This window comes from Passer montanus, unplaced genomic scaffold (genome assembly GCF_014805655.1).
Source record: "Passer montanus isolate IOZ18808 unplaced genomic scaffold, ASM1480565v1 scaffold17, whole genome shotgun sequence".
NCBI lineage: Eukaryota > Metazoa > Chordata > Aves > Passeriformes > Passeridae > Passer > Passer montanus.
Genome location: NW_024364270.1, coordinates 2930254 through 3043256, shown reverse-complemented (window position 1 = coordinate 3043256; position 113003 = coordinate 2930254). Strand labels below are relative to the sequence as shown.

Here is a 113003-nt window from a genome sequence, read left to right as displayed (position 1 = left end):
AAGTTGATACATCTACACTATAGAGAGAGATGAAAATACGTATCAAGTCATATCAAAAGGTGGCTGTAGTACCTGTTGCATAGATGTTTAATTAAGATGCCAGTAAATGAGTGGTCTTCATAGTAGAGAATGAGGCAAAGTAGTTTGACATTGTTTCCAGTAGTTTTCAAATCCCTTACTTTATCTGAAGCTAAACATGAAGCGGCTCTCTTAAAGGAGGAAAAAGTGGAAAATACTGGTTTTCATCCAGGGGAATGTAGAGTATTTCTGCACCTTAAGTCCTTTTGAACAATTCATCCTTAATTTTATAATTCATGCTTAAATATAAAACTTGAAGTACTCAGTTTAATGGCCAAGTTTTCCCGCAGACTACACAACCAGTATTTGAAAACTGACTCAAACGTGTTTTTTACTGGAGTAGGGTGGTGTCCTGATTTTTTTTACACTTACGTGGTGTGGCACACTCCACACAAGTGCAGTATTCAATTGTTCTACTGAAAACCCCCTTAAGTTTGATGAATGCTGTCTTATAGATTAGCCATATTTTTTTCATAGTTTGTCTTTAAAATATTCCAAATAAGTAGTTGATTTTTTTTTGCAGCAGCAGTGTTTTGTTTTTTTTTTAGTGGGATACCATTTTACCTTTTTCATAGTTTGTCTTTAAAATATTCCAAATAAGTAGTTGATTTTTTTGCAGCAGCAGCAGTGGTTTTTTTTTTTAGTGGGATACCATTTTACATATTCCACTATTAAAAATGGAAAAGCTGTCAAGGACTTGAGCACTTACAAAGCTGCCCTGTGCAGCCCTTACCTTCATCTCATATTGCACTTCGGGCTGTTACTTTGTGACCTTTCTTGCCTTGCTGTGTAGTGACTTTATAGCAGAAGACCTTTATAAAGGACACATTAAGCTTTACATTTTCATCAGGGATTAATTATGTATACTCTGCCTTAATGGCTTCTCAACGTACTTGGAGGTAGGGAAGGGGAAACCAAAAGCCCACAATGTTCTGATTTCCAGTGGCCTTAATCCATATTGTTCTGATTAAAATACTCATGGTTGATGGATGTAGCCTTTGACCCAGTCTTGCTTGATGTATATATATAAGTAGCTGATTGTAATAGGAATTGTTAATTTAGAAACTGAAATGAAAAAGTATGAAGAAGCTCTGTGGTCTTCAGAGCAGCACCAGCATTTATTTTTTTACCAAGAAAGAAGAAAAATGCACTGCTGGGTAATGTAGAAGTTCCAGGAAGGAGTTAGTGCTTCCATAGATCTGCACTTAGCATGGAATAGTCTCCAGGCTTTGATACTCTAGTAAGAGGGCTTTCTGTTCCAAAATCCAGGGGATTTCTAACTATCATTTGCAAAACATCATTAATTATTTACCAGGAAGCCTTAAATTTACCATGGGTATGAATTTAATCTACATACTAGTCTTTCACATTAGTGATCTTTCCTAAGAACTTCCATTCTACAAGCAATTTCTGATTATAGGCCATGGTGGTGATGAACTGTGAATAAAGGAGAATTGTAGTCAGTCAAGCTGCTAAAGAGGAAATGTAAGGGGAAAGCACAGTAACTTGTTACATAAGGTTATGCTGCTACTTGTTCTGTGCTCAGAACAGTTATTTTATGAAGGGTGGTTTGATTATTTGGTGTTTAGTTTAAGTCTCTGTGGAAATAAAGTGTAGATCTTCACTGGTACTGGACAAGACTACTCCCATACAGTATTCTTCATTTCCTAGCTCTTGCAAAGGCACGTTGGTATGAGCAAAACATTCAGCTGCATTTATTAGGAAGATTAAATGGAAATCAGTGTTAATCTTCATGTAGGTCTACATCGAATCTAGTCATCTCATTTGGTGTTGGTTATTTTAGTGCTTGCTAGTTCCCATGGGACAGCTGGTGCTCTTACATTCAACTGTGGCAAAAGCCATTACTTTCCTCCTGTACTCCATTATGGAAAATATGGCCAGCAGGTCCAGGCAGGTGATCTTTCTCATCTGCAGTGGCAAAGCCATTCCTGCAGCCATGCATCCTAGTCTGGCTTTCCCAGTTCAAAAGAGGTATGGAGTTACTGAAGAGAGCCCACTGCGTGGCCACAAAGATAAATAATGGATGAACATTCCACATAAATGGAAAGGCTGCAAGAGGTTGGACTTTTCAGCCTGAAGAAATCTGGGGAAGAACTTCTCAATGTGTACAAAAGGAGGATGAGAACCAAGCTCTTAAGCTCTTCTTAGTAGTGCCCTGTGGCAGGGCTAGAGCCATTTGGCATAAACTGAAATGTGGGAGGTTTTGGGTGAATGTCAGGAGACACTTTTAAACTGTGAAAGTGACTGAGCACTGGTGCAGGTGGCCAGACAGGTAGTGGAAACATTAAAAAGCTACCTGAATATGGTTCTGGACAACTGGCTCTAGATGTCCCTGCTTGAGCGGGGCTTTGGAGCAGGTGGTTTCCAGAGAGCTCTTCCAGCTTCAGTGATTTTGTGATGCTGTATGTTCCTGGTGTACATAAACCTGTGTGCTTTCACCACCTTTGTCTTACCAACCTCACCTTCCACTCTAGGTATCTCTGTGCTCCTTTAGTCAAGGGCAAAAAGCACAGGGCCAGGCCAGCGGTGTTGGTCCTTTCCAACCATCTCTGGCTGAGGCAGAGCTGCGAGTGTGTGATCTTTTCCACTTGTCTAACTTTGTAAATACTTCTTGCCTTAGTATATACAGGAGCTGAAGAGCTAGCTATGGACTTCATAATGTCTTTAAAGTTTTTATTGAGGTGTTCCCCCACTGCACTTTTTGTTTTATACAGTCAGTGCACTGATTGCAGTTACTGATAGAGGCTTCCTGCCTGGCTTAGTTCTGGATGAAAATTATATGTTAGGGTTGTAAAAAATTTATATAGGTTTTTGTTAAGGTGATTGATAGAAACAAAATGGACAGTTGAAATTGAGAAGACTAAGTGTTGATCTTGTGCAGCAGGTGAGACCTTGCCTCATCTCGGAGAGGGGAAGGTGTAGGAGAGGCTTGCTTTCAAAATCCTTGAGGCATATTCCTTGTGTGCCTGTACTGCTACACTGTGCTCAGTAACTACTACTCAAAAGGGTAGCTAATTACGCAAAGGGGCAATATCCCACCAAACATTAGAAATTCACATAATCTTCAGACTAGCCATGTGGAAAACACCTGTGGAAACTTCCACATTCTGCAGCTTCCCTGAAGAGCCCAATACAGCCCGAAACCCCATACATTCACTGGTCTGTGCTGCTGCTCTACATGTATGGTGTATCCAACTGGATACTTGGATTCAATTTCACAGTATACCCAAGGTCAAGGTTGTGTTGATACTGAAAGATAGGGTGTTTTTCCTTGGCTCACTTTTCTCTTGGATTTTTCTATAAATGTTTTGTGTGAGGAGTTGTTTTCTGCAAGGCTCCAGAGAGCTCACATTCAATTGTTAAGGTCGGAAAAGACCTGCAAAATCAAGTTCAACCTTTGGCCTCATACCATCATGCCCACTAAACCGTATCACAGACTGCCAGATCCACTCATATTTTTGAACACTTCCAGGGATGGTGACTCCACCACTGCCCTGGGGAGCCTGAATCTCTCATTATGCTGGTCAGGCCTTGGCTAAGCCCTTTCCTCCTTAAAGGTAATTTCAGTTCACATCCCATTAAATGCCATTCAGAATTACAGGGCAGTGAGCTGCATCTTACCTGGGGAGTCTAGACTGTGTCCTTACATGACCTGTCATTTCACCTGAGACTGGGAAGCATCCTATCATTTTAAGGAGCAGTCAAAAAGAAGGTGAGAGGAGAAAAGGTTGTTTTCCAGAACAGAGCAGGAGTGTCAGTTTATCCTTATCTGTAAGGTGCCTTAATGTTTGCAAGGAGCCCAAGATCAAAATTTAGCTTAAAAGAGGATATAAACGTTAACTGCTGCTTTTTTATTGCATGCAACTATTTGTTATTGTCTTACCAGAGTAGCAGATAATAAAGCGGAGTATAGCCTGTAACTGAAACTCAAACCTTGTAAAGCTGCTAGCAATGAATTACCAATGTGTCTGTTTGTTCTTTGTTAATGGGAGCATAAAATGCCACCATAAAGTTTGCACTGCTGCACCTGGGGTACTGGCAGCAGTGACTGTATGGTGGCTCAGTAAAATGTTGACAAAGATTGAATGGGAAGAAGCCTTTCAGTGCAATCAGGAAGACACAGAAAATACAGTGATGTTGTTACATAAGTGACTTGCTTCAGAGTGAGCTGGGGAAACCTGTGGAAAAGGTAATGATTTAAGTAATTTCCCAGTGCTGCCACAGCATGTCATGGCCACAGGTGATCTGTGAGGAACTCTCCCGTGAGATAATAATCCTTATTGATTTCTATCTTTATTTTCATGACTATTAATCTGGCTTCCATTTGTGACGCTTGGAGTTAGGTTTTCTGGTCAGTTTGAGAAAACTATGGCTGAGGAAAGGTGGTTGAAGAACTTCTAAGAATGGGTCTTCAGGGCAGTGATGTTTTCTCTTGTACTGACCGGGATTAATACAGCATGAGTAGAAAGACAGAAGAACTGCTTCTACTAGCTTCCAAGAGGAAGTTTTAGTTGTGATTTTATGTGATGTGGAAATAACCCATATATTTTCAGCACTTACTTTCTATAATCATATCAGCTCTCACCTTTCCCTCCTGAGGCTTTCTTTGCTCTCTGTGTTGTGGTTTAACCCCAGTCAGCAACCAAGTACAACAGCCACTTGCTAATACTGCTCCCTTTTCCATTGGGTTTGGGACAAAAATGGGAAAGAAGGTAAAATCCATGGGTTGAGATAAGAAATGTTTAATAATAAATAATAGCTTTTAGTATTGTCCTTCCTTTCTCAAAAGATTCTGCTGTTTAGTGCCTCACATGATGACATCATCAATATATTGCAGGTGTTCCAGAGCTTAGAAGGTGATCCCATTTGCTTGTTTTCTCTATCCTCTAATTTCAGAGGAATTCTAATTTTCCTAGCCTTCTAATTCTAACTCCTAGCCTTGTTACCCAGCACCCAAGCAGTCAGGTGATCACCTGCTCACCTGGGTGGTGGCTGAAATCATCCCAAAGCCCTCTCAGGGATAGGGATTGAGTGGTTCCCTCTTGTTCCACCTCTTCCTCCTGCTCTTGTGATGGCCCTGCCTTGTTCTCCTTTGCTAAACAAACTTGTGTCCATTTTCTCTTCTGGTGAGAAGGGGTGACTGATACCAGCAGGGCCTGGGGCCAGGGTTGGAGCAGCTGCAGTGCCTGTCACTGCCATCAAATCCAGGAGATTCTTTTCCCTTGAGGATCCTGAATAGTGTTGAACTGGGCTCGGTAGCAGCACATTGCAGTGATTTGTGTCTCTGGAATTGCCAGGCTGATGGCATCCCTTTTCCAAGTATTTTCCTAGTTTTTCTGGATCCTGCACTTGTTCAGGGGGAAGTTCCAAAATGCTGGAGGTACCCACTGTCCTGGGCTCTTGCCCACACTATCCCACACCCCCGTCCACTCAGAGCTGTCCAGTCTCAGTGCAGATCTCTGGGTGGTTTTCTTAAGTAGGTGTTCAACAAGACCTGGAGCACAGTCAGAAGACACAGCAATAAAACCATGCTGGTTTGAACATCCCAAGGATGTTTGAAATTTGCAAGAACTGTAATAACTAGCCTGGAGGAGAAGAAGATGAGTGGAGATGTTTCTCCCATGGATTGGCTCTCTGAGGAGAAAAGGTAAAAGCTATCATTATGAATAGTGTCCAATGGACGGCTCACAAAGTCCGAAGATGACAGCAGTGCCGAGTACAAGTAACGGATTTGTTTCATAACCAGCAATTCTGTCATATCATACACCAGCATTAAAGTACAACGTGGTGCAACTCAGATAACAAGCACAACAGCTCTGAGAGCAAGCTATAATCGTATTTGTTGTTATCTCAACCCTTCATTGCCCCATGTCAGGCACCAAAAAAAAAAGGGCTGCTGCAGTTAAACACCAGCCAGCAACTCAATATTATACAACTGAGTTCACTCACACCCCCTCCTTCCCTGGTGTGAAGAGGAGGAGAATCAGGAAGAAAGTAAAATGCATGGGTTGGTTTAAGAACAGTTGAAGTTTAGTAACATATTAATAATTAAAATACAATATGCAAACAATTACAGTGACAGTTATAATGACAAGGGAGAAAACAGAAATAACCCACTTGCCCCAAAACCCCCCACCCACACTCCCAGTGATGTACATTGCAGTTACTCATCACGCACTGATGCCTAGCCCATCCTTGGGCAGGGATCCCCTTATCCCGACCAGTTACAGTTTTATTGTTCAGCATGATACCATAGGGTCTGGAATATCCATTTGGCCAGTTTCAGTCAGCTGTCCTGACTGACCATGAGAAGCTGCAAAGTCCTTGACTTTGTATAAGCTTTACATGGCAACAACCAAAACACCAGTGTGTTATCAACATTATTCTCATACTACACCCAAAACACACCACCGTACCAGCTACTAGGAAGAAAATTAACTCTACCCCAGCCAAAATAAGGATTTTGAAACATTCTGTGAACTTCCTTTGTCTTCTAGAAGAGACCTTAAGGCACCTTTCTGTGCCAGGATAGATTGGATAGATTTCAGTAGGAAGATTAACAGCACTGTTCAAAACTCTGTACAGCCAAGAGAAGTCAAACTTTGAAAACCCTTGTTGGGACAGCAGGAAATAGTGGCAGTACATTCTTTACATCACCTGACATAGCCCAAAGACACTAAAGAATGCTTTCAAAAGGGCAGTGGTTCCAAACTGTGCAATTACAGGTACGATTCCGTCATTTCTAAAGTGATTGAGAGAGGATTAACTAAGAATCTCTCTACTCAGAGGATAAACTCCATGGTTAAGAAAATTATTATCACAAAAGTCATAAGATAGCTGAAGCTATGCATAAAGACTGCCATGCAGTCTGTGCCGAGGGTTTGATGATGGATGCAGAAGATGGTGCATAGCAAGACCAAGTCCTGTAGCAGGTGCATTCTACAGTGCTGTGTTGTCAGAAGCCAAATGTAGGGGACTTGGATAAAGCCAAAGACTGAATTATGGGTAACAGTCTTGTTCAGACGGCAAAGAACTTGGTTTTAGAGTGCATCTGTTTGCTTCAGCTGAGAAATGCTGAGGAGGACTGACTGGCACGTGGCACTTGTGTACCAGCTCAGTGGAGTTGTTTTGACTCTGTAAGTAGGAACTCCTGCTTCCATATGTTTTCTGGCTGTAAAGCCTCAGCATAATCTGGTGGATTGTCTGGAGATTATTGTGGAGAGAGAAAGATGCCACACCATATATAATGTAAATGGCTTTAGAATGACAGGAAAATGACCAGCGGAATTCATCTGGGGGAGATTATTGTGGAGAGAGAAAGATGCCACACCATATATAATGTAAATGGCTTTATAATTACATGATAGGAAAATGACCAGTGGAATTCATCTGGGAGGCAAAAAGTAAGTGTTTTGTGTCTGAAATCAGCACATGAGAGGGTCAGGGTCTGTAAAGTGCCAATGAAAATAAAGCATGTGCTTTTATCACTTGTGCAGCATAATACTTTCGGAGTTCTATATTGAGTTATTTTTGAAGGCCTTGTGCCAGGGCTTTATCAGATGAACTGAGATCAAAGGTTAGACTTGATTATTTTTTTTGGTTTCTTTCTGCCTCTTTTTGTGCCCAATTCTACTAAGCAGTCCAGAGGCTTTATGTAATGAAAAGCCTTTGTGGAAATGGAGCAATAAAAACTGTTTCAGCCTGGTCTTCTCAGCTAACACTTAGAGGGGCACAGAAGATGCAGGTACAATGCCAGCATCTGGGCTCACTCTGTGTACTGAACACTGATTTTTGATGTAGTGGAACTTCTAAGCTGTAATATGTAGAAATGGCTGCACAATCATCCATAGAAACCTGGAGTTAAGAAGTCTTGATCCAGTCACAAAGTACCCACTGATGAGGCTGCCTACTGGGCCTCATCCAGCACTGGGTTTTGTATTTCCTAGGTTGCAGGCAACTGTACAATGAAGTGGATGGGAAGTCTCTAAGCAAAGTCAAGAAATACACCTAGTTTCCTTGGATATACTGCATCCAATTCCGCTGGACACACTGATACCTACACCCTGGACTCCATCCCTCTGAACCATTGGATTTGTGCCAGAAATTCCAGAAACATTGGTTATATTAATGTGATTGGGCAAAACACAGACTTAAGCTGAGGCTAATAGTTCAGCCTGCTGTTAGCAGGCTCCCTGACGTGGTTTGGGCCCATGCAGCACCTGTCCCAGTTTCGTTTGGTGAATTAACGTGTAGATCAGACACTGCTCCCGAGACAGTTTATGGACAAGAATATTTCCCTTATTTTGGGGGAAGGAGGGATTGGAGTGAGTGTGTGTAGCTACACCTGGATGATGCTTTGAGGGCAGACAATATCCCCAGACAGTGGAATTCACAGTACAGAAGTAGCCATTGTGTCTAGAAGCAGGTGGCAAGTTGTGTGCTGGCACTCTGGAGGCAGAGGAGCTCACAGGACCAAGCACTGACTGGAGCCTCCTGGCTCTTTGCTACATGGAACTGGGACCCTGGAAGTCTTGAGTGTACAAAATGCTGAAGAAGGGATCCTGATGCCTTTTGCTGGAGGCAGCAGCTGGGCTGGTGGCACTGATGGAATGAGTGCTCTTTCTGCTGAAGCTCTGCAGTGCAGCTCACATCTCTTCCTCTGAGCTAGCATGTCAACCTTCCCAGGACTGTAGGGTGTAAAAACAAGTATATACACAGTTATACAGGGTGAAAGAGGGGATGCTTTCTTAATAAAATGATTATTTTTCCATAAAGCCTATAGAAACTGTGGTGGTGGTGATGGCAATAAGATTCCAACTCGACTGAGCAGTCAAATGTGTGCAGATGGAGGTACATTCTAGGACATTTCTGCTTTTGAGGAGTGGTCATACATCCTTACTGTGATTTGCCCGCCTGCACATGTGCTGGGCTGCAAGCATTTAGGTTGTGCACATGGGGGCAAAGTCAGCTGCAGTACTGGCCACCTCCTTGGCTTCTCCAACACACTTTCTGATGTCCCATGTGCTGTATGGTTTTGGAATTGTGAACACTCAATAGATTCAGAACATCCCTGTCGTTCAGCCTTCCAAACACTCTGGATTTAAAGCTTACCTTTTTAGATAGCTGAAGAAAACAGGAATACCGGCCTTTCATAAAATAATAAATGCACAGATATGAATAACTGTGTCAATACACTTAGTTTCCTTGATTTCCTGACCATGTCCGTTCTTCTGTAGGGACATGGGAGTCCTCTGCACATGATTCCTTGTCACTGTTTTCCCAGAGCTGCTTGGCTGGGGTCTGTTTTCTTTGCCTTTGACTTTCCAGATGTAATTTTCCTCATGCTGCTGATGACATCCTTTTCTCTTATAATTCTGGAGTTCTTTGATCAGTTTATCAGTTGATCTATTTGATTATTTCCCTTCTGCATGCAAAAGGTTTTGCTGTGACTTGCAACTACCTTGCTGATCAAGGATGCTGTTTCAGACTGGAACACCATAGAAGCCAAAGGGCTTCCGTTGCCAGCCTTTTGTCCATCTCCACCCCCACCAAGGCTGGAGAGGCTGGAAAGGTGCCTTCTGCCATAAATCCTCAAATTTGCATGGCGAGTTTTCTCAAACTGTCCCTCTGAGCCTTTCAGAAAGGGAGGACTTGCTGAACCAGGAGCTGTAGAGGCGTTTCCCAGTGGCAGTGAGGCACACTTGGGCACATGGTGGCACTAAATGCCTGGCAAAAAAAGGCTGACATCCTCCACCCAGCCCTGACTGCCTGCGACCTCAGAGCTACAGCCCTGATGGAAGAGGCAAAAGGCTGAGCATTGCAGAGCAACACAAAGTAAGAAATCTAAGCTTCCAATAGGATGTCTGGGAATACTCTCTTAGCAAGTGTCTTCCTCTGTCTGTCATCTGTCCTGCAAATTCTGCTTCTGGTCACATTACACCCTCAGATCCCTTGGGAAAGCTTTTCCTGGAGTGTTTTCTCATGTCTCCCTTGCAAATAAAGCCAGGGCACATTTCTGCTACCTTATTAAAAGATCTATGACATTTATTGAAAATCTCACATTTTAAAAATACATTATTTTTAGAAGATGATGGCTTACTTTTTAGTTTAGATCCTTTTTCTGAATCTTTTAATGGCTGGTTAACATCACACTGGCAGCCTAAACTTCTGAGCCATAAAAAGTGAAACTTTACAATTTTTTCCTTATGACAGAGGTATTTGGGATAGAAAATCTGAATGACACAAAAAGAGAAATTTGCTAGGGAGCTCTAAAGGGGAAATAGAGCTGAACAATCTTTTTCTAATTATTGCAATAAGAGTGCCATTATCAGAAATGCTCTGTGCTCTATTGGGAAAGAGAGCTATGTTAATAGGAAACAAAGATATTTGGTCCTTCATAGATCAAAGCACTTTTAAGGTGCTGCTGTCATTATGAAAGGCTCTTGGTGTAAGAATGATACTTAGTGGACAATAGCTCTATTGTCTGTCATTTATGTTAAAAAAAATTAAAAATCAGACTATATGTTTTATTTATGAGGGCCTAGATTTTATGAGAAGTGCTTCACTCTACCATAAAGCAGCAGTTTTTAGGACTACGCTGCAGTTTTTAGTTCACTGCCTACAAATGTGAGAAATTCCACTGTGCAAATAGGAATATTTGGTATGGGAATAAACACTTGCTGAAATCCACTGAAGTGAAGAAATCCCTTGGAAAGCTTCTGAATTCTATGCTGCAAAGGTCTGTGGACTTTTTTATCCATTTGTGTTCTTTCTCTTTATGCTCACTTGTGTTCAGGATATAGCTCTGACAGCTTCCAACTAGGATTTTGCTTTTTGTGTTTTTGCAGTGCTGAGAGCAGCCAGATTCTGGTCTGAGACCAAAGCTCCAAAGGGCTCTCCTAACACATATAATAATAAAAGTAGAGAGAAACTGATACTGAGAACAGTTCATCTGTGGTTCACAAAATGGATTTCTTACTGTTAAATCCTCTGGGGGGCTGGGGGGAAATTGCTTAAAGACCTGTAAAGTCCTACACACACCCACAGTCAACATGCACCCACAGTCTCATACAAAGAATAGTATCAAGAGAATAGGAAAAAGAGAGATAATTTTTGAAGGAAAAGCCAATCAGTTTTTGTAAGTAGAAAAGCAGTATCCAGAGATAGAAATGAAATTATAAATACTGATATTTTACTTTGACCTGTATTTAATTTCTATCCAAGCTGGTATTACCTATTCCTATTTAAGTGGAGGGAATAGAAGTGTAAAGCTCTTTGAATTTTGAATAGTCTGTCAGTTCACCAAACTTAGCACTTGATGAACCCAATAAAACACAATTATTTATGGGTTATTTTTTGTTTTCTACTGTTTCTGTAATACCAATAAAAGGTATAGTACAATCCTCCCCTGTGTCCAGCATGTGGGGCCATACACAGTCTGCCCACTGTCATTTTGGTTTCTCTTGGCTGCTTTTTTGAATGAGAAACTTGATGACTATGAGATTTTTTTTAAGTGCTTTTGCTCCAGCATCTTCAAAGGTCTTTTCTCGTGTTTTTTTTCCCCACAATAAGAAACTCAATCTCTATACAACATCTCTATGTTTGCTCTCCTACAGATGGACAAACTTATGTTTGGCTTGGGGTACTTTTCAGCCCAGAGCAAGGAGAGCTCATGACTTTCAGTTGCAAAGCAGCTTTTTTCAGGAAGCCACGGAGGCTGCCTTCAATTCCAGAGGTGGCATTTCCTGAGGCAGATATTTTGGCACCACTCACTGCACAGACAGAAACCTCTTACTGGAGAGCTTGGGCTGGAGAGCTGGGGCACTTTCTCTGAAGAAAACTCCAAAGAATATTTTTCTGATATGAAGTCTCTATTTTTTCTAAGGTAATTGCACAAGCTTTCTGACCCATGGTGATCCTCTAGTTTCCAGTCTGCTCTGACTTTACCTCTCTGCCAAGTGAAAGTGTATTTTTCTCTGACAGAGCACACTGACTCCTTGTCTTTGTGGTAATGAACAAATGCCAAACCCTGCTGTCAGTGTTCCTAGCTTCCATCCTGTGTGCTTTATTGCCTTATTTCAGCTCAGCAAGAATGTCACTGTCCTATTAGAGGAACAGTCTTCAATGTCTTAGGGCTTGGTGTCTTTAGCTCTGCAAGTCCTCCAGAATAAGATGGAGAAGGTTTCCTGGGTTACCAGGTTGAGCAGGACTGGGTTTCCAGGGAAGTAGAGGCTTTTCCAGAATATGTCCTGTTGTCCAAACCTACTAAAAAACCTAGAAAAAAACCCACAAACCCCAGACGAAAAACCCCTAACAAAAAACCCATGGGAAATTCCAACAATTTGGAGTATTATCTGTATACTGGGACAAATATATATAAAATAAAGCGCATTTCTTCATACTTTGCATTCACAGTAAGGCATTCAGTTATGTCAGGAAACTGTTTTCCCACTTCATGCACTAAAATGTTATGCTGCAATCCACTCCATGGGTTTAGGGGAATGTTGTTGGATTCACTCTGGATGGTGCACAGAAGAAACAAAAAAATTCTGAGGAAGTTGAATAACAAGCATTTGCTTGAAAACTTTAGAACATTAAGGCAGGCTAAGGTACTTGTGTAAGGTATTTTAAAACCAGATCCAGACAAAGTAATGAACTTCAAAAATTTTAGCTTCACAAACTTAAGTGTAGCCACCTTTAACTTACCCAGACATAACAAGGCACTTACTGAGGCACTGACTAGAAGTTTGTAGTCTGACTTACAATATATTTTGAGAATAACAACTTTGGAGAAGAAAGAGAGAAAAAGAGAAAGTAGAGAGGAAGGGAAAGGAGGGAGAAAAGTATACAGTCACCATCCTTGGATGCAGTGATGAGACTTGATTCTTGCAATTTAGATGTCTGCTGGTCGAAGTGATGGTGGCGGTCTTGATCTGCCAGGGCTGGGGAAGCCCATGAAACACAAAGTCCAGTGTGTTAATATATGCTCAGGCTCAGTGGCAACGCCCAGGTACCTCCTCTGACAGGGCAGTTTTACACTGTATGATGCAACACTTTGGATCACGTGGCATTTTGGGGGTTTTTGATGGTTTATGACATCTTCTAAGACATGACAGCTGCCTCTCACTTCAGCACAGTTGAGCCAATTATTCCCCATCACAAGGGATGAACCTACCTGTAAATTTCCCAGTATCTCCCTCAGAGATTTATGGCATCTTCTAAGACATGACAGCTGCCTCTCACTTCAGCACAGTTGAGCCAATTATTCCCCATCACAAGGGATGAACCTTCAGACCTACCTGTAAATGTCCCAGTATCTCCCTCAGAGGGAAGTTTTACACCTGAGCCAGTTATGTAATGTAGGATTCTAGGGTGATAAAAAGTACTATCCCATCTCCCAAGATCTGTTTCTTCTCTTCTCTCATGTGGCTCAAACCCCTGTTTGTAGCCTCTGGTGGAGGGTGTGCACCTCCTCCTCACCTGGGCTCTTCCCTTGCATGTTGTCAGCAAAGCACCTGCTGCTTTTGCAAATGGCCAATTCTTTGAGCCATTCCCCACTAGCATTCAGTGTCTAACTCTGAAGCCCTGATTTCATACTCTAGAATTCATTCTCTGGCCATGCAAAGCTTTCTGGAGTTCATTTTCATAACTAACCAGTAAAGAGACCTAGAAGGACTTCCCAGAGGGCTGTGGTACTTCCTATGAGAGATGAAACACCTGTTTTGAGTAGAACAATCTCCCCTATTACTTTTTTCTTAGAAGGCTGGGAGAGGTCCTTCCTCCAGGAATGGGTTAGTTCATGAATGGGAAACGCTGAGAATATCTGCAGACACCTGTCAAAACAGTGATTGCATATGGAGAATGACACCAGATGCAGAAGGAGATGTTTGAAACTTCCTTCAAGAATTAGTTTTGGAGTCCTGAGACCTTCAAGGCTGCCTGCAGAAGAATCTGGTATGTGCATGCATAAAGCTTAGTGGAAGTATTTAGATTCACAGATGGACAGTTTTCCTCTTGTAAACAAAGCATATTTTTTACTTGACAAGTGGAAGTAAAGGTGACAAGTTACCACCTGTGAAAAAATTAAATAGGGATTTTGAGTGGACTCTTTGTCTGTAACCAAGGTTTTTAGAAATCCTGGCTATGGGCCAGCTCTCAAGAGGAATATTCTTAATGTTTGTTTTTTCTTATGACTGAGATTGGATCTTTAGATAATTTTGAAAATGCCACAACAAATTTTTTTATGTAGAGAACATACTCATGTTTCCTACGTCTCCAGAGTCACTGGAGCACAAGACTGTGATTCTCATTATATGAACAAGATGTTCCTAATGTTGATACTGCCTTTTCTTTCCAGTATATTTGCCAGGGTTAGGTACAACACATGGAATCTCTTCTGCTTTATGTATTAGCATGGGTAAATTTGCATTTTCCTTTAAAATTTCTAATCACATGTAGCTGGGATTCTGTTCAAGCAAAGACATATAAAGAATTCAATCAGTTTTCTAAGCTTAACTCCACATTATTTTTCACAATAACATTGTTGCAGAAGGACAGACTTATCCCTTGTTTGGTGCATGTTAATGAAGGAGAACATGAGGTGCTTGTTATGGTTTGTGGAGATCCTGGTCCCTCCCTTGGTGGAAGCAGTACAGCTCTCCTGGAGTTTGAGAGCTGTCTTCTGCAGCACCTGAGCATCTGCACAATTACTGTGCTTCATGGATCTGAAAAGAATTTTCTGACACTGCTGCTGCTGCTGTTGTGATCCTACTTCTGTTTTTATACTGTTAGCTTTTTGTATCCATTGTCTTTCTCTTCTGTCTCCACTACCTTGTCTTCCAGTGTTTTCCTAAAGAAAACATTACTTTTGCTACATTTTTAATTATTTAAGCCCTTCTTAAGTGATCGATCAATGAAATTTTCAGCATCTTACCTTTCATACAGCAACCTAAACTACGACAGAAAAATGTCTGATTATATTTTTATTACAGTTTTACACAATAGTCAGTGGAAGAAAGAGGTTCCCTGATAAGCTGAAATTCCTGTTACAGATGATTTGGATAGGAGATAGTTTGGTACTTTACATGGTAGCAGCTTTCTCACTGTCTAGTATATATAGGTCACTGCTACTGTCTGGTACATGTAGGTCACAGGGAGAGGAAGCAAATGGAGCAGCAGCACCAGCAAGGACTGCACAAGTGGCTGCTCTCCATTTGAGATCAATTACTATCACCACATTAGTCATGCATGTTCTCCTCTCTTTGGGGGACAGAGACTGAAGCTGCATGCCCACCTGGTACAGCACTGGTGATGTGGTGTCATTCTCTGTGCTTCTCTGCTGTGAAGGCTTGGCCTTTATCCCCATCCATTCTTTTACAGGTGATCCCATCTTCTTTACGGCTTTCACTGTATCTCGGACTAGCTCTTTTTTCTTGGCTATCTGCAACCTCTCTGAGGACTGAGTTCCCAAATAATACATTCTCAGTAATGTATCTGGTGAGCCTGAGTAGAGGCATGCTCTGTCTGGCCTCCCTAAATAACCCGTCGCACAAACCTGCAATAAACTCTCCTTCAGTTGTTACTGCAGGCAACACTACAGGTCTGTGGCATGAGTGCTTTCAGAGAGAAGTCCCCTGTGCATGTGTGCTAGCTCATTGCCCAGAACACTGATGTTGTGACCTCAGGCAGTACTGCTCACTATGTGGTACATAATCAATAAAAGTCTTTCTTCCACATATCAAGATGTGTACCCCCGGTGCCTGTTTTTCCCTTCTGCATTGAGGCTCTCACCAACCAGCTCATTCTTCCTTTGTAGGTATTCTCTTTCCCTTCATTACTCAAGTTCTCCTCCTAAAATAATGCAATTTCATTCCCACATATCAAGATGTGTACCCCCGGTGCCTGTTTTTCCCTTCTGCATTGAGGCTTTCACCAACCAGCTCATTCTTCCTTTCTAGGTATTCTCTTTCCCTTCATTGCTCAAGTTGTACTATTCTCCTCCTAAAATAATGCAATTTCATTTTTCTTCCTTATGGTTTCTGGCTCTAATATTGCTTACAGTGTCTGGTGCACGCGTGCATGTGAAATCACCTTTACTTGCTTGTTTTCTCACCATTTCAATGTCCTTAGCCACCACAACACTTCCATCTTTTTGTATCCACGCTGAACTCCCCATCCTTCACAAAACTCCATCATGCTTCTTAAAATCTCATATGAGATATTATTTATGAGATATTAATTAATATCTCATAAAATTCCACCCATTTGCATCCTGTCTCCTGATGGCCTTTGTCCTCCCTGAGCTATGCACTCCCCTATGCTTTGCCATACTTCTGTTTTTTTGCTCCTAAAGATAATTAATGGCTTTCTTATTCCCATTCTCTGATGGTCTGTCCTATTCCAATAAAAGTATTCTAAAACTCACTCAACAAACTTACTTCTTCTGCACAGGCCCTTCTGGCTGAAATGACCTTCCCCAGAGTAGCCTCATCTATCCTGAGAACCTGCATGCTATTCTAAAATCCATTTAAATAAAGGACAATTCTACTTTCTTTTTAAAAATCTTTGTAATCCATTACTTGCCATATGAATTCCAGACTAAACAATTGCTTTCTGAGAGTTTTTGCTTCATTGGCATTTTACTTCTTTGTTTCAAATACTTCATGGGAATGACCTACAATCACCATCTCCAAAGAACCAAACAGGTGTAACTGTTCTGTGCTGCACTCTCTCTTAACAAGAATGCATTTGTTCTTGTACCTGTTCTTGCTGCCTACAAGATGACAACAAGCTGTGCTTAGCTGCTGCCTGCCTTTAATTCAACTGAGCTGGAAGTTCTGCTGCAGCCTGAGCAACCTCTTTTAAGCCCCCCCTTTCATGTGCCCTCAGCACCTGCATCCATTTCACACCTGCCGGTGCTGCTGCCCCTCTGCCACATATCAGGTGATGGTTTTCCCCTCACTGGCTTCACCTTCCAGATCAGGGAGAAAATAAGGAATGATGTGGGAGAATTTGCTGTCTTCTATTAGAAGCAGCAGTGTTAGAAGGGCAGCTGAATTGCCTCTCTCTCGTGTATGGTCTGCAGGTTGTGGGTAACTTGTGCCTGACCTGATGCACACCCTTGTCACACAGCCGGAGGTGCTGGTGTCACCTGTGGCAATTGTGAGAGGTCATCAAGTTACAGCAGTGTGCACAGGGAGTGGGAGCTCTTCATAAGGGTCTGAGAGTGAAGTTTTGGTAAAAGATTTAGTCTGTGTTGAAATGAAACACTACTATTCTTTTTCTTTTTTTCTACAGTTTTTTTTTTTACAGCACACAACCTGTAACTTATATTTTGTCCAATTTCAGACACCTAGAGAGGTAGTGTAAATATTTGCAATAAATTGGAAAGGATTAATTGAGAATGCACACTATTTTGTGAGGTTTTAGGTCATGATTAAATGCTCTTTACTGTGTAGTCACATTTTATTACAACTTACATATGTTCAGAACACTGATAGAAAAGAAAGCATGTTACCTATTTACATCACTACACATTTACATTATATTATTTACAGATAATGGATCTAGTAACATATATGAGCAGAAAATATAGCAAATATCAATATGAAACTGTACAGGGCTTAATCTCATGTCCTTTACTGTACTTGTATTTCACTGTAATAATAAATACAGTTCTATATTTACACATTTTACTTTAAAAATCTGTTAAATGAATTTTAACAATTTCAAGTTAAAAATATCTGATCAAAATATTTCAAACAAGCTTATAAAAATAAGTCACAAAGCCTTTAGGACCTTCTGCAAGCTAAAAAAGTTCTGATAAAAGAAGCTTTTTTAAACTAGCCTTCAGAATTATAACATTGTTTGCTTCTCAAATTTCTTTACAAACTTCTTAAATATAGCAAGCTGAAAGGAACCTCACTGACATTAAGCAGAGCAGCACAGATGGACCCCAGTTAAATTAAAGCTAAGTAAACATGGTAATAGGTATTGTGCAATGGTTGACTGATCCTCTGTTTAATCCAAAGTGGTTTCAGGCATCGTTTCTGCAGCTGTGTGCTGCACTGCTTCAAAAGCCACAAGAGATAAAGGATTAAGATAAGTACCCAGCTGACTTTATCATACATAATTTCAGAATTGGTTCATTTTTTTTCCCTGAAGGATGAACATATCAGCCAAAGTCAACTGATGCCATCTGTAACTGCAAAACTAAAAATATGCCAGTGTGAATGGACAAGAAAATGAAGGCATATGCATTGTTGGCAGCAAATTCTTCATTGTGAAAATCCATCCTTGGAGTCCCAGGAAGTTTCAGATACAGGAACAGATGAACAACAGAGATCATCTGTAACGGATTACCTTAATTGCTGGGCCTAGCCTAAGGTTCCTAATGTTAAAAATTAGTCTCATTCACCTGGAGGCTGAGTGGCCATTAACTGAGCAGCAAATACTGGGCTATGAAATGTTACTCCTTAGGGAACTCTTTTTAACAACAACAAAAATAGGAATTTTTTTTTCTGTCTCAAATTATCAGTTTATTTAAGCAAAAGCTGCCAGCTCTGAGAAAAGAATATTGGGATATGCCCTGATGGCTTGGATAAGGTCAAAAAATTATATACTAGGTGGCTCTATTGTCTGAGATATTTTAACAGTAGACTTGGCAAGGACTGAAGTCTCTTCTTTCTAACTAGGATCCTTCTGATGTGTAAACATACATGCCTTGATTCAGCAAAGTATTAACAGATTTAAAGTCAGAGAACTCTGTTAACCTAATCAAGCCTTTTTCTAAACTAAAGCCATCAGAAGTCCCTGAATTTCAACAGCTGCTCCAGTATATTTTTTGGCAACACATCCAATATGAATTTAGAGATTTTTGGTGACAGTAATTTCACTAGCTAATGACCATCTCTTATCAACAATTTTCACCTTTATTTCTAGGCTGCATATCCCTAATGTCAATTTCCAGTTAAGCATACCAGATTCTTCTCTCAGATGAGTAGTTCTCTGCCTTCAAGCTTCTGTATCCCAGAAGCAGCTACTTATAAACTGTGATAAAATCACTTATTTCTTAACTTCTTTTACATTTATGATATTCATATCCTTTCCAATTTCACTATGTTCTTTACAACATGTGAATGCAAGAAGCATTTGAAATATCCTGGGAGTGCTTGCATCAGTGCTAAGAACACAGATCACACAGCCTCTTCACTCCTGCTTGATATTGCCTTTGCTAAGGATATTGGCTATCCTTATCCGAAAGGACACGGTGACCTCTAAACCTCTGTCTGACTAGTGACTAAGAACTAGCAGCTTTCTAGAATCACTGTTTTGTGAGACAGAGATCATGCCATGAGCAGGATTACAGTTTTTGCTCCTAGACAAATTACCTTAAATTAACGTTTCTGTCTGAGTGCCTTTGGTGTCCTTTAATAGTTCTCAGCATGCCAGTTTTTCTATATTGATAACTTTCTATGTAGTATTTTCCACCTTCAGATTAAACAAGTCATCTGCCAATTTTATCATCAGTAATTCTGGGAGTAATTCTATTGACATGAAAGCAATTCAGGACCAAACTATGCAGAACCTCATTAGAAAAATACCCATGAGACAATGCCTTGCCATTTACAATTACATTTAAAATGCTTGACAGGATTTTGATCAACTTCTTTCACATCATGTTAATTTTTTAGCTTTTGCTGACAATTAAAAATGTTTTGTCAAGTGAGACTTGACTTCCAAAATCCAAACCCAGTGCCAATTAAACCATTTAATCAGCTTTATCAAACATGGAACTTCATTAAAGGGTACTCTGCAGAAACCTCTAGGACTTTAACAGGACTACTCTTCCCTTTAGATACCTTGCTGAACAAAGGCCGTACAGAGATGCTTAGAAAAAACAATCATGGCACTGAAAAACTATTATTAAAACCAAATTGCAATAAACAGGAAAAAAATAACCCAACCCCTGAAAACATCAGCTGATGCTTTGAAAAAATATTACAACTTTAATATGCTATTTTTGTTCTTGACCAACTGATGCCCTTTCTGAGTAGCGCTACTTTAAAAGAGAGCAGCTGATACAAGTGCACAAACTTCAGCAGCTTTCCTTTCCTCCCTTCATCCCAGCATTTCGGGAGCAGGCTGAGCAGGCTCAAGTACTGGATTTTCAGCCTGCTGCAAGTTCTGTCACTGTCTGTTTTCTGAGGTGCATAGAGGCACTCTACACTCTTATGCACACATTCACACTTACTTTTGGGATTAAAAATTTTGTAAACAGAGGTATTTTCTGTATTGTTTCTGCAACTAGCGACAGGGAACAAATGCGACTGACGAAAGATTGCAGCCTTCTGTCATTTGATAAGAGGGTGGCATTAGGGAACTGCTGGTGGGCATATCATATGATATGCTGGCACTTGTGAAGGTTACCAATGCCTGTGTTGAGTCACAAGATTGTTTTTCTATGTCTTCTGAATTCACAGAGATCAGACTGGCATGTTTTGATCTCCTCCATATCAAAGTTTGCTTTCGCAGACTTCCCAAATCCTCCTTAAAATGTGGATTGAAAAGTATATAAAGCAGTGGGTTTAGACATGCTGGCAGAGGGACAATCACTAGAAGTATTGACTTAATCACTTCTGGGCTGATAAAAGTGAGGTTTAGTAAGGAGGAAAAAGATAAGAAGGCCACAGGGCAATAAAGAATGCAATTAGTAAAAAGTAGCAGGGCTATATGTTTGACCATAGAGCAATCCCAAACATTGTCTAGTTCTCCCTTTTCTAAACTACAGTAGAGCTTTGTATAAGCAACAGTCATTACCAGAAAGCAAAGGGAGTTCAGCAATACCAGGGCTACCATGTAGCCCATAGCAGTGGGCTCTCCAAAGGGGAGTGGCAAACAGAGTGGAGAAACCCCATACTCACTTCCCGTGAGAAGGGGTATCACTGCAATGATTAGTGCCAGCATAAAGCAAAAGGAAACGGCAACTTTTATGCTAGCAGTGGAGGATTTAGTTTCAAACTTTGCAGCATGTTTCACAGAGAATGCACGTTCGAGTGCAGCGAGGGTAAGGAGGAATATGGAAGCCTCTGAAGCAAAAATGGAGAGAAGGCCAGTTATTTGGCAACCAATTCCACTTTCCCATTGAGCTCCATACTCAGCAAAGCTACCAAAAGTGGATGCATCCACGCTAGCCAGTACTCCACTGGCCAGGCCCATCAGGGCATTTACAATGGCCATCAAACCAATCAAAAGTTTTATGGAGGACATATACAATGGAGATCTGAAAACTGTAGCAGACACCAGTGCATTGCAAATAAAGGTCAAACCAACTATGGTCCACACTCCAATTCTGATCAGCCAGCTACCAAACAGATGGTCACATGGTTTGAAGGGACCTGAAATGCCAAAATAAAAAGGGTAAGGGAAGCCCATGTAAACAAAAAAACCCTTGTGCTTTCTAAGACACTAAAGTTCATGCTGCTTGCAGATTCTCAGCACAGCCAAAGATTGAATTTTAGTATATAAAGGGAGCTGGAAATTTGCACTTTCTCTGGAGTAATCTGAGACCTTGATAACATGCTGCTAAACGTGTGATGCATATTGCATTAGTGGTGCACATGACTCTTTGCCTTCATCACAAGTAGTCTATGGGTTTCTTTTTGTGAATGTCAACTCTTGTAGTACTACTGCAGTGTGAATGTCAACTCTTGTAGTTTCAAGAAATGCTGTGATATTTGTCAGTGTGTGAAAAACACTGAAAATGTTACCTCTAACTAAATTAAAACAGGTTCCTAATGAGTCCTGGTGATGCAATGGATATGGACAGATATGCTTTGGCTACCTTATAACATGTCATTACTCAGTCCAAGAAAATTGTGTCTCTTTGCATTTGGGAGTGCTGCCTTTTTGGATCTCCTGTGTCTGAAGTCAGGTCATTATGACTGAAGCTTGCTGAATACTTGAAGTATTCTCTATTGCTGAGGTGCATACACCGTGCAGTTGAAGCTGGGTGGTCATTATGACTGAAGCTTGCTGAATACTTGAAGTATTCTCTATTACTGAGGTAATAGACCGTGCAGTTGAAGCTGAGCGCTCTGCAGTCAGAGAAACATTACGTGTCTTGGTACAAGCCAGCAACGCAAGCCCCTCACAGTGGCCTGTGCTTTTCCATGAAGACATAAACCCTGCAGCTGAAAGGAACTCCCTATGACTATGGCTGCTGCCATTAAGTAAGCATAAGAATATAATGTGTCAGTTTGCAAGTTTTTCTAAGATACTATTTGAAAAATCCAAGCTAAAATTTGTCTCAGGTCGGCCGATAATTTACCTTGAAGGCAGCAATGTTTTAATGAACTCAGAACTTATCTTTAGGCCATTGGAGAATATGTGACAGTCAAATAACTCTATTCTTTGACTTCCTGCCTTTTCTATTCCTCTTTATATTACTTAAAAAATTTACTATTAGTTGTTGTTGCAAACAAGAATCATGGCTTAAAATGAATGCTGAAGTACAAGGTGTCACTTGGGTTTTTTTGGTTCATGTTTCAGAATGGAAAAATGGCTAGTGAAAACATTTGCTGAATCAAAAAATCAAAACTTATGACCATGGCTGGCTACATTCTACAAAGAAAATTACAGTGCTGGGTGTCCTTTGTGAGGGACTGCACACAACAGTGCAGTAGTGATTGGTATTCCCTAGACAGAGACCTAAATTGTGTGTTGTTCAAGTGACATTCAGAAGAACTGCTTTAGCTTTGCAAAAGACTGAGAGAGCAGAGATTCTGCTGCCTTTATCATCTGTATCTTAGTAGAAGAGTCTTTCCTCTCTCATTTTCTTGATTGGGAATCAATTCTGGTGAAAAGGCGCCCAGAGATTGGTGACTGGGCAAAACTTTTTCTACACTCATATTGGCTGAATAGTTTTGTGGAATTCAATGCAAAACTGTATATTATTGTGCAATGTATTTGTATTACACTCATCAAATTACTGCACATCATGTGGCTGTCCTAGTAGCTGATTCACAGTTTGTTCTGCATATCGAATATCTACTAACACTGTCCTTGACTTCCTATCTGTCTGGCAGCTTCATACCTGGAGAAGGTGAGCACTGCACTGAATGATGAGATTTCAAATCTTCTTCAAAGTCAAGAAAAAAGTCCTCAAAATCACGCTCATCTATTGGGGAGAGAAAAGTCCAGAATTGTTACTGTAATTTTCAGGAAAGGTTTTTTTTAGTAAAAGTTGAAAAAATGCCTGTGGTATTTAAGGCCTGGTCTTATCTCTTTCCCTGCTGAACCATGAGCAGAAGCAGACATGCCTACTTGGTTTTGAATTAATGTACTCAGGATTATTTAAAAGTTGGCATCTTTACTTCTCTGAAAATAATCACTTACAGGTACATTCTCTATTGCCTAATTTGCAGTGTGATTGTCTAGGAAGGAGTTTAAAAGATGAATTCTGCTGTTGTGCTATACTACTAAGAATTAATCAAGTGTTCTGTGTTTCTTTTGTCATCACCAGCACATATTCTTGGTTCTATTCTTGCTGAACTTTGAGACCTACTGGCTTGCAGGGACAGAGATAGCACAGAATGCAGCAGGGTGGTGTAAATGTATGTGTGCCCCTACATAACAGATCCAGTAACGGACCTAGTGCTGAAGGGGAAGAAAAATGCAGTAGTCTCATGTCCTGGAAAACAAATGTGCTCTCTGGCAACCCTGGTTATGTGCATGGACTGGGGAACAAGAGGCTGGAGAGCAGTGCCATGGAAAGGGACTGGGGGGTCCTGGTCGATGGCAAGTTGAACACAGGTCAGCAGTGCCCTGGCAGCCAGGAGGGCCAGCACTGTCCTGGGGGACATCAGGCACAGCATCAGAGCTGGGCCAAGGAGGGGATTGTTCCACTGTGCTCTGCACTGGGGCAGCCTCACCTCAAGTCCTGGGGGCAGGTTTGGGTGCCACAATATAAGAGAAATATAAAGCTAAAGATATTAGAGAGCTTCCAAAGGAGGGCCACAAGGATGGTGAAGGGCCTTGAGGGGAAGCCGTATGAGGAGCTGAGGTAGCTTGTTCTGTTCAGCCTGAAGGAGACTGAGGGGAGACCTCAGTGTGTCTTCAACATCCTCACAAGGGGAGGCAGAGGCACAGGTACCAAACTCTTTCCCTCATGACTAGGGACAGGACTCAAGGAAATGACATGAAGCTGAGCCAGGTTTAGGTTGGATATCAAGAAAAGGCTTTTCACCAGAGGATGACTGGGCTGTGGAACAGGCTCCAAAGGAAAGTGGTTTGGACAATGCTCTCAGGCACATGGAGTGATTCTTGGAGCTGCCCTGTGCAGGGTCAGGAGTTGAACTGGATGATCCTTGTGGGTCCCTTTTAATTCAGCATATTCTATGATTCTACAATTCTATGAAAAAATATGCCAAAGTAGCCACATATTTTGGCTATTACTCACCCTGAAGTGTGTGGGTAAGCTTAGGACATGTTCCATTCTGAGGCTGGCAAGAAACTACATCTTAGCTGGCCTGCTCTTGTATGGAATTATATACCAGCTGAACTACTCTGTCTCTCATATAAAGGGAAGATTTAATTTACCACATTATTATGCTATTATTTGGATGAAAAGACGAGTGCATAAGTGAGGGAGATTTTTGAATGGCAGACCTAAAATAATGAGTTTGCTAAGCACAGGAATACTTAAATAACATATTATTGAGCAAGAAACAAGGTAGAGGCCACATCTACAACTGTAAAGAGTATTGGATTTATTTAAAAGCACAGGTTGCTCACAGCCTTCAGGCAGACTTAAAAGCCTAAGATGATGGTTACCTTGAATTTGTAGCAGTCCAGCGTCCTTTCTATGAACATCATCAAGGCTGCTATTATCATCTTTGTTCCATTGGCTGGAGATTCTGTAGTGGTTCTCACAAGCTCCAAAGGCACAGCACTGATAGGCATAAGGCATTTCCATGACCCTGCAGAAGAACAAGGCAGCATACCATGGTAGTGGTTAAGCACCAGAGTTACTGGATTGTACTGCTCCTCTACAGTTAACACAAAGGAAATATCCACAGTTTATCCAAAGTTTAAATATCCACAACTGGAAGTAAAAACATCTCTGAATAAAACTCAGTCATATAATACAAAATGAGGATTCACAAATAAAATTCCTCACTGGAAATGCAGATGGTTTCTAGGCTAATTTTAGAAAAAGCATACTGCAGTTTTCTTATGTGTTTTCATAGGAGACATGAAAGTGGGAGATCTATGTCTTGCTGTTGAGTGAATGTTACTCAGAACTGTATTTCTGCTTTTATGATTTTTCAATGATTTTACTGTGTAAATCAACAGTTTATCCAACAGTTACTTTCTTAACGGTTTATTTTAAATAAAACACATCTGAAGATCACAACCTGCTATCAGGCAAAACCAAAACACTTCCCAAACTGAATTTCTTCACTTCAGGAGATCTTTTGGAAATCAACCTTTATTCACCTCTCTCCACATTCAACTCATTTCACAGTAAGATGGCAAAAAGGGGATTGTTTCTTGTGCAGAAGATCAGGAAATCAGTATTCTAAACCAAAAGGTGAGGGAATTGGGCACTGTATGTGAAATGTCACTAAGAGAAAAATTTTAGTTTATTAATTGTCTTAAAAAGGAGAACAGTCATTGCAAGACACAGGATACTCATTCTTAATTCTTTTAAGATAACTTTTATTCCTAACACTAATATACGTCAGTGAGTTCCAGTGATTATGAAGGCTCCTGTTGCCAGAAAATTGCACATTTCTGCTACACCGCGAATTTAATTCCTTCGTGGATGCACAAATTCTGGGGGAGCAGGGAAGAACTACTTTCTGAGTTCTGTAGACTACTTCTATTCCATAGACATTTTATGCTATGGAAGCAAAGCTATTTAATTTGCATAGTTCACCAACAACACATAGTAAAACCTAAAAACTCACCTTAATTCCAAAAGCCCAATATACCAAAAAGTTCAAAGATAAAGAGGTGATTAGAAGTTATTCTGAATTAACTTAAAAGGAATAAACTAGATCCTCCTATCAGATTACTTTCAACAGGTTAATCATGTAAATTAACATAATGAGTGTAATAAGCAACCTCTAACCCCCTGGGAAATCTGCAGAGAAATCAAGCTGAATCAGGCCCAGTGCCAACAGGACTTAGACTTGTGCACTAGCCAAAACTTGGTACAAAGGGGAACAAACAGAATCTTAAGTTCTAAAGTGATTTTTTTAAATTTGTGCATTTGGGGGCATTTAGATTCTATAACCTTACATTTCTGTTGGAAATTAACCACAATAATCTGTACCCTTGTACCCAATACAAAATTTTTAGGGTACTCAATAATAGTTCAAAATAACCAAGATCCAACTGTCAAGCAACCTCAGGCCAGCAGATTTAAATATTTAATTTCTAACACATTCATCTGCATGTGGTAACACATGCCATCTTTTAACATAAGATTATCTTGATTAAACATTTTTGAACACATTTCCCATAAGCCCTTCTTAAACAAACTAGTATTAAACCCCTTGATTACTAGACTAAGCCATAGCTAATCATCTGGGATAAAAACAATCCCAATCCCCAAACAGAAATTCCCTTTCTTTTGGAACAATAAAAACAATTATCAAAAGTTCTGTGAGGTGATCCCTGCAACTTGTGGCTTCAGACCTTTGGAAGGACATTGATACAGCTGGGGGAATGAACAGTTAGTGGATATTTTAAGCACAAGAGACTGAGAGAAATGTATTCTATTCTCTGATTATTCAAACACCTCTATAACAGATTTCCAGATCTTGTGCTTGTCCCAGCCTGCTGGTCTGTCATACACTGGAAATGTGGATTTCCCACATTGTACCAGTCCACTACTTTGATGATGTAGCCAAAAAACATCCATGGATTTTAAATTATATTTAAACAGCAAGACTCCCATTTCTTATCCTCTCTGTAGGTATTTCTAGCATCCATTCTTAAATCTGAACAGTTTATGTTTGTTTTTCCCCTCAGCCTGTGTTATTAGGATATATACATAATCTTTAAATTAGCAAATGCTGCTTAATCTGTGTGCAAAGCCCAGCTGCACACAATGGCTGCAACCCAGAACACAGAGGCCAAAACATACTTTGCAAAGCAGGGAAATAAGCATCAGATCTTCTTGGTGACAGAGGAGTTTTTTTTTTTGTTTGTTTGGTTGGTTTTTTGTCTCATAAAAGCTACATTTAACAAAAAAAAAAAAAAAGAAAAAACAAAGAAGGAACTTTCAGGTGTACAGTGCTGGAGGCAGTCCTTTTTATGGCTAGTGCTTATTTGATGTGGGTGATTAGATTTGGACTTTGTCAAATTAAACTCTTAGAAACACTGCCTAACTTTATTTTTATATACTCCTTATCTTACTAATGATATCTGTACCCTTGATAATTCTTTTTTCCTCTAGCAAGGAATGCCTCTTTTTTGTGTTTTTAGATTAAGCAGCAGAGAACACAAGGTCGTTTTCTCCCTCACAAAGGTGTGGAGTTAATGGTGAACAGGAAGGCACAGTTATGATGAATGGAGCAAAGCACTGAGTTCTTTTCAGCACTGAATCAAAGCATCAGATAAAGAAGGAAGGAGTGGCTGGCAGCCTGACTTTGCCTCCTCCAGGCTGGCTGCAGTAGGCTGGGCTCAGCTCTGCAGAGTGTACTAGTGCTGTTGCTGAAGATGGGGAAGGGGATGCTCAACTCTTTGATGTGTCTGTGTTGATGAATTTAGATGAGAAGGAAGTTTTTATACAGGAATTTGTCTTTAATGTAACCACTGGCTAGTTACAACAATTGCAAATGGTGAAATTCCATTTTGTTTTAGATGTCTGTTTAAGTTTGGTGCTTTGTGCATTTTCTGTGCAGTTATCCTGCATGAAATCTTGACCTCATTTTGATTTATGGTAAAAGTAATGCAGCCTGTAGGTCAGGATTTTACCTTATTCTCTTCTGACTGGGTATAATTTGTTCTTATGGATGCTAATTAACTCTAGATATCATACTTTGAATACACTTTAAAAAAGAATTAAGTTAGTTTGACACATCCTTGTTAACAATTTGCCCGGATGAAATACACTGTACTTTCATTTGAGTAATGTACACAGTTTTGCTGAAGGGAAATTAATATAGAGTATAATTTTGAGAAAATAATTTAAAAAATCTTAATTCATAATTCAGTTGAATAATTGATTATTCTAGGACTATTGCAGCACCTGTTATGCCTCTAGGTAAAGGTATATGCATAATTATATAATTGCCAGGTTGGAGTAATAACTTTACTTGTGTTTACATTCTTTTAAAGAAATGTCAATTATTTTAGAATTGTCACCTGCCTCAGTATTTGGGCAAAGCCAATGAGAGAATAATAAGCTCAGTCTCAACCAATCATGATTTTTATGGTACTTGCTCCTTGGCCTCTGAGACCTATCTCAAGATCTCTAATGTAAAAGAGGTTTAAGGCCTCTAGTACTTTGAATATTAAAGTTATAGTTTCATGCAGTTTGATGAAGTCACTGTCTAATTTGCCCTGTGACAAACTACCATTTTTGGGTTTATTAAGACCTTTAAGGCATTGTTTCCTAACCTTGGAACCACTTTTTGCAGCTCTTATCTCAGTTTGTGTTAACATGCCATCACAAAAGTGCTCTAGGATGGATCCCTCCAGTGCTGTACACAGCTCCACACTTCTACTCATCATTCCCTTACTGAGAACTCCAAACACTCCAGTCCTTGTTGTTAATGCTCGCATCTTGAGCTGTCTGCCTGCTTGGGCTCCTGGGCCTTTTCCAGTGCAAAAGGCAAATCCTGTGAAACTTAAGGATGGGCCCTCCATCTTCGGAGATACTCCAAAGCTCTCTGGATGTGGTCCTGGGCAACAGGCTCCAGGCGCCCCTGCCTGAGCAGATGGTTAGACAAGATAGCCTCAAAGGTCCCTTGCAACCTCAACCACTCTGTGATTTTCTAACTATTTGCACACTGTTTAGTTGTTTCATATTTTCAGATACCAAAATTTTACAGTAAAACATGATAAAGTATATGCTGCACTTGTTCTAATGAAAAAATAAAAATGAAAGGAGAGTTAGGGGAAACTCCCAAATATCCTGAAGTCAGAGACAAAACCCTCTTTGTCGTGACCCTGAAATTAGTTTAGTTGGTTATAGCATTGTGCTAATAATGCCAAGGTCATAGGTTCAAGCTCCATACAGGCCATGGTCACCCAGTGACTGGAAGAGCTGTCTTTAGTCTTCAGAGGACACTTCCTTCCTGTATCACAGAGGACCCACAGAAATTATTAATATTGAAGTGTGTTATTAATACTTGAGAAATATTATCTCAATCTTAATCAAAAGATTACAGAAAAATCATGTTCAAAGATAAGAGGTGAAATCTTTTGGTCTTTCAGCAGTATATTCTTCCTCTGCATTTGCTGTGCTCTCATTATGTATAATGGGAGTTCTGTGAGCACAGTCCAGTAGAAGAAGGACGTATCACCAAGCTGCCAGCAATATTGTTTTAACAGCTTTTGAAACATATCACCAGGAAGCAGATGTGGCTCGTACTAAGCAACTACTGGGGTTAATATTTCAAAACCTTCATAGTTTCTTCAGTTGAAAGTGAGCATAATAAAAGAAGTCTATCATTTTTATCATATTTGCTTTAGTTTTAATGGCACAGATCAAAGACTGACAATACGAAGTAACATGCGTTACACACTGACACACCTTCCATTGCACATGAACACAAATGTGGCTTATTAGTTTTAATGATATACTCACTTGAGTTCTGGAAAATTTTCAGATGTTATCAAACTTTGTAGGGCATGATTTCCTGTTAATTTTAAATGAGTTAAACCATGTAGCCCCGTCACAGGAAAAGAGGACAAAAGGTTGGATGACACATCCCTGCGTAACAGCAAATAAAAATCAGCTTATGGTTTTCATTTTTTTTTCAGCACTAGAAGTGTCACATTGAAAAAATAGGTTAAAGTTTTCTAACTCAATAAAAAAAGACTGTAGTAAACAGAGGCCCCAGTGAATGCAGCAAAGCTGCAGCACTGCTCAGGAATACTCACCTTTATGTCTAGCAGAAAGCTAACAGTAACATCTAGTAGTTAGTTGGGTCTCTGTTCCCAAATTTTGACTCAAAGTAGTCATAGTGACAGCTTTAAGACTAGCAAATGACTTTTAAAACCTTCTCCCCAGACTATTTGAATTCAAAGGAGCCAAACAGCTTCCCACAGTTTAAAAGTTTCAGTGGGATGCTACAGGGCATGGCTGCCCTGCAAGCTGCCCAAGGAGCAGGTCAGCGTTGTGGGGAAGATGTGCATTTCAGGAAGGGACAGGTCTGGGCTGGAGCAGAGGGAGATGACATTTCCAAGCTGAAATTTGTCTGAGTGGCTGAGGGAAGACACAACAGTGCAGATGAACACAGATGGGTAACTTGGGGAAGGTAAAACAGGTGAATGAAAAAGTGCTAAGGGATTAAGGTGATACAGCAAAATAGTGAAAGAGGGGGAGTCCAGAGGTAGTTTTCTATTTTGCTCTCTCTCCTATTTATTCAATGAGTTTTTTCAGTCCTTCTTACAATTATCTACTCTGAAATACTTCAGATGGTCAACAGTCAAGGAGGACGAAACGAAGTCTAATGCAGTCAAAATGCTTTTGTGTACAGGAAAGTCTGGACTATACACTGAAATCTAAGGCCTAGACAGAAAATAAAGTCTGTTCATGCACTGGGCTTCTACCTCTCTGGTTTACTGTCTGCTTTCTTGCACACAGCACCATTAAAGACCAAAGGTGAAATTCAGGTTCTACTGCAATGCTAAAAATGACCACTGACTTGAGGTGGACCAAGGTTAGAGACTCCCATTTCAGGAAACACTGGCACACTGTGTTACTGTTGTGTTCAAGGGCATTTTTCTTTAGCCTCCTCTGACTGTTGTATTGTCCAAATTTACTGCTCATCTCACAAAGTAGGTAAGTTCTGAGAAGGGCCCCAAGAGGGATATTATAGACAAAATTGTCTGTGTGGGCATTTGTCAATGCACCATTCAGAGGGCTTTGCATATCAACAGAAAATAATACCTCTCCAAATTTAGGTTTAGCAGATACCAGATTATCTGTAAGCAAATGCCCAGCATCATATTTTTGTGACAACCATGCAGCAAGATGACTGCAGAGGAATTTTTATCACATCTTCCCCATACAGCCAATGCCTCAGTGATTCATATCAAAAAAGCATTACAGTGACAGTTGGAAGTAGGAAAAAAATAAATTAGTAAGCACTGAGAAGTGCTTGTGAACAAGGCCTTCAAATCTGGCTGTAGAGTGTTTTGACCACTAACTGCTCTGGCAGAACTTACTAAAGAGGAAAAACTGTTTCATCAAATGAGGAACAATAAAATAGAGATGAATTAAAAAAAATAATTCTGATTTAATTTTTAATCCAATTCCTGAGGCCTGAAACACAACTAACAGGAAATATTTACCACTGCTACAACAGATTAACTGCTAATAAATTGAGTGAAAAGAGGCAGATGCACTGATAATGTTCATGGACCCCAAATGATTACACAGTGTTGTATGCAGCTTTGCTGTAATACCTATGTGAATTGGGGAAGTACAAGAAAGCAGACATTTAGATATGGATTCAACAGACCAGATAATTACAAGAGAAACCCTCAATTTCTGCTGGGGCACCAAGTTATTAAATTTTTGTATGCTCTTGCAAGAAAAGTGCAAAAATTGAATGTATAAGATATTAAAATACTTACAGTTTGATCAGAGATGGTAAAGAGGAGAAGGCATTGGGGTGAATAGTTTTAATTTTGTTCCAAGCTAAATCCCTACAAGAAAAGTGAGTAGAAAATTACATACCCACTGAGTGAATATGGAAGTTTCAAACACTTGATTAGGAGGCCTAAATATAAAAAAGTATCGATAATGTGCCAATATTTTCAATAAGCTCCTGCATATCTCATAGTGCAAAGGATTTTTTAATTTTTTGTTAGTCAGTTGTGGTGTTTTTAAACTGGCAACTTAAAATATCTCAATGCCTGCCACAGCCCAAGACATTTCAGTCTGCTTCACAGCCTCCTAATGCAGCAGAAAGAAGGGTGGGTTATATGGACTAAGTCTTCTAAAACTTTCTCATGTGACTAAGAGCAGCAACCCATGGTCAAAAGGCTTAACTTCCTAATCTCAGTTTTCACTGCCCCTGAAAAGTCAAAGAGACTGAAAGCAACTCTTAAAAATGTATGGCTTCAATTCTGCAAAAAATTCCAACCATGAGGAATTTCTTGACAAAAATCATTCCTCTAGCACATGAGTCTGTGTGACAACTGGAAACCTGCACATGACTGGACTCCACATCTCAAGATGCTGTTCTCTGTAAAAAGACTTCTCACTCCCTAGAGCTGATTATAACGTGAACCTGCCAACGGATACCAGCTCTGGCCCAGTAAGTCTCTCTACTTCCACCAGAAACATTTAGAAGTGACAGTTTTTATGGCTATAAGCTTATATATTTTAATTCATTGCTGCAGGTGCTAAACCTCACAATGTTTGCTCTCCTTTCCCAGTTATGAACTCACAGTGAAAGACCACAGTGAGGAAAAACTGAAATAAGGATCCTTTGGGGTACATCATGGGCAGACATCGTACAGCCCATATTTTTGAGAGCCTGTGTGGATGTCTGTTAGGGGTACTCACAGAGAGCGAAGAGCAGCCAGCTGCCGAAACGTGTCTGCTTTGATTTCAGCAATTTCATTGTGATGCAAGTCTCTGAAATAGCAATAAGCGTCTCCTCAGTTTCAAACACAGTTGGAAGGCACTTTGGGGTGTTTTAGATTGTGCTTATGATCCACTTCAATAAAGTGTATCTGGGGTATGTCAAATCAGCCAGCAATAACCAAGTTAATTCTACTCAAACACACATAGATGCTTCTTTTTAAGCTTTTTAGGGTGGTTTAACACTTACATTTTTTGGAGTTTTTTACATGCAGTAAAACAGGGTAAATCTTGCAGCAGGTTATAAGACAGATCCCTGAATTATACAAGAAACAAATATATTAACATCAAAGGAATGTTAAAAGAAAAATAGCTTTCATTGTGTAGCTTCATGCTCAATTAAAAATAATTTATTTTTATCCACAGTCAGAGAAGAAGTGTACAAACTCACTTATTTCTCATCTGTCACATTTTGATTTCTAACTGAAGAGGCAAGAGGAGGGGAAAAGGCAAGATTTATTAACTCCATATCCACATTTGCAAATTCCTTGCATTGTCTGAAGATTTCCTGCCTAAAGTGCAGACTTCTGCTGAGTGTCTTAAATCCATAAACTGGATTTATATCACAGACTTCGTAGTTATCATGTCTAAATTCTGATGAAGACTTTAACAATTTAAAATAATCTACTAAGCATATATATTCATATTTTTTCAGAGAAGATCCTGTATTTTTCTGACAAGAGCCACAATCAGCTTCCCATTCTACACTTTAATTAAGCAGTATTGCCTCTGATCCTTAGACTGCTACATCTTATAACTGAGGGAAATGGTCAAAAAATATTGGAACTAACTTTGAAATCAATCACTACATGGGGGAAAAAAAACCTTAAAAATACTTGAGCCAAAACTCAACAAATTACAGAATAACTGAAACATCTGGACTGATTTACAGTATAATATAACTAATCAAAACCAAGCTCAGGCAATTTGCAGAAACTGAAGGGGAAAAAGAAAAGGAACCAGACACCAGCCCCCACCACCCAAGAGTCACATCCTATATATAAGTGTGTGTGTGTGTGTGTGCGTACGTATGCGTGTGTGTGTTGTTCAGGAAAAACTAAATGGGGAAATTTGCATGCGAAAAGAATAGAGAAAAAAGCTTATGCCTAGAATTAGAAAAAATGCCCTTTTTCACAGTTATCCAGTATTATCACATGAAAGAGATTCACTTTTCACTTTGTGAAATTCTTCTCACTTCTCAAATTCTCTAAAACTGGTTCATCTCCATCTATTTAATCCATTGGTAAAACTGTATTTTCACTGTTATTTTTCCAAGAGGGGCACTTGGACTATTTTATATTTGATTAGTGGAAGTAGTGCAAGTAATGACTGTTTGTGTCTTTAAGTGTTTGTGTCTTCACTCTGATTTTACTCTGTAGAAAGGCAAATCTCAATATGTTTGGGGTGCGGGGTTTTTTGTTTGTTTGGTTTGGTTTGGTTTGTGTGTATGCAAAAAAAGGTACACTGTGGCCCAAATCAGACATTACAGAGGGTTCAAGTGAGCTAGAGGCTTTTAATCCAAGGTAAAGGATGTTTTGTATGTCTGGCAGACACTGGCTATTCTGTCATCCACAGGTTTATCACTTAGGTCTTCTTAAAAATATGTTACCAGCTTGAATTTTGTATATACTGACACCCCTCCTCACACATGGAAAAAACCCCTGAACTTGACACCCTTCTCCCCTCAGTTTCTGTCAGAACTCCAGGAAATATTTTACTTGTTTATTTTTAAGTTATTTTTTTCCCACTTTCTTAATACACAGGCTCTTGGCAGCAGCAGAGGGCAAGTGGCTTTGTTCCCTGTGCCCAGCTGTGCTGAGGGAGCCTTTCCAGGGCTGCTGGGACCATGCCCTCCCAGACTTTCCTGCAGGTGAGCACACAGCCAGGAGCCTCCTGCACATCCATCTCAGCAGGACGCACAAACTGCCTTCCAAAGCAGTGCTTGCCCTTGGGTGGGAGTTGAGTGTATTTGTTTGTGAGTGTAACTGAGCCCGGGAGCCCCTGCGAGGTCGCAGACTCAGGCATGGGTGGTGGGTTCAGTGCACCCACATCCTCCCTGGCACTGCCAGAACTGATGTCAAAGCGAAATGGGGACTCAGCTGGCTCATTCCAATCTGGCAGCAATGGGGAAAGAGCAGCTCTCGAGTACTTGAAATTGATGATAAATCAATTCCCTCCTCTTTTAAGTATCAGCTTGAATTATGTAGGGTAGCACTCAAAAATAAAAAATGTGAATTTCCAATGGACAGTCCTACTCTACTATGAACGCTGTAAGTTATTAATTGCTGTATTTGTTTGCACTCTGTTTTGAGATTACTTATTGTTTTTGAATGTTACAGGACATATTTAAACTTAATTCTGTGTGCAGACTTTTTTTTGTGGCAGCAGACTGTCTTTTATCATTCTGGAAATGATTATATTGAATCCATTAACTAAAATGTAATTTTTTCTGGAAATGTTCTTGACATTCACTCTGGTATTCAAATAATGCATTATAATTAGTGTTATTTTAATGCTGGCCAGAGAACTAATATCAAATAGATTCCTAGTGATGTAGTACATAGAGGAAAGTGCTTTTGGCTCATTCTCAAAGAAGTGGACATAACAATTACTTTCGTTAGTGATTAAGCAAAATCCAAGGAAATCTCCAAGCTAAAATAATATTGTGTATTTAGTATACCAAACATGCCCAGCTATGTCAAAGAATAGTCTATTACAACTTCAGTCAGCCACTTATGTCTGGTTGGGAAAGAAACTAAAAGAGGAACATAACAAGTACTCAAAACTGCTGTCCTTATATTTTCTATTCACTTCAATGAATTATTTGCCTTAGTGAGAAAAAAATCCTAAAGTACTGTAGAAGAGACAGAATGAATGAAAATAAGGTAGCTCTGTCTTTTTTTAAACAAAATCAAGAACCTTTTTATATCTTCCTAAAAGTATGCTAAGTAATTATCTTTCGCAGAAATGTATGGGAAATCCTGATTGGTAAGAGGGTTGTAAACTTTTTAAATAACACAGGAGCCAACTCCCTGAGCTGAATTCCTAAGAAGTAATGTGATACACAGAAATAGCAGTAATTGGGTAGTTTTAAAATCATAATAGCTTCATTTGTCTATTAATCTCTTGCATTACTGTCATGTTAATAATCTTACTGAAACATACAGCACTTGGAGATTAGGTAACTGGTCACAAGCTGATTTGGGGAGAGAGGTGATCTGTGCTCCTGTGAGTGTCCTGTTGAAAGAATTTATGAAAAACAATTACTTTTTGAAGACTGAAAACCAAAATTTTTTAGCACATTCTTTATAGTATACAAGAAAGTAAAACAAAGCAGAAATACTTCTCTAGCACTTACAAACTCTCCAGACTTGTAGTCCCTGTCAGATCAGGAAACTCTGTTAACTGTGAAGCACCATTTAAAGTCCTACAATTTAAAAAAACAATTTCAGTAAAATTATGGTGATGAAAGTGTGGGACAACTCTAGTATTGCAATATAAAAAGAAAACTAAAATAAAAAGTAAACACATACAGAGTTCTTAGTTCTGGTAAGTGTTGAAAAGAAGATTTTCCAACAAGCTGGATAGGGTTATCATAAAAATGTCTGAAAAAAAATGATAAAAAGACAATTAATGAAAAATATTTTATAATATTCTAAATATATTATTATATTGTAATCAAATGAGTCAACTCTCTATGTTGAATCACAGACTGTGCCCCTCTGGTTGTAGTCAGTCACCTTCTGGGCTTTTCTCACCCTCTAATCTATATTCATCAGTCACATGTCACATTTTGAACATTCAATTAGTCACTGTGTTCCTGTTTAATGCCAGAAGCCAGCCAACAAAATATTCTCTCTTCCTCCCATGTTTGGGAAGACAAAATTTCACATATGAAGACTTTTGTTATGACCTAAGACAAATGTAAGGATAGCACATAAAGAAGTCAGAACTTCCCCAATTCAGAAGAGGTTCCCTTGCCCTTTTGAAGTCATGCTGCTTTTGCTCATGGAATATTACTCAAGATGAATCATTATTTTTCTTACAATTATTTTGCAATTTCTTAATTTGAAGTTGTCCATTAAGTGCATTTTCACGTAAGACGATGGGAATTCAGAACAGAGTCCATCAAGAGTAATTTTTACCAGCTTTTATGTTGCCAGTAATGCTAAGAGATTTAGAAGTAACCATTCAAATAAAAGGTCAAAGGCCAGAGACCACTACTTGCTTCCCTTAATCAGGGCTTGAAAACTGCCATTCTTTCCACGAATCTGGAAAGATACAAGCTTGTTTGCTTGTATGGTGACGTGCTACAAAGTGTACTCACAAAAAAAAGCTATTTGACAATTAGCCACAAATATGATACTTAGTTCCACATTCTCTAATACAAAGAGTCATTGAAAAGATTCTTATCACTTACATTGTAATAAGTGAAGGATTACCCACAAATGCACGCTCAGGTATTGACTTGATGTTATTGCTATGAAATCCCCTGCAAAGAAAAAAACATTCATATGGTAAGGAAAAAAAAAAAAGTCAAGACTCAGTCTGTAATCACAATGCACAATGATGGTTTCTGTTTGTAGTAAGGAGTGTCTGTATGTAAAGGTATATCTTTGTTTTCTGGATTAAGACAGAACTGAAAAAAGCAAAAGCAATGGAAAAAACAGAGAAGAAGAGAAGAGAAGAGAAGAGAAGAGAAGAGAAGAGAAGAGAAGAGAAGAGAAGAGAAGAGAGCAAAATTGTTGAAATACTGCACTTCTTTAAATGAACAAAACCATTCAGATGAAGTAGACTTCAAAATGGCATTTCAAGTGTCAGGGTATATGCATGTATGTATATTGATATAATGTAAATATGGACAAATATATGAACTAAGACCATCAATAGTTAAATATTAATAATTAAATAGCTAACAATATGTTTCCCCCTGTGCTTGTTAAACTGCAACTATTTTTTTGCTGGATGGCACAAGTTTATAAAGGAAATTATTTTATACACTATATTGTAATGTTGATCCTCCCACAACCACCTTTTTGTTGAGATATTTTAAATGTGGACACAAACAAAATGTAATTGTGCCTGCTGGACAGAGAGCCAAATCTTTGTCTCATCATTAATTACTGGATTTAATTCATATGAGTAATTCTCCATTGTGAAAAACAAAAGGAACAACTAAGATTTCAAAAGAACAATGATGATTTGTGTGGGAAACTCCCATTAGTTCAGTCGGGTATGAAGAAGTCTTCCCAGCTTAAATTTATGCATTGCTAAGCCTCCAATTGCTCACTGAGGCAAGCACTCTTGGCCATTACTTGAACAGGTCCCACATTATTGGTTTTAGTGGTTTAGGCATTGTGCTACTGTGATGAGCTGCAGAGCAAGGCTTTACATCCCTGCTTGCTTTGCACGCAGGCTCTAAGCAGAAGAGCATCTCATCTAGAACCAGTAAACAGACTGGTTTTGAATGGGATCCCTTGCATGGCAGAAAAAACCCAAAGAAATGGCACAACTACCTCCCAGAGCAATATCTGCTGCTAGCTGTGCACAAAAAGGTCGCAGCTTATGTTTTCAGCCCAAACTGTGAGAGAGACACGAGGTCCCACCCAGAAACAGCCTTACGAAGGTGGCCCTGCAATGGGCTGGGGCTGGGCTCCCACGAGGGTCTGTGGATCCTTACAGGATCAGCTCCCAGGGCTACACAAAGCACAGAACCACACGATCTCATGGTCTGTGCTGCAATTTCAGACCCCAAATGTTTCTGGCCCATAGTTGATACTCAGAGGTGAAACCCTGTTGGGGGCCAGTACGCAACCTCAGGCACATCAGGCAGCTGGTGCATGTGATGCAAACTGAGTCACCCATTTTTGGCTACTGGCTCCAGAGGTTATCAAAAAGGCAATCCTTTGAGGTCACTGGATTTCAAACTAATTATTTTATGGCATAAACAGCAGCCGAGAACATTTGGGCTAGGAAAACCATAGCCCTGCTGCCTGTTGCAGAGCTGCATTTTGGCAACACTGGAGGTGCTGAGCAGGAGTCTACAGTATCTGGGGGTACCTGCTCTGGAAAAAATCTCTGGTGGCTACTTAAAATTGGCTTTAGATCAGTTTGTGATGTACCAGGGGTACAACCATGTTCAATTAGTATGTGATTACTTATTTTTGTTAAAAATCTATGCTGATAGTACCACTAACACGGTAAATAAGTCAAATGGAAAGAATTCTGAGCATATGTATTATTGTGTACATTGTGTGTATGATGTGTGAACATAGTTTAACTACTTTCAATTTTTAATAATTCAAACATTTTTCAAAATAAATTTGAATAATTTAATTTCATTGTTGATTTTCCTGATGCAAACTACGCCTGTGCATACAAAAACATTTTATTCACAACATTACAAAGAAATGACTATATATATTGAAAATAAATTGCTCTAATTTAATAGAGGTGAGGGAGGGAAGTTGGTAAAATTTAATTAAACCTGATGGACTAATAAAGATGTTATGCTTTCTTAGCTAGAAGACTAATACATTGGAGAGTTTGCAAAATCTAACCCTTGTGTTTGGGACTAAAAGTGAATTAAATGTGTTTGTTGTTTACTGCATTCCAGAAAGGAAGTTCCTGGAAAAGACCCACTGCACAAGGCAACATAAAAGTAAAAGTTGTCAGAACTTGAATGGTCTAAACTGGACATTGAAAATTATTTTTTATGTATGTTGGCATGCTTATTAGTTTTTCCTAGGATATCAGTTTTTAAGGATTACTGATAAAATCACCAGCATTAAAAAAAGAAATCACAGTAGACAAAACATCCTTCTTTCTAATATGAGCTCTGTACTTACAGCTCTTTTAGGTTTGTTAGTGTCCTGATAGCAGTGGGGAACTCGTCCAGACTGTTGTAATTTAAATCTCTGTGTGAAAATAGATATTATTATTTTAGTTATGCACTGCATGAGAGATAACATAGCATTGTTGGCATTTGTAACGAACTATCATCTTCTATGCATTGAATAAATACATACAGCAAAAAGACAGGAAATCCTCAAAAGTGTATGGATATTTTCCAACAGAGTCTATTTAGAGCACATTATGGTTCCTATTTTTATCAGCATTCTATTTTTAGTTACATTTTAGCTATTCTGTAATAAAAAAAAGTAAGTAAATTCGCGTACTACTAAGGGATTTCTAAATTGCCCACCCTTAGCAATACATTCAAGTATTAACAGGGAAAAAAGGCTTTCAAAACAATATTCAATGGTTTTGGTGATCTGCCCTTTACATGTCTAATACACTTCTCTATAAATATTTCTAACTGTATTGTTAATTTTAAGACTTGACAACAGTCAAGGGAATAGTTCTAACCACACAAGCTGTGTGGTTAGTACTGCTCATGCTGTAGCAGTAATTAGACTTTATTCTGGTAGGCTGAATGGATTATAATCCTACTTCTGCCTTCAGCATGACTTGTGTATCTTTCAGCATTCAGGAGATGGCTGAAACTAAAATTGAGATATTCCAGTTTACTGTGATGCTCTCTGGCAATGCTTTGTGAGGAAAATAGTCTGAAAAACTGGAGCAAAAGCCTTTTTAAACAGGCAGGCAAAGCCCAAGCCACAATTTACAATAGATTGAAATTGAAATAGTATCAGGCTGAAGTAATGCAGGCAGGAAACTGCTGTCTGAACTCAACAAGGCTTTCCTTCCTGCTTGTAAATCTCTCCTGCTTATTGACAAAAAGAGATTACAGGCATGTACGGTTTGGTTTTGCCCTCTAGTGATATGTGATTTCAAGACCTACGCCTCAATGCAAACAAATGATCTTAAAGCTGGCGCCCATCATTTACACCAAGATCTCTTCAGATTATCTTGAGACTATCTGGGAACTGGTCTATACATTATGCAATTACTGTGCTTGAGGCAAGTGCTACACTGCCCTGCTGCAGGGAAGTGGCTGCACCTACATTTATTCCCAGGTTTGTGACTGCTCTCTGTGTTTTCATCTCTCTTGTGCCAGGTGGCTGGGACTGGGTTTGCAATTACTTATTCCATTGTTCTGTTTTTCCCCATTTGTGACCAAGTGCCATGTGAATATCACTTAAATAAACAAAACAAACCACTACTTTTTCCCTCTTCCTTTCCCGTCCTCCTTTCCGGTGCTACACTAAGGGACTTCCTCTCAACTCACAGGCTAAAAGTCCAAATTGGAAAACTGCAATTCAGTGGTGAGGGATCAATGCAATCAAACTGGTGATAAAAAACCCCAAGAAGTCCATATCTCCTTGCTTCCTAATCTCAATGACAGATGAAAGTGGGCAGTAAACAGGTTTGTGGATGGAAAAGCAAATAGCCATCGTTAGACTAGCAATATCCATGTCTGAAACAATTTGTTTCTCGTAACTGGGTTTTTAACCTCTGTCCTGGTTGGATAAAACATCCAAAATCACTGAAAATGATGCAGCTGACTGCAGCAGGTGCGGGAGGAAGCACATGCAGATTTTTACTGTCCCTGTGGCATTTCTGGGGTCTGGGTGAATCCAGCAGATAACATCTGTATTTCACTAACTGTAGCAAAATAATTTCTGCTAACCATTAGCACTGCATTCCTGTTTGGTATTTTATAGATTATGGTTTTGCTGGAAAACTCAAGAAAATTTGAATTGGCCGAAACAGAATTACAGTGAAAACTTGAGGAAGCTTCAGTCTTTACCACTGCTATTCTTTATCAGAGCTCTCTAAAGATGAAAACTTGGATACAACTGAAACATTTTGCCCACTTGTAAAGCACATGCATAATTTGACTACCTAGAATTTTTGCTTTTTCCAGGTATAAAAAAATAAACCCATCTAATCTAATTTTATAACTCTCCTCTGTGGTAAGGTAGTTTCTTAATGTTAAAGCTTTTCACTGTGACAATTTCCCAATCCAGCTATTAGCTTTATTGATTGAACAAGACAAATAAATAGTACTAAACTAGGCAACCATAAGTTCGTGAATAGTCAGTCCTTTTTCTATGCTCAACACAGTTTTCAACTGTCTTTCAAACAATTTATCAATTGACAATGCTTATTAAAAAGGCAAACTAATTTTATAGTAAAAAATAGGATTTACTATATAGAGTCATTGTGAACTATCACTTAGATCCTGTAGCGATTAGGCAAGCCAAAACCCACATTTGGCTTTTGGGCTATTTTTATTCTTTCAGAATATTAATGAAAACACTCTAAAAAAAAAAAAAAAAAGAAACAAATAAGAGGTCAACTCACAATGTCTCTAGGCTGTGGAGCCCATCAAAGCATTTCTTTCCCAGGGAATAGATTCTATTGTTATGGAGATGTCTGCAGGGGAACATTAAGCACGCAGTCAGGAAAGTACATGGCACACAGTGTACTAAAGCAAAACATTTTGATGGTTAAATCAAAATTAACTTATTTGCAGGCATGCATTGATTATATGCAATCATGCTTTTGCAGGAGCATGTATAGGTGACACCTCTGCTGCCCGCCATCCATTCTCCCAATACCTCTCCATTTGGTTTCACAGAAGGGATCTGTTTTAAAACGACCTAGATTGTTCAAAAGTGTTATATCCTGTAGTTCCAGGCTGGGGTTTGCATAATGAATAGACATATTATCAATGATAGCTAATTAGTTAAGTAACACGCCTGAAAAACTGTGTGTGGGGTGTGAGGTGTATATTTGGAAGATGTATATTCAGAAAGTGTTAGAGGGTATGGCCCAAAAGAGCAGCCATTGAGGAGATGGATAACACAGAAGAGAGGTAAGGGGCATTAGGTTTGCAGAATGCAAAATGACACAAAATCGTAACACAAAAAGTTGTAACTTCCCTTAAATGAGTAAAGCAAGTAATCTTAGAAGTGCTGTAACTTGATTTGCTTTGAAATTATGAAAATCAGTAAATACGACCTAAAATATTTAGCACTTGAAAGTAATTTTTATATATTTTAACCAATTCTATCCCTTCCTCCCTGCCACCCATCTCAAGACTCTGAGTTCTACCTATTTCTGTCTTTAGACTGACATGGAAAAAAAACTCTGAGTGAAGCTCATTAATGTGAGTAGATTCAACTTGTAGCCACTTCAGGTCATTTCATTTAAAAAGAATGCCTTTTCCCCAGATTTTTCCTTTTATTTTGTCCTCAAAATGCTACCCCTGTAGTAGAGGGAAACTAAGGGAGAAGGGCTTTAAGAGAAAAGAAAGGCTGTGAATGAATGGCTGCCAGGCCCTTCATTATAATCTGAAAATATTTTTAAAGATCAGGGGCTCTATGAATGTTCAGCAGAACCTACAGAAATTGAGTCTACCTGTCCATCAAAGACAGGGATTCTGACAGCAAAATAAAAATGTTCTGTCGATTTTTTCTTTTCTAGAGAGAAACATAATCAACTCTATATTTTTAATGACTACCCTGACCTTTAATGCTTTAGATAGCATGGAGAGTGCATCTTCAAATTCCAATTATGTTTGGATCTTTAATTATAAAGGTTTTGACTTGCTCCAATTGACCATGCACTTTTCCACTGTGTTGAAAATTTGCCGTACTGTATAGAGTAGCAACCCAATGAAAGCAGAACCACACACAAAGATTTTGATGAGCCGAAAAGATCAGCTATTGAAGGTTGTGAGGAATGATTCAACTACTAATCACTATAAAGCCCAGATGATTAGAAATAAGTAAGGCAGAGCTTAAATAGGGAAACCTAACTGAGCAGAAGCAAGCATGGCATGGAAAGAAATTATTTTCTCCTGCATTTCTTAACTGTCTTCTTACCACTACATTTCTGGTAGGGGTCTAGAGAACAATGTTCAAGACAGCCTCTTGTCTTTTCCATTGCTGATATAAGTCTAGAAGGTCAATCAATCACAAATCCATCCATTCTTTTACTTGAATGGGATTGATATTTAATGCAAAGAGAAAGCAAAGGCTTTGCAGCACAAGTCAGATGTTTATCCCCAATTTTGGGGCCCCATGGAGGCAGAGATAGTGACTATAGCTGTAAGTGAAGAACCCTGATGTGTGCCAGGTTCAATGCTTACACTGGGGCATGGTTTCTGACAGCCTGTACAGCTTGACTATGTAATTCTCTCTTTAATAATGTTGACGCTCTCCAAAGCATCCTGAAATTACTTCTCCATTAAGTTTCTCCAGCCAGTCTAGATTTTTTCCATTTGGTACATTCCCAGAAGATAAGAAGCTGAACCCATGATTCATAGTATGCCTTCCAGATTTTGGTGCCAGCCATGCATGTTTCATTTAGCTGAACTGGTTTGCAAACATAACCAAATACAAAACTACATATACTTTCCATGACAGGAAATGCATATTTTTTCTACTGGATGGCATTCTTTCCAAGTTCCCCAGAAAGATTTCCATTTGTTTCCTGTTTCTAATCTTCCCTTTTTCAATCTTAGACAGCACACAATGCACCCCTTCCTGTTTGTTTTGCTGACCAGATAGGGTGATTTTTAATTCTTTTCAATATTTTTATTGAGATGGAAACTCTGAAGCTAGATCAAAACAAGTGGTTTAGCAAATGCTAGTCAAACTGTACAAAGATGCAAAAAACTCTGTTTCTCCAAGAGGCCAAAGCCCTGCAAGAAGACACTGTGTATAAAAAACAATCAATAAAACTTACAGAACTACCAAACTGGAGAGGTTTCCAAAGGCATAATCCGGTATGTAATGAATTTTATTCAGTGCCAATGTCATTGCCTGAAGTGCTGGTAAACTCCTAAAAGCTTGGACAGGAATTTCTGTCAAGGAATTATCATCTAGCCACAGGTGTCTAAGGGAGACCAAGCCATTGAAGCAGTTGGGGGGTACATAGTTGATGTGGTTGGCATCCAGACGCCTAGGAGAAGAAGAAACAGAGAAAATTGACTTCAGGAAAAGAAAAGTGTCTTTGCACAATGGCTGTAAGAAGTTATCACCATGAACATAACCCCAAGGGATGGGCAGGGGTTGCCACTTCCGGTTTTCATTTCCTGGAGATTCTACATTTTCATCTTGCTTGCTGTCTCATCCTTGAGATCTAAAATCATGTTTACATGTCTTCTTGCCAGCTGGCTCTGCAGAGACAGCTCTCCTTTGGAGCCATCAACTCACTGAGAGCACACACTGATCATTTTTGAGCAGAGTCTTTCTAAAGATGGGGTATTACTTTGTTTCCTTTCCCATTTATTTGAAACCATAGAACAAAAAAGTGCAAGAAACTCATCCAGAGATTCTCTTTCAGAATCTACAAATCCCTGAGCTGCAAGATAATTTGGATTTCCAAATGCTAAACACCCATCCCAAGACCCATAAACAGAACTCACTTCTGAGCCTCTGGAGGTTCCTGCTTTACCTTTTCCTTTAATATTACAGAGTTACAGAATCACAGAATGAGCTGTGCCCACAAGGATCATTGAGTCCTACTCCTGGCCCTGCACAGGACCATCCACAAGAGTCACATCATGTGTCCAAGAGCATTGTCCAAACACTTCTTGAACTCTGTCAGGCTTGCTGCTCTGAACACTTCCCTGGGGAGCCTGTTTCACTGCAAATATTGTTTATCCTAATGACTCTAATGAGAACTGAAGATCACATTTTTTAGTAGCAGAACATAATGTTTTTTACCTAGAGATTAGTATTGCCAATGTGATGTATTTGTGTTGAAAAAGAAGTTACTAAATGCACTTCAGCTGCTGCAGAGCCAACAGAGGGAGCTCAACTGCATGTTGTACCTTTGCAGAGCCTGCAGGTGATGCTTTGTTCTTGAGTAATTAAGGATTAAAGCTAGCGAACCTTTTCAGATGTGGTGCTACAAATATAACACCATCTATTCACTGGCTTTTGTTTTTGCTGTGTTTTGGTTTTTCATTGTGATTCTTTCAGGGAATGATTTAAAAGTGCACTTCAGATTTCTGAAAATTTGTGAAACACCCAGCTGGGGATATGGGCCCTGATAAAATTCTTCTACTTTTCATGTATGGCAGTGACTTATACCTCTTTCATAACATGAAAGCTGTGCTCTAAAAATTTTCATGAAATGTTTAGAGAGGCGTAATTAAGTGAATGGTAAAACAGAAATTAATTTAAATAGGTGTTTGAAAATACTACAGAACAAACAGCCACACCTGGGGTACAAAGAAGTAATTCTGCACAACCCAAATTTGGTCTCTTTGAGAGAAATGCAATACTCTTTGTGGTGGGCATACTAATCTCTTTATTTAAAGCTGCTTCCTCATTTACACTCATGTAAAATGTCAGGTCCATTCTATCTCCTGTTCCATGCTGGCCCTACCTACTTCATGAGAACAAATAATGACTGCTAAGGCTCCGTGCCAGGCTGGCAAATAGCTGAGACAAGGTCAGTTGGAACAAATTTATAAAGTTCAGTGTCAAAGCCCTTGTACAATTAAATTTTCAATATAATAACTGACATGTCAGGCAGCAGAGACAGAGCTTCCAAAATAACTCAGTGGTCTGTCAACAAATGGGTAAGGCTGGAAATGTTTAGAAATACTCATGTTTTTCTTCCTCCTTTCCTCAGGCAACAACCACATTATGCCTGTGTTTTCAAATAAGGTATAATTTGAATGAGTAGATGAGATTTCTTTGTGTTCAGTCAGAAGTAAATTTCTTCCCTGGGTGATGCTGGTATGTAAACTAAGAAGTTACAGTTGCCTTAGTTTGACAGTTTTGCTGATTAAAGAATGGAGGCTTTATTCAAACGCCATGTGCTGCAGTATTGCAGTTAACATCTCGCCCAATAGGAAGCCTGCCTGTGCAGCTCTGGTGTCCCTGCTCACTCCATGGGACTCACTCACAGGATGCCTGGCTGTGTGGACAAGCCAACAGTTACTTGTCGTATGTGACCCTGTGGCTGAGATGGCAGTATTTCTGCTGTCGTCAGTGAGATGAGGAGTTTTATCTCACCAGTATTTCGTAGCAAATCAAGGAACTGATTTTTTTTTTTAATAGGTGAAGTTTCCAAATATAAACCCACCACTGGCTATGTAAACAAAACCCACAGAACAGAAAGAAAAACAGAACTGCCATATTGTAAATGAAATTCCAGATAGTTGAATTATTGTTCAAATAAAGCTTGGAAGAAACAAAAAAGCTGCAATGATTTGTGCTTCAGGTTCTGTAACTGGATTATGTATCCTGCAAGTACTTATAGGAACTACTGCCTCAAGTGCTCTTTTGTTATCTAATCTTTTTAAAATTTCCAAGCACCGTTTTCCCTCTCGCAGATATTAAAAGGTTTCGGTAGTGGTTATGTTTCCTGTCATACTGTAGGTAATGCACACTGATGTATAAAGGACTGATCAAAATCACCCTTTTCAGCCAATTGTTTTACATGTGTTGATCAAAGTTTTGGCACTTTCAGAACTAAACCCATTAACTCACAAACATGACCCTATTTATAACTGAAAAATATATGTAGATAACATGTGGTGAGTTTGAAAGCTGCTATTATATTCCAGAGAGAACTAATTTAGGGAAACAGAACTACTTGATCTCTTCTGATAGGCAGCATGTAAATAAAGCAGCCACTACGAAATTCATCGTGAGCTCACTTAAAATGTCTAAACCTTTCAAAGCAAATGCTTGAGCTATGTGGACTGTAACCCACTAGTGTTTCCTGTGACACACTGTGAAACCTGTGACCATGTGCACACATTATGAAAAGATATTGTCCATGTAGAATGAAAACCTCATATGCTGGTACAGACAAAGGCAGCTGTTTGAAAAAGATTTTATTTGCATTTTTTATTCAATTTAATATGAACGGATGCTAAGTTTCACGCCAGTGGTAGGTTTCTAAGGGAATATAGATATATATATATATTTATTTTTTTTCCCATTTTCTGTATCTTCTCTTTTCTAAGGGAATATATATATATATATTATTTTTTTTCCCCCCATTTTCTGTATCTTCTCTCAAAAACAGCTATAACCTAGGTATATCTCACAACCAAGAAATTCCTTAATATCTTGTTGGAGTGCCTTGCTCATTCATTCAGGTTTAAATCAAATGCTAGATAGAAGATCAGGAAGGAGACTTCTCCCAGGCCGTTTTTCCTTCTGAAATGAACAGCTATTACATGGATCACCTCATTTTGAATGGATGAGGGCCAGAACACAATGAAAGGTCTGGAGAAGAGGGAAGCCACAAAGAAGTAATGGATAAAATGTTTATTTTGATGTTTAAGCTTAAAGCAGGAGAGATAAGAGCAAAGGAGAGACCTGTACCTAACAGGCAGGGGAGGCAGAGAAGTGGGAGCACAGGAGGACTGATTTTAGGCATGGTGGATTAAAAAAGGTGGTGCTTCTCCCTCTCATATCACCTTCCTCTTCTCCTGACTCAGCTCTGTTGTGCAGGGAGCCTCGGTCAAGTTTCTCCATGAAGAATGGAGCAAAGCTGGACAGGGGCTGTGGACAGGGCCTGTCTGGGGAGGTAAAGGCCAGGAGAGGGTCACCTGCAGCCCACCATCTTTGTTAGCATGCTGGCACACAGACTGTCTCAGGGGTTTGTTCACAGGATTAACTAAAGCACCGTTCAGGTAATGGCAAGTGACATCTAAACTAGCTTTGAAAAGTGGATGTAATAAAAATAGAGCTGGCTGTTGTAAGCCATATTTTTCAAACCTGGTCTTTTAAGCAGGATATCCCCTTCAGTCCACAGGGGAAAATGCTAGGAATATTGTAAAAAGCTTAATTACAAGACAACAGTCCAGCAGTTCTCACAACTCAGTTTTACAGGACTGATACAAAGAACCCTGCATGGCAACAAGAAGACCAAAATAGACAAGTAACAAGTCACAGTTTAGGAGCATTTTTTTTCTGTCCCATTGCTCAGTTTTACATGAGGAGGTTTATGCAGCCCTGGGAGTTTCTCAATCTGAAGTGTTTCTCTTCACATTCAGATGTGCTGCACAGGGGTGTTGGTAAACTTGCATTCAAGATGATGGATGCTGTCATGCTGCATACAGACAAGAGGCCAACTGCATTGCTATCTTTTTACAAAGGTTGGCTCTGACACTGGGTACTTTCAATCCCCACAACTGGGAAAGGCTAGCAGCTGTTGGCTTATCCCAGGAACCTGGCTGCAGACTCAGGTAGTGACCCCAGAGATAGACAGGCATGTTTGATGTGTCTGATCCAGCCAAATGGCTTGGAGTGACCTCTCCTAGCCTCCCAAGCAAGGTGTCACCTGCTGGGGAGAGTCCCAGGGGCATGTGATCTACCAGATGAACCCCAGGAACACATTCCCCAGTTCAGGGGAATGTTATTTGGCATCGGTCAATAGTGTGCCAAGGACCCTGTTAAGAGTGCACTGGGCAGGTGGCCATGGCCAGAGCCTGGGAGTGCTCTGAAGCATGGGCTGCCCTGCTTGGCTGCTTGGGATTACCAGGGGGCCACTGCACAGCCCCAGGACCTGACTGGAAAGCTGCTGTAAGCCCCTGTGCTGCCAAACACTCCAACAGCTTCCTGCCTCCCACATACCCCGGCGGGCTCCAGCCATGCAGTATGATTTCTGGCTAGCAGTTCTGAGGTTGAGAAATCTGTCTGTTTTACAGATGTGATAAATCCCCCCTCTTTTGAGATTACTCATAAGACAGGAAAGAGTTGGATGCCTAGTACCTTCTATGGGATGAAAGAAAACATCACCAGCTGTCCTGGAATTGTTGGTCTAATGGTCTCTTTGCACCCCACTTTGAGAGCAACTCATTGGTTGAGTTAGAGGCTGCACATTAAAAAAAAAAACAAACAGTAGCAAATGCATTTCAGGTAAACTTGCACCTCTATCTTCCTCTCCTTGGTTATCAATCCAGAAAAATGTCTGTGACTGAGAGGAGTGGTCTGATGCTGCACTGCTGCTTGGTGTTTCAGTCACTCTTCTGCTGCCCAGTGCCCTGGGGCTGCAGCAGCCCGGATAGCGAAGGCGTGCAATAAAACCAGGAGACTGCAACAGTGAGTTTTGAGACATCTTTGTCTGTGTGTAGACATCTGCATGGCTACAAACAACCTCAATTTCAAATGTGGGAAATTCCTCTTCTGGGAGTTTGTGGGTACCTCTTGAGGTACCAGCTTTTTAAAGAAGGATAATACCTTCTGTAGCCTTCATTATCATGGGGTGTGACATGGAAAACCACAACTAAGGCTCCTGTCTTCTCATGAAAACAATTCTCTGGAGAGAATGTAACTTCATCAAAGTTGTTTGGTCTTTCAACTAAAAATTAGGTTTATTAACAGAAGCGCCAAACAAGAAAATAATTGTTCAAATTTACAATTTCTGGGGAAAAAAAGCACTGCTTTTTAATTTTAAGCTTGAACAGGAAGAGTTTCAGAGCTATGTGCCCTCAAAGTCTTCCAGTACATTTTTGGGTTAAGCATGGAAACTTCTTTTGAAATGTGAAATATTTGGGGGAGTAGGGGGACAATGAAAAATCCATTTGCTGACCTGTTCCAGACAGGCAACTACTGAGAACATCTGAGATGAATTCTAGATAATATTTTGTGTAAAATCTGGTGTCACCATCAGGTGGTCTACAAATACTGAAATAACTCATAAATAAAATTTTAAAAATCTACAAATTATGTTGGAAAATTCTAAAACATTTCATTGACACTACTTTGCTGTTGCTTGTAAAGTCCAGTTAATGGACTAAATGCTTCACTAAATTGCAGCTTTGCAGGTTGTTAAGGGAGAAAAGATGGTTTATTTTTTCCATGCATCAACTGTTTAAAGTGCTTTGTGGGCTATATTGTATTCTGCCCTATTTTCCACTATCAAAGCAAAAGTCCTTCAAAGTCCTAAAAGAAGTCACAGGAATGAGAGCAAGTGATACAGTAAATAATGCTTGCTTTGAAATGTTCTTCATGACTGGTGTGGCATGGGCAGTGAGACAGCACCTGACCTGTTCTTAATTTTGACTGTTTGTGTGTCTGACAATGCAGCAGTAAGAGCTGTTTAGACATCATTAACAATGATGTCTAAACAAGAAAATAAATGGGATGGAAGTTTAATCTATAGTATACCCTGCAAGGGGTTGTGTTACAATAATCCAAATAAAAGAATAGTAGAAGCTTTTCCATCTGCAATGCCAATTACCCTTTCCTCTTTATTTAGCAACATTTGAAAATGGAGATCTGCAGGTTTTCAGTGGCTAATATCATCAAATATGTATTAACATGTTTGAGAAAAAAGTAAAAAAATATTATTGATATGTCATTGCCAAGCCCTTCTTGTTCAAAAATAGTGAAATTATATGTCAATTCTGTTATATAAAGGGTGTAATTAAAAATGAGATGATTGTACTAGAGAAACAAAGATACCTATTTAAACAAATACCTGCATTAAATGAAGAAAATTCGAAGAAAGAAAATAAGAAAGAAAATAAGCTGCTAATTAAAATGACACTTGAAAAACATATCAATATACACATGAGAGAAATTTTTGAACGGTACATATATATTAAAAGTCACTAAAAGTTTTCTTGATTTAAACACAGAATGGAGATATTGATGATGTGTGAAACACAAAATCCAGAGATTTCCTGCTTACAGTCTGTTCTAAAGAAATACATTTGCTCAAGGTGACCAATAGGGATGAGAGCATTCAAGTGACTCTTTGAACCCTGCTGCCAAGTACTAAGTTGTGACACATCAGTGGTTGTGTGCTCCTCCCTTTCAATCAAGGTATCTGCACACGGTTGTGCTTGACAGAAATAAATGCCATTTCAATTGTTAGGACCAGCAACCCGGATAATTTGTGTTCACACTAGATTTCAGAGGAAAATGATGGCCTGTACAATAATACAGATACCCTTCTGCTCAAAACCACATCTCAAAATCAGCATGTACTCGTTACTTCCTTGATCCCCCTGCCTCCCAGGGAACTAGAGTCCTATGCAAACATTGCCCAAGCTCTGGTAGCTGAACTCATTTATTAATCAAAGCAGCACATCACTGGTTTAACTACTGAACTACAAAGACTTTTATAAAATTGGAGAATATTTTAATATTGTTCAGTCTTTTTTTTTGCTTTAGTGACAGAAAAAAAAAGTTGTCATTCATTTGTTTAGGTTTTCTCACAGATTTTTCTTGTCAAAGGTGAAATTCACAAATCTTACATGTTAACTTTTATGCCTATTTCTCATTTTATAGTACCTATTGAGTAATATCTGCTGTCTGAAAAAGATTGATCTGTTCTAGAGGTAAGTCAAGCCTTAAGAAATTTATGAATATTTGTCACTCAAACTTGTCATATCATTCTACATACTGGCAATAGTACAATTTGGACAATAAAGTGGAAGAAATTGTTGCTTGTTCCTGTAGCACATTAGCTCTTATTCTCTGTACCACTGGCCATTTAGCATTAATTAATGGTTCTATGAATATTGACACCTATACTGTCATTTTTTAGCCTGGCACTGGATAACAGGGAGAGGATAAAATCCAGAAATACCCTGAATGCAAAAATTTGTGACGAAATTGCATTATGAGTGAATGTGGAATATTAGTGTGTGTGTAAGTACATATTGTGCACACATGCACAATTAACCATGGATACGTCTATAAAAAGGATTTTAACATAATCCTCTTCACATTTATTAAGGTATCAAGGCAGTTGCTATGGTTTGCCCCTTTGCATGACTGCCTTTCTTGAGAAAAAATGACAAAAGTCCCATCACCAGCTTTTTTTCCCCCACATATATGCTAACTAAAGCAAAGGGTTAATGAGGCTTTGAAAAATCATGCCACCTGCAGACCTAAACATAATAAATAGAAGAAGTTGTTATCTTATAGAAACTGCTTTTGAGAAGGCTTTTAACCTCTTAATTACACTCTTGAAAAGACTCCCGCTATTTCAAAGGCTTTAAGAAATAATTCCTATTGTAAATCAGAAACCAATGCAAAACAACCTTGTGAACAAAAAATTCCTAGACTATATGAAACAAGAAATTGAATCTGTGCACACCTTTATCTGGCAGGCACAACCCCTTTTAAGGAAACAAAAGAATAATAGTTTTCTTTTGCTCAAAGAGGTCTCTTTTGCCAGCGATCGTTTTTCAGGTGATAGTAGTTTTTCTGTACAAACCCGTATCATTCCATCTTGGTCTGCTAGGCAGCTGTCTAAAGGTTTCTACTGACCATTCCTATTCTCCCTCTGTTTTAATTCACTCCTTTAAATAGACTGAACAATTTCCAGTTTACGTCTTCAACTTCTTCACCCAAGGAAAAAAATATTTGCAACAAAGCCTGAGTGAGATTGTCATTTTGTTTAGCAACTGTACTGAAAATTCAACAATCTCTTTCAGAGTAACAAAGGAACTCTTGTTGGCTTGGCTTATCATGTTTTGGTCCAGAATGTGTATAGAGTGATGTGATCTCAGCAAGATTTTTTTGTTTGTTTAGCAGAAACAAAACCTAATATAGTCACTAGACCAGCATTTTCTCATGACTTTTTCAAAGATCAAAGGAAAGAACTGTAACCTCAAAAGTATATGGCTGAGATATTTCTGTCTGTGTCTGGTCAATAAAGAAAAAAAGCACTGACCAAATAACAATTATAAGAGAATTAATTCTTAGGGCCGTTTCACCTTTAGAAACCTTAACAAATGCTTTGTTTATTAAGGAGGCAAATGTAGTTCAAGACAGGCATAAGAACATGGGTGCTATTACAGTATAATGTGTGTCTGTGTAGTGCTAAGTTATACACAGATGACATGATTTTTCTGAAAATAAACTAATTTCATTAATTCTGGTCTTCAGGTTTTAGCTGAAAAAAAATGTGTATAAAATATATCAACCTTCTGATGGAACTTGTTTACCTACACCAAAAAAAAAAAAAAGAAAAGAAAAAAAAAAAGAAAAAAAAGTTTGTTCAGCATAGCACATTTCTCAACCAACACAACTCTAACCAGATTGGTATAGATGCTCATTCTATCCTTGCCAATGTCAGACTTTTACTTGTGATGTTGGTGATCAGTGCACATTGTTGCAACATTTCTTGTGAGAGCTATTTGAACTTCCAGATTGAATTCTCTATTTGGATCTTGTAACATTTTAGGAAAATAATTTTATTTGAGAGTAATTCTGTGACAATATCAGGTGGTCAACTAAAGTGTAGAGAAGAGTCATTTGACATTTTCCCCTGAACAAAGAAATGTTTTATTTCAGTCATCTGGTTATTTCATGCTGCAGATTCAAAATCAGTAGCTTCTTTAGAAAATTTTGTGATTTTTTTTGTATCAGGTGACAATACCATTTTGTGGGTAGTTCAGAAACTGACTCAATTTACTGCATCCTCTGTTCAGACAGCAAAAACATCTTTGTGGCTTCAAAAAATGAACTGCAAGTGCAGCAGAAGAAACTCCTGATGCCAAAGTGCCTGAACCAGAACATGGCAGATGAAGTCCAGTATAGGACTGGTGTCAAGAGAGGCACTGAGGGAAAAGCAATTCCAACTTTACAGGATGAGTTCTTGAGCAGCTACTAACATGCTAAAAGGAAGTCCTGCAGTTGCAATAAGAATGAAAATAACAGCTTAGCATTCAGTAAAGGTTAAAAAAATTGCACAAAACAAAGTTTTGAATTAGTGGGAAAGCAAACAAAAACCCATAAATTTTTGCCCTCTATAAACCCATGGTGCCAAGCACTTTAAACATTCTGTACAGGGCTTATCTGTCCATCACTCACCTCAGATCAAATACAAGAGAAATGAAAAAGAGTTCAGCAACATGACAAGGATGACACAGGAATGGAAAAGCTTCCACATGAGAGACAATCCTAACAGATTACATTTGAAAATAATCCTAACAGATTACATCTGAAAATTTGACTAATGGAGATATAAGAGAGCTATATAAATCTGGTGTACATGAAATACTGAACTGCTGCTTCCACTTTCTCCTGATGCTGCAGAGAACATCAAATGTAGTGAAAAGTTCCAAGAACATACCAGAAGGTACCTCACCATGCTAGCTGATCAGCAGACATGCTGTCACAAAAAATCATGAATGTTTCATCAGCTCAAACTGCAGTTGTACAAACCCATAGAAGAAAACCCTTTAGCTATCAAAGCCAAGACAGACTCAGTGAGTCCCTGAGTGCAAATCTCTAGCTGCTGGAACAGTTTACCAGAGCAGTATTGTACTCTTTCCTCGACCTTCTTGTTTTTCTTTGGCACCTGTTATTGCAGGCTGGATGCTGGGCTAGGTCAGCTTTTAGCACGACCTGGTACAACCATCCTTATAGGTCAGAAGCACACCAAATTAATTTTATTCATACCACGAAGCAGCCAATTTTCACTCTTGGTCTAGCAGTTCTGGCAGCAGTTCTGTTAAAACTGAAGCTCGTGGACTGAGTCAGCATGGACAGTCTAGAACTATAAATACAGAGGCTTGCCTGAAGCACAGAATATAATTAAGTATCTTCTAGTACACCTTGTTTCATGAGTTATTAGTGTTTTCCAGAGTGCTTAAAAAGAAAAAAAAATTACACCAAATGAAAAAAAAGAAGGGAGTAATTTGGGATTCTTTCTCTTCCCGGGTAAAGAATACTAACAAGAAGCCATGTTTTTGACAGAAAGCATTGCAGGCGAACGAGTGTCTTCTCAGATGTTGAACCAGTCTATAATGCTGCAAAGAAGCTGCTAGTGTAATGAAATTACTGGAATTAAATCAATTGCTTTTGATGTTTAATTGACAGTACAATTCTCTTGAATAGCAGCTCAAAGAGAATTAAAAGTTGGTTCAGCACATTACAAAGCAATATTAAGAGACAATTACTAGGTAACTGTATATTACTGCTCATGCAAGGCTGCACATTGATTGATCAGGTATACTCACAGAGACTGCAGGCTGCGCAGGTTCTGGAGCGCTTCGGTAGGAACCTGGCGGAGCTGGTTATTCTGCAGCATCCTATATTTTGGGCAGCACAAAAGCCAGAATCAACACAGTAAAGATAATTTCTTTCTACTGCAAATTTCCTTCCAAGCTTACCTTCTCTGTACTAGTCCTACTTCAAGATTACAAAGAAAGTTACACAAACTGTCCGTTCCCCTGCCCCTGTCAAAGGCACACTCCTTCAAGGCAAACAAATATCTGTAGCATATTTTTTTTGTTAACAGCTAGACATCAGCTTTGAGCAGGATTTTCAAGCTAAAGGAAGCTAAAAGAATAAATCTGATTTGTTTTCAGTAGGGCTTGTAACTTCCTAATTGCCTCCAGTGATTCTGAAATTTTCCTTCTCATGCATTGAAATTGTCCTCCTTCTGAAGAGATTCTATTCTGATAAAGCTGTGAAGGACTGACTCTTGAAATCCTTACTCAGGAAAATGCAACAATGGCAAATCAACTCTTAACCGTGTGAGACATTTATGATTTAGTTTGAATAAAATTTTATCTCTATAAATAAACTGCTATTTTTTTTAGTGAAATAAATGTTCTCAAAATAAAGGTTGTTAGCAATGACTTGACAAATCGTTTTTCTCAACTATCACATCATTTACCTAGCAAAGACTGAAAAATCACTTTCCACTCCTAAAGAATATTTTCCTCCTTTTGAATACTGTTTCATTCATACTACCTAACACCCTTGTTTGGACCAACTCCTACATATATAAATATTCTATGTGGATAAATCTGAAGTAGCACATGCTGGCTTCAAAAGGAGGCATATTCAATGGGACATTGTAAATTAAATAATTTCTGGCAGGCTTAAATCTGCTTGAGCCAGTAAGAGCTAGAGCTTGCCAACTTAGAAGTAGATGAAGTGGGAATCTCTTCATACTTCTTTTCCTGCTAAGTGTTTTTTCAGTAGAGATTTGTACAGTAGCACCAGGCCTGGCTTGACACCGCCTAGGAGGCTGGTGCTCTTGCTAATAATACAGTTTCTGTGAACTTTACATGGGCAAAGATCCCCTCTAGTGTAAACACGGTGAGATGTAGCCTGCTAGTAAGTATATGTACTGTCTTATTACTCCAAATGATACAATTTTGTAATATTTTTAATAATTTATCTAACAGTCATTACGTTGCAAAGAACAATATATGAAATGTCAACTGTGTTTTAAATTACATTGTGTTGTATACAATAATGTCTTTTCCCCCATGTCTCTCAAGAAAAGGAAACCCCCAGTTTTGTGTGATCATGAAAATTTCAGCTGGAATCAGGACTTTTGAGATAATTACAGAAACTATTAACTGAATACATTTTTACCTTTGATATTGTACAGAGACATCTACTTGATGAGCAAGCTGTTTTTAGAAGGCTATTAATGTTTTCCAACTTTTGTTTAGGATACTTTCTATGTGAAAAAACAAAAATTTAATGATGTTCATATGTATCTTCAATTGAATTGTTCAAAATGAGCTGATCAAAATATGTAATTTACTTGATCAAAACTTCACTGGTTAATTAGTTCCCTAGAGCATTTAGGAAATCAGAAATATATCAAACAACACACAGTTTACTTACAGCACTTTAAGACTGAAAAGGCCAGCAAACGCTCCCTTAGGAATGTATGTCAAGCCATTTCCTGCAAGACGTCTGCAAAGTTTGAAAAAGGAAAAGAGTGAATCGCTTTTCTCTTCATGTGGAATTAATTTGGTTGCTAAAAAGTGCAACACAGCTATGTTTGAGTGGCTGATGCCAGAGGCAGTAGTTTAAGAGCCTAGTTTTGTCATTAATACACTTAAAAAAACCAACAAAAAAACCCCCCAAAAACAACAAAACAAAAACAAACCAGAACAAAACAACCCCCAAAAAGACAACAACAAAAGAGAAATCTGTAACTGCACTGTTGATTCACTGAGAGCTGGACTGCAGAGAAAAACATTCAATTTCATTGCAAATTGGGTTTATGCTTTAGAATGTACATGGAATTAATCGTATTCTTTTCAGGGTTTAGAACAATCCCAGCAACTAAAATAGTGACACAGACATAGTGACTACCATTAGCATCATAGGATTTACCGGCATGAACTCTTGGAATTGTGCATGTATGATTTCTGTGAACATTTCACTCATTTGCACATTTATAAAAATATATCCACATAGCAATGATTAGAGGTCATTCTGAAACAACTACATGTAAAGCTGCAGTACTGGTGGAATAAAAGTTTTCCCTGCAAGCAGATGTGTAATAGGTTGGCAAAAAGTGTATTTGTTAAAATTTATAGGGCTTTTTTTCCCCCTATTTCTACTGCACCTTGCTCTCAGATTGCCTGAAGGTATTTTACAGATAGGTAAGTACACCAAATAACTGTAAAGCACGTTACTCTGACAAAAAAAAACCCAACAAAACCAACAACAACAAGACAGCATCATTCTGTAAGGTTTGTGTCTAAGATAAGAGACATTCTATTTGATATGAAATAATGGCATTTCCATGTTCCCCATCAGTGCAACTCCAGAGGATCCTGGAAATTACTCAAAACCAGGCTGGATGGGGCTTTGAGCAACATAGTATAGTGAAAGGTATCTCTGCTCGTGGCAAGGGGTTGGAATTAGATGGTCTCTAAGGCCCCTTCCAACCCAACTCATTCTATGATCTTGCATTCAGTCTTCTGATATCACAATCCAGCCTGAATTTGCTGCGACACCTGTGCCCTACCTGGAAATCTCACTGGTAAAGGACAACTTCCTAGGAAAGCTACTTTGAGTCAGTAGGGCCCCAGTGTACAGTCCTGGCTGACAAAACCCACAAATTGATATGATGTAACCCCCTTTGCAGAACAAGTTAAGCCAAGTGGAATTGTACACCTCATCAGCCAAGATATTGCACACCAGGATTGCAGAGCCCAGCTGATGTGATACCAGAGCTGACATCTCATTCAGCCTCTGGCCCCTTAGGAAAGAACACAGGACTAGTTCCAGGAAGTTCCTTAGGTACCAAACTGCCAGGGAGGAGCCTACAGTGCTGAAATAGGCACCAGATTTGTCAATACTGTTCATGGAAAAGGCCAAGTACTTTTGACTGTAGTCCCAAAGATCCAGCACTGACTGGCCCTTAAATGCTGTCTTCTTTTGGGGTTGAGTTTTCTCTGAGCTAACTACAGGGTCCTGTGCACACCTTCTTTTTAGCCATTGCTTTCATACAGAAAATAAAAAGATACATTTGGCTATATGTTGAAAAAAAAAAGGAAACAAAAAAAAGAAAAAGAAAAGAAAAATAAAACATCTAGATCATAGCTCCAGAGACTTTTCAGGAATTTTCAGTTGGTGGAAAAGATTCTTTTGTATACAGATATACCTGCTGAACTACGTAACCTGTAATGTTGAGCTAGCTCACTCTGTTACACAACAGTAATTGTGCTCTGCGAAGACAATGAGCACCAGGCAGAGCTGCTGGGCTTGTCTCTCACTGCAGAGTGTAGTGGGGTCTGATCTCCAGACATGTGAGAACTGGGCACATGCAGCTGAATTCCTGCAGGCAGATGTGCAAACCAAACCTGGTTTGCTCCTGCTCCAAGATGAGGCACTCACAGGCTCAGATGTGAGGGCTTTTTTTCAGATGTGTGAGGGTCCCCTGCAAGCTTCAGCTTTCATTCTGAACACAAAAGGCAATGACTTTTGGGTTGTTCTTGGATCAAGTAGGCATGTACTAGGTTAGGCACAACAGATTGTGCTCCTGGAAGTAAATGCCTTTTGTGGATCACTAACCAGTAGAGGCTGAAACCTGTCTAATTCTGATTTCAGTTTTTGTGATATGGTTGTTTAAAAGAAAACCTAAAGAGTACTTCATCCCTTACAGCACCTTTGTGCTCTGTCGTTTTGATGACATGATTGGACACAATTCTGGACATCAGCTTGGCATGGACCAGAAAGTTATGGGTTTGCAAACCTTACTGGAAAAAAGAGAAGGGGCAGGTATTGAGATTTTCACTTCAGTTACTGCTGTGAGTGTCATACAGAAAACTCAGTAGAGAGCAGAGAACTAAACCCACCTCTCTGAAGACCCAAGAGTGTGCTCTTTCAGACCTCCACCCCTTCTTCACTCACAACTGAAGCAATGCAAACTGCACAACACACTACATGTTAACACCCCATTTGGACTTAATACTCTTCACAAAGTGGGTTAGCTGAGAAAATCAGACCTATTTAAGAGCTCCTGGAGGAGGGCTGTGCCAATTACCAAGGATGCATCACCTGGCTATAAATGCAGGACTGTGGCAATGACACTGGGCAGATTTAAAGTATTATTTCAATGGCTAAATACTCTCTTTTCCCAGCTTTGGAGCATCTTTGTGGCTCTCCACAGTAAGCCTTAGTTTTTGGCATTTTTTGAAAATACAGCCGTGTTCCTGAGCTGTTCTGACTGGTAGTTACCTGAACTGTTAAACCAAAATGTAATTTTTAATACTTGGGGTTTTTTCACACTCCAACACTTCAAAAAAATTTTGCTTCTTTTCCTTTTAGATCACAACTTTTTAATTATTAAAAATGTCTTGTACAAACAATTAGATAGATGTAGAAATAACATGCTAAACTTTTTGGTAGGCACAACTTCATATTTACTCCTTATGAGATTTTTTAATCGTAGGTCATTCTTGAAGTTCTGCTTTGAGTATATTCCAATTTGAAAAGAGCTCTCATTAATTTTACAGACAGTACTTAGAACTATTTTACATTATATTCTTCTGCTGATGCAGTAGCAGATCATGCTCTACATGTACAACCCTATGTACTTCAGCACAGGGCTACATCAAGTGTATCACAAATGCCAAGTATGGATATGTATGTCCTTGTAGTTCTCTCACCAAGCAGCCTGAAAGTGTCAGAAAAGGCAGACATCTGGCAACAATTATTTTTGATGTAACAATGTTGTCTGGCCTTCATTTACCATGCTAAACCCTTTTCCATGATGCACTTTCCATGATTTTCTCTGGAACAAGCTCAGCAAAAGCACTATCTCTTTCCATGACACGCTGTGAAACCGCTTCTGGCACAATAGCAGCATCTTCCCAGCCCATTAGAATGTCCCAGCACTGCAGTATTTGGTAAAAAATCAGCAAAAATTATTCATTTCTATGGTTGTCTAATTGTTTTAGTATTCTTGGATAAAAGTTAGCATATCAGTCCTTTATGGCATGCCTCAAAGATCAGGAAATTTGGTTTATTTATTCCTGATAATTTTTAATGTCTTCCTTCTAGCATTTTCTTGCTATTACTATGTTTCTATTCTCAGCCTTGGCATAAGGGAAAATTCATCCCTTTGCTGACACTGTAGTATGTATCAAGTGTCTACCGGGGTTCACTGTTCTCAACTTCAGGTATTTTGTTTTCCATTACCTAAATTACTTCAGGGAAGCTGCATAGTATTTTACTGAATTTTGGATGCACTTTGGATAGTAATTTTAGTCTGAATGGATAAATATAATTTTCCCTGAACAAATGAAAATGGACACAGTACCTGTTTCTATAGCTGAGTACTTGGTTAATCATTTCTGAGAGCAGGAATGAAATGGGTTGTTTTTAGACTTACATACCCAATGTCTGACTTTTATTGTTTGAACAATTCTGAATATCCATTTTAAAATGTTCTTTTATTTTAAGCATATCTGACATTAGTTTAAAAAATCTCTCATATTAGAGATATCCCATTAAGTACATCCAGGCTTAAATATATCACATCTCCTTAATGAAAAAGTAATCAAATAGGATCCTGTTTTCTGAATTATGTAGTTTCAGATTTAGGTTTTACTTGCACTGCTTTGAATAATCTTGAAAATTAACGGAGGCTGGAAAAGTTTACAGAGAAGAGCCACCACACATCTCCTTCAGTACCTGTTACTTGCTATGCTTGGAGTCAGGATACTTTTGGCTTAGGCATAGTTCTTACATTACTGCAAGTTTCTTTCTAGAGGATGAAAAATAAATGAGCTGCGAGAAAAGCAAGTGGCTGCCATACTTTTAAATGGCAGTAATTTATAAAATATATTTTAATGCCACTGAGCTGCACTGGCATTCAGTGCTCACTGTTGGAACAATTGTAGTGCTGGAGGTCATGTTCACGGCCCATGGTCAGATCTAAGAAAAGGAGTGTCTGGTTCTCCTTTGAGTGCTCCCCATCTGTTGACCCCTTTGACATATTCTGACCTCTCCAGCAGTGTCAGAGTTCTGAGAAATGGTGGTCATCCAGTCAAAAGAATATTCCCAGACAAGAGAACTAAAGCTCCAAATTATCAGAAACTTTGGAATTATCAGAAACTTTGTTCTTGTTTTCCTTTGATTGTCTGAAAAGAAAAACTTCATTCATCAGAAGGAAGCAAATAAATATGAGTTGTGACTGAGAACAGTGATCTTTGCATTTCTAGTACAATAATTTTTCTTTGCCGACTCTAAACAGCTTTTTGTGTGGATGTTTTCTGCACCAGGACAAACTTTACCTGATACCAAGCATCTCCTCTATAACTGCTGGGATGAAGGTGAACTTGAAACACTACAAAGTCTTCTCTACAGATAAAAAACTGTGACATTTAATAAAGACAACACATTTCCACTAACTGTAGAAGGAACCTGTGGGAAATCTAACCCAGATACTTCTCAGTCTGAAGAAGACATTAACAATATTGGTAGTGGCTGCTTTCCTTCCCTGCTTAAGAAAGATCTAGTCCAGCAAATGCTGATCAAGAATCTGTGGAGCATATTTCCAAATCTAGTAGTATCAAAACTAAAGAAAAGACATGAAAGGGAGGCAACTGTCTCCTTGGGAAAAAGCATATGTTTACATTGATCAATATTCATTCTGTGTTCTAACAGGATTAGCACAATGGAATTTTCTGGGACAAGTTACTTATTAAATATTGCAAGGTGTTGAAACATAGGAGAATAGATGACACTGGATCTCAGTGTGACTCAACATATAATGGGAATAAACAATGTAAAAGGAGTCAAGCTTCACTATTATGAAATGAAAATGCAGTGAAACTGTTGTATTTCAGAACAGATGCAATTAAGTAGAAATTCATTACACTCGAATTTCTGATAAATATATTTGACTCATAGTATTTGCCAGTAAACTGTGATATGAATACCAGACTGACTCAATGTTTCTAGACTAATGCCAGTGCATGCCCTTTAATACAGATTAGATGATATGTCATTGCATCACTTGTGTTGCATTATATTTAATCATTTCCCACATAGTGCAATATCCTATACAGAATGGAATTGTGAATGCAATCTCAAATAATTCTTCAACTGTGCAAAGATACAGAAAGATTTCTACAAGAATAACTCTGTGAACTAAAATCCTTTCTGTATGTCTATGACTGCATTTTACTTCTGTTCACTAATTGGTTTGTTGATTTTATTTAAGGAATGAGAGCAAGGACTGCACATGTTAAGACAATGTTATCATGGACAGGTTTATATCCATAGATCTACTTCTGTACCTCTATCTATATATATGACTAGGTTAATATCAACAGAGTCACAATCCAGTCAGTTTTATATGTTTTCTTGGAAAACAGATATTCTATTCATCATTTACTCCATTATATGCTCCAGCTAACAACCTCTCCAGACAGAAAACTGAAAAGAAATCACATAGAAGAATTTTCTTTTTGTGGATGTAAATTGAAAGTTCAGAAGGCCTGAGACAGTGAAAAACCCCAAAAGATGGGATTGTTCTGCTGTGTGTGTTACCTTCCTGAATTTGGTGCTAAAACACTACTAGGTAGAAAATTCCATTAAAATTAATGTAATCATGGACTGTGTCTTTTATACCTTGTGTACAGATAAGAAACTCTCTTTTGTAATTTGAAACTTCTTTCTTAAAAGTCTGATCTGCCTCCTCCAGCTGCCATAATTGTTCTGAATACCTGATAAAGATCCATGGTGAAATATCAGTCTCATTGAAGTCTGGGGAGAAATTTGTGCTGACACAAGTAGAAATGGGGCTCTCATTTGCATCCTGCCACAGTGTCATGTTTGCCAGTAATTTCCTTCTCTCTGAGGAGTTGCACCAATAACACTACTATCAATGCTAAACCTACAACACAACTTCTAATGGAGGAAATGGCTATTTGGGGAGGAACAACATGGAAGTATAACAAGAAAACATACATTCCTAAATCTTTTTTCTAGAACAACTTGTTCTGGTATAAAAAATTGCCTTTGTTCAAGGAAGAATTTACTAATCTTGAATCTTGCCTCAATTTTGTTTCCTGTCAAACTTTGTTAAAGGCACACAAGCACATAACTACACGTATATTCACTACACTTATAGAAATATATAGCCAATCATATGATTTATATATTTTTATTTCTAATTTTCTTCAGCTTACATATACATTGATAAACAGGTAACATGAAACGTTTCTGCTGCTTACATCAAAAAAGCTTTGACAATATGGATATTCATATAGCACTTAACCAAAGGCAACTAAAACTCTGAGATAAGAGTTTGATTTTATACATATTAATGATTATTCTCAGGCCAATGCAATAGAAATGTATGAATTAATGGGTGATTTATTATAGTGTTAATAATTCACGGATTATATCAGCACATATTTCAAAATGTTTTTTAAGAGTTACTTTGCTAGCCTAGGAATTTAAATGTTAGTCTGTATTTTAATTATCTTTTTATATTTCAATCTGTCATGTTAATTAAAACTATAAAATTACTGTAATATAAAAAGAAATCTGAGTCAAATGATCTATTAAAAAATCTGATGCTCAGAGAGATCAAAGAATAACATGTAAAGATATTCTCCTTTCTTTAAATAAGGGGAGAAGAGCGTGCAAGTCATAATTGTGCTGTATGTTGCGTTTATTGCTACTTATAATTTAGTTGGAAATTCAAATATAACACAGTCTGCTCTTGCTTTAGGGCCTAATTGCCTTTTAAAATGCATGTGCCAAATTCTCATAAGGTGTAAACTGGAATAACTCCAACAGACCTAAAGCAGTTGGAATGAAATCAGTGTGCATTTGATCTTGAACTGGCTTTGATGAAACAGATCATAGATTTTTGTCAGTTAAGAACATGGTTCAAAACACACTGTTTCTTTCTCCACTTAAAAAAGGCGCAGACCCTTTCTGCATCTGGCATGGTTGTGATCCAATCAGTGCTAAAGACAATTGATCTGCTCCTTTGTGAGGCTGTCCCCGGCCAGCACTGACAACAGCAGGTCCTTCTGCTGAACAGGTATCCAAGTACTGCCTTCCAATCACAGCAAGGACCACTGTCAGGAGGGATTCCAGCACTGGCCAGGACACCCCACACTGACTCCCAGATGTGGATCCCATGGATACAATCATTAAGAGGCAGCATTTCTGTGTTTGAAGAATGCTGTCACCAAGTCACAACACTCAGAACTATCTTAAAACTGTTAAAATTTCTTTCTCAGTATTTAAATGCTACAGCAAGATGGAGCAATAAAGGGTGGATCATATACATAATATTTCCTAGGCTGGGTCTCCCAAGTGTCATTTACACTTCTGATGCTGGTTTTGGTTTTATCCCAGTAGTGTCAGTATCATCAGAAAAGGCAGGAAATAATAATCATTAATAGCAGGAACTGCCTGAAGTGTACTGCAGCACCACGCAGTATGATCAAACTGAAACAATGAAAAATTAGCTGCTTAGTCAGTAATTTCAGTGTAATAGGCAAAGAACACAAATTGTGTAGATTCAGGTTTGGAGATTGCTGCTGTTTCCTGAGTGGTTCAGTGAGGCAACAGCAACGAATTACTGGAGGAATTACATCTACTCCTCCTTGGAAATTCGAATAAACAACTTCAAGAGAAGAATTTGGTTCTACTGTGCTTGAGAACCTATAAGATATAAATGTAATGTGGTCTGAATTCCTTACCCATCATCCTAAGCAAGAGAAAAAAATTGACCCATGTAGGTACCAAAAGTTGTCACTGCACTGAAATTAAGCAGTCTACAAACAGGATGAACTTCCACTGACAAAAAAAAAGGAAATTATTTCTGCATACTTGCTACTGCAGCACACACAGAATGTGTAAGACTTAAATTAAAATCCTGCCTCAGGATCTAGAGATATATAGCATGCTTCACCCTAGTTTAATTAAGTGTAATGTCACTATCTGTATTGATCGCAAAACACAAAAAGCACTTCCAATGACTCTTTTTGATGTTCTAAACTAGCTTCTAATGAATATTGCTGGATAATAAATTACAAGTACCAGAAAGCATTTATAAGATACAAGCCAAAACCAAACTTCAACAGACACTCAGTAAGAGTAACGCAGCAGCACTGACAAGGTTTCTTGGATATCAACCTAGAACATTTATTGCTTCTGCTTGCAAGCATATCTGAATGTTTTCAGTTTTCTTTTATCTTTTTCCTACCTCACCATCTCCCCTTATTCCTCTTTATCCCACAGATGCTGAACAGTTTCAGTGTCAAGGTTGCTCTGTGCAATTTGCATTAATATTTCCAGAATAATTATCTGTCAGCACAAGCTATACAATAAGCAATGCAAGCAGCTCTGATTTAGTAAGGCATTTGCTATGTTGTTTTTCTCTCTCCCTCTTTTTTTTTTTCCTGTTCCTCATCTTATTATTCTTGATAAGATGGTAAAAAGGGCAGTTTGGAGGATGTCAGGCTGACACATCCACATGGGCGAGTTCTTTGTTGTTACTTGCTTTGGTGTCATCAAAGGGATGGCATCAAAGGCAGTGAGAGCTCCAGAACACCAGGGCCCTTGCTTTGGGGATGTAAAGGTTACAAGTTGTTAGCTCATGTAGTAAGAATCTTCTCTGTTTGGGTTTGTTCTTTTTTAGTAAACCTAAACTGTGCATGCCAAAACTAGGGTAGATAACTTGACATTGTTTCCAACTGATTAACTAGGTAAATATTTGTTACTGTTTTTACCAACTTATTTCAAGACAACTGGTGCACTTCTCTCTGTCAGGACATTGAATGCAGCTCTATATTAAAGCAAAGCTGGGAAATCACAGTCCCCATGTATCAACAAAATGTGTCTTGCAGCAACAGAATTTACAGTGCCATGGGCCATTTGCTGGGCTGGTGACAGGTATTTCCCACTGACCAACACCATATATTGAACACAGTGACACAGTCTGATCTACATGATGCACACATGAAGTGAAGAAACCAAATTTGCAATTTATATGAAGAAGCTGAATTCACAACTTAGGCATTAGATTGTGCATGGCTCTGAAATTATCTAGGGGATCACAAATCATTTAGCAGAGACAATTCTTGAAACTTTAGCTGATGGAGGTGACACAAACCAATTTTCACCAGGACCAGTGCTGCTAAACCCTGCTGTGCAAGTATGTAAAACTGGTACTGAAGTGACATTGGAATGTGTGGATAGTTTGAGACCACTAGATGATACTCTGTATTTATTTTAGTTCTGCATGTCAGTTGCCAGCATTTTTACCTTTGCCCTAGGGGTTTGTAAATGTATGCAGATTAATCTTTAGGAAATATTTTAGTATTTAATGTTAACGTTCCAAGATTGTTGAAGTAAATTACATGATTCCCCCAATATCTGAAAAAGGGCTTGGACTATGACTGCAGCACTTTCATGTTTTCTACCAGCTTACATTATAGGTAAAAGTACAGAATCTATTTTCAGTGCTAGTCCCAATATGCCTGCACCAGTACAAAATGAAAGACACCAGTACAGGACCCAAGAGACAATGCTTCCAGTCTTCAAAAATGTACATGACCAGAGATCTCAGTCCCACGACTCAGAGTCAGTGAGAAAAAGAACACCTAGTTCCCATTAACCTTTGAAAACCTCTTTGCAGCAAGAAAGAGCAAATGGAGGGAGAAGTAAAAAGAAAAAAACAAAAAATAAAAAACAAACAGCTCATAATGGATCATGCCTGGTAATTCAGGACTTTATTTTCACATATACAGTGGATTCTTGACCACTTTTGGAGTGTAAAGGGATTTCAACACAAATCATGGTAAGATTCACATAATACATCTCTTATGTACTGTATTTGCAATTTTGCACTTCTGTATTAGAGTAAGTTGTACTTTTAAAGGCACTTGTGCCTGAGAAATCACTATAATAATGCCAAGATCAATCTAAAAACTTTGTAGATATGTTTATTTGTTTTCAAGATTATTTTAAAGTAATCATGTATGTCAGAAAAAATTATTGTGCTTGTATGTATATTTGGGGTGACTTCATTGTTTGATTTTGTAGAAAAGAGGTTATTTGGGACCATCCTGCTCTGTAATAAAATAACTGTAGTACAACAGCCTTTTGTTGCTCTTTTACTAAAACACCCAATTTAAGTTGCTGAAAAATAGCAATTTACTAAATATCACTTGAACCTTTCTTATCTGTGGAATGTTCTTGAGTTTAAAACTAAAATTAAAGCTTTATATGTGTGCATGTGTGGGTGTCCATGCATATAGTTATGCATATATATTTACATGTGGATATATATCTATGTGGAGAGATTTTGTAGGTAGGTCTGATTCAAATAGTTTTAAATTATTATTGGCTTTCTTCCTCACATTTCATTGAGACATTAATTTCTAAAATAAAATAGTTTCAGGCACTGCTTTGAAGTGCAACTAATCAGAAAATATTAGGTTTGCACTCAGATGTAGTTGCCTCTAAAACTGTTAAGAGTCCCACCCTTTAGATTTTTTAAAAATTCTTTTTTCCATTCATTACTCTAATTCACTGCTCTATTAGAACAGGCATTCTACACATCCTGTTTAATGACATATGTTCTAGAAATAATCCACATGAGAGTGAGTCTTGGATTCAGTCAGACTGATAAATATCTGCAGTTATTTTTAATTTATAATGAAGAATTTGACTTAATAGTGTTGTACAAGTTCATGCAGAGCAACTTGCTGATAATCAAGCAGCTGAAATATACTTCTTTCTTGGTGGGAGTTCTGTCATATATGCTTTAAGAGAAAATTAAATCTGAAAGGCCCATCATTTTCACAAATAGAAGATTTTGCTCAGAATTCATTATTTTGAGAGTTAGAAAGTCTAAGCACTTCAATGTTTTCCAAAATTTTCAGAGGAACATGCACCTGAAAAACACTTTCAATATGTTTTACTTCAGTGATTGTAGTCTTTGGTTAAGAACAAGTACCAGTCATGATCATCAGGTTTGCAAGAATGCTGCATGTAGAGGTGTCTAACCTTGGCTGTAAAAGTGGATTAGATTCAGCTTGGAAGGTCAGAACTGGCTAAACAGACCTGTCTTGTATGCACTGCTTTGGAATCAAAACAATTAGTTTAACTGCTTTAACAAAACCTCAGTTCTTTCAGGATAATCACTTAATAGTAATGCCAAACCAGGCAGTGAGGATGTAACATCTAAGCTAAAATTCAGTGGTTCAATCATGAGCTTTTATCAGATGTTGGAACCAGAAATCTAATAAAGGCATTAGTAATACTTTTTTCAGCACAAGAAAAACTCTAAAACCTGCATTTCAAGCTCTTGCTGTTGTGTACTTCAAAGATCAGATAGACATTTCTAAGATGGATTTTAATTTTACGAAACATTGCTTTAGAAAAGATCTTATAAAATCTTACTTTAACAATGTCTGAATTATGGGCTAAGTTATGTTTTTCCAGAGTGCCTTTTAACTGAGCCACAGATTTCTCAAGTGAACTAGAAAAAAATCATGTGGATGGGAAAAAAAAATTTCATATTATAATCACTGCTCAAAAATTGATATAGGGGAGCATGAGAACTACAATGGCTGTTCTCCCCCATTTCAAAACTGAATTATATCAAAAATTCCCTTTCCATTGTCTATACATTTTCTATATAATACTAGGCTGAATTGCCTTGGCTGCCTCTTTATACCAAACAACCTCTCAGCACAATGAGAAGATGCCTCACATCAGTGGCCTCACATTTTTAAAGGCTTCAGTTTTTCAAGCTTATTTTAAAAGTTAATACAAACTAGAAGGATTTAATGAAACTGCACTAATCTAATGAGAAATAGAAGTGATTGGATGGTGTGAAACAAATGGAGGAGTTGATTATGTATATGTAGAACAAAACATATTAAAAAAATACCTTGCTGGTACTACCAGCAAAGAAAGACTGGAATTACTTAATTTGGAGTAGAGGCTTGTAAGAGTAAAGGTTAAATATTTCCAGTGAAAAAGGTAGGCCCAGCACAACAAGAAGGCAAGAACACTTCAAAGGTCTTGATCAGGAAGATGATATACACCACAGAACAGTTTCCAAGGCAGTGACTTAAGTCGTACAATTTGGGCCATTCAGCTGCCCAGGGAGGTGGAGTCACCGTCTCTGGAGGCGTTTAAGAAAAGAATGCATGGGGCACTCAGTGCCATGGTTTAGTTGATAAGGTGGTGTTAGGTCATAGGTTGGACTTGATGATCTCAAAGGTCTTTTCCAACCCCACTGACTGTGATTCTGTGATCTAATAATAAAATGAAAGAGTGAAGCTAACTTGGATGTATTAGAATTTCCTTCCAGGAAAAGCCCAAACTTTTGTTTCAATTCTTTCCTTTAATGTCCAGAAAGCAATTGGGTTGGCAGATTTTAGTAGTGTTATTACAACTGACAGGAGATTGGACATGCAAACATGAACATGATGAAGAACTCCACAAGCAGGGGCTTTGAGGCATGATTCACTCCATATGCACTTAGTATTGGTAACACTTGGTGTGTGACATCCCTCTGTGTTATGTTCCTGTTCGTTGCATTATTTGAAAGTTGCACTAATGGCAAGACAGATATTGATAACCAAAGAAAAGGAGTAAGTAAAGGAAGAGAGACAGAATAAAATGAAATAAAGCTTTCCAAATAGAAGTGCTGAGAGTAATAAAAATAAGACAAGAAAGGGAAACTTGCTTGCAAATACGGTATTGTCTGAAGTTAGCATACAAAATGGTTTCAATTTTTTTGGCTTGGTTTGGTGTGGTTTGGTTGGTTGTTGTTTTTATGTTGTTTTTTTTTTTTTTTTTGGGGGGGGGGGGTTTGGGTTTTTTTTTTTTTTTTTTGTAGATGTTGGCTAGAAAGACCAGGTGGCAAAATTCAATTGAGAGTTAGAAAGGACACTGAAAGTTGTCAACGCAATACCCACCTAAATTTCAGAGGACTGTACACATTTCATAGCTTAAAACAGACCATATCTTTGCAAGAAGGGTAGCACCATGAATTTGCACACATCTTACATGGATTTTATGGCATGTTAGCAGCTAAGCATGCCAAAAAAAAAGCAGATTTTCAGTTCTAAAAACTTAAAAGCCACATTTCATAAAAGGCTTTTAATCAATATTTAGAAGTATTCATGCAAATATAGGCTCCAGCTTTTTTTCACAAGATCTATGGTGCATCAGTTATAGAGTCTCCACCATTCCTCACAAACCTGAATTTTCTTTTAAGCCTGGGCCATTATAACTACAGTCACTGCCAAATCCAGGTCTCATGAATGCACAATACTTTTCACTTTTGGTTAGTCACAATCACTTCAAGCCAGCATTCCTCTTTTGATGTTGTGCTTGTTTTTGCAATGCACTTTTCCCCATGGTGAATGTAGTAGATAGCGTAACTAAGCTTTTTGCAGGACTCTGCACTCCACGGTCAGCCTTCAGGGATGCTAAGTTTAAGAGTAAGGAAACAGTAATTAAAAGTGATTAGGACAAGAAGCCTCCATACTATGAAATGTGGACTCAATTGTCCTTGACACTGGCAGAACAAGGCAGTAGGTTTTGGTTTTGATTACAGCTTTACTTGGGATTTTAATAAACATGAGCCAGTATTCAAACTTTTAATATCCTGCTGCTTAACTATTTCCAAAAAGCAATCCAGCTCTTTTAAACAGTCCTTGTTTAAAAATTTTAATTTGTTTGGCTCTGTCTCTGCTTAGAGAAGTTGTAGCCTCATGGTAACTTTTTTATAAGTTCATTTCCAGAATCACAGCAATTGTTTTTTTTCAACTAAGTGTTTCCGCATGTGCCAAAAGTGTCAGGCTGACAGCTTTCCTGTTTTATCTGGTTCCCACAGTAAGCATGAGAGACAAACACAGGAATGTGTCTAGTGCTGACTAGGCCCATCAAGGATACAATGATACTTACAGCTCTTCCAGGAAGCGGAGATTGTGCACAGGGTTTGAGGGCAGCTTAGTAATGTTGTTCATACTGAGATCACTGTAGGGGAAAACAGACAGAGACTTAATATGGCATGCCACAACTGTGGCATCCAGCTGTTCATTCCACACATTTTTAAGTACTGCATTAATAAAAATTAGTTCCTCTGCCAGAATTGATGAATCATTATCTACTTAGTACATTAAACGTTCCTTTTTCATATGAAGACAGCTTTGTCAAACCAATACAGGCTGTAGCATGTTCCTCATTTCCAGAGATTTTGGAATGTTTTATCACGCTCTATAAATCAGCTAGAACACTAAATAACACTTTTAGTCGACATAATTTTAATAAACCACTATACTGTATTAAAATGTACTTGGAGTAGTAAAGGAAAATTACTATAATTTTTGTTGTTGCTGTAGCACTGTAGTACACTTGGTTTACTAAAGTAGACAGGCAAAAGCAAACCAATACAAAGTCTCTGCATCATCCTTAAAATTTCATGAATATGGAAATGCTTTGCTTTTGCCATACAGCCTGTTGCACGGTCATACTGATCTGCCTTGCCTCACACAGGCACATCAGGTGTCCCCAAAACCCAACTTGACTTATAGAAATGACATATTTTCAAATAATAAACATTCCCTTTTTGAGTGCTCTTTTGTTACAGGTACTCAAATTGCATTAAATAAGTGAAATGAACCATAAAACAAGGGTGTAATGTGATCCCGCTCTGTAACACACTTCCTGGTGGGGTTCCATGGTAGTTCCTGGTACAGGAAACTACCAGCAATATCAGCTCTGTCAGAGCTCATTCAAGTTATGTTTTAGACTAAATTTCATATAATACCCTTTTATTCTTAACTTGTCTTTTCATTGTTTTCCACTGTCTTCCCCATGCCCTACAGTATCATTGTAATTGCTTTTCACTGAGGGCCAATGCAAACAAATTGCATGATAAAATTCTGTGTGGAAGATACGACTTACACAACAGTGTCAAAATTTCTGTAGATTCTTCAAATAAAATTAGGAGTGACCTACACATTTTATGCAAGCATTATACAGTAATTTAAAACTCCCCACAATTTAAACATATCTATGCATTTGTAGCAGTGCTTATAGTTTCCAGCTACTTTGGGTACTATTTAGATAACTTTATTTCTTCCAGCTGTTGAGCGCTTACAAGGTAAATAAGTTATCTGTACTTTGGTGGATAGGCATCCTATTCCTACTCCATCTAGTTCTTATTACTCACAATCTGTTTCACATTACAGAATATATGCTTTTAGTCAGCATAGTTAATTTAGATGTTTGATCTTTTGGTGAATTTTAAAATGTATAATTTAAAAACATACTTCACATAGAGATTTTAAAATAAAGGAAATGTGTTAATACTTTACAGCAATTATCAAATCAATATTGAGTAAGGTTTCTGCATTTACTTCAAAATCTAAGTATAATTTGAGAAATGTGTACTTATTAAATTCATTTTTTATTGTAACATTTTATCACCTAATTCTTTCATAACTGTGTAGCAGGTTATTGCCCTTTCACTTTGATAAAGGCTCAAAGGATTTATTCTGGCAAAGGAACAAAAACATGGATTTATTTGGCAAAAGAAAAACTCATCCAGGTAGTGAATTATATACTACTGAATATTAAGATAAACCCAATATTTTAACAAGATCATTTTGATTATAATATTTTCAACACGTCTTAATGGGTTTTTGAAAACATGCCAAATCACATTTTAGACTTAAAAAGCCAGCCCTGGCAGAAGATGGGAATGATTCGTCTTCAGACACACACGTATTTAGGGCGTTCTAGAAACCCAGCATTTAGCAGTGCTCTGGCTGATGAGACAAACCTGAAGTCTGCTTTTCTAGCGTATTAACTTCTATTACTAGCAAGCAATACTTGTGTGCTTGTATCACCCAGAGGACCCCATGAACCAGTCAGAAGCAGTCTACCCAGAGCCTGATATCTTAAGAGGATTAGAACAAGAGAAGGTGGCTTTCATTATGTGCTTTGATGACCAAGGAGAAAATCAACAATAAGTGCATTTTCCTTAATAAAATCTTTAGACCCCAGAGGTGGATTTGCCAACAGTGAACTGCTACGTCCTGTTCTCCTTTTCAGACTCCACTCATGTGGTAAAGTATGTGACAGAGGAGAACCTCTCCTTTATCCCAGTGTACACTGCAGCAATTTCTAACTCTTTTTAAACCTACCAGTTAAATAATTTCCTTCTGTTAGATTGGTTATTTCTTTTCCCCACATGATTCTTTTCTTGGAACAAAACATACAAAGGTGTTTTTGTGCAACAGAACTACTAAACATTACCTATGCATATTTCACGGAATCATGGAATTGTTTGGGTTGGAAAAGACCCTTCAGGTCATCCAGTCCAATCTCCAACCCAGCACTGCCATGTCACTAAACCATCACTAAACCATGCCCCAAGCACCACATCTATGTATCTTTTAAATATTTCCAGGGATGGTGGAGGTAACAGGAATTATTCCCCAAGCTTGCTCAGTAATCTCTTTTTAAAGTAGCTTTTAAGATACCAGTAACTAATACACAGTTGTCAATGTGCTATTCTTGTAGCTGTAATGGTTTAAGAATATAAGGCTGACTATGGTAGTGAGAGGTAATGTATTTGATGAGGCTAGCTGACACAGTTGGAAAAACTGAGAAACTTTCAGGCAAAGAAATCAAAGCTCTCTACTTCTTCCAGCTGTACCAGTTGGCTAAATAGGTGACATTATTTCTCCCTAAAACAATCACACATCCCTTACACTGCCAAAGCAGTAGTTTGTCTGTGCTCACAGTTTTTGATTCAGAACATTCTTTTGTTTCAGAATCACCATGAATGCATTTAATCAAATTTTTGTTCACTGGAATGACTAAGGGAGAGAAGTGTCATGGCACAAAGTTACTTCTGGGGGGATGCTCAGAGAAGTTCAGAGACAAACAAAAAGAGTTAATGCAATGCAATCAGTCACTGGGTCTCCTGTGAACAATACTGCAAAATTTGGGCTTCTGAACAGAAATTCCTCACAGTGCTCTAGAGACAAATAAAGGAGGTTCTCAGCATTTTGGTTTGTTAGCATTTTGGACCTGCCAAGAAGACATGGCTAGGATGAGATTTACAGCTAGATCAAGCACAGCTAGCACCCAGAAACAGCTAGGTGGTAAACTCTAGGATTACATATAATTACTATGAAAACCAATAACAATTGAAGAGGATATGTCTTATGTCCTGCACATACGATGGTTTCTTTCCTTCAAATGAGTTTCTGATTTCTCCTTTCAGTGCTGGCCTGCAAAATTTAGCAATTTTCTCTCTCTAGGAAAGAGAAGGGCATGAAAGCTGGCTTGCACATCAACATTTGCAATATAATGCTTAAAAATATAAAAATCAAGGTACAGGAACTTTACTTGTCCTCGGTGGAATGGTTCTGATTTTGTATCAAATTTTGGTAGACTCTTACAAACTACAGTGATGAAAAACGTAGAAGTATTTGAATACTGAAAGCCTTTAAATAACTCAGTGTAACAGAACTACACCCATCTCGTGGCATCATAGCACATAGAAATCCCACTGATGACAGTAGGAGCAATATGATAAGAGTATATCCTAAATTTACAAATGCTCTGAATAGAGACAGCTATAGCCCCACCTTGGTGAAAACCACCATGAGCTCCCATATCGTACTGAAAAGGTAATGTGCTATTTTGAACAGTGAGATAAATGCACTGTCCCTTCTCCCATCAGCATTCCTGCAGCCTGTTCCAGCTGCTGACTATAAAAGCAACATACCAGCAAATGAAACTTTCATATTTTCAAAAGATAAGGAGCTTTGCTTTAGTGACTGCTTTGGCAACACGGCTCACTATAATGATATCTTATTTATACTCTGTACCAATCAATCACTGTGCAGTGTCTCTAGTGACTTGTTAAAGGAATCCTAGCTCTGACTAAATCTTTGAAGACTAGAAAATATTGAAAACTGCACCATGCATCTGTTTTTTTTTCTGGGTGAGTGGATGAGTAAATTCTGAGCATTTGCAAAACAGCATCCAAGAAGGTAAATACGACAGGTCTTTGTTCCCTCCAGTTTTATTGTCCATGAACAAACACACTGAGAAAACATCCAGTTACCATCTTAAAAGTGAGTAGTTCACAATGAATTCCAGAAAGCCAGTAAAACAAGTTAAGTGAATTAGTTCTTAACATATAATAGATGAGTCTGCAGGCCACATTACTAAGCTTTTATTAACTGTTATCACAAGAGATGTTTCAGTGACTATTCATCATGGAAGATTGGTTTTTCACATTATATTTATGTCTTTTAAAGGAGAACAAAAGTATGCCTAGGGATACATACTAAACTTCTACTAGGCTAAATGTCTATTATACTGAATGGTACAAACTGTTCTATCCATTCCGGGTCTAATATAATAATCCAATATTAAAGACAATTAATTTTGTAGCCAATTTATTTAAACAGTTGCAACCTAACTGATTAAAAAATTATAAAGTATTACTATTAATTTTGATTCTTCTAAGCTTGCCTTATCCAAGATGTATTAACAATTCTTTTTATGGAAGTTTTTGAAAGATAAAGCACTCTCATAAAATGTTGTCAATAGGCTGAATGCAGTCCCTTAGTTGTTACCAGCTGAGAACGGTTTCTAAACTAAGACAATTTCCTTAATTCATTTAGAGCAAAATTTGACACTAGCTTACATGTAGTAACACAAAATAATGAAAACAGGTGAATCCTGCTTCCACTCTTCCCTTGCTCTGCCTGTCCTTTTAACACAGCACTCTTGTTTCCAGTAGTGCAGGATATAGCTAATATCCACAGTACAATGGAAGAGCACCTTGGCTATTGACTGCATGCCAGCTACTAAAGCAAAGGCTTCATCCTTCATGGAAAATGTCTTCATATGCTACAGCTACATTAAGGAGATAGATCTATTTGCCAACACTGCCGTAACAGAAGTTCCTGTTTCTTACAAATAAATTGCCATAGGTGTTTTCATTTGAGAATATTAATAAATAAATAGAACAATAAGTACCATCATTTTGCAGAAAGGAAACTAAGACACCTAATGCTAAGTGACATGTTCACAGTCAAATGGATGTTTATACAACAGAGGAAAATTACACTGATGATGAGTTGTCCAGCACAGTTTTCATTAGATCACACTGCCCAATCATGGTATTTACACCAACTTACCAAAGTCAATGCATAAGCTGTCAATAGACTAAGAGAAAAAGACCATCTTTTCATTTTAATGTTTCTATATTACATTATCTTTCAAAGTCAACATGAAAATTGCTAGTCATGTATTTGCATGTTTAATACACCCATGCAGACCAGCACAGGGCAGAGTATGAGCATGCATAAATAAGCAGTTTAAGTGTTTTCTGACAATTAAACCATAGCACAACTAGCTTCAAACTTCATCTGTGATTCTTTGAAGGATGCTATAGCAAACTATGATTAAGATATGAATTTTCACTAAATGATTCACATTTGAAAAGTACATCTTTGTATTTGGAAAAATCTTCTGGAAGAAGAAGTAGTACATTAGTAGGAAGAAGCAGGAGAGAGAGCCATTACAGAGATTACATAGAGTAGGAAATCTCATTCTCAAGGTATTCAAGGTAAATAACAAGTGACAATGGCATGGATATTTCTGCCCTTGTGTATATTGATAATGCCAAATGCTATTATTAAGTATTTAAAAATCCATTACTGTGTAACATTATTTGCAATAGTAAATTAACAACAGATCACATGCTACAGGTTTACATGGAAGGGGTGTAAGGCTAAAAGAGGATTGATTGCTTGTTACACATTTGTAACAGAAAATTTTCATTACTTGACATTGAAGCTCACTCTTTCCAGAGACCCAACTCCTTTGTATTGAAACATGCCCTGCAACAAGCAAGTGGCCATGTGCAGTGAGCCTGTGTGCCTGCACAACTCACAGAGAGTTTCATGCCTGTAAATGGATAGTACTCTGTCCCTCTCACACCTTTCCTAGCCACACCAGTGGTGCTTGTTCCAGCCACCACAATTGTAAACAGATATTGATGGTAAGGGTCAAGCACCTTCAACTTAGGGAAATCTCAAAGGTGATCCAGTAAGGTCAGAAGGGCTCTGTCCACATCTCTTCTGTGCTGCTGTGTATTGGCCCATGTAATACTGGATCCGGGCAAACCAGCCTGATAGGTCACATCTGGATTCAACACAAAGTAACAAAATGCTTTGACCAGACTTTTGCACTCCCAACACCTGCCACTGAGTTCCTCTGATGTCACAGACAGCAAAATTTGGCTTATTACTGCAGAAGCTCTGTAACAGAGTGATTTTAAACACCATGCGTTATTCCTGAACACAGGCAATTCTTCCATATAAACAACCATCAAAGTCCTTCTTATACTGGACTGCAGAACATTTGTAAAGCAAACAGTATGTGCACGATTAATCTTTTCAGGAAACAATTTTGCCATTCAGTTTATCCAAGACTCCAGCAGAGGGAGCAGGTCAGAGCAAACAATTAGGGTCAAAAAAAGAAAGTAAAGATCAAAGATCAGACCAAACACACCCAGTGCTGAATTAATTTGACAAGTATCTGACATATCATTTTAGGTAAAAAGATTCTGACTCTCTGGTATGTTTTTTTTTTTTTAATTTAATATCAAATTCATGATGCTCACTAGATAAAATTAATTTCCTTTCAAAGCTGCTTCAAGGCTGTTCATTTGAGGTTGAAGACTCAGTTTGCTAAGGAATAATTACCAGAGTAATTCACAAAAACATTCCAACATGTCAATCATTTGCTGTACTTAACTCACATATTAAAAACTTAAATGGCTAAAGGAGTATTTTATAATACAGAAGCCAGCAGAGGAATTTAAAAGAGGACTGGATGGAATTCCTCTCCCCACAGATTGTATTAGCACACTTCTGCTTTGTGAGTTACTGCTTGTTTCTGCTGCACTAGTTCAAACAGATTATATGACTACTGCATACATGATTAATCTTGTTCAAATACTGAAACAATATACAACAGGAAAATAATATCAGTTTTTATTGTAATTTATGAAGACAACTACCATTTATTACTGTTTAGACTACTACTGTTTATGTGTTTTTCATTACTTGTTTGTTTATCAAGTACTGTTTATCTTACTTTGATGAAGAATAGCACAGTTAAATGGACAAGAGATATGTGACCAAGTCTGGGAAAAAGAAACCCTTGGTTTCAGAATATTTTCTGCCACTCCAGATGTTGCTTATTTTTACAATTATTTGTTACATAAATGACAAAAATACTTTTTTTTTCTTTATTATTATTTTTGGGTTTTTTTTTTTCCTTCTCCGAATGAATGACTGGACACTGGAGCGTCCAATTTTCTTCTAATTCCCTGTCTATAATTTCATCCTTCTGGTTTAAATTAGGCTGTTTCTAAATTATGATTATTTATATGAAAGGAGAAAATGTACAAAAAGCACAGCACAGTTTGATTATTGACATGCTACACCTTGTCTACAGCAGAAACTAATTCAAAATACATCTGACTGAAAAAAAAAAGACAAAATATAACCCTGAAGTTATAAAGTGCAAATTTCTAAAGTAACTATTACAGCTCACCAGTAGTGAATTGGTCTGAATATCTAACCACAAATTATTTACAGGACAGATTATATGTTACACAAACCAATTTTAAAACTCATCTTCACCAAATGACCCAAGATAACTTCTGTGAGCCTGCTGAGGGTGAAAATTAATCATGATTATCCTGATTTCATTCATAACAAGATAGTGTAAGTAATTTATTCTGTGCATCTTAACTTGCTTCAACTCAATTCCACAGCACAGACTTGAAGCATTTAAACCCAAACAGCATTGAGAGCATCTACTGTAAACACATTTCAACAGTGATGGTGCAAGCATGAGTATCTGGAGATCCGTGCACAACAGATCTGTGCATTCAGGGCAGGAAATACATCTCCTACACTGCACAGTGCACAGGTTCCCAGGGTACAGACCAGATCTGTGCATTCAGGGCAGGAAATACATCTCCTACAGTGCACAGGTTCCCAGGGTACAGATGAGAGATCTGGGTCCAGAGCTGGAAGATGCATTACCACGTTAGGTACCTTCAGAGAGACTAATTATCCCAGGTACAGCCGGATCTCTGCACAATGCCACTTTGTGTGACGTAATGTAGCAGGTGTCATGGGTATATACACTGGCTATTCCCAAAATAGTTTCCTGCAAAATACACATACTCTAGGTGAAATTCTGGTTTAGTAAAGGAGATGGCAAAAATAAAAGTCAGTATGAGTCCATGCCTTTAATCTCAACTGATCTTTTTTTTTATTTTTGTCAGATGATTTAGCAGTAAAGTGCTGGTAAGTTTCTTTGCTAATCTTATCCTACAAGTTTCCATTTTCCTGTGCATTGGTGCTGAATCACAGACTCAGAATTATTGAACTGTTTAGGCTGGAAAACACCATTAATATTATCATGTCCAATCATTTTAACAGAGCACTGTCACTTCTGCTTTTACGACTGCTTAATTGTATCTTGTGTTGTTGAACAGCAATTGAAGAGTTGCAGCAAAGAAAATGCTGTGCTGCATATTACACCTACTAGAGTTCTACTCTAATCAATAATTTGATAATTTTTGTGCTGTTGCTTAGCTGAAATAATTATCTGCAGAATCTTCTCTTTATTGCATGGACAACCCAATGGATGTCATATAATCATTATGCTCAGTTTCATTCAATGTTGAAAGAATTTCTCCTGATCTCTTCCCAAATCCAGAATTGCTCATTCCTTGTAAAGGTGCTGTTTAAGCAGAGTTGGCAACGAATCTATATTTAAAAAAATATCCAGCAGGAAAAAAAAGTCGGTTTTAATTAAAATCAGTTCCTTGAATTGGTTCACTGCCTTGGTGTTTGTGCCACCAGAAGCACAAATACAGAGAAGAAACACATAAGAAAGGTGAAGCAGAACTGGTTTATTTCACTTGGCAGTTTTGGCTTGGACTAATGCAGGCTGATCTTATACCTAGGACGTAAATATTGTAAACATTCCTCAGATATAGGAAGTTGTAATTTTTTTTCATATGCACATCTTCCCTTTATGTCTGACAGAGCTTGTTTGCTGAAACACAAAAGGCATTTAGATCTGCCAGCTCCTGGCTGGCTGACAGTCTCTTCCAACACTTCCTACAGAGCTCAGAGGAATGACAAAGCTGTCAAATCTTTCCCTGACTGGTTGAACATCCACATTTCTACAACAGTAAGTGCCAAGAAATATATAGCTTGATTCTTACAAAGATAGTGCACTTAAAACCACTGTATTTCTCCATCAAGTAATGATTTATTTTTTTCTTAAGTAACCAAAATTAACTTTCATCATGAGATACTTTCACATGGACTGGTATAGAACAGTCTTAATATACATAAATATCAGATCCTTTATCTTGTACTGACATTACTTGTATCTAGTCTCCACACATTTTCTTTGCTTGTAACTGATCAGCTGCCCTTCAGATAGGCAGGCTACTGAAATCCATGAGCTAGCTTTAAACAATTCAGGTCAAGGAGCAGGGCTGAGATGCTCTAAGCCACCCTAACAAGGAAAAATATCTAGCAGAGAGACTTCATGTTTGGTATTAGGCTGGCACATATTTTTCATGTGCTTATACCAGCATAATCATACTAGAAAGAGCTGCACTCTTTTTAGTATAAAAATCTGTTCTCTTTTGAGAAATTAATTCCTTTTATGACTTAAATTAATGGGATCAAAGCTTTACAATTAATATGTGGAGGCAAAATACTTCAGAACTATTTCTACTGAGCTCAGCTGGGCTGTTCAGCGGAGAAGCCATTATTTAGTAGGAGCAGAGGCAGCACTCTGATCCAGAAAAATGATCCCGGTTTCCTTCCTTTTATTTGCAGAGTTTACATAGTCCACTGTTTGGCAACCTCATTTTGAGGGCAATGACCCCCACTTCTTGTGATTGTTACGATGATCAACAGAAAATCTTTTTAGGGCAAGCAACTAACTGCTGCTATTCAGCCAAATCCTCTGCTCTGTCTCTGATCCAGGCTTCAAATATGAGTTTTGGAACTTCCTGGAGACAATATCACAAAACATCAGTAGCCAAAACAAATCTTTACCAAATGTAAACTGTTGCACCTGTGTGCACATGTGAAATAGTGTGTCCTTACTGCACCTGTCTGGTTTGCCTACTTTGCTCACAAATTGAACTTTCCAAGGTCTCTTCTTCTATTCCAAATTATAAAAATGTTGAAAACTATCAGTTGCCCTGTTATTTACAAGTCTTAAAACCTCTAATACAGCAAGTCAATGTCAGCACTAGAACAGTGCCTGGGGGTAAACACCTGGCTCCACTGATGCTGGCAGCAACCCTCCCAGTGACTCCCATGGATGGAAGACATCATCCAAGGCCTACCAGTTCCCAACAGGCAGCATTTCATGGTTGTGGAAATTATGCAATAGCACACTGGCTTGTCTGAAATAGTGCATGTAGAACTCATAGATTCACAGGGAATTTTTCAATGTATATTTTTCAGACATTTTATAATTTCTAAAATCTGATGAGCTAAAGGCAAGATGTTCTGTAGGTCACTAAGGAGTGGAAAGTGTAACATTTTCGGCTGCTACAGCCATTCTTTGTTTTCTATTTGGTTGTCATGCCTGATCCAATTTTTTTTGGTACTTAACTTTTCATTCTTGCTGTTTTTTTTCAAAGTGATGAGCTGATTCTGGCCATTTTTCCTTTCTCACTCTCTCTTTTCCACAGTCTTTGCTCAATTTTTCTTTAACATCAAGTTCAGGTTTCCAGTCAGCTCCATCAGAAAACCAGAAGGATTACTCAGAATAATGTACATTGTGATGGAGTGAGAGACTGAAATGTTAATGGTTAAAGGCTCAAACAATCGGCCATTTGCAAAAAGCAGTGGGTGTTTTGCTGACAGTGTGCAAGGTAACAGCCCAAGTGCAGCGGGTGTGAGCACCAGGGGATGACCACTACAAATCAACCTTTGTTTAGCAAGAAGCTGGGATTTGATCCAGGGAGAGGCTGATAAGCAGCAGATCCTGGGAGGTGGGGTAGTGCTTTTTATCATGTCCTCCTTTATACAACTGGCTCAGTGTAAACTTCCCTCTGGGGGAGAGATACTGGGACATTCACATGTAGGTCTGAAGGTGTTTATCTCCTCTGACAGGGCATAATTGGCTCAACTACTCTAATGAGAGGCAATTGTCATGTCTTAGGTGTCATAAACCATCAAAGTCCCCTGAAGCACTCCCAGACTAATTTCTAGGTCCTTCCACCAGAAGACTGCACATGATCCACAGTGTTGCATCCCACAGTGTAGAACTAAGTGCTCCCTGCCAGAGGAGGTACCTGGGCATTCCCACTTGAACCTCACCATTTCTTAACCCTTTGAACTTTGTGTTTCATGGACTTTCCCACCCCTGGCAGACCAATACTGCGACCATCACTTCCATCAGTAGACATCTAAATTGCAACAATCAAGTTTCATTGCTGGATCCACATGTGATAATATCTTTCTACTCTTATCCTTTCTTTCTCTCTTTCTTCTTCTAACTTCTTCTAAAAATATATTGTAAGCTAGACAAAAAAAATCCAGTCAATGCTTTGTAAGTGCCTCTTATCCGTATCTGTATAAGTTCAAGTTGCCTAAGTTTATTTAAAATTTGCCAAGTACCTTATTCTACCTTAATGTTCTAAAGTTTGCAAGTAAAGGTTTGGTACTGAACATCCTGAGAATTTTGTTTTCTCCCGTACATCACCTGGAGTGAATCAAACACTTCCCTTAACCTGTGGAGAAAAGTGGGGCATTACAGATGGCTCTTTCTGGGTGAAGATGCACCATCCTTTTTTAAGAACTAGAAGCCTTAGACCATCTATAGGCTTCATTTGCTTTGCAATGAACAGGTAACACAGATAAACTCCACAACACCCAACTGCTACATGACATTGGCTTCTTATGACCACTGGTCACCTCACACAAGACAGTACCTGCCACACACTGTTACTGCTGCTCTCCTTCCCTAGATGGTGGCAAAATCGATACCAGCATGAAAATGGTGCAGATAGAAATGAAATATGGGATAGAAGTCAAGAAGTCAAAGCAGTCACTAAGCAGAAGCAGGTCTTCTGCTGAGATGTATTGTCCTGTTTTCCACATTCTGCAGAATTCAGTCAGCCTTGCTTTCCCTTCATGAGGAGTTTGGAGTTGGTGGGATGCACAATTATGTTCTTCCTCACATCACACACTGGGTATACAATGTGAGGCTCAGAGAGACTACAGCAGCTCACATCCTGGCTTTGTTCTCCTGTCCCACATGGGGAGTGATGTCAAGATTAGAGGTGAAGGATGCCCTCTCAGTCATGGCCTTGGCATTTCAATCTCAACTTTCAAATACTTGTGACAGACTGGAAGACAGCACCACATGGTTTTACATGCATAAATACTGTTGCTATTAAAAGGAACACAGAGGGGATTTTGTGGGCATTTGTTCTGACTGAAAACCACAAATCTCCCAGGAACTTCAGGAATAAAGCCCCAGAATATCCTTGCATAATCCACCAGAGATCCCCTTTTCCAGAACTGTGCAGCAGATTCTGCCACTTTTTCATTTTTACAATTTTATTAAGCTTTTCAGAATTTTCATCTTGAATCCTGCTGATTCTGAACAGCTTGGGCAAAAGCAAGAACTTCAAGCCATCCTGATCTTAAATTAAAATGCCTCTAACTAAAACATGATCATCTAAAGGTTCATCATCTTTTTTCCCCAATTCAGTCCCATAATGGACATTTTTTAATAAAAACATATGATTTGAAAATGAGTTTTTAAATAACCAAAGAAAAGAAATAACACTGAAACAGGTTTTAGAATTTCTGTGGAATAAAGGACATTATTTGAAAAAATTAAATTCAGGTGATTTGTCTTGTCACATGTATAATGTATGAAGTTCCTTTTCTTTGAAAGCCACTTTCAGAGAAGGATATGGTTGCATGGTTAACAAATGCTATAGGGCAGAGAGACTTTCTTGGGCAATTTTTCAATTCACTAGAATTTTTGAACTCGTATTTCACCATTTCCAGCTCCCATATTAAAAATCTATTAGCAGAAAGCCCATTGAAAAACTGATCATGAGCACAAGAGACTTTTTCTGGAAACACTTCTATTCAGTTCTCATGCCTGAACAAAAGCAGATTGGCACATTCAGTTATAGACAAACGCCTTTCAAAGAGGCCACCCCCCCTTTCCCATAGCCACGCGTTTCAGGGCTCTATATGCTGAGGGAAGCCAGTGAAAGGTTTGAAGGGGTGGCGAGACCAAGGGCTTCCACCGAGATCCTTCAAAGTCCTCGTTCTCTATAGTGGGAGGATTTCCCTCTAAATCCCTTTCAATAGCATATTGATGGCTTTGAAAGCTTAAATGGCATTTGTCAACCATCAGTAAATCTTGAAAACTGTTTCTGCAAATAGCCCAACACCGAGTCTCAGATTTTCTCATTAATCTGTACGTAAGGCCACTGAAGACTTTTTCAGAGCCTAGATAATGCCTGGATTAAAAGGTCCATTCAGAAGGGAAAACTTTAGCATTCACCTTGTGTACATAGCCATTTCACCAGTGGTATTCATGGGTTGTTATTTCAACTCTGCATTTGTCCTGCAAACAAGACATTTTTGCCACAAAGACTTGGTAGAGACATTCTTCAGTGAATTACTGAAACCTAGCCCCCACTATTTGTCATGGTTTGTTATTTTTATCAAGTGTAATCAGTTCAAACAGAAACCGTAGACTGACAACTTTACAATTATGTTACTATTTTAAGACTGGAAGGTATGTTTCTTCTAATTCAACAAAGAAACTGATTAAAGCACAACCTGATTGCATTATCTAATCAAACAGTCCAAAATTTCCCTTAAGCAGATGTCAGAAGTTTTTTGTTTGTTGTATATTTAGAGTACGGACAATAAATTGATATTAATCCTTATTAAACATTCATAATTTAATATATTTTATAAAAACTTCATGTACTTAAAAGTATACTTCAAAGGTTCAATAATTTCTAACATGTTACATACAGCTTCGTGTTTCTTTCAGGACAATACAATTTTAATGTAACTTTTTCCAAATAAAGCTAATGTACAGGCTTTAAACTCTCAAAACCTGTGCCCCTTGCACACACAAACATTACATCCCAGTTAAATTTTTTTTTTTGGCATTTTGTATCCAATACCTTAAACAAGAGCCAAGGAATGAGCTACTTTGACAGGCACAAGGCATTATTATTATTATTATTAGTGAAATAGTATCGTCAAAATGTTGAGGCACAAAAGAAAAGAAGAAAAACAGAACCACATCACACATTGGAGACCGTAGGTAAAGTTTGAGACGCCAGTAATGCAATGCTAGTAAAATTTTTTTATATTAAAAGAAAAAAAATTCAGACCCTGGTCAAATATCCCCCAATCCAGACAGATTTCATTGTTTGAACAAATAGATCTTTCCACCATATTCCACCATAGAAAATGTACTGTGCATGTCAAGGACAAATAGCCTGGGATCACTGGGTAACCCTCACCAGGATACACAAAGATTATCCTTCCCACTAGTGCCTGAAGCTTAGTCAAGTCCTTCCTTCCTTCCTTCCTTCCTTCCTTCCTTCCTTCCTTCCTTCCTTCCTGCCTTCCTGCCTTCCTGCCTTCCTTCCTGCCTTCCTGCCGGCCTTCCTTCCCGCCTTCCTGCCTGCCTGCCTTGTCAGAATGTTCCACACTTTTTTTACTATCAAAAGAAGAAACCCTGTAATTTAAATTTGAAAACTCTGCAACTTGGATATGACGTAACAGATCATCCACACAGCCCAGCTCACTGAAAACCCCATACGAAGCCTGTGACACAAATTGAAAAAGGTGTTTTCTACTCCAAATCTCCCCCCTTCACACAGGTTACTGTGTTAACAATACTGTAGATTTCTGGGGGAACCATGCCATAGCTCTGGGCTGACTAAAAGTAAACTAAAGTGCCAGATTGTTTTAGCTGTGGTTCATCACTTGAGATCACTTACCTGGCTCCCAACCAATGCTGTTTGCACAGTAGAGGATGCACTTCCTGTAGAGCCCATATCATACATACCCCTATGCAGACACCCCAGATAACCTGGAGTGTCTTAAATGCCATAAGGCAGGTATGGGTGACTGACTGCATTAGAAGACAAAATGTATCCACAATATTTATACTACTGGTAGAACAAGGAAAATAAATGAAGAAACATCTGCACCAATGCAAGTTTTCTGACATCAGAAGTATACTGTAATGCCTGGTTAGTTATTCAAGCTTTTTTTTTTTTTAGTGAAAGAAACTAGTTTTCTTTACATGGAAAAGTGAGAAGCTGTCTTTACTTTTGTCAGGACTTGTGGCTTGATTGTTGGGCCTTCTTTTATGAAATATAAATAGGTAGATCTTTCTAGAAATACAGAAAACTTAGTAAGGAGGACTTATTAAAAATTAGTAAATCCCTAATGAAGGTGAATGAGATTTAGGCTGTAAAAACAATTACAACAGTTTTGAAATCTTTCATCTCTGTAAATCAGAACGTGTTTCCTGAAAGCAGAGCTTAGAGAGTCCAGTTTCATGCAGTTTTCAATCTTCTATTCAGACTCCTTTAGGCTCAATGAGGTGGAACAAGTTTTTCTCCCATGCAGTTTCTTAGGTGTTTCCAGATAAAAACCATCCTTTTTGGTAAGGTTAGTGCTCAGGTAAGGTCAGGCTCAGTGCTTTGCTGATGGTTTCCAGATGGCTCAGAACAAGGGCAGAGCTCACACATATCTTCCTAAAAAAAGTCTATACAGATCTGACATCATATGTGTGTTGAGCTCTTTAGGACTAGGAGTGATATTGCAAAATTGTGAAACTTGTAAAACATTTTCTGCACCATTCTGACAATTGTCTATTTCCATATCAGCACAAGAAAGGGATAATAGCTCAGCTCACAATGAACAGAACACTGTGGAAAAAGGATATTCATAATCAGAGTCAGTGTTTTCCTCCTGTAAGAGCTACAGATAATCTGATTTCCTCATGCTTTTCATGTCAAAAAACTCTAAAGATTTAAGAAACTAATATTTCTGTGCACCTGAAAAAGAGGCACAAAAGTAATCTCCAGTCCTTCCTCAGGTTTGAGAATAACAGCTGTAGGAATCTAAACTCTAGCTCAGATCCCACAGAAAAAGTGATGTAATTCAAAAGTCTGAAACAGAATTGCTGTGTCTTCTCTTGAGAGGGCCAGGGGAGCAACTTCTGCCCACCCATATGCAAGAAGGATGTTTATTGCCAACAGATGGGGGGAATGACGTGCTTGCTGTCTTTTCCCTCCTGCAGTTTTTGTACAGCAATATTTATTTATGCAATACTTTTCAAGGAACAACATAAAGAGTTGACTGCTAAGTAGGAGTTGAGGAGACTGTAGAATGGGAGACAATTTTGCTGTGGCACTAAGCAATGCAATAAGGAAATGAAAAGATAGGTTTGAATATCAAATCAATACTTTATCTGTGAGGTGGTGCTGCCTCCTTAAGCTAAACAAATGAATATTCCCAGGCTAAACACAACTCTCAGTGCTATTTCAATGAACACTTCTACTTTTTTTATAACTCTGACATCAGTTTTAATGTTTATTACTACATGTTTTCACATGGAAACTAACATGGCTTTTGCCATCATATGTTGGAATACAAACACTGTAGATTATCATAATGTCAACGTATTTTAGGATGTAGAAAGACAACAGAAAAATTTGTTATATATTTCCGTTTAAGCCTGCTATCATATTGGAACAGAGCTTTTATTTTTCCTCCAAATACTATTCAATGCGTCTTACTGGCAGGGGAAATTAATTTTCCAAACTCCATCTTTAAGGATATTATTTTTTTAATAGGAGCGTCTTTGAGATAGAACACATGCCCCTGTTTCTCTATCCACACCATAAAATGTTTTTCCCATTCATCACCAATAGCTGCTTTTCTTTTTTTTTTTCCCATGAAAGCTTTTATAGAGCCTGCCCCTATACTTTAGCTGTTCCTGACATAGAGGATCCACAATCCCAGTTATGGTTGTAGACTGCAATACAACTGTAACATAAATGATAAAGAGAGTCCTTAAGTTTATCTTTTTAAATAAAACTTTGAAAATACAAAGAGGTAGGTGGACAGAATTATTAAGCAAACTGGTTGTAACTGCCTGTTGAATGAATTAAATTCATATAAAGACGAGGAAATGTAGGGAATACAGATATTAAAAATGAGGGATTCTGCAGCCTATGGAATTCAGTAAGATCTGAATGAGTAGTTTCCCTGGATAAAGATGGCATGCCATTATGTCTGCATATTAAGGGGTTTACTGTGAAACTTTTGCAAGACATTTTGATTTACACTCAAGTAGAATGACCAAAGCCCAGGAGAAGTGACAGCCCCCAGGAAACTCAGCTGAGGCATGTGCTACACCACAGCACATGTGTCAGGCTAAAAGTCACAGCTCAGGCCCACAGAACCATGCAATTGTTACCTAACAGAATCAGGAGACTGGGATATCCAGTAATTTGGCTTTGTCTATGGCTACCAAGTTTTTGATTTTACTATTATGGCCTCAGAAACCCTCATTTTGAAGTCTTATGACAGCAGCAGATCTAGAAGTTAATGAACCACTGAATTATTCTAATGCAATTGTGAAAAAAAAACCAAAAAACTGCCTTGTGAAATCAAACACCATCCTTAGAATGGCAGATGTACTATTTACATGGAATATGCTTTTTTCATAAAAGAGAACAGAAGCTAAATATACTAAAACTCATGTGAAATTAGTCACAGAAACATGTAGCTGTGTAACATTATAGATCATGGGGAACAATGATATCCCAGCCCAAAAAAGCACCTTAATCAGGGCCTCTCTCCTATGGCACCATCCTATTTTCAATTAACAATGTTTTCAGATGGGCCGAAAAGGGGTACTTTGCTCCCACCATTACAATTTCTGCTATTCTTTTCTTTACCCTTTACAAAAGCATGAAAGCATTGGATTGCTAATTACTTCTATCTAGCCTATAGGAAAATTAGTTTATCTTCCTGATCAAAGCAAATTAGGCAGATCATGGCTGATTAGAATGCAACAGTAAAATCTCCATACTTTCTATTCCACCCCCTTTTCTCTCAGAAATGGGGCCTGTGTCAAATATGTAGGTATTTCCCACGACCAGTCTGGACTCGGTTTCCAACGGGCTCTGGGGCTGGGACAATGGTTCTTACACAGACACTGAAGTTCTTTAGTTCAGTCATTGTGCAAGGAAAGAACTGGTAACCCCTTAGCTAGCATTTGATGAAACATCTAGATTTACATATTTCCCTAATTGCTTTTTTTGAATGTGAGTGAGATTTATCTGACCAGAGTTAAACATCTCCTTTATTGTACTACTGAAAATACAAGCCTGTGCTTTCCAGGCAGAGCTGCACTTGGTTCTAACCCCAGCATTAAAATATTGGTTTTCTCTACACTGGGACAAAGGGATGTCTACCTTTACTTCTCAAAGCACTATCTAAAGAAGGCTTGAATACTTGCTTCCAAGGTGACTGCTGCATCACATTGCAAAATTGAATACCACTGCTCCTTCTAAGTAACTGCATTTTTCATCACTCTAGTATTTTACTCTTCATTTTTTACCCTTCATAACTCATTCCCCCTTCAGTTTGTGTTCTATGTTTAACAGATAAAAGCCAAGCTATATGGCCACTTTATTTATAACCAATTACTATAAATTAACAGTAAATCTCACATTTAGCTCCATTTAAACATCACTATGCAGCTGCCCATTTGAAAATAAAATGGTTGCCTTCTTTCACTTCAGTGGGCACAATACAAAACATCTATTGAGCTTCTCCTTTATTGCAGCTGCCAATGCCCAGCCGACTTTTAACAAACCAACCAAGCGGAATAACAATGCAGCTGCAACATTTTATGGTATTTCTGTTAGTTCTCTTTTGAGACTGAAGGTGTTAATTAGGAATCAAAGAATACAACCCTGCCAGCTTTCTTTCACAAACTATACGCTGGCCATTCCAGTTTTCAGAAGGAAAATAAATCTAATAAAAGGACAAAAATGTTGTTTGTCACACCAGTAACGTGTATTTAAGATCCTTTGATCACAAGCTTTTTATGTAGTCTTGTCAGACAGGCTGAAAATATTTTTTCCTCTCTTTTCTCCTTTCTTCAAGCTTTTCTGAATACTGATTCTAGGATTGTCTGAAAAGCTGAAAAAAACTATAGAAACTGGAATGCTTGATGAGTTAAAATGGGTTTGCTGAGAAAGCAGGCTTTAGATCAAATAAAATAATCGCACACTTTTCTGATTCAGGTGTAAGTTGTTTTGAGATACAATGATCTGTTTCTGTTACAGAGTTTAGTAATTCTGTAATTAAAAAGTAGAATTTAATATTTTAAGCACTTAGATACATGCAGGTGTACCACAAAATACTGAAAAATACCTGTAACATACATAATTTCACACATTTCAAACAATACATGTTTGATGTTTTAGTTACACTTATTAACCATAATGATGTTAGATGCATTCAAAGGTAGCACCATGTGTCACTATTTTTAATCTTTAGTCAAAGTTAAAACCTTAAAATAGGTTTATGAAGTTAGCACAACTGAGAATTAGTCAAGCTTGCTAGCTTACCCAGCATGAGCTTTCACTGTTAAATACACAAATCATGCCAAAATCCATTAATCCTGCCAGGGAATGGCAGAAAGAAGATCTGGTTGTTGATTTAATGATAATGAATTGAGCAGGCTCTTAAGGCTACCTGCAGAGTTTGCTAAACTGTAAAACAAAGTCAATTTTAATAAACATTTTTTACAGAAGCATGTATACGTTTTCTTTGCCTTAAACACCACATAAGAGAAACACACAGCTGTACTTACCTGGTTATGTGTTTAATATAGTTTCTTATAATGTTAAGTACATATAGAGTGGTGATTCTAAAAGTATCTCAGGGTTTTGATATTTGATAATCCAGAAATACAGAACTGCCTTGAAAATGTTAAAATACAAATCTTAGCAACAAAAATAAGTTCTGATGAATGCTGTCATGCTGTATCTCTGATGTACAGTGCAGTTTCAGGCTACTGTAAGAGACTCATATTGAGATAATTCAGTTACAAAGGTACATGTTCTTTAGTGTCCCAAGAGTACCATTCCTCACGTTCTGGAATTTTAGAAAAGCAAAACATAAAATTGGAAGATTTAGGGGATTTTTGTAAAAACCAAATGTTTGCCTTTTTTTTTTTTTTTTTGTAAAGGGATAATATAAATTGATAACCTATTAATTTGGTTATTGCTGTAATTTTATCTGTTTTACTTGCTGAGCATTGGTTGTGGATCAAAATTTGTTTGATTTTCACAGCAAACAATGGCAGCTTCAAGACAGAAGAGAATATTGACTTTCTGCATGGAATATGGTAAAACTAGTAAATATATTTTAAATTGGCTGCAGCAATCACTTCTTACAATGCTTTTGTTCTGTTATTGTATCATAATAGTGCTATGGTATCCAAAGGAATGGATTTATTTTTGGAGCAAGATATCAAGTATATACACATAAGCTATACTTATTTCTATAGGTTTAATAACTATTATCAATGTTAATTTATTCTGGATGACATATTTAATGGCTTTTTGAGAGTGAGGTGACATTTTCAATGGTAAGGTCATATCTGATGAATCTTTCACTTTGTTAAATGTGGCCTTGTGTGCTCTATAAGCTAATGATATGTGTATCTAGGGTGAAGTTTGCCACTAGGTAGACAAAAATGTTTTCCCCATACTTCAATATGGAATAAAAAGGATTTCTTTCCTTATTTAAGAAAAAAGCTTTTTACCCAGTCATTATTTTGAAATTATCTGTGTGTATATATCTGAAATTTGGTGTATACACTTCACATTTACAAGACTCACAAATTCAAGAACTGTGACTTTTAGAGATATGTCTGTCTGAAAACTTTTCACTTGGCTGACTAATAATTGAAGCACTGTAAATGAACACAGATTCTCTGAGAATGTTTGCCCGCTCAGTTTTGCTAAATTCTAGATTTATCTGGAATACTCTGAAGAAATTATATTTCTGTTTTAAGCATCACCAATGACATTTTTACAAAATATTGTTCATTAACTATACCAAATTAATCAAGGGAAAAGATTTTTGTTAATGATCAAATGACTAAAACTAAATCAAAGATAAGAAAATCCTGTCCTTATGGTTTTCTGTGGGGTCATTTTTGCATAGGAAGCTGGACCAGTGCAAGGGCACTTGAAAAGTTTTCTGATCCCGTTCATCTGCTCACTGAACTCCCAAACTGTTGTCTCTGTCCATTCAGCTCTGCTGGTCTGGCTGTTTCTGTGGCTACATTCTAAAGTGCATCAGTGAAATGAGATACATACTTTTCAACCAGAAATGTGTTTCTTTTTAAACTAGACTATTTCACAGAACTGTTTAGGAGCACAGTCCAACAAACAGCTGAGTCAGCACAGCTGAATGGAGCCTAGAGCAGGAGTGGGGGAACAACAGGCTCCAAGGGGAGGGGAAGGCCAATATGAATGTCTAAACATGTCTTTGTTTCAGAGGGACTCTTAATATGGAAGCACATTTTTTCCTGAGTTTCCTCTTCCAACTCCAATCTTCCAGAAAACTTTGAGCACTGTCTTCTTCCAATTCTGTGAATTCAGAAACTTAACTAGCAAAGACAAGTAACTCCTACACAGGGAATTCTGCAGAAAGCAAGTTCTTTTCCCAGTACCCTGCCCTGCTAAGCAAAATCATCAACTGCATTTGAGCCAGGATTCTCAGGAATCAGCACACATGCTGGCACCTTGAAGTTCACTTTTGGTGGTCTACTTTTTCTTCGTTTTTTCTCCTCACAGATCTAGCCAGTCCTAAATGTGTTTCCTTTCACAGCTTGGAGAAAGAGTCCATTTTGGTTTCTTCTGCTTTTTAAAGATGAAAATCTGTGCTTATGGGACCAAAAGCGAAAGTGTATAGATTAAACACATCACAAAATAAAGCATACAAATCACCCTTTTCCTGCCCTCTTTCTCATATCTTTCACTAAAGCACTAATGCTGCAAGATTTCATTACATACCCTCAAGTACAATCTTTGGACTGAACCCTGCATGTCCTCAATGTCTTCACTCTGTTGTTCTTTCAGGCAGAGTAATTAGAGCAAAGAACAAATTGGCTCTTTAAGGTAGCCTCTGCAATGATGGCACTGATTTCAATTGCTCTGTATTTTTTTCCTTTTGGTAAGTAAATAATTTTTAAAAAAAATGTATTCACTAGGTACTCAATATTTATTTTGAAAACTTTAATTTAAAGGAATTTTAAAAATCCCAAACAATTTACTGTAAAAGCATATGAGAAAATAAATATTATAAGTCTCAAACATGTGTCAAGAAGGTCTTTCCCAAACTTTTTATACATTTCCCAAACTTTTTATATAGGATACACAGTATCGATTTCATTACATACCCTCAAGTACAATCTTTGGACTGAACCCTGCATGTCCTCAATGTCTTCACTCTGTTGTTCTTTCAGGCAGAGTAATTAGAGCAAAGAACAAATTGGCTCTTTAAGGTAGCCTCTGCAATGATGGCACTGATTTCAATTGCTCTGTATTTTTTTCCTTTTGGTAAGTAAATAATTTTTAAAAAAAATGTATTCACTAGGTACTCAATATTTATTTTGAAAACTTTAATTTAAAGAATTTTTAAAAATCCCAAACAATTTACTGTAAAAGCATATGAGAAAATAAATATTATAAGTCTCAAACATGTGTCAAGAAGGTCTTTCCCAAACTTTTTATACATAGGATACACAGTATTCCTATGTATTCCATCAAGTGCAACTTGGAGAGGAAATAGTCTTCCTTATCTTATCAGATAATGCCTACAAAATAAGACATCTAATTCCGATTCAATACCTACATAAATCCTCAGAAAAGTCTCTTCCTAGAGCTGGAGTAGCAATCTGAGAAACTTGAAAAAGCTTCTCAGCTTTATTTTCTGGTGTAAGGCATTAAAGATTGTAAGGATAAAGGTCATGAAATCTGTGTAGGCACCTAAGAGACACAAAGGCCAACAGACATACTAGGAAGGGAGCAGAAGATATGGGGCAATAGTCTCCACAGCTGATTGCCTGATGTCACCCCAGTTACAGCACAATCCATCTTTCCTTCCAGACAAACCAGCTAGGTCAACAGCTGTATCCAAAATAATGTCACTGCCAGGCTCTCATGAACACAGGGTATCTTTGGATCCAAGGAAAAATTTAATGTACAGCTGAGCAGTATTTCCACTTTGACAGAATGAAGGATTCAGATACTAAGAAAAAATACACTAATTTTTGTATCTTAACATATTTTACAGTTGAAAGATAGGACTCAGAGGGTGTGTGGAGGCACTGCACTACAGAGAAGCACTGCAGCTGAAATCATTACCCTGAAGATGCACACATTGGCATTAGCCTACACTTATGTCTCCAGAAAACATAGTATGTGTAACAAACCAAATAATTTTACTGGTAAGCTTTACTTAGATCTAGCAAAGCTTGTAGTTATATTGTCATGTCTTCTGCATGTGATAGTTAAGAACATAGATGTCATTTTTTTTTAAGATCCAGGAATAGACAATGACTTGAACGGCGAACTAAACGTACAGTTCCGACAGACCGTCATTTTTAATGGAACTGAGCAGGAGTGGATCAGCCCTCATCCACCTCCAGCCCCCTCGGGATGAGACAGTAGTATATGGCAAACCTCTTCAGAAGCCAGACAAAGACATTTCAAATTCTCTGCTTGACAGTTCTCATTAGTGGAACAATTCTCTATCTATACATGAGCTGACTGCTTTTTTAAGAAGTAGTGTAAGGCCTTTCTTTGTGAGCTGAGTTGCTGTCTTAAGTAACCTACGTAGGAAAATATTTTAAAATAGTAAAATATACCTCCAGCCACCCCTGCTCCTGAATTTTAGAAGCAGCATGAACTCTACTCCAATATCTCTTGCTGAATCCTTCTTTGTAAGTAGTGCAGTCAATGGCACCACATGCTCTCTGAAATACTGATAGAGTAGCAAGACAGAACAGGTATTCAAACTGGTAATCAACCTTTTATTAATTTTAATATCACTCAGCCTTACGTATATACTTACCCAGTGACATCCCAATCTTGTTTCTCTACAGCAGAAATCTTGTATTTTATTAATTTATTCACGGAAGACTGCATATCTCTTTAAAGTCATATGTTTGAAGATATTATTCTATTGGTCTAACATGCACTTTCATTTGTGCAGTTTGAATATTTGTCTATCAGTATTGTGTCTCATGTTAATTAATATGTTAATACTCAAAATATCATGTTAATTTATTCTCTGAGTGCTTGATAATAATTTTTAAGTTAGTTTATGATGTCATGCCATGAGTAAATATAACAATTATCTTGCCTATCAAAACAGTTAATTACATATTTTTTACTAAAACTGGCAGTCAGAGACAACTGCATGAACAAGAATATTATGAAAAAATAAATGAAACCAATATTCACAGGAAATAAAACTCTTGATTTTACATGGTCTGCATTATCTATTTTGGTGGATGATATAAAAGAACATAAACTAATGTTGTTGGGGTTTCTTTCTATACTTCTGAAATCAAGTATTACTGAACTCAATTTCCATAGTTCTTTCTTTATACTTCCCCTGACACAGAACAAAATAGTCAATATGTCTTTTTTAACTAGAAGTAAAGAGATACATGTAGTAGTAAATCATTAAAATACCAGCTCAAGAATTATGTGCTCTGAAGCAGCACTGCAGAATCATCTTATGATGCAACTTCAAAGCTTCTATCTCATACTCAAACTACTGAAAAATTCCACCTCATATTTCATCTTCATCAATGATTGTGCCATAAAGAAAAAATCTGAACTCGCTTTGTCCTCTGTCATTCTTCCTCTTGGTGCAGCCCTGTTTGTTTCGGGTCAGCTTGCACAGCCTTGGACTGTGCATTCCCAAAGTGCACCCAGGGTCACTGCAGGAGCAACAGGCTTGCTCTAATTGCACCTGAGGGGACTGACTTGGGCATTTGCTTGTCACTCTGCTTGAAGACTTCAGTTTGCCCAAAGATCCAGGAACTGCTCTGAGAGTTAAACAGATACACCAGCTGCTTTGTCCACTCCTTAGACCCATCTTCTAAAGTGTCCTATTGGTTAGCACTGGCCCAAGGCATTTTATTATGAACAGACTCAGCAGCATAGAGGAGCACTCAGTTAATGTCTAAACCTGCTAATAAATGTTAAATTACTAAGTCCTTTAATTTCTGAAACTTTTTCTGACAAGCCATTTACAGGTAGAGAAAAAAACCCAAAAAAACCACTAGTAGTGATATTACTAACTGAAAGAACATAGACATAATCTTTGCTGGTAAGCTGTATTTTTTTCCTTTATGTCCTTCTGTTATAATTCTGCTGTGGCTCGGACATCCATCCATTTACCAAAATCATATTGTTAAATGACAATTCACAGATTTCTTATTTTCATTTGGTTGTTACTGAACAACCACCTTAATAATGCTCTGTAAAAACTGTGAACACAACTTAATGGAAGCTCTCCATGCTAAGAAAATCCAAACCACTAATGAATGTCATTAACGAGTAATTACTATCATTGATACTTTGGTAATTACTCATTCACTAACTACTAAAAAAAACCTGCTTGTGTACTCAACATATGGAGATATTTGGATAAAAAGTGAGTAATTTCCCTGAGATTAGACTCATCACATCCCAACAGAATCCTCTACAATAAAACTAACTGTGACATACCAGGGGTTCCATCCACATTATTGAAAGGAGTTTCAGCTCTAGCTTCATTGGGGACTAAACTGGCTCGTAATTAGTTTTCATAAACCCTTATCAGAAGGGATTAAACCAGCAGCACATTGAGAGCAGGGAGCATTTCCTTATAGACTTCCCACAAAGAGATACAAGACTGCAAATAATACCATCCAGTAAATCTGGATATTACAAATTCCTTGTGAAATCTGATGCTCTTCCAGCACTGCTTTATGGAAAGACAGGCAGGAACACAGAGCTGCATGACTACAAGACGCCGTATCCATGATTGATGACAAATGTAGAAAACAGACCACATCTGGATTCAGGTTTATGGGATTCTTCACAAATTGGCCAGAGACAGCCATTGAAGGCAGAACAGCCGCGGCACCAATATGTACAGAAATGTGATTTTGATAACTCTGTTTGGTATGACAGTTGTTTCTACCTATGAGTGCAATGAATGTACTACAGCACTGTGTAAACATCCTCCAAAAAACCTGTTGCTCTGTTCACTTAATGCTATCAACAATGGCCACAAAAGGTCTGAAAAACAAAAGAAATTCCTTCCTTCCTGAAACTCCTGCAAAATTTGTACAGTTGACACAAGTCCCTGACACAACACAACTCACTGGCCAGAGTCTGCATCCTGATGCAAACAAGGCAATAAAGATGATCACTCAATGGTATGCCTTAAAATCTTTTTTTTCAAAAGAAAACACTGACTTTTGTTTATTTCAAAAAGATGGACAGTGTGCATACTAATGATACAAAAGAAGCTTTTTTGTCAAGAGTTGGCACTTTAGAACCAAAGCAAAGACTTAAATTTAATTATATTAATTAATACTTTTCAAAATCTTCAAAATTTTCAAATTCAATTTTATTTTTTTCAATTTATACCAATTCCACACAATTAACTTTGTTCCATTAGTATATGCACAGCAGAAACTACATGAAGTCTCCCTTGGCATAAATCTACTAATTTACCTACATGGAATGGCACACAGAAATCTGTGTCATTAGTGGGTGTCTTAGGTTGTTCAAAGAATCACTGGCAAAAGCAGGTTTAATATTAAACTGAAAGCATGACAAAGCTCATTGGCAAGGTTCACTCTACTGCTAACGAGATGTTAAAGCACATAGAGAAAAAACAGACTAAAATCTAAAAATCAGCAACAATTATCTCTGTGGAGGCTGAGGATAAAAAAAAAGGGTAAGGATTAAAAGGAGTAAGAGAGACTCTTCCTCTTAGTCCCAAAGTTTAGAGCAAATCTGCCTGCCAAACTTAGCCCTAGACTTGACCAATGGCTTGCACCTAAAGATTTTAACCACATTTAAATTTAGCAGCACTTAATAGACTAATTTAAACAATTTGTCAAAAGATTCAAGAGAATTTCCTATAAGCACAATAGCAATTCATTTATAGAGCTACCTTATGAACCTAACTCATTTAAAAATCAAAGGGAGAAACATTCACAGCACATTTGCTATAGCATAGTCACACTCACACAAACACCTAAAGGAGTATGTACAAGGTATAGATCTGTGAAAAATTCCTGTTTAAGTGCAGTACTCATATCAGATGCCTTTGCATGTTCTCTGCAGGTGAAGCTCTGAGTCTCAAGGAGTGGAGATATTGACCCAGGTTCTATGGGTGGCATTTGGCAGTGATCCTCCAAGTATAGCAAACTTGAGGGTTCGCTGGCTCTGAGAGGTGTCTCACACAGAGGAAGACTCCTGGTCAGAACTTGCTGTGAACATGGAGAGCTCAAAGGGTCTCACTAAGGACTGCTGTTTATAGGGTCACAAGGGAGTTGGCTTTAGTCACTTTAGTAATTGCTTTAGTTGGTTTTAGTAATTTTCCATCATGGACACAATTCGGGTCAGAAACTTTCTTTGAAAGTTTGATAGCAAAAATGTTGTTCCACTTGATTGTCATTCAGGCAAGAAAAATAAGTTTCCATGGCTGTTCATTAAAAAACAGGAGCTCATTAGACAGAACTAGTTCCTGGGAGCAGACAGGGTTTCTGATAAGAAAAAAAGGAGGTTAGCCAGGTGCTGTTCATCAAGGCTGTGGGCTAACAAGCATTTCTGAGGTCATAGTGCCTATTCAGTAAACATTTTTTTATTCTAAAAACATGTACCTCAAGATTCCAAGAATGTGTTTAACTATGTTCTGTACAGTCTCTGGCCTTCAGGTAGTTAGGCTATTCCAAAGGGGTTGTCCTGGTCTTTCTTTTCACATCTTCTGTCTTGGCCAGAAGGAAGTATAGTTCTGGCACTTGACAGTTCACACTACTTTAGATATGTGCAGGTATGAAACAAAGTGAAGCCTCCATATGCTGAGGAACTTACAGTCTTCCCAGATGCTATTCTCTGATCAAGAGCTTCCACATTGTCCCTTTTCAGTGCTAGGCCTAGAAAAGGCCACATGAGACCCTCTTCCTGCTACCAAATACTCTTCCACAGTGCCTCACACTCAAGTTTTAAAAACACCTATCAACAGCACTGCACACCTTTACTCTTCACCCCACCACTGCTATACCCTCAGGTCTTATCTCCACTAAGGAAACAAACGTTTCTGATAAAAACTCTGCCACAGTAACTACACTACAAAGTCTTACTGCATACATACCGCACGAATGTGAATTGTGATTTTAGAATTTAGCGCTAGACTAGAGTGCCACTTCTCCTGAGAGTTTAAAATGTTTAAAATTGGTTGAGCTGCTGATGAGAGGTACATGTCACTACTCTACAGCACTGATACAGGCAGATTCCCAAGCAACCTGTCTCTTTGTTCTCCATGTACTTTTTGTTGCTCTGTTAAACTTCCTGTAATTGTGTGTGCCTGTTGCAGGTTACAGCCAATACAGTGAGGCTGTATGCAGGGACACTCTAGGACAGGAATGTACTCCCCGAGACACTTGTCAGGTCACAAAGTTGAACCTGCAGCTCTTTTGGACTGCTTCCAATTCCTTGTCTTTGCACAACTCCAGCACAAGTGCAGGCAATACTTCCATATTGCACCAAGTGTATGAATCCTGTATTTCCTTGTCAGCAGGTCAAATATTACTCTCAGATGCCTGCACAGACTTTACTCATTCCAATAAGAAACTTATATATCACAAAATTCAGGTCACATAGACAGCCAGGAACAAAACTGAAAGGCAGACATACACCCTTTAGAAGAGAAGAAAATTCCTTTGGACCTCCCTTATTTTATCATGTCATACTCACAATTAGCACCTAATTAAGTATTCTTAATCTACAGATCTCCAGCTTTTTTTCAGCCACCACCAAATTAGTCTAATTCAGATGTAGGTAGTTGTCCCAGGCATCACATATATGGAATAAGACCAGAGTTGCATGATTTACTTGAATCCATACATTACCATATCCAGGAGCAGAAGGACTTAAAGATCTCTCTACCTGAATCCAGTTATGGCTAACTGATCATAGTCCCTGTTCCCAGAAGCAGTTTCTGTCTTCTCATGCTTCCAAAATTACAACCTCTGTGAATTAGGATGTTTAAGAAACTTTGTTTTCCATCTCTTCATAAGGATAAATCTTATTTCTGAACACTTGAAAACTTGGTCTCACCCTCCACTACAAACATAAATGCAGCCTCATCATATATGAGACCAACAGGAGAAATATTTAATTTCTGAGGCAGCCTCCACACCAAGCTGATTAAGGATCAAGCTCAAAGGCAAGTTACTCATCAAGGTGGCTCGGAAAACGTAACTTTCAATCATGGATGAGAGAGAACTTTGTCTTATCTTACTTGCTTCCTTTGCCAGCTGTGACCTTCTACCCTCAGGGTACACAGAGACTCATTTACAAACTCAGTGAATGCCAAATCAGTGCAGCTACACTTCCCTTGATGCTGACATCATCTCACATCTGTTCTTTCATTCACTTACACTAGCATTTTCATTATCACAGGATCCAGAAGGCATGGTACAACTGGCATCATAAGAGGCCTACTGCTGCAGAAACGAGGACTAGGAAAGTCCTATTTCTGTGTAATATCAGTGCTTTAACTGTTCTATCCTCAGACAAAACAGGCTGAAGTGTTAGGTGAAGAAACTAATAGAATAAAAAAAAAAGACAAGTAGCAGTACCAAACACCAGCTTCACTTTTCTACCCCCTACCTCCCCTTCATAAATAACAGCATCAAATTATTGTACACTTTTCATGGGAAAAGCATAAAAAAGGGTTAAGTTTATTCACAATCATTATGCATATTAAGTCCCAAGCCCAAAAATACTTCTGCATTACTTAAGTAATTACTGCTTAAGTTTAGTAATTTCACTAAGCATGGCTACTCTCAACAAAATAGGAAACATTTAATCAAGTGTCATCAAAAGTGGGGAGAGATTTTGTATGGTGGGAATTATAGTTGTTTGTGCTGCTTTAGACTGATAGATACTTTAAAAGATTTGTCTGACATCTGTCTATGCACAGACATCTCCATGCACACAATATTGTATCACCTGTACAAAGCCAACTATACTCCTGAAGTATCATGCATAAAGTTTCAGCAGTTTTTAATCAAAATATGTTCTTAAAATGATTTCACTGCAACTACATAACTTAATACTGTTGGAGGATGGTGCGTTCCAGATAAAACTAAATATTCAAATCAGTCCAAGATTTTGAAAATGTTTGAAAAGCAATGGTATTAAATGATTTATGATATACATAATGCTTTAGGCTGTGCAATGAGACAGTGGTGGAGAACAGCTTAATGAAGCTATTCCCCACAAATGAGCTGATACATGGGAAAGGGATGCTTGTTTTAGAATTACTAAAGGCCTTGATCAACAAACATTTGCACATGTGATTTCAGTGGAACCATTCCTGACACTGAAGTTAAGTATCTGGATAAGTATTTGCAGGATCGAAGCCAAATCATACAATTGGACCCAAACTAAGAGCCCATTTGTTACCAATAAAGTCCCAGTTTGGGAGTGGCTGATTATTATAATTATCATTGTTGGACAACACTACACTTCAGATTAATTATTTTTTGCAGCAGTGACTAGACATGACAATGTAACTTGTCCTTTCAGGGAATGACCTCAGTGCTGTGGCCACAGCCCCTAAAACCCAAAGCTCATAGCTAAAAATTAGTAAGACACAGCAAAATTATAAATCTGGAAGGTGATACAGAATTACTGTCTGAGCAAAGCCGGATAAAACTGCACCAGTTCCTGGGAACTTGCACTGCAATCCCATTTCATTACTGCTTAGAGATCCAGGGATTGCTGGTGCTTAGTATAATATGAGCTGGCTGGGGGTCTTTTTCATCTAAATGACACAGACATTCCAGGACAGTATTTCTACTTGGGTGCTGCTGCTAATACTCATTCTAAGGTGTCTAATTCAAAAATTACCAGATATTGCCTGTAGACTTTCAGGAAAAAAAAAGCACTAGGACTAAGGGCAGAGGTACCATGAGTTGCTGCCCTATACGATTGCAACAGTTCACGATCTTTGTACTTTTTTAAAATTAAAACTCAGTTCTGAGAGATAGAAGAAGGTAGCACTCCTTCAGCAAGTGTCAGCAACATCTTTTCAGGCCCTACCCCTCCCCAACCACATTTATTTCTTTTATGGTTCTCCAGGCGACAAATTTCTCACATCTGATCAGTAAAATTGTACAGGACATTCTCAGGTTTTCTCAGCAAGCAGCACAGAGAATAAAGCATATGGATTTGCCACATGAATTGCTAAATCTCTGAGGAGTAAGCATGCTTTGATCACATCATATTTTTTTAAAGATGTTAGGGTATTTTCTTCTAACCAAAGTCTAAAGCTGTTCTGGTATGTCAAAAACACCACATCATGTTCTGCCTTCAATCAGTTTACTCGCAGCCAAAGGAACCACACCTTATTTACCATGATTTTTACTGGGAAAAGAAGCACATCTGCTGGACAGTTCAAGTACGGAAATCAGGGAAAATACCATAAATTGTATTAATCATGACCATTCAAACAGCCAACAGAGAATTAAGAAAGCAGTGCACGCAGATGAAATATTATCTTGGCCAACACACAGAATAAACGAAAGTGATCTGGACTACTGAAAGATTGGTAGCAACTTTAAGCATCTGAAAGACAAATGACACGGCAGCAAAGGCTGGGTTAACAAGGGAGCACTCGAGGGAAGTGTAATCTCTGCTGGCATGCTGACTGGGGAGGTCAGCCCAGTGCACGCGTTCCCAGCTGGAGCCGGGCTCCCTCTGCCCGGCCCATTGTCCCTGCGCTTCGGACACCAACCACAGCGACGGTGCCTTCCTTCTGTCAGCGCCCTGCACTCTCCCCGCTCAAACACAGCTTCCTTTCCCTGCCAATTTATGCAGTGTTTCCACAGAGCAAACGCTAAAGGAGAGAGGTAATGTGTGAGAGCCTTTTCTTCTTTCAGAGCAGCAAAAGGCTCTCTAGGAAGCAGTGTAAAGAGTTATTTTTAACACTGTGTTCTCAAGTGAGATGAATGATATTTCAAAATACGTTTTCAATCAAAATTTTTCTCAAATAAACTGACTTTGACTTGACACACAATGATTTGAAATTTAAAGCAAATCTCTTGAAAACTGGCAAACATGATACTTTGTGTAGTTTGTTACTTCTTCAGTTTTTGTTTACCTGTAATTTATCAAGAGGTATATTTCACCTTTGCATATGTGCTATTGCCACGAATAGAGAGGAAATGTTATGTTTCCTTTCCTTTTCAAAAGGCAGATTTAGCACTAAATTGTAAATCCAGAACCTGGATTCACCTTCATCCTCAATCAGGACAAGATTCAGATTACTAGCTGAAACCACATGACAATTAATTAATTAATTTAAGGTCTATAAAGTTTGTAGCTCTGTAAAGAAGTATTTCCTAAGAAAAGACAGACATTTGATGAAATATATAACTCCTAAATCTTGTCAAGGGATCTGGAAGGTGTGAGAGACTTTATAACTCATGCTGCTGTTTGATCTCTTTGAAAAACCATGGTCATTCCCAAAATACCTTTGATAAAGACACAGACAAGACCTGAATTTGCACTATGAGATCAGAATGACTAAAAGGATGCAAATTTACACCAAAGGATTGTTCTTTATGATTTTGGGTATTCCTGACAGAGAAATGACTACATTTCTTATTTCAGAAACATTGTTAATTTCTGGGAACATACTTCTTTACCTTCAAAATAGTAAGAAATCTTTTCATTCAGGTTCATGGCATTCTTTTTTCTTTTCATTTTTTATGTTTAGTAGTCTTAAACACTTTCAGAATCTTTTTTTGACTGTGCTCTACAGTTATCATCAAATAGAATAGCATAGCAATGAATTAAGTGGAAGGACAAAATTTACTTGAAGAGTGATAGATTTGAAACCTTATAATATGCACTGATATCTTCTTCATAGGTTCTACTGTAATAATATAAATGTTATCAAAGTTTTGAGAAGTATTTTTTCTTAATAAATTATTTCTATGAAAAATTAAAAATTATATGATTCGTATTTCACCAAGTGTTAGCACACATATTTACAATGTACCTAAATTTAAACTTTTTAAGTAAACTATAACGTAAAAGGCAACATGCTGCAATATTTATATTTGTATTCATGCATGTCTCTGTCAATCTATGATGTTAACATTTTGCAAACATTCTGCTTATCATTGACAGGTTTTGATCACAAACATAGTATACAAATTGTTAGACAGCCCTGGCAGTTATAATAAATTTACTTATTTGTATTGTCTAGGCCCAAAACAAAGAACCTAAAAATCTATAAATGCTGTCTTCTATATTGTCATCACATGAGATTGAAAAGAAAATTTGTTTTCATTACTAAATTAGAATATTAATTAATATTCTTGAACAGGAGTGTCCAGATTTCACAGAATTTTTAAGGAGTAATTATTTAAGTGAAGCAGGACAAGCCTGTGGTTAAACAATGGAGTTAGGATTTCTTTAATGGCTGGATTTGTCATAAACTTTACCTCTAACTTTGGGCAGGCCCTTCTCCACTTCAATTTTCCACATCACAGCAAATGGTAAAAATATTTCACTAACTCATGGGTTTGGTTTGAGAATTAATGAGGGTCCCATGTGCAAAAGACCTGTAGATTCTGTCGTCTTCTTTCCACTGTGAACTGATAGGAAAGTGACCTGTTCTTAATTTGAAACAGAGACTCAGTCCTGCCCTTCATCAGCACATGGAATTCTCATTTATGTCAACAGGAGTTGCACTGAATACACCAAATACATTACTTAGCCTAAAAGTAAATGAAGAAAAAGGAATGGAAAGAAACTCATGGATTCTCCTTGCCTGTTCTTAAAAAGTCTAACAGTTCATGGCAGCAGACACATAATCATAAATAAAAATATTTTTGATGAGAGGAAAGAATTGCTGCCTGGGATTATAAATGAGAATGGAGAAAATTGTAGCAAGTCCATCTGTAGAGTACATTTAGCTCTGCTGCAAGAACACCATCATAAAAAAAATGATGGTACACGCAAAATTCAGTCACCATAATATATCATGCTTTATAGACATTTGCCTCAAAATAAAACAAATCTTTAATGGCCTCAGCATTTCAGCTTCTCTCACCATCTCCAGTGCAGACCAAGAAAATCTTTTTCTCCTACGTGAGTGTTAAACTAAGATAAAAAGTTAGGAAATTAAAAAAAAAAAAAAAAAAAAAAAACAAACCCAAAAAACCCAACTACAAAACAAACAACCCAAAGCTTTAAAAGCTCAAACTTAATCCAAGGTAGTACTAAACACTGGGTTTGGTCTGATATATCTATGGTGCAAGAACAGAATTGACTGAAGATTATTTTTTTCTTGAAAGAGATTAACTGTGAGTACACAATTTTAATCTCTTGCTTTGATCTGAGGTAGAAATTGTCACAGCAGAAAAAGACATTTTTGGGTTTTTGGGGAAAAAAAAAACCAAACCAGAAAGGAGAATAATCAAGAAGCAGCTGATTGGCCATTACCAAGCTCAGGAAGGCAAACATGCCTATAACAAGCAGGCATGTTTTAAAGTTTGCCACTGCTTAGCCATCTACAGACAATGAGACCTGACAGTTCCTTACGGAAGGCAGGCAGGAGCTACCATTCTGCATAATTAGGCAATAATTAATCAATCCAAGGATAGCAGCCTTGCAAATTTGGAAAACAGTAAGTGTAGCTGCCTATGCGTATGAATGACTCTTTCATACTTTATACTGCCTGCATGCAGTCCTGGTCATTTAAAAATCTGCCTGTCCAAATAACATTTTTTCACTTCAGGGTGTATGCTACTGAACAACAGAGGATTTTTGACTGGAGAAAGACATTCCTTCTGAAGGACAGAAGGATTTAAAAACAAAAGGGCAGACTAGATCACAATCCTCCCAAGAAGCAGGTTACCAGAGGCAGAAGAACCCTGGCAATGGTATTTTGACATCACCACACATCTGCTCTCTTTTTCTTCATGAAACAGTCGAAGAGTAGATTCTCTCATGTTTTTCTGGTTTTAGCATTCCTCCAAGCAGTGAGGAATTTAGGGTCTCTACTTCTTAACACAGTATATGTAGAGCTTAAGTATGTCTTTAGAACATCACTATCTACCTTTCTGCTTATGACTTTCCAAACCACCAGAAAACATTGTATCTTATGTGTACCCAAAATCAGGACCTGCTACTTCTGGAACTAGTGGCAGACCTTGTATGTATCTCAAGGACTGTATCTTTATCACACATAGCCAAAGTTTTGCTCTACTGTAAGTGGTTGTTCAGTAATGCTGACTGCTGACTCCTGCCTCCTAACATTATCAACATTTAGAAACGTTTCTGATAAAATAAGCAAAAACTGATCTTAAGAAAAATTTCAGAATATTATTTACATGCACAGTATATATATAAAAGGTCTTTCAGCTGATCACCCACTTTATAAATGTATGTTATTTTCTTTAAATTAAGCTTTCCCCTAATATATACTTAGATTTGGTTGATTGCACTTAATTTCCACCTTGTCTATGTTTCCACGTTTATACTTTGCATAGAAATCAATTTCTAGCTTACTTTATTCTATTTTTCAGATGTAAGATGTGTTTTATGTCCTTTGAAACATGGTACTAACAGAGAAGTGCACTTAGAGTGATCACTTCAGTATCCCAGACACATAATGCTGCGAAACCATCTCCACAGTAACTATAGTAGCAAGCATGTTAACAGCACGTCAAAATACGGACAACTGGACAAGCACGTTCAAAACCAAACATACTTATGCTGGGAACCAAGAAATAAGCCGTAAATTAACAACCTACTGGTCATGCAACCACAAAAAACTATGGAATCAGTAAGGAGAACACCAAAGGAACACTTAGAGCACCAGCACTTTCAACACGCGACACCACGAGAGGCTAAACGACGAACACTGAGCCCAAAACAAGGAAACAAAGAAAGTTTCAGCACGGTTTTGGGTGGGTTTTTTGCCAATACAGAGTTTCTCCGTTCTCGCCGGCTCAGTCCCCACAGGCTGTAACTCAGCGCAGCCCGTGCCGGCGGGGATGCCCCGTCAGACGGGCCCGGGGAGCCTCGCGAGGGGCGGGGTGCGCCGGCCGGAGCCCGGCTCCGGACACAGGCACCTGCGGCGGGACACAGCCCTGCGCTGCCCGAGCGCTGCCGCATCCCGGGAGCGCGCCGAATTCCCTGCCTTTGCTCCAGCCGAGGGGAGATCTGTTAACGATTAAATCAGCAGCGGCCGCAGTTCAAAGCCCTGTCCCGGGAAGCAAAGGTGAAGATAACGTCCCGGAGGATCGCATCGAGTTTCTGCTGTTGCAATCGCTTTTAATTACCCTCCAAACGGCACATCACACAGCGATCCTCCGGGCGCCGAGCGGGCACCGCGATAGCCGGACAACTATAAACGCTTTACAACGCGGCCGCTGATTAAAAAGCGATTAGAAACTTATTTGAAGTGAGGTGTTCTCTCCGGGCACGGAGCGCCTCCTGTCAGCGCCGGAGGCCGGCCCGAGCCCTCCCGCCGCGCCCCGGCCGGCCCGCACTTACAGGTAGGAGGTGAAGACGCTGAGGTTGGCGGGCACGGCGGTGAGGCCGCGGTCGGAGCAGTCGGCGCGGAGCAGCGCTCCGTCCAGCTCGCAGCGGCACGGCGCCGGACAGCCCCGCGGGCGCTGCCCGCCGCCCCGCGCCCCCCGCCGCAGCCCCGGCGGGCACAGCAGCAGCAGCAGCGGCAGCAGCAGGAGGGCGCGGGCAGCGCGGGTCGTCGCCATGGGGCCCGGGGGTACCTAGAGCCGCGGGGCGGCCGCTCTCATGCCCCGGGGCGCGGCGGGGGCGAAAGGCGGGCGCCCGTCTGGGCTCGAGGAGCTCCTGCGGCCGCCGCCGCCGCGCCGCTGTCTGTGGTAGCATCTCAGCTTACACGCTGCTTTAAAGCCCTGGAGCCGGCACCGCGCGCCCGCTGACGCCGCCCCGGCCTTGCCCGGCGCAGCGCAGCGCAGCGGGCCCTGCCCGCGCCGCCGTGCGAGACAGCGGGCGGGCGGGGCGGGAGGAGGGAGCGGGGGAAGGCCGCCCTCCGCCTGCCCGCCGCGCCTCGGAGCGGCACCGCGCGTCGGCAGAGCGGCTCAGGCTGCGGGGCACCGCGGTGGGGCACCCTGCCCAAGCAGGCATCCCAGAGCACATGGCACAGGATTGCACCCGGGCAGTCCCCGAGTACCTCCAGAGAGGGACACTCCACAACCTGTTCCAGTGAGTGATGTGCCCAGTAAAGTTCTTCCTCATAATCAGGTGAACTTCCTGCGCATCATACAATCGTAGAATAACTGATTTGGAAGGGACCCATTGGGATCATCGAGGCCACATTCTGGCCTTGCACAAGACACCCCAAGAATCGCACAGTGCATGAGAGCTTTGTCCAACTTCTGCCCATTGCCTTGTGTCCTAGTGGTTGGCACCAGTGAGAAAAGCCTGCCTTCACCTTCTTGGCACTCCCTCCTGCCCATTGGGTATTTATACACATTTATGAGGTGCCCTCTCAGTCCTTCTTGAGGGGGACTCCTCCCTCAGGGAAGGGATGCATGTGGTGGGCTTTTCTACAAGGTTGGAACACAGGCGGTTGTGGAAGTGGGGCTGTGGTCCTGAGGCCATGGGGTGAGGGGTGGGTCTCTGGGGTGATGGGACAAAGGAGTGGGTGCTCTGGTTAGATCTAGTAGGGAGATCTAACTTCTAAGACCTTGTTTAGTTGGTTGGCGGTCCCATGCAGACCATGGTCCTGGTCAATGATGGGGATCCACTCTCTCCCCTCACCACATGGTTAAATCACAGGCTTGCCAACAGGCAACCATTTTCTAAAGGCTGCTGAGGGAAATTGAGTTCACAATGTGGCTGCTATTGAAAGCTCTTGAGATGACCCTCACCTAGCTGCTTGCCAGAGGTTCTCCTCAGGTAACAGTAGTGCTCAAACTCAGGCAAGTAGTGCTCAGACTTGCCTTTATGCTACGTGTCTGTGACTGAATGACGAAAAGGTGCCGATAACAAGGTTTTAAAAACCTTTTTCCTCCAAATCACTTTTCAGTGTGAACAAAGTTGGCCACAAACTCCAAATTTGAGACTAGCTGTGAGTGCTAGAATGGAGTCCCAGCCCAGTTCCTGTTTAGACTGGTAACTAAATTGTTGGTCAGGCTACTCAATATGCTTTGGAGAACAATAGTTAAAGGTTTTCTGCTACACTCTCTTTGAATTTACAATTAAGTCTGAAGTGAGAGCCTAATGAAAAGGCTAGCAAAATACATGCTTTCATATTTTACCCAGTTTATAATGCCTGTTTTCAGCTCTCACCATAATCTGGTATAATCTGACTTGAAGAATGATCTTGTACTGGAACTCAAGTGTTTTATTTGAAATAATAAAAAAGGAATCTGCTGTTGTCTAGTTAGACATGCCAGAATGTTTTGGCCTATGGGGCTGCTGTGAAACTTTCCTCCAAGCATCACCTTGTCCTAAGATAATAAAAACAGTAGTTGAAAGCATAAAGTGCTCAAAGAGAAAAAATCTCCAGGAAGAGGATTTTTCATTCTGTGTCATGATATGTGTCCAGGAGACCTCTTTCCCCAAAAGCTCTGGCTGTCTTTTGCCCATGTCTATAAGTTGATATTTTTCATAAGTGTAGTGAAACAGTATTTATGTAACTTGAGGTTTTTATGCACTTTTTTTTTTTTAAAGACAAGTGTATATTGTTTCTTCATTTTCTGTTGTGGATTTATCAGGTGGCACAAGATAGCTGAATTTAGGCAGACATACATTAATTAGTAGTGAAGGTTCAACTGTAAAAGTCATCCTCTGTATGTTATTTTGCATAAATATATCTGTTGAGATAGTAGCTTTTTAAAAAATACTTAATGTACTTCTATACAGCTTTACATACAGATTTTTTTAAAGTAAAGTATCTTGAAGAGTCAAAGAAGGATTTTGTAGGAACAGATACGGATAATTCCTACCTTTGTATGTATAAACTAGGCTGTACAGTTTTTCATTTCCATGTTTCTCACAGGTGTCTGGTTCTCCATAAAGGGAAAAAGGAAAACAAGAGTCTGTTTGGTGACGTCTCTGGGAGGTGCTGTTACTGTTCCAAAAGGCCATTGGAACTGTAAGATTTCTGCAGGTTCTAACATCTCACCTTAATGTCCCGGTCACTCAAAGTGACATCCATGGTACAGCCATCAATGGTCTTCAGCGTTCCTCAAGGCAATAAACAAAATCCCTCAGGGATCTTAGCAGAATGTTCTCTTGAACCTGTCTTCCTGATATTCAGGCAAAACCGCTGATCTTTTGAATATGATATAAGATGTGATGATGCTCTAGCCTAAGGTTTACAAGCATAGAAAGTATCTTTATGTAATATTACCTACAAGTAAACAAAATTATATATTGTATTGTATATTCTTAGCACACAAAAAGTAACAATTCATATGTTAAAAATGCACAGCAGATATATATTTATATATATATATATATTTTATTTGTGTATATATATATTTTTAACATCAATGGTCTTCAGCGTTCCTCAAGGCAATAAACAAAATCCCTCAGGGATCTTAGCAGAATGTTCTCTTGAACCTGTCTTCCTGATACTCAGGCAAAACCGCTGATCTTTTGAATATGATATAAGATGTGATGATGCTCTAGCCTAAGGTTTACAAGCATAGAAAGTATCTTTATGTAATATTACCTACAAGTAAACAAAATTATATATTGTATTGTATATTCTTAGCACACAAAAAGTAACAATTCATATGTTAAAAATGCACAGCAGATATATATTTATATATATATTTTTTTATTTGTGTATATATCTATTTTTAATATAATTACTTACACCATGACAGATTTTAGACTTTATGTGAAATTTGGGTTTAAAATATAGGACTGTAAAAAGAAAACTGTCCATCTAAACTACTCCCTGCAACTTCCATATTGTAAAAGTAATAAAATTATTTTTTTAAAAGCATGGCTAAAATATTTGACAGTGGAAAATTATGCTTAATCCTGAAATGATTGGTTGTCTCAGCCAAAATGGAATTTATATCAGAAGTGTTAACAGATCTTGCACTAGCAAAGCTAGCAGCTAGTTTAAATATTAAGGCAAGTCCAATACAGAGCCAAAGTAAAAAGCACAGCAGCAGAGAAAACAATAGTTTATAGCTGACTGCAGCATGTTTTTTCCTTTCCTGCCTATGGATGGTAGGTTCCTAGAAGGCAGAAAGTACAGCTGTGTGTGGAGAAAACAAAAGTCCTGTGCAGGGTGGGATAAGAAATTTTTCATTGAATGTATTGAGAAAGGGTTCAGTGGGCAACTGTGCAGCTCCACAGCCCTGAGGCTGTTCTGCTGGAGAACAGTACAGCAACTGCCCAGTGATCTGAG

General features: G+C 38.5%; 1 protein-coding gene across 1 annotated transcript; it reads right to left on the bottom strand.

Moving 5' to 3' along the window:
- Positions 1–17510: 17510 nt before the first annotated feature.
- LGR5 (leucine rich repeat containing G protein-coupled receptor 5) lies at positions 17511–109525 on the bottom strand. Its single transcript, XM_039703851.1, has 18 exons — positions 109139–109525; positions 72019–72090; positions 57439–57510; positions 55809–55880; positions 44597–44812; positions 42206–42277; positions 39784–39852; positions 37356–37427; positions 36469–36540; positions 36294–36362; positions 36101–36172; positions 33126–33191; positions 32858–32929; positions 31921–31992; positions 29924–30049; positions 24931–25076; positions 23192–23275; positions 17511–21494 (listed from the first exon to the last, which is right to left on the bottom strand). The coding sequence occupies exons 1-18, from the start codon at positions 109357–109359 to the stop codon at positions 20404–20406; spliced, it is 2736 nt and encodes a 911-aa protein (XP_039559785.1). The 5' UTR covers positions 109360–109525; the 3' UTR covers positions 17511–20403.
- Positions 109526–113003: the final 3478 nt, after the last annotated feature.

Excerpts from the sequence above, each read along its gene's own strand:
- LGR5 (XM_039703851.1), bottom strand. The coding sequence starts at position 109,359 with ATGGCGACGACCCGCGCTGCCCGCGCCCTCCTGCTGCTGCCGCTGCTG. Across the intron at positions 55,881-57,438 it reads CTTTTCAGTCTTAAAGTGCT|GATGCTGCAGAATAACCAGC; the intron begins GTAAGTAAACTG and ends CCCAAAATATAG. Across the intron at positions 21,495-23,191 it reads GCAGTGCTCACCTTCTCCAG|GTCCCTTCAAACCATGTGAC; the intron begins GTATGAAGCTGC and ends TTGGCATTTCAG.